Source organism: Eumetopias jubatus, unplaced genomic scaffold (assembly GCF_037043125.1).
Source record: "Eumetopias jubatus isolate StellerSeaLion01/CBP00866 unplaced genomic scaffold, mEumJub1_p1.0 scaffold_11, whole genome shotgun sequence".
NCBI lineage: Eukaryota > Metazoa > Chordata > Mammalia > Carnivora > Otariidae > Eumetopias > Eumetopias jubatus.
Genome location: NW_028274817.1, coordinates 63359615 through 63503793, shown reverse-complemented (window position 1 = coordinate 63503793; position 144179 = coordinate 63359615). Strand labels below are relative to the sequence as shown.

The window sequence follows — 144179 nt, the reverse complement described above, 5'->3', positions numbered from 1 at the left end:
AGGAAAGTAGAAGAGATATTTGTTGTGGCATCTTTTTTGTGAATCTGGTCACATACCTTGGTGGTTCTAAAAGAGATATACATTAGGAAATTGAAAATCCAAATCCAAAATTTGTGTTTCTAAAAATCAAAGTTTTCCTTTCATGATCCACTGTGAGGATATGTTGAGATCCCAAAATAAACCCTTTGTTGGTACTGATGAATTAGCTGGCTTCTTCAGATGAAAGAAACACTTTCTCCATCATCCTAATTAGTAACAATTTTAGATGGCCAGAGTTATGCTATATACATAGTAGCGGTCAAGAGAATCCCTTTAACATATTTTTATGCAACAATAGCAACAACTTATTTATTTACCATTGAAAACCTTGTTGCAAGCATTTACTATATCTATGGTACAGTACTGAATACTTTTCATTCACATCATTAACTAAGATAAGTACCTACAACTATGGAGTGAGTGAAGCAAGCATTATTATTTTCACTTAACAGATGAGAAAAAAGTCCAGAGAATCTCATATACTTTTTGAATACTAGAAATTAAATAAGTAATGTTTCTGAGACTATTACTCATAGCTCAATAGCTTGGCTTTTCATATGCTATGTTAAGTAAGACTTCTATTAGAAATAACTGATACAAACATAGGGATCTGAAGGGTTATGTGCACCCTGATGTTTATAGCAGCAATGTCCACAATAGCCAAACTATGGAAAGAACCAAGATGTCCATCAACAGATGAATGGATAAAGATGTGGTGTGTATATATACACATACATATATATATATATATATATATATATATATATATATATATATATAATGGAATATTATGCAGCCACTAAAAGGAATGAGATCTTGCCATTTGCAATGACATGGATGGAACTGGAGGGTATTATGTTGAGTGAAATAAGTCAATCAGAGAAAGACATGTATCATATGACTTCACTGATATGAGGAATTCTTAATCTCAGGAAACAAACTAAGGGTTGCTGAAGTGGTGGGGGTGGGAGGGATGGGGTGGCTGGGTGATAGACATTGGGGAGGGTATGTGTTATGGTAAGCACTGTGAATTGTGTGAGATTGTTGAACCGCAGACCTGTACCTCTGAAACAAATAATATGTTATATGTTAAAAAAAAAAAAAAAGGAAGAAGATAGCAGGAAGGGAAAAAAATGAAGGAGGGGAATTGGAGGGGGAGACGAACCATGAGAGAGTATGGACTCTGAGAAACAAACTGAGGGTTCTAGAGGGGAGGGGGGTGAGGGGATGGGTTAGCCTGGTGATGGGTATTAAAGAGGGCACGTACTAAGTGGAGTACTGGGTGTTATACGCAAACAATGGATCATGGAACACTACATCAAAAACTAATGATGTAATGTATCGTGATTAACATAACATAATAAAATACAATAAAAAGAAATAATTGTATATATCCTCTATAGTTGCTGTAGTTGCTCAATTTGCAAGACCTCAAACCACATGTACTTTGCTTTATGGGGATGCTTGCTATACAGTTGAAGGAAGAAAGTGCCGATCTACAGGTATATGTGAGGCTTTCATCTTTCAAAGAGTGTAAATCCTCAAGTGGAAAGGAAGGGCTTATGAGGACTTGCAAGAATGGAGAAAGACAGCAGCTCACAGCTGTGAGAGAAATGCAGTTTTATGCATCAAGCTTGGAATTCACGGCTCTGAGGCCAAATTTGCAGAGATTGTGGCCCAAACTGGGTGATATGAATGGATCATGGGAAATGTATGCTTCGGGCTCTATGTATTGCTGGAAAAATCCACCCTCCCCCCCCCGCAGGAAACTCTTCCAACCCAAAGGACACAACTGGGGAAAAGAAATCAAAGATTTAGTAGATTTCAGAAATTTGTGGGGTTGTAAGTGGCCTAAGAAATCATCTAACCTAACACCTCCTTTTTATAGAGGAAGAAATAGGCCTGGGTGAATAGAGGTAGGGGTAAGTAGGTTACACACTGAGTTAGTGAGAGGGCTGGGGTGAAAGCCCAGCTTTCCTTGTCTGCAGTTTTTTTTTCCATTTCTTTGTACTTCAGAGACAGTTATAGTCTTGTAACAAGAAAACAGCAGTCTGAACAGAGGCACTTTGTGGTTAAAGGGAGACTCTATTAGAAAAGACTATTAATTTCAGCTTTATAGATTACCTAAAATTATGCATCCTTACTGTCCAGTTACCTGGAGAGCCTGAAAAGTGAATGATATAGGTGTTCTGTGTGCAGAGGGGATTTAGTCATGGACAGAGTACAAATACCTAGGAGGAAAACACGAGAGCTTTTCATAACAAGGGAAACAGCTATGCACAGCTGTGAGATAATAGAAAAGTTACAAATCATGCTTGGAATTTCACAGCTTCAGGGCCAAATTTGGAAAAGCTATATCCCATTTGGGAATAGTGAGTAGAGCATGAGAAACATGTACTTCTGCATGCCTGAAGCTCCAAGGAAAAGAAGGCTAAGAGCTTGGGAGGAGAGTAACTTCCAAAAAGCTAATAAATATCTGCTTCTGCAGTGTTTCATATTTCATAAGTCTGATAATTAAAAATGTGTATTTTTTCTTGTAAAGGCAGGAAGCATAATGTTGAAAATATAGGTCAGCAAGCCAGAGTGATTCAAACTGCATCAAAGGAAACCGGGTGCAGGTAACTCTCAATATTCTTTTAGCACTTCTGTGAATCTTTTCTTCCATCTCTCCACTCACACTCTCTAGCCTCATTTTGTCCTTTTACTAGTCAAAATTCCCTTCCTCAGCCCTCTATCCAGGCCTGCCCTTCTCAAAAATCACCAGAATCTCTAGTTACCTCTCAGATCATAGCCACCAGCTTCCAAATTGGAATTTTCATTCCCTTGGAGCAGCTGATCATACCAGTTTATAACATGCTTTGGATCACTGACCAAGTCAACTATATTCCCACAGTTTTCTAAGATCATTTGCCTCTTAAAAGTGAAGCTTCTAAAAGAATGTCTAAGTAAGAAGTTGGCAAACATTTTCTGTAAAGGGCCAGATAGTGCATACTTTAGGCTTTGCAAGCCGAATGATCTCTGTTGCAACTACTCAACACTGTCTTTGAGTTTAAAAGCAGACATAGACATATATACATTAATGAGTGAGCTCATACTTGAATGACCCTAGCTCTATTACAATAAAACTTCATTTATGAAGACAGGTTGGTAGTGGGAGGAGCTCAGTAGACTCTCTGTAGACCAACAAACACTTAAGTGGTAAAAATTATAAAAAACAATGATTTAAACTCTCTGAAAATTGATCTAAGTAGCACATAGTAAATGGTGAAATACTTATCCAAGAAAATCTGCTAAATATAGTAAATCTCAGCAATAAGAGTCATAGTCTGTGGCATTTGATTTATGAAACTCTCCCATTCTCTGCCATCCCCAGTTCTGTGTTAAGGAAGTTTTACTCTGGGCACTTGTATAGTTGAACTTTATAAGGGTAGGATATATGTGTATCTTATGCCCTCCCCCAGAGCTATGTTGTTCAAGCACTATTCTCAGAAGACATGGATGAGAGGGCTGAAAGTCCATCCTGCCACCCAAATCCTACTCATAGGGCTAAGACTTTGCCCCAACAGTGACAGAGAATACTGCAGCCTGATTGGTCTCACCCCAATTTGCTCACAAGGCAGTGATTCCACTCTGAGAAAAGCAAGCTGAATAACAATCAGGGACTACTATGCTTCTTGCCACAACAGAACCCATTGGTAGAACAACTATAGTTTTCTCTCCACCAGAACCCACTAGTCGAGTAAGGTTGCCACTCCAAGAGAAGCAGTGTGCTGTCTCCACCTTTAGCTCCTGTCCAGTGGCATAGATCCTCCCAAGAAAGGAAACAAACTACAATGACAACTCTGCCTGAGGGGATAGACTTACTTTTTGGCATACAGACTGGAGAACTCCATGTCTAAGGGCCTTATCAAAACAAGGGAGATTTTGGTGGGGAGAGCAACTAATAGGCAGCCTGTAGCTCTGATATAAGCAAAACAGCAGAGTAGCCAGAAGTTTAGTAGAGATAACTAGAGGAAGACAGTTAAGAAAATCTCTCCTGGGATCATACCCAACTGTGGAAGTTGGGAAGCTTGTGTGCACTATTATTCATGAATAGTCATAGCAGGCTATGGGGCAGGCTTAAAAACATTCTCCAAGCCACATACAAATCACTCAGCAAAAAGTAGAAGCCTTATTGGTTTGAGGGGCTTAAGTACAACCTCTGATCAAGCACAGGAAAAACAATAAACTATTCTGACCCCAGGGTGACTCCTAAAAATCTAGGCAGAAAAATAAGATCACATTTAACTCTAGTGGTCTCGAAGACTGTACGCACCCAAGGTTGTGTAACCAAAGAAGGAAATTCTCCCATGGGCAGCCATAGAGGGATCTTCTGAGCCATTTATTCCAGGATGAGACTGAAGCAAAATCCAAATTTGCTGAACTATAGAAACACACACATCCAATGATCTAATTGGTTTAGTGACCTTAAGCACAAGCTTTGACCAATAGGTGCCTTATAATAAACAAGGGGTGAACACGAGAAGCCAAACTAAAAGATTTTTTTTTTAAAAGGGAAAATCTGAGAGTGGACATCAGAGGCTGTACAATGACAAAAGAAATAAACTTCACAGAAGTAGTCCACCCAAGTCATTAGTCAAACAAATGACCAAATAAACATCAAAAACAACAAGTCACATCAAGGGAGGAAACTCAGTATCAAATTACTACAATATATCTCTTGTGCAGTTATCAACAAAACTTTAAGATATGTAGAGAAATAGGAAAATATGACCTATGCACAGGGAAAAGAAATAAGCAATAGAAAAGACCTTTGAGAGGGTCCAGATGTTAGACTTAGCAAAGATTCCAAAGCAGTTATTATAAATATGTACAAAAAGCTGAAGGAAACTATGTTTAATGACTTAAATAAAGGCATGAAAATGGTATATTATCAAGTAAATAGTATCAAAGATATAAAGATGATAAAAAATGGAAATACTGAAAATAAAAATACAATAAGCAAATGAAAAATCCAATGGAAAGGTTCAAGAGTACATGTAGTTTTCAGAATAAAGAATCAGCAAACTTGAAGATGGATCAATATGTATTATGCAATCTGAAAGACATAAATAGGAGTGAAGTTAGATGAACAGTCTTAAAGTGGGACAAGATGAGGCAGACTAATACATGCATAATGGAAATAGCAGAAGAAAAGAAATTGAATAAAATGACAAAAATATTTAAAGAATTTTATCAATGTGGTGAGAAACACTAATATTTACATTCAAGAAATTTTAAAAACTTTCAAAATTGTACTGACACAAAGACGTCTACAAACAGACACATAGTCAAAATGTTAAGAGCCAAAGATAAAGAGAAAATCATGAAAGCAGCCAGGAAAGCTCTTTGTCCCTGAGCTTTTTTTTTTTTTTTTTTTTAAGTTGTTGTTGTCTGCCTTTGCAGATCCTCCAGGGCTTTTTCAAACAATTTTAGAATCTTTGTTGTAGACTGTTTTCTTCCTTTGCTTAAATTTCTTCTGCAACAATTCTGTTTTAGTCTGCTCAGAATGTATGAAACTGCACCCCAGCAGACTCTAAGCAAAGGTGGGTGATGGTTTGGCAAAGCTAAAGAAAAGATCTGGAGACAGTGATTGAGGTGTACGTTTATCAGAGAACTTATGTAAAGGAGTTTAAGAGCAGCCAATGGGACAAAGCATCTGCTGCTGGGATCTACATCCCTACATGCAGCAAGCTTTTATAGAGTAGCCTAGCAACTATGTGCATCCCTTCTCCTCCTTGCACAACCAGCATTCCAAGGAGATCAAGGCTTGCCATCTGGACATTCTTCATTATAAAGGAGATGCTCTGGGTTGGTCACATCTGGAACCCCTGACCTTGAAGATTGAACAACACATTCTTCTACACATTCAGATTGATAGGAATTTAGAACGGGGCGGGATCTCTACATTCTCAAGATTAACAGAGACAGAGTGTGCTTGCACAAACTAGCTATGTGGCTCATACCATACAGGTTGCCATAACAGAATACCATAGACTGAGTAACTTAACAGAAATTGATTTTCTCATAGTTCTGTAAGTTGGAAAGTCCCAGACCCAGGTTCAGTTTCTGGTGAGAGCTTCCTTCCTGGCTTACAGATAGGTCCCTTCTTACATGGGAGAGTAAGTGTGTGTGTGTGTGTGTGTGTGTGTGTGTGTGTGTGTGTGTGTGTGTGTGAGTGGAGAGAGAGAAAGAGAGGAAGTGAGTTCTGGTATCTCTTCCTCTTTTTATAAGGTTACCAGCTTATTGGATTAAGGCCCAATTCTTATAAACTCATTTAACCTATAACTCACTCACAAGCTTCTTCTCTAAATATGGTCATGCTGTAAATTAAGTCTTCGACATATGATTAATTTTGGGGAGGCACAATTCAGTCCATAGCAGTCACCATCATGAATAGTCCAGCTTCTGCTTTCAGACCTCCATGGGGACAAGGAACTCATTTGCTTGACTATGCTGTCTTTTCTATCATTTGACATCAATAATTGCTTTAATGTTTTTTTCTTACATTCAGCAAACATATGTCTCTTGAGATTTTGTATTTATTTCTTCCAATTCTCCTTTTAGTATTGCATTGATTGATCTGCTCACGTAAAGAGCTTGGCTCTGTAGCTGGTGCATAGTAATCATTGAATAAGGTATTATTATATTATGTAACAGCCACTGAGTTATTTAAAGGTAGATATCATGTTCTTCATTCCAAACTCCCACTAAATGTCCTCAGTTATTTCAAATAGTTTATCTTGTAAATATATTTTTATCATCTTAGATATTCTCTTGTCATCATATTCTCTCCTCAAGTGTGACTGCCTGAATTTCATAAACTATCTTAGGAGTGGCCTGACCAGCTTAGAGTAGAATATAACTATCAATACTATCATCCTAGTTAATTTCCATTAATTCACCCTAACATGACATTTATTTTTGTTGTTGCTGGTTATTGTTGCTTATTGTTCACTGAGCATGAGTTAATGGTCAGCTGAAATTCCTCTTTTCTACTTGCATTGCTGCTTAGCTACAATACTACTGTTCTCTGGCTGATGACATTTTTTTGGATAAAAGAGTAAGGTAAGACATTTTTCCTATTCAAAATCCATCTTATTAAAGCCAATCCTAGTTAAGGTCCTATTGGATCTACAATTGTGAACATTTTAAAACCATGGTCACAGTTTCAAGTTTTCCAGTAAGCATGTAATGCAGCACAGAGAAACCTTGAGCCAAAAATGAGACATATATATGGTGTGGTTGAGGCATGATGCTGTCAGGTTATATCTGTCTATAGCTAATTGTTTCAGAAACCACCAGAGTAAAATGTAGGTCTGAAATATTGAGAGGTGTCTGATACAATCATCTACTTACCAAGCTACATAACCTTGAGCTATCCTCTCAAGTATTTAAGTACTTTCTGTTTCATTTTCCTCACATGTAAGAAGAATATAATAATACCTGCTCTACTTATCTTTCAGGACTATTGGAAGTACAGATTATCACCACTTATGGAAAGCCTACCTAAGAATAAAGCCAAACTAGAGGAAATAAGAGACAATATATGATAAGAAGCATGTTTCTCTGCTTTCATTGTCTGTAATCTAGATCCAGAAATGTTTGAAATCCTGGAAATTTCAGGTACATCAGCTAAAACATTTTTTTTTCTAGGTCCAATTTGAATAGGGTTTTAGTCACTTGCATATGACACAGTCCTTACTTAAACATCCAGGGTAGGGCAGAGGGTATCTTGGTTAATATGATGATAATCCCTAAGGATTAAAATGCTTACACTTCTTTCCCTTACCCAGGACATATAGAGAACAGAGTGAAAGGAATAGTAATGAGACATATAGGAAGGCTTCAAAAAGGAACAGATGGCTTAGAACTTACCTATTGGGTATTTGATTAATTACTTGAGATGGAGCATGGCCTTTTGGGATGGGGAATCAGGGACTCAGGTATTCTCTAAATAGTGGCAAAAGGAGCTGTTTGGTGATACTACATCACTTGCATTTTGCTGGGCTAACAGAGAATTGAGTTGATGCTATTCCTGTTAACAGTTCAGTTGATGCTTATGATGAGTTGGAGATGTGACCTTTGTTTAACAAGTGGTGACAAGCAAAACTAAAAAGACAATCGCTCATAAATAAATAGTTTTAAGTACCTTTGGTTTAATATAAGCTAGAAAGTAGGTCAATATTAAACATTTCATTTGTTGCTAAGTATAATTTTCAATGCAAAATGACTGGGAAAATAGGCTTAAAAGAAGTTGGCACATTCTAGATTGGAAATATAGGCAGTGTGGCTCATGAAATTTGCACATCCTAATTAAGAATAAATATAAATATCCTATTTGGGTATGGATATTTTGCTCTGATAGATGATTTCAAATTAACTTACTTCTTCCTCAACCAAAGAAGCTTCAGCAAACCCTTGAAATTAGAAGGGATTGATGGAACCAATTTAGTCCAATTCTTTAGGCCAAGGAAAAATTGCTTTTTACTGATCATTTTTTATTTTCTACTGTATATGAATAATCTATGGAAACTATACCTATAAAAAAGACTTCTCCTCCATATGACCTAGAAAAGAAAAGCATTTTCATAAGTTATTAGTCTCTGCTCCTTTAGTCAGATCTGGGATGCAGGGCAGGAAAATCAACACACTGTGGCCTCCTCCAACTGGCCGCATTTCCTTGGTCCCCCAAGACTACTGTTTCCTTCCAGAGTTCAGCACAGACACAGAGAATGTTTCCTATGAACTTCTCATATTTTATTCTAGCCAAAAATTCTCTTCACCACCTCCACTTTTAAACCATTTTTCTTTCTTCCTTTCCCTTCAACTATCAGGCTGTTTGCATTCTCTCTATACCTAGCACTCAATTATCTATCTCCATTCCATTTACTCTGCTGTTAATTTGTTTTTACCTCATTGTGCTCTTGAACCAGGATCAGGCATTCCTGAGCTGGAAGGGTCCCACCCCTCAGTCCCTTCAAACTCCTGATATAGTCAATTCTCTATGGCAACATGCAAAAACACAGACAATTCCTAAAACAGGCATTTCATTTTAAGAATTGTAGACACGGATTTGGGGTATTTTACCTTTAACTAAAATTCCGAAGAATTTTGTGTCATACCAATGCACCATGAAGTTAACTGGTTTAGTAGTGTCCCAAGGTTTCAGCATGCCAGTTTTGATTTTAAATTATTCTTAGAGTGACCCACTAACCTTAGCCCCCTTTGCATACTGCAATGTAAAATAGTTGACTAATCTTACCTCCCATGGAAGATATTCTATGTTTGTTTATCCAATACCCATTCCAACCTCATTCTAGTTTGGATTCTTGTACAATTAAGTTAGAAAATTAAAATCTACATTTCATGTATGCATACATACACAAACACATATATTTTTAAATTATTTTTTGGCAGCTGATGTACAGGCATGTGACCCAAGTTTGGTTAAGCAGATGAAAATTTATAACACTTGGAAGTGTCTTCTTCTACTTGGAAGTAGAAGAAAGCAATATGAGGTTAGGGTCATATGAGTGGGCTTGCATCTTATGGAAATCATTATGGCAAAAGCATCCAATTCTTTTAGACAATCTGGGCAAAATGTCACATACAGTCTCTAATGTCATAGTACTAAGTGTTGGATAGTGAATATTCTCCTAGAATATTCTCATCATGTGACTTTGCTCCTGGTTGAATTACCCCTAGCTGTGTGGCATCTGAGCCTGTTTTTTTGTCTCTCCTGGAGATCTAGTGATTTATCTAATAATCTTTAACAAATTGCTTCTTATATAAATCAAGTAGATCCAATTTTACAGTGTCAGTAACTAAAAACTTAACCTATATAACTTTAACTTCTTACCCCAATTACAGTGGCTAGATTCATTTGAAAATGTGTTAGTTGAATGAGTTGAGGTTCAGAAGACTTCCTTTCACTCATTTAAAAATACCTTTCTGTATTGAGTCTACAAGTGTCTGTGGTCTTGAGTATATCTCATCAGGTCTTTCCCACAGGTATTAAATAAGGCAAAAAGCATAAATACATCTTATTTAGAAAGACAAGGTGGTAGAGGGAAAGGTTGCTTGGGGCACAGTGTAAAAACCACTGAACCAAAGTTGAGAGACTGGTTCTTGTCTTAGTTTTTACTTCCTAACTATGAAACATGTGAGTCCCTTATCCTCTTTGGGCCTTAGTTTACTTCAATGAATAAATGAGGTCAGTGGTTTTTAACTTTTTTGCATGTCATGGACTCTTAAGACGCTTATAAAATCTATACAGTATTTTCCATAAAATACACACACACACACTCAAAAAATTTCATACAATTTCAGAGATTCTCTAAGCTGAGGTACCTGTGTTTTAAAATTTTATCAAATATCATGCCAGTAACCCTGGAATTCAACATTTTTTCCCTTTATACCACTTCTCTTCTATCATTACTCAGATCCAAAAATACCAGCGTAAGCCTGTAACCAACACAATGAGCACCCTCTCTTCCATTTACAGTGACTCTCAGAAAAGAAACATCAAGGAAAATAGAAAGAGGATAAGAGAGATTATTTCTCATTAGACTCAAAATAATTTACACAGAGCTCATCTATATTTTATTCAAAGAAAAGTAGAAATATTTTAATTTACATATCATATTACAATGAATCAATATAGAGTCAAAGTCCACCATTAAACATTCATAAAGATTCCACACATCATCCTCAGAATAATGAATTTCTATACAAAGATTTATAGATGACCAAGGTATGTAGTTTTTCCTCAGTGTGCTACAAAGTTTAGAAGTCCTTCTGGAATATTCCCCAAATCAAGTGCAGGATCTGTTTCTTCATCAATTTCTCCAATCACTGCGACAATGTGACTTGTTACAATGTATATCCGTAGTATCACTTGTTTTACTCCTGTGAAGAGCTAAACACTAGTTCATGGCTTTCATCCAAACTCAAGTTAATTGGTTAAAAGCTTGCAGTGTTCCCACAATCATTCTCTCCTCAGAAGTTGTAATTGCAACAGTTTGGTTGATGTAGTTATCAAAGACAGATGTCATGATGCTGGGCTCAGTTGTTCTGAGCAACACAGTGACACAAGTGACAAGTGAAGCTAAAAAGGCCTGCTTGAGCTCATCTACATTATACTATACTAGTATACTGTAATTATAATTATGCTATGTTGGACAATTATATAATTGTCTTTGGGCTTCAGTTTCCTCACCTGTAAAATGAGGAAGTTGGACAGACCAGTAGTTTGTAAACATTTGGGGGATTATTATCTGAAAACCCTCATTTTCTGGCCCTTCCTGTCAGGTTGCACTTCTGATAGCACAGTCTATGGTGGCAACCCTCATTAGTCAGTGGTTCTTAAAATTTTTGGTCCCAGCCCCTTCAAAGATCTGATTAAAATACGGACTTTTTCCCCAAAAAAGTGTTCATATGAATGCACACAGAATTTTTTTTTTTATAAATGCTTTCAGAAATTCCGGGACCTTCTGAAGTCCATGCATGGCTCACCAGTAAAAACTCCTGTACAGGAAGATGTTTAAAAATTCCTTTTAAAATTTTTTTGATTGATTGATTTTTATTTTTTTAAAGATTTTATTTATTTATTTGAGAGAGAAAGAATGAGAGATAGAGAGCATGAGAGGGAAGAGGGTCAGAGGGAGAAGCAGACTCCCTGCCGAGCAGGGAGCCCGATGCGGGACTCAATCCCAGGACTCCAGGATCATGACCTGAGCCAAAGGCAGTCGCTTAACCAACTGAGCCACCCAGGGACCCTAAAATTTTTTTTTGATTTAAATTCAATTTAGTTAACATATACTATATTGTTAGTTTCAAGGGTAGAATATAGTGATTCATCAGTTGCATATAACACCCAGTGCTCATTACATCAAGTGCCCTCCTTAAAAATCCTCTTACTTCCAATACCCTGTGAGCCTCTTATGTGGTCAGTATGTTTGGCTGAAGGCAAAAATTGGTGGTGGATATTTCCCCACACCCTTCCAGCATTCCTTTTCTGTTAATTGTCCCCAAATTGCCAGGATCCCCACTGAAAGTGATACCTAATAGATTTACAGTAAATAAGGAATTTGAGGCTATACATGTTACCCTTCTCAATAGTTTGTTTTTGCAAAAAAATGACAATGAAGGGGAAGAACCAAAAAGGACACATCTGGAATACTTACTTTTCAGACCTGGTGGCAGGTATATGAGTGGGCTTTTGGGGATTATAACACTTGAATTGAATACTGTGTCGTGTAGGACAAGTGACCTTCTAGTTTATCCATGGATAAAGGTGTTTCTTTCTATGAAGGATAAATCACGTGTACATCTGAATACAGGCTTTATAAAGTGACAATTATGGGCTCCTGCTAAATCCCCTATCACAAGGGTCTGATACAAAAGATACTCTCACTTATTGTTAATTATAAAGACTTAAAATCAGTAACAATATAACCACTCCTGCCTTGAATTCTGGTCTAAGTATGCAGAACCAAACAGCACCCCTTTGCTTATTTCCCTTAAGTGCTATTTTTGATTGAGATATTCAGTGCTCATTTGCACTTACACTGTGACTTTTAGTAGAATATTCTCTGAACATTTTCAAAATAACAAATTAGGCTCCCTCCAGGCTCCAAACTGGTCGTCTGATTGCTATGGCTAAGACCTCCAATACTATGTTGAATAAAAGTGGAGAGAGTGGACATCCTTCTCTCATTCCTGACCTTAGTACTTCCCCACTGAGTATGATGTTTACTGTAAGTTTTTCATATATGGCCTTAGTTATGTTGAGGTATGTTTCCTCTAAATATATTTTGTTGAGGGCTTTTATCATGAATGGATGTTGTAATTTGCCAAATGCTCTTTCTGTGTCTATCGAAATGATGATATGGATTTTATCCTTTCTCTTATTGATGTGATGAATCACTTTGATTGATTTGCAAATATTGAACCACCTTTGCATAGCAGGAATAAATCCCAAGTAGTAAATGCTTTTTTAATGTATTGTTGAATTTGGTCTACTAGTATTTTGCTGAGAGGATTTTTCGACTCTATTCATTAAAGATATTGGCCTATGGTTCCTTTTTTTTATATTGTCTTTATCTGATTTTGGTATCAGGGTAATGCTTGCCTCATAGAATGAATTTGGATTTTTCCTTCCTTTTCTATTTTTTTTGGAATAGTTTGAGAAGAATAAGTATTAACTCTTCCTTAAATGTGTGGTAGAATTCTCCTGTGAAGCCATATGGTCCTGCCTCCATACATAATAACAAATGAGCATGGTCTTGAGTAAACTGACTCTTTGGCCACTGGGCTATTTGGGATAGAAACAACTTTCCATCAATTCCTCCTCTCTTTCTTCCTGGATTCAGGAAATTTTTGTAAAGTGAATTCTGTTTTCCCACCTCCTTTCATGATCAAGTCAGAGACTGTCCCCCAAGGAAAAACAAAACATACAGGTATAAGATATCACTGAAAACTTTGGCAAAGAAGGAAGGAGTTAAGCAGGTGATCTGCCTGGGACTGCTTGTAATTTTGGTAATGAAAGGTAATTTGCCATCTATTTAGGACTATGTGGGAGTTTCACAAATATGGAATCTACCTTACACCATAATCCCAAAGATGTGAGAATTTTTATCTTGGCCACGTGCATCTCCTGAATCAACATTTATAAGTTATTTGTTTATTGTCCTCATATTTATAATGATTAGTATAATTTGGTTGCAATATTATACTTTACCAAAAAGTACCACTATAGCCTGAAAATCAGCAATGATATTGTGTCTTGAAATCTTTAAACTGTTTTTTTAAAGATTTTATTTATTTATTTGTCAGTGAGTGAGAGAGAGAGAGGCAGGTGGAGGGAGAAGCAGGTTCCCTGCTGAGTAAGGAGCCGGATGTGGGATTCCATCCCAAGACCCTAAAACTATGACCTGAGCCAAAGACAGATACTTAACCAACTGAACCACCCAGGCATCCCTGTGTCTTGAAATCTTGATTTCAAACCTGAAAATCAATTTTTAGCATTTCTTGACAACCAAAGCTGTATAACTCAGAGAAAGTTACTTAACATCTTTTAGCCTGCTTTTTTTAAAAGGATTTTTTATTTATTCATTTGACAGAGAGAGACACAGTGAGAGAGGGAACACAAGCTGGGGGAGTGGAAGAGGGAGAAGCAGCCTTCCCAAGGAGCAGGGAGCCCAATGCGGGGCATGATCCCAGGGTCCTGGGATCATGACCTGAGCTGAAGGCAGATGCTTAATGACTGAGCCACCCAGGCACCCCTTTAGCCTACTTTTTAACTATAAAATGGGGACACAAAATCTCTAAAATATAGGGTTGTTTGAATGAGTAAATATAACAAACGTGGTAGCACAGTGCTGAGTGGATTGCCAACTCTCAGGCTATCAAACACTCTCCAAAAAAAGTATCTTACTTAAAGAAGGAATAAATATGATTAGTATTTTAACTGGTAACTTGACAAAGAAAATAATTTAGGTAACCTATTTTTAAATGTATTTTAATTTGTTAATTACAGCACCTAATGTTTTATTGATGATGACGTGTTAATTTTGTGCAATTACATAACAAAGCATAAAGCACTGTGCAGATATAAAGTGCTGACTGTGCACAATTGGGGGGCGGAAAGCAGGAGAGAGAGAGAGAGCATCTCAAGCAGACTCCGTGCTGAGCATGGAGCCCTATGCATGGCTCTGTCCCATGACCCTGAGATCATGACCCGAGACAAAAGAAATAAAAGGCATTAAAATTGGCAAGGAAGAGGAGCAAGATGGCGGAGGAGTAGGAGACCTGGGTTTCGTCTGGTCTCAGGAATTCAGCTGGATAGGGATCAAATCATTCTGAACACCTACGAACTCAACAGGAGATCGAAGAGAAGAATAGCAACAACTCTCTGAACAGAAAAGCGACCACTTACTGGAAGGTAGGACATGCGGAGAAGTGAATCCGAGGTGGTGATATTCGGGAGGAGAGATGACGGGGGAGGGGACCTCCGTCGGCCACTTCTGGCAAGTACTAGAGCCGCGGAGCACAAAATCAGAACTTTTAGCGGTCAGCTCCACTGAGGGACGTCACTCCAGTGGCTAAGCGGGGGGTGGAACCCTCACGGGACAGTGTGGTCTCAGGACCCTCGGAGTCACAAAAAGACCGGGGGTGCCTGAGTGCAGCACAGTTCCTGGGTATCAGAGCGGGGAAGCTGACTGCAGAGACGGAGCCGAGGCGTGGGCTCTCAGCTCGGGGTTGCCATAGACTGTGATCTGCGGCCCAGTCGGGCCACTGCTCCTCCAGCAGGGACCCAACAAGCAGCAGAGCTAGGGAGATTCCCCTTTCTTCCCCGGGAAGAGCGGCACGGGAGTGCACCGCAGGGATCTGCTGGGTTTGGAGACTCCACACGGGGTCGGGTGCCAGAGATAGAAACACTCAGTCACAGGCCGGGTGAGCACGGAGTGTGGCCAGAGACTGGGAACACGGGAGTGACTGCTTTTCTTTGGGGGCGCACTGAGGAGCGGGGCCCCAAGTTCTCAGCTCCTCCGGGCGGAGATTGGGAGGCCACCATTTTCACTCTGGTCCTCCAAAGCTGTACCGAGAGCTTGGAGGGAACAAAATCACCGGAGAGCAAACCTGAGCAGATTGCTTAGCCCAGACCGACAAGGGTGGGGCAATTCTGCCTCCAGCAAAGACATTTGGGAACCACGGCAACAGGCCCCTCCCCCAGAAGATCATCACGAACAGCCAGCAAGCCAAGACCAAGTTTACCGATCGAGGAGAACGGGAGAACTCCAGCGCTAGGGGAATACTGCACACAGAATTCATGGCTTTTTTACCATGATTCATTAGTTTCTCAAAGTTGATTTTTTTAACTGTTTTTTTCTTTTTTTGAATTTTTCTTTTTCCCTTTTTCAACCAACATCTTATCAATCCCTTTTAAAAAATTATTTTTCATTTTTTAGAGTCATATTTTATCCCTTCATAGTAGTTACCCTTATTTTTGGCATATATATATATAAGTTGTTCTCTCTTTAAAATTTTGAGATACAGTTTCTTCTAACAGATCAAAATATACCCTAAATCACTAGTGTATGGCTTTGTTCTAGTCTCCTGCCTGATCCCATTCTCTCCCTTTTCTTTTTTCGTTTTCTTCGTTTTTTAATTTTCTTCTTTCTTTTTTTAAACAACTTCTTATCAATTCCTTTTATAAAATATTTTATAATTTTCAACTTTACACTCATCTTCCATCCCTTCATTGTATCAACACTTATTATGTACATATATAAGTCTTTCTTCCTTTAAAATATTAGGAGGCACATTCTTCTAACAGACCAAAATACGCCCAAAATCTAGTGTGTGACACTGATCTATACACTAGTCTGATCATATTTGATCATATTCTTTTTTGTTTTGTTTTGTTCTGTTTTTATCTTTATCTTTTTCTTTTTTCTTTTATTTCTCTTTCTTTTTTCTTTCTTTCCTTTTCTTTTCCCCTGGTTTCAGGTCTTTTCTGATTTATATAGAGTATATTTGCTGGAGACGTTGTTAACCTGTTAGCATTTTGTTCTCTCATTCATCTATTCTCCTCTGGATAAAATGACAAGACGAAAAAAATCACCTCAGCAAAAAGAACAAGAAGTAGTACCTTCTGCCAGGGACCTACTCAATACGGACATTAGTACAATGTCAGACCTAGAGTTCAGAATCATGACTTTAAAGATACTAGCTGGGCTTGAAAAAAGCGTGGAAGTTATTAGAGACACCCTTTCTGGAGAAATAAAAGTACTAAAATCTAACCAAGTCGAAATCAAAAAGGCTATTAATGAGGTGCAATCAAAAATGGGGGCACTAACTGCTAGGATAAATAAGGCAGATGAGAGAATCAGTGATATAGAAGACCAAATAATGGAAAATAAAGAGGCTGAGAAGAAGAGAGATAAACAACTACAGGATCACGAGGGCAGAATTCGAGAGGTAAGCGATACGATAAGATGAAACAACATTAGAATAATTGGGATCCCAGAAGAAGAAGAGAGAGAGGGGCAGAAGGTATATTGGAGCAAATTATAGTAGAGAACTTCCCTAATGTGGGGAAGGAAACAGGCATCAAAATCCAGGAGGCACAGAGAACCCCTCTCAAAATGAATAAAAATAGGTCAACACCCCGATATCTAATAGTAAAACTTATGAGTCTCAGAGACAAAGAGAAAATCCTGAAAGCAGCTCGGGAGAAGAGATATGTAACCTATAATGGTAGAAACATTAGATTGGCAACAGACCTATCCACAGAGAACTGGCAGGCCAGAAAAGACTGGCATGATATCTTCAGAGCACTAAATGAGAAAAATATGCAGCCAAGAAGACTATATCCAACTAGGCTGTCATTGAAAATAGGAGAGATAAAAAGCTTCCAGGACAAACAAAAACTAAAGGAATTTGTAAACACGAAACCAGCCCTCCAAGAAATATTGAAAGGGGTCCTCTAAGCAAAGAGAGAGCCTAAAAGCAGCATAGATCAGAAAGGAACACAGACAATATACAGTAACAGTCACCTTACAGGCAATACAATGGCACTAAATTCATATCTTTCAATAGTTACCCTGATTGTAAATGGGCTAAATGCCCCAATCAAAAGACACAGGCTATCAGATTGGATTAAAAAACAAGACCCATCAATATGCTGTCTGCAAGAGACTCATTTTAGACCCAAAGACACCCCCAGATTGAAAGTGAGAGGGTGGAAAACCATTTACCATGCTAATGGACACCAAAAGAAAGCTGGGGTGGCAATCCTTATACCAGACAAATTAGATTTTTTTATTAATTTTTTTATTGTTATGTTAATCACCATATATTACATCATTAGTTTTTGGTGCAGTGTTCCATGATTCATTGTTTGTTCATAACACCCAGTGCTCCATGCAGAACGTGCCCTCCTCAATACCCATCACCAGACTAACCCATCCCCCTACCCCCTCCCCTCTAGAACCCTCAGTTTGTTTTTCAGAGGCCATCATCTCTCATGGTTCGTCTCCCCCTCTGACATACTCCCCTTTTCTTCCTCTCCTGTTATCTTCTTCTTTTTCTTTTTTCTTAAAATATGTTGCGTTATTTGTTTCAGAAGTACAGATCTGTGATTCAACAAATTAGATTTTAAAACAAAGACTGTAATAAGAGATGAAGAAGGACACTATATCCTACTTAAAGGGTCTATCCAACAAGAAGATCTAACAATTGTAAATATCTATGCCCCTAACATGGGAGCAGCCAATTATATAAGGCAATTAATAACAAAAGCAAAGAAACACATTGACAACAATACAATCATAGTGGGGACTTTAACACCCCCCCTGACTGAAATGGACAGATCATCTAAGCAAAAAATCAACAAGGAAATAAAGACTTTAAGTGAAACACTGGACCAAATGGACTTCAGAGATATATTCAGAACATTCCATCCCAAAGCAACAGAATACACATTCTTCTCTAGTGCCCATGGAACATTCTCCAGAATAGATCACATCCTAGGTCACAAATCAGGTCTCAACTGGTATGAAAAGATTGGGATCATTCCCTGCATATTTTCAGACCACAATGCTTTGAAACTAGAACTCAATCACAAGAGGAAAGTCAGAAAGAACTCAAATACATGGAGGCTAAAGAGCATCCTACTAAAGAATGAATGGGTGAACCAGGAAATTAAAGAAGAATTAAAAAAATTCATGGAAACCAATGAAAATGAAAACACAACTGTTCAAAACCTTTGGGATACAGCAAAGGCGTCCTAAGAGGAAAGTATATAGCAATACAAGCCTTTCTCAAGAAACAAGAAAGGTCTCAAATACACAACCTAACCCTACACCTATAGGAGCTGGAGAAAAAACAGCAAAGAAAGCCTAAACCCAGCAGGAGAAGAGAAATAATAAAGCTCAGAGCAGAAATCAATGAAATAGAAACCAAAAGAACAGTAGAACAGATCAACGAAACCAGGAGCTGCTTCTTTCAAAGAATTAACAAGATTGATAAACCCCTGGGCAGACTTATCAAAAAGAAAAGAGAAATGACCCAAATCAACAAAATCATGAATGAAAGAGGAGAGATCACAACCAACACCAAAGAAATACAAACAATTATAAGAACATATTATGAGCAACTCTATGCCAGCAAATTAGTTAACCTGGAAGAAATGGGTGCATTCCTAGAGATGTATCAACTACCAAAATTGAACCAGGAAGAAATAGAAAACCTGAACAGACCTATAATCACTAAGGAAATTGAAGCAGTCATCAAAAATCTCCCAAAAAACAAAAGCCCAGGGTCAGATGGCTTCCCAGGGGAATTCTATCAGACATTTCAAGAAGAATTAATACCTATTCTCCTGAAACTTTTCCAAAAAATAGAAATGGAAGGAAAACTTCCACACTCATTTTATGAGGCCACCATTACCTTGATCCCAAAACCAGACAAAGACCCCATCAAAAAGGAGAATTACAGACCAATATCCTTGATGAACATGGATGCAAAAATTCTCACCAAAATACTAGCCAATAGGATCCAACAGTACATTAAAAGGATTATTCACCATGATCAAATGGGATTTATCCCTGGGCTGCAAGGCTGGTTCAACATCCGCAAATCAATCAACGTGATACAACACATTAACAAAAGAAAGAACAAGAATCATATGGTCCTCTCAATAGACGCAGAAAAAACATTTGACAAAGTACAGCATCCTTTCTTGATCAAAACTCTTCAGAGTATAGGGATAGAAGGTACATACCTCAATATCATAAAAGCCATCTATGAAAAACCTACAGCAAATATCATTCTCAATGGAGAAAAGCTGAGAGCTTTTCCCCTAAGGTCAGGAACGTGGCAGGGATGTCCACTATCACCACTGCTAGTCAACATAGTATTAGAAGTCCTAGCCACAGCAATCAGACAACAAAAAGAAATGAAAGGCATCCAAATTGGCAAAGAGGAAGTCAAACTCTCACTCTTTGCAGATGATATGATACTGTATGTGGAAAACCCAAAAGACTCCACCCCAAAACTGCTAGAACTTATACAGTAATTCAGCAAAGTAGCAGGATATAAAATCAATGCACAGAAATCAGTGGCATTCCTATACACCAACAGCAAGACAGAAGAGAGACAAATCAAGGAGTCGATCCCATTTACAATTGCACCCAAAACCATAAGATACCTAGGAATAAATTTAACCAAAGAGCTAAAGGATCTGTACTCAGAAAACTATAAAATACTCTTGAAAGAAATTGAAGAAGACACAAAGAAATGGAAAAACGTTCCATGCTCATGGATTGGAAGAACAAACATTGTGAAGATGTCAATGCTACCTAGAGCAATCTACACATTCAAGGCAATCCCCATCAAAATACCATCCACTTTTTTTCAAAGAAATGGAACAAATAATCTTAAAATTTGTATGGAACCAGAAGAGACCCCGAATAGCCAGAGGAATCTTGAAAAAGAAAAGCAAAGCTGGCGGCATCACAATTCCGGACTTCCAGCTCTATTACAAAGCTGTCATCATCAAGACAGTATGGTACTGGCACAAAAACAGACACATAGGTCAATGGAACAGAATAGAGAGCCCAGAAATAGACCCTCAACTCTATGGTCAACTCATCTTTGACAAAGCAGGAAAGAATGTCCAATGGAATAAAGACAGTCTCTTCAACAAATGGTGTTGGGAAAATTGGACAGCCACATGCAGAAGAATGAAACTGGACCATTTCCTTATACCACACACAAAAATAGACTCCAAATGGTTGAAAGACCTAAACGTGAGACAGGAGTCCATCAAAATCCTAAAGGAGAACACAGGTAGCAACCTCTTCGACCTCAGCCGCAGCAACTTCTTCCTAGAAACATCGCCAAAGGCAAGGGAAGCAAGGGCAAAAATGAACTATTGGGATGTCATCAAGATAGAAAGCTTTTGCACGGCAAAAGAAACAGTCCACAAAACCAAAAGACAACCGACAGAATGGGAGAAAATATTTGCAAATGACATATCAGATAAAGGGCTAGTATCTAAAATCTATAAAGAACTTATCAAACTCAACACCCAAAGAGCAAATAATCCAATCAAGAAATGGGCAGAAGACATGAACAGACATTTTTCCAAAGAAGACATCCAAATGGCCAACAGACACATGAAAAAGTGTTCAACATCGCTCGGCATCAGGGAAATCCAAATCAAAACCTCAATGAGATACCACCTCACACCCGTCAGAATGGCTAAAATTAACAAGTCAGGAAACGACAGATGTTGGCGGGGATGCGGAGAAAGGGGAACCCTCCTACACTGTTGGTGGGAATGCAAGCTGGTGCAACCACTCTGGAAAACAGTATGGAGGTTCCTCAAACAGTTGAAAATAGAGCTACCATACAATCCAAAAATTGCACTACTGGGTATTTACTCCAAAGATACAAATGTAGCGATCCGAAGGGGTATGTGCACCCCAATGTTTATAGCAGCGATGTCCACAATAGCCAAACTGTGGAAAGAGCCAAGATGTCCATTGACAGATGAATGGATAAAGAAGATGTGGTGTATATATACACAATGGTATATTATGCAGCCATCAAAAGGAATGTGATCTTGCCATTTGCCACAACGTGAATGGAAATGGAGGGTGTTATGCTGAGTGAAATAAGTCAATCAGAGAAAGACATGTATCATATGACCTCACTGATATGAGGAATTCTTAATCTCAGGAAACAAACTGAGGGTGCTCCATGGTGGGGGTTGGGATGGATGGGGTGGCTGGGTGATAGACATTGGGTAGGGTATGTGCTATGGTGCGCGCTGTGAATTGTGCAAGACTGTTGAATCACAGATCTGTACTTCTGAAACAAATAATGCAATATATGTTAAAAATGAAAGAAGAAGAAGATAGCAGGAGGGAAGAATGGAGAAGAGTAAGTTGGAGGGGGAGATGAACCATGAGAGACGATGGACTCTGAAACACAAACTGAGGGTTCTAGAGGGGAGGGGTTGGGGGGATGGGTTAGCCTCGTGATGGGTATTAAAGAGGGCAGATTCTGCATGGAGCGCTGGGTGTTATGCACAAACAATGAATCATGGAACACTACATCAAAAACTAATGATGTAATGTATGGTGATTAACATAATAATAAAAAAATGAAAAAAAATTGGCAAGGAAGAAGTAAAACTTATACTGTTTGCATATGACGTACTATACTATCTCGTATATATAGCAAACCTGAAAGACTCCACCAAAAACATACTAGAACTGATAAATGAATTCTGTAATGTTGCAGGAAAGAAAAGCAACGTGCAAAAATCAACCAACTGAGCCACCCAGGTGCCCTACAATTTTATTATTAATTATTATTATTGCTATTATTATTTTGTCTCACAAGATCATCATTATTTGTATAAGTAGGAGATTATGGAGAATAATTTACAAAGCCATGACTCCCTGAAAAAGGGGAAACAGACTCATTTTCATTAATCTTTTAAAAAAATTCCAGTAGACTTAATATACAGTGTTATTTTACTTTCAGGTGTACAATAGAGTAATTCAACACTTCCATGTATTGGCCTGTGCTCATCACAAGTGCACTCCTTAATCCTCATCACTTATTTAACCTATTTCCTCACCAAGCTACCCTCTGATAACCATCAGTTTGTTCTTAAAGGTTAAGAGTCTGTGTCTTGGTTTGTTCCCTTTCTTTTTGTTCTTTGTTTTATTTCTTAAATTCCACATATGAGTGAAATCATATGGTATTTGTCTTTCTCTGACTGACTTATTTCATTTAGCATTATACCTTCTAGCTCAATCCATGTTCTTGCAAATGGCAAGATTTAATTATTTTTATGACTGAATAATGTTCTATTGTATATATATATATATATATATATATATATCACATCCTCTCTATCCACTCAACTACTGATGGACATTTGGGCTGTTTTCATAATTTGGCTATAGTAAATAATGCTGCAATAAACATAGTGGTCCATGTATCCCTTTGAATTAGTATTTTTGTATTTTGGGGGGTAAATATTCTGTAGCACCATCATTTGATCGTAAGGTAGTTCTATTTTAACTTTTTGCGGAACTGATACTCTTTTCCACAGTGGGAACACCAGTTTGTGTTCCCACCAAGAGGGCAAGAGGGTTTTTTTCTTCACATCCTCACCAACACAGGTCATTTCTTGTGTTTTTGATTTTAACCACTCTGGTGTGAGGTGATATCTCATTGCGATTTTGATTTTCATTTCCCTGATGATGAGCGATGTTGAGCATCTTTTCATGTGTCTGTTGGCCATTTGTAGGTCTTCTTTGAAGAAATATATATTCATTTCTTCTGTCCATTTTTAATTAGATTACTTGGCTTTTGGGTGTTAATTTGTATAAGTCCCTTATTTATTTGCATACTTTTTATACCTTTATTGAATATGTCTCTTGCAAATATCTTCTCCCATTTAGTAGGTTGCCTTTTGTTTTATTGATGATTTATTTTGCTGTACAAAAGCTTTTTATTTTAATATAGTACTGATAGTTTTGCTTCTACTTACTTTGCCTCAGGAGACATATCTAGAAAAAATGTTCCTTCACTGATACCAGAGAGATTACTGCCAGGGCTAACTTCTAGGATTTTTATGGTGTTATGTCTCACATTAAGTTTTTATTTTTGTGTATGATGTAAGAAGGTGGTCCAGTTTCATTCTTTTTCATGCAGGTTAACAGTTTTCCCAACACCATTTACTGAAGGGACTCTCATTTTCCAATTGGATATTTTTTACTGCTTTGTTTGAGATTAACTGACCATATAGTTGTGAGTTTCTGTCTGAGTATTCTATTCTGTTCCATTGATCTATGTGTCTATGTTTTGTGCCAGTATGATACTGTTTTCATTACTACAGCTGTGTAATGTAACTTGAAGTCTGAAATTGTGATACCTCCAGCTTTGCTTTTCTTTCTCAGAATTGTTCTGTCAATTCACGGCCTTTTGTGGTTCCATATAAATTGTAGGATTTTTGTTCTACTTCTGTGAAAAATGCCATTGGCATTTGATAGGGATTGAATTAGATTTGTAGATTGCTTTGGGTAGTAAAGACATTTTATTTTATTTTTTAAAAGATTTTATTTATTTATTTGACAGAGAGAGACACAGCAAGAGAGGGAACATAAGCAGGGGGAGTGGGAGAGGGGGAAGCAGGCTCCCTGCTCGGCAGGGAGCCCAATGCAGGGCTCCATCCGAGGACTCTGGGATCATGACCTGAGCTGAAGGCAGATGCTTAATGACTGAGCCACCCAGGCGTCCCAAGTAAAGACATTTTAACAATATTTGTTCTTCCAATCCATGTTCATGGAATATATTTCCATTTCTTTGTGTCATCCTGAATTTCTTTCATCAGTGTTTTATACTGTTCAGAGTGCAGACCTTTCAATTCTTTGGTTAGGTTTATTCCTAGGTTAGGTTGTTTATTTGAGATTTTTCTTGCTCTTTGAGGTAGGCCTCTATTGCTCTAAATTTCCCTCTTAGATCTCTTTCACAGTATACCAAAGGTTTTGGACCATTGTGTTTTCATTTTCATTTGTTTCCATGTAATTTTTGATTTTTTCTTTGATTTCTTGGTTAACACATTCATTGTTTAATGGCATGTTATTTATTTAACCTCATTTTTTTTTTTTTTTTGGTCTTCCCAGATTTTTTTCTTGTATTTGAATTCCAGTTTCATAGTGCTGTGGTCAGAAAAGATGCATGGTATGAATACAATCATTTTGAATTTGTTGAGACCTATTTTGTGACCTAATATGTGATCTATTCTGGTGAATCCTCTGTGTGCACCTGAAAAGAATGTGTATTCTATTTTAGGAAGACATATTCTAAATATGCCTGTTAAATCCACCTGGTCCTATATGTCATTCAAAGCCATTGTTTCCTTGTTGATTTCTGATTGGATAATCTGTCCATTGATATAAGTGTGGCATTAAAGTCCCCTATTATTGACACTTGGAACATTCTCCAGAATAGTTTTTCTCCATCTCATCAGTTTCAATCTGTAGGTTTCTTTAGGTCTAAAATGAGTCTCCTGGGCAGCATTTAGGTTGATTGTTTTCTTTATCCATTCTGTCACCTTATGTCTTTTGATTGAAGCATTTAGTCCATTTAAATTCAAAGTAGTTATTGATAGATATGCATTAATTGCCATTTTATTATTTGCTTTGTGGTTGTTTCCAAAGATTTTTTTCTCATCCTTTCTTGTCTTTCATGTGTTTTTTTTTGGGGGGGGGTTCTTTAGTGATATATTTGGATTTCTTTCTGTATTTTTCTTTGCATATGTATTACTGGCTTTTGATATATGATTACCATTAGGCTTTTATATAACCTCTTCTGTATATAGCATTTTTTATTAAGTTAATGGTCATTTAAGTTTGAATCCATTCTTTTCTCCTTTCCTCCTCAAGTGTTAGGTATACAGTATCATATTTTACATCTTTTATTTTGTGACTTATTGAGTTATTTTTTTTTACAGAATATTTATTTCACTGCTTTTGTATTTCCTACCTTCTTACTATCACTTTTGGTCTCTCCTTTCCACTCAGTCTCCTTTAATATTTCTTGCAGGGCTGATTTAGTGGTCACAAACTCCTTTAGTTTTTGTTTGTCTGGGCAACTTTTAATTTCTCCTTCTATTCCAAATGATAGCCTTTATGGATAGAATATTCTTGGCTGCAGATTTTTCCCATCCAGCACTTTGAATATATCATGCCACTTTTTTCTTGCTTGCAAAGTTTCTGCTGAAAAATCTGCTGATGGCCTTATGGGTTCTCCTTTGTATGTAACTGTCTTTTTTGTTTTTTTTTTTTTTGGTCTTGCTTCTTTTAAAATATTTTCTTTATCACTACATTTTCCCTATTTAGTTACAATATGTCTCGGTGTGGATTTGCTTTTGTTGACTTTGTTGGGGGTTCTCTTTGCCTCATGGGTCTGGATATCTGTTTTGTCCCCAGTTTAGGAGTGTTTTCAGCTATTATTTCTTCAAATATATTTTCTGCCCCCTTTTCTCTATCTTCTTCTTGGATTCCTATAATATGAATGTTATTATGTTTGATATCATTTTGCATAATTCTTTTTTCTCTCTTTTGTTTGGCTTGATTACTTTCCATTACTGTCTTCTTTTTTTTTCAATATTTTATTTATTTATTTATTTGATGGTGAGAGAGATAGTGAGAGCAGGAACACAAGCAGTGGGAGTGGGAGAAGGGGAAGCAAGCTTCCCACGGAGCAGGGAGCCCGATGTGGGGCTTGATCCCAGGACCCTAGGATCATGACCTGAGCTGAAGGCAGATACTTAATGGCTGAACCACCCAGGTGCCCCCCATTACTGTCTTCTTGGTCCTTAATTCATTCCTCTTTTTCTTTCAGCCTGCTGTCCATACTATCTAGTGTGTTTCTCATTTTGTTTATTGAACACTTTATCTCTGCTATATTATTCTTTATCGTTGTGGTAAGGATTTCACTGAGGCCTTCCACTCTTTTCTGTAGTCCAGTGAGTACCTTTACAATCATTGCTTTCAATTCTCTATCAGGCATGTACTTATATCTGTTTTGGTAGATCTCTGACTGTGGCCTTGTCCTTTTATTTCACTTGGGATAAATTCCTCTGTTTTCTCATTTTGCCTAAGTCTCAGTGCCTGTTTCTCTGTGCTAGGAAAATCAGCTACATCTGTTCTTGAGGCAATGAATTTATATAGAAGAGGTCCTGAATTGCCCTTCAGTGTAGTGTCCTTCATTCTCTAGGGCCTGGTGTTTCGGAGTGTGAACTCTGCTGGTTTATCCTGGTTGCTTTATCTTTTAGGCCAGTAGTCTGCAGAAGCTTTCTTTGCCTGTTGTGTACACTGTTTGGTCCCTGACCTGAATGTGGCAAGTTTTAAGAAGTTGTGCTCTAGTCTGCTTGTAAAACTGTACCTGTTGCCACCACCTCCAGAATCATGTCCCTGCAAAATTCCCAAGACTTCTGAAGGAGGGTTTCCACCGCCCTCTACTGACATAAGCATGACAGGGAAGGGAAGTGTTGTTCCACTGGAGTGAAGGGGTTCAGGTCTTGGTGTAAGCAAGTTAAATAGTGAGCTTATGCTGAAGGGATGGGAGAGGAATGATGCCTCCCAGTCTCTTTGCTACTGGAGGGGTCTCTCTGTGAATACTGCCTCTTAGGTACATGCACTGAAATGAGCAAATAACCTCCCCACTCTGTGCCCCAGGTGCTCTCCAGATTGCTGTTTTCATGCTGTATGTTCACAGCCTCTTTGCCCTGCTTTTTCTCCAAGAGCAGCCCCAGTGTTCTCTATGTTGTCTTGGAGCCAAGCCCACTGACCTTTAAAACTCCAGGCTTTAAGCCCAGGTGGTTGTCAGAAGTCACAAAATTCATCCCCTCTTCCTTTCCAAGCCAATTACTATGGGGATTCCTTTTCCCCATGCACTCCCCCTTGGGTTAGTCTGTCTCTCATCCTTCTCCACCACCATGGCTCCATCCCCACTGCAGGGACTACAATCCATTTCTCTACCAAACCACATCTCTGCACTTCCTACCTTCTTCGATGTGGCCTCTTTTCTACCTTTAGTTGTGGAATTTGTTCTGGCAATTTTCAGGTCAATTTCTGAGGCATTTAGGATGATTTGATCCTTATCTTGTTGTACTTGTGGGAGGAGGTGAGCCTAGGGTCCTCCTACTCTGCCACCATCTTCCCTTTTTTTTTACTTTAATATATTTTATATTTCAAAATTACACTATAGGGAAAAGATATATAAATTGTCTTGACTTGTATCTCTAATTTGAGGGGGCTTAAACTTTTTTCTTTTTAAAGTAGATCTAAGTGATTCAAAATATCCACCCCTTTTATGTATAAAGGCAGAGGCATAGAATTCAGCTTTTGCGTTTATTTGATATTTGACCTTTCCTATGTAACTAAGACAAAACCTTGCCACAGGTGATATAATTGTGAACAAATTATCCATATCATTAATGCCATGAGACACTAGCAAGATGGAAATGACTTTGGTGAGGACATTGTCTTAAAAATTTCTTGAATCCTTGGTTTAAGTCCAGGCTTAATTCACCATGAGACATGAATAGCTCCTTCTCTCTTACCTTCTTCACCTTTAAAATTAGAGTTTAGACTAAACCATCACTTATATTCCATTCAGCTTTGATGTAGTATTCTTATTTGATCCATTTGGAGTGGAATTTAACAATGTTCCTATAGGGGAATTACTTTAATTCTGATTGGGCTAAAGTTTCTTGATCTAAATAAAAAAGATGAATACAGACTAGGTCAGGAAATTTTACTACCAGGTATTTTATGTCAAAATACATGAAGATTGGCTCCTACGAGTTCTATTTTGGACAGCCAGTTGAAACCTCAAGACTGATATGTCCATGCCCAAATCTTACTTGGTGGAAGCAGGTAGGAAGAACATGAGGGTAATAGAAGGTGAGCCTATACAAAGCAGTACAATTGATGGGTTTTTAGAAATCTGAAAAATATCTTTCTGTTCTGTATTTATTGAAGTCCTGCCATTCTTAATAGGCTCAGCCCAAACTCTCATTCTCCTGGAAGACTTTCCTGACTCACATCCTGAAATTCCATTCCTTATCCCAGGCCCCTGGGATCCCTGACTTCTGTAAAATCTTACAGCAGCAGATATGGCATTTTTAGGCCCTTATGACATGTATGTTGCCTTATATTTGAGGCAACAACACAATGTCTTATCTGCTTAACTATGTTCTAAAAAGTTTCTGGGAGGTGGTATCCTTTGGTTTACCACCATCTCTCTCTTACTCTTTTTCCTTCATTCTCTCTATATTTGACCTACTGGTCTGCATTTGGCAGTTATTCAGTTGGTGTTTGATGAATGGAGCTAAGTCTGAGTGAAGAGAGAGAGCAGCACAATAAACTCTAAACACAGCAAAAAGCAAGTAGGAAAATTTTCTTTAAATAAACAAAACATTAATGCCATATTCTGCCAGATTGTGAAGTACAGAATAAAAAGATACACCAGGGAAATGAATTGTGATCTGTTGTCAATATATCTGACCTAATACAAACTTAGATTAATTTACCCCTTTCCCTTATATTTTCTACACTTGCTCAGAACTTCTCTCACCATAGCTAGCTTAGTGCAAAATCATTAATGATTGCTTTTGTAATTCAGTTTTTGTGTCCTGGAATCTTTTCATTTTTCTTTTATATCCTGCTGCTATCATCTACTCTCATCTTTCCAATTCTAATAAATTCATTCACAACAAAGTTTTCAACTAAGTATATTTCTAAGAGTGTCAGGATTTGAAAATCAAGACTCAGGAAGAAGGGAATGCTTGCCTCCAAAGGACTTGTGTTTCAGGCATTAGTGAAGAAAGTATTTGAGGTAAAGAGTCCTACAGATGCTTCCTATAATATACTGTGAAGGTATGTCCTGGCATGAGGCTGGATCTACACTAATATACTCCTTTCTCACACGGTCTATGTGAAAAGTTCCCTTGCTCTGATCTAAAATACTGCTTATATCTTGGAGATTGCTTTCAGTCACCCGTTGTTCACCTCTCAGGGGTGCTGCTGCCGTTGGTGGTATATTAGGTGTCCCATACAGTGTGGTGCTGGGGTCTGGAGCTCTTAGGCTCCTTGGAACACCATCTTCAACAGGCTGTGGCTAAGGATCTGGGCTACAGGAAATCAGGCTCTTTTCACCCAATTATCCCTAACCACTGAGAGGAAATGGGGGTTTACTTGCACTTCCTGGCTGAGGACTCTGGGGGGAATGGGGAGTGGGTGAACAGGAAGTGGGAGGTGAGTTAGATATCTTAAAGTTTTTCTTAAAGAGTAGAATATTTATTTTAATCTCAGGGGTTTAAAGGTTTGCACATCTAAGAATACCTTAGGCAGAGGTCATTCCCACTTTGAACTCTCCTGTTGGGAGCTACCTAAGGGCAACTCTAGGTAAGGAGTGTCTACTTTTATACCTGAACGCTACAACTGAGGGCCTGAGGGAAAGGATCACAGTGAATATTGAAGTGGTCCACTATCTATGAAAGGGGCCAGAGGGCACATAACTTCTGCAGAAGGCTCCATAAACAAATAGGCCATGTATTGTCACAAACTCAAAGCTTAGTGCAACCACAAGATTGGAAGACAAAGCACAGTGGCCCTATAAATAGAAACAAGAGGGTTTTTTTTTTTTGCTAAGTGTGAAGCTTAGCAGGCTTTATGTATAGCCCATAGCATAGTTCTGCATCATTAATCAGAGAGAAAGAGAGAGAGAGAGAGAGAGAGAGAGAGAGAGAGAGATTGAGCACCAGTAAGCTTGTTAGCTCAAGCTACCAGCTGGAAAACGGAAATGTTCAGTGTGCACAGAGGCTTGCATATTTAACTCTGACATCTCACTACCATGTTTTCCAATTTGGTAGTGGTTAGGTAATGCTGAGAATTTTCTTTTTTTTTTTCCTTTTGCTATCTTCATTTTTCCTTTGGCTTTTTTAAAAATTTGGTTTCTTATTATTCTTCCCCCCCTCCCTCTGTACCTCCCTCCCCTCTTCCTTTCTTTTCTTTTCTTTCTTCTCTTTCTCTTTCTTTCTTTCTCTTCTTTCTTTTTTTCTTTATTTCCTTTTATCTTTTGATAGTGAGAAAGGATTGGATTGGTTTTTCTCAGAACAGGGAGCTGGAATTGATGCATATATCAGTAGTATCCTTGTTGGAGTGGCTATCGCTTGAATTCTTTGGAGATCTCTGGAGAAGACAGAAAGAAACTGAAATGGTAGGCTCCTTTTTTAAATGAATTATTAGATTTTATCTGGGCCTTTTACTATTAATATCTAGAATTTGTGTCTTCACATCAGGTTCTGGGTAACCTGTTAGATCTAAGGGTGGTATGGGTATCATGAACCTGGACCATCCTTGTATGTCATTTCCTTAGTATTTGCACAAATAAAAATAATTATACAGTTGGCTGCTTGATGTGGGAGGAGCAGGTAAGTTAGAGAGGGAGAAATGTACGTTTGACATGGAGAGATTTTTCCTAATGTTTCACTCAGTTGTTACTGAATAAAATAGCCCCATGAACATTTGTAATTTAACCAACTCTGTATTAAGTATAGTTACTCGCAAAGTGCGCAGGATGTTGTTTATCTACTCTTTGTTGTAATTCTTTGGAGGTGATATTTTTATCTGTTAAATGATTCAAATGGTTAGATTTTTGTTATTTTCAAAATGAGCTATGATTAAAAAATAAGAACCATAATGTCTCAGGACCTTTACTAATATGAATGCATGTTCTTATCAGCTTGTATAAGTTACATACTTTTACTGCAAATGTGAACTGTAATTAATGTTAGGTGTAGAGATTCTGTTTTCAAAGAGAGCACTCCAGAACAACAATGACAACAAAACACATTTATAATGAGAGAAAAGAGATAAGAAGACAAGATATATAGTTGCTCTCTTTTTCACAGATAGGCTGTATCTATCAGAATAATCAGTACATTAAAAAAACAATGGGCTGATTGATTTTAGATTAATTTTACATTTTTATATACTCATAATCAACTTATTTTGACAAAATGCAAGTAAAATTGTTTCCTGGTTTGTGTGTTGTTTCTCTTTCGTGCTCAAGTAAAAATATTTAGGAAGGTGCCTCCTAACTTTAAACCAAATGATGGGTTATCAGTAGCATGTAACTGTTAAGAACTGCATTCAGAGATTATAAAAAAGGAAGGATGGATTTCCAACATGACCCAGGATGAAATCTCAAATGACTTTCCTGCTCCTTTCTCTGCTGTCAACTATAGTGTGCATGGACTTCATTTTATTTTTTTTATTAATTTTTTTCATGGACTTCATTTTATACTGCTCTAATCTTTTCAGGGAAGAAAAGAGGTATAATTTTATTCAGCTAGATCTACATTTGTTAGAGAGTTTTGAATCATTCAGCAAGGACTATTACTTTCCTTCAGTTGCTGTAAATATCAGGTATTGTGGCAAATGCATTAATCTTATAGATGGAATTCAAGCTTTTCAGCTGGAGGAAAGATTCCACCAGCCACACTAGCAAATATCTGGATCATGTAAAAACCATCCTTCAAGAAGTTTGTGTCTGAGGAGGGTATTTTTTTATTATAGAAAATATTATTTGCATTTCTAAACACATGTACTTCTCTACCTTGCTATGTTTTCAGCAATATTTCTGTGAGACAGGAATCATCTAATGTATCTATTCTGTTTGGGCTGGTACAATATAGTACTGAATATTGTAAAAGTGAATAAATACAAAGTGGGACATTGACTCCTCCAAAAAATTCAGTGAATTTTCACCTAGAGACCCTTAGGAATGAATGAACTCAATTTTCCACCTTTGCACTGGGTAACTGAAAGGAATAGGAGAAAGAAGCATGCTTTCTGAATTCTTCTCATAGACACTTTTGGCATTAATCAGATACTCAGAGTCAGGGAATTTAACTCTTTCTTCTGAACCCTACCTAATCCTGAAAGAAGGGACCACAGATAGTGCTGTTTCCCTTGCCCATTAAAGTAACCTCCCAAAAGCCATTTTCTTGTGCCATAGGTCTAGAGAATCCGTCTGTAGACCCTGAGTCAAAGAAAATTGTCAGAAACAGATTCAAATCCTGTCACTGATGGGAACGATGGAAAACATCTAAGACTCTTTTATGCTTTGAAAAAATGGCATACATTGACAGTTTTGCATTTTACAATTGGAAAAACAGGCTCAGAGAATTGAAATGACTGTACCAAGTACCTCTATGAGTCTATGACAGAGAAAAGCTACAACCTACATCTCTGACACCTCATCCAGTGCCATTTCACTTTTTCTTACTGTTTAACAAGGCTCGAGGATTAAGAGATGCATGTATTATTCATTGGGAAATGTTAAAAGATGTCATTTTGAAATCACTCAAGAATGAAGGGGTACCCTTCAGGCTTTCCCAAGGACCCTATAATGTAGCAAAATTTGCTTTTCTGGGCTTTACCACTGCTTCCTTGCAATAGTAGGAGATAATTATTCTACTATGCCCACAGAAATAAAATGAAAATGAATAGGCACAATGTGCTATAATACAACATTAACACAGACCTGGCCATGTACTGGATGCTTATGTGTTATATCATGTGCCAGGGCAATATTTTGGCCAAGCTATAAGACAAGAGAAAGTACTCAGGAAGTTCTGAGGTCTAGGAGATACCACGTTTGAGTAGAGTCAAGATTACAGGGTAAGCATAAAGGCAAAACAGACTTAGAATAAAGTGTGAAGAAGTTAATATAATAATTTGTGGTATGTGAATCCAGAAGAGGATGCAGTCATCAGTGGCTCGACTATTACTGCTTATCATACAACAACATGATATATGGGTTTTGGAAAATTAAAGTGGGTATAGTCATTGAAAGATAATCCAGAGAGGAGAGTGTGCTTCAGAGGGATAACTTTTACTTGCAGCAATGACTACATTAGCATAAGCTATGAATCAAGATACAAAGTTCCTGAGAAATACTCAGAAGTACAGGTTTTTAACCAAAACCAAGTCTGTATAGGTTCTGGGATGGATATGGGCCAAGAAATTCACTAAATCTAATTAGCTAGTGAGGAAACAAAGGTTTAAACCGTTGGCCATGATCATTTGGTAAATCACGAAAAGAATGGCTCCACTCAGAGCATGAGACTAGCCTGCCCATTCAGGCTCAACTGTATCTTGGACAGCATGATTACTATCTCATTAGGCCCCTAAAATATATGCAAATGTTAGCCATTAACTCAAAAAGCCCTTCAATTTCTTTCTTACTTCTTGACAATACATTTGTTTCTTCCAACAACTTTTGCTCAATGTCACAGTATTTATGGAAGGGAAAGGCAAGGTTTCCTCCACATTCTCAACAACAGAAGAAAGCATTTAATTTTGTTATAATTATAAATACTTCGCTAAAATTATGTTCAGCTTTACTTGGCAGGTCACATTCAGGTATTTCTATAAAGCTAACAACATATTACCAGATATATTTTTTAAGTTTTTTATTTAAATTCCAGTTAGTTAACATATAGTATATTAGTTTCAGGTGTACAATTTAGTGATTCAACACTTCTGTACAACACCTCATGCTCATCACAAGTGCACTCCTTAATCCCCATGTCCTATTTCATATATATATATACACACACACACACATCTTTATCAATTCATCAGTAGACAGACACTTGGGCTGTTTCCATAATTTTGCTATTGTAGATAATGCTACTATAAACATTGGGGTGCATGTATCCTTCAAATCAGTATCCTTTTGTATCCTTTGGGTAAATACCTAGCAGTGCAATTCCTGGATTGTAGGGCAGTTCTATTTTTACCTTTTTGAGGAACCTCCATACTGTTTTCCACAGTGGCGGCCTCACATTGCATTCCTACCAAGAGGGTTCCGCTTTATCCACATCCTCCCCAAAACCTGTTGTTTCTTGTGTTGTTTTTACCATTCTGAATCGTGTGAGGTGATATCTCATTGTAGTTTTGATTTTCATTTCCCTGATAATCAGTGATCTGTTTTCATGTGACTGTTGGCCATCTGTATGTCTTCTTTGGAAAAATGTCTATTCATGTTTTCTGCCCATTTTTAATTGGATTATTCAATTTTGGGGTGTTTAGTTTTATAAATTCTTTATAGATTTTGGATATTAACCCTTTATCAGATATGCTATTTAAAACATCTTCTTTCATTCTATAGGTTGTCTTTTAGTTTTGACAATTGTATCCTTCTCTGTGCAGAAGCTTTTTATTTTGATGGAGTCCCAATAGTTTATTCTTTGCTTTTGTTTCCCTTGCCTCAGGAGACATGTCTAGGAAAAACATGCTATGACTAATATCAAAGAGGTTACTGCCTGTGTCCTTCTTTAGGATTTCTGTGATTTCATGACTCATATTCAGGTTTTTAATCCTTTCTGAATTTATTTTGATTTTTTAAAGATTTTGTTTATTTATTTGACAGAGAGAGTGAGAGAGCACAAGCAGGGAAAACAGTAGAGGGAGAGGGAGAAACAGGCTCCCTGCTGAGCCAGGAGCCCAACATGGGGCTCAATCCCAGGACTCTGGGATCATGACCTGAGCCAAAGGCAGACGCTTAACCATCTGAGCCACCGAGGTGCCCCTGAATTTATTTTTGTGTACAGTGTAAGAAAATGGTCCAGTTTCATTCCTTTTTGTGTTGCTGTCCAGGTTTCCAACACCATTTGTTGAAAGGACGTTTTCCCATTGGGTATTCTTTCCTGCCTTCTTGAAGATTAATTAATTGACCATATAGTTGTGGGTTCATTTCTGGGTTTTCTACTCTGTTCTTTTGATCTATGTATCTATTTTTGTGCTGGTACCATACTCTTTTGATCACTACAGCTTTGTAATATAACTTGAAGTCTAGAATTGTGAAGCTTAATTTAAAACAGAAAATGTTTCTGTAGTTTGTAGTCATTGTCTTACTTTATTCACCTTCATAATCAGGATGCTTATATTTATACATATTGATGTGACATCAATCAGAAATGTCAAGAAAACACTTCCTTCTGCAGTTTTAGAATTAAATGGGTGTTTAAAAAACACATCTGATGAATAATAAATCAGTTTGTTTTTTACATATCATTTGTTTTCTGGCACACCATTTGGTCTGACATATTCAAAATAGAGGAGCTGCTCAAAATATTTAGTTTTAAAGAACCAACTCACAGGTCACCTTATGTCACCTAAAAATGATTAGGTACTCTAAGCAGTAAATCATTATCATTAATGTTATCCAAAAATAAAGTGTAATAATTATTTTATCATATAAAAATATGTCATTAACTTATAAGAAATCTTTGGTAAAAGAGGTGAAAAACCTGTACTTTTAAAACTATAAAACACTGATGAAAGAAATTGAAGATGACACAAAGAAATGGAAAGATATTCCATGCCTATGGATTGGAAGAACAAATGTTAAAATGTCTATATTACTCAAAGCAATCTATATATTTAATGCAGTCCTTATCAAAATACCAAGAGCAATTTTCACAGAGCTAGAACAAACAATCCTAAAGTTTGTATGGAACACAAAAGACCTTGAATAGCCAAGACTATTACTGTTGTTGTTTAATCTTTTTTTCCCACTGTATTCTAAGGTATTAGCAAATTTCTCTCTCTTTTTTAAGAATGTTGGGGTTAAATTTATGTGTTACTGATTTTTAATATTTCATAAAACTCAATATGATAAAGGAAAGTTTGGTCACTTGACCTAGCATTAGTCCCTGTGGAAGAACTACTGAAAATAGAAATATCTGTTTTTGTTTTCAAAAGCAGGCACATCCACATCAAGCCATCTGGTACAGTAATGCCTTTTCCTCTGAAAGTCTATCACCTCCAAAAGCTTATCAGGACTAAAAAGAAAAATTATTTTTGATTAATTTCACACCAAAGGATATAATAGAACTAATCCAATGATGATTTACCTTGCTGAGGCAGAGTATGAATATGAGAGAGAGTGAAGTGGCAAGTCTAGATAACTGATCCAGATGAATTAGAGAAAGTTGATTTGGGGCCTGAGTTACCCAGAGTGGGTGATCATCCATTGGATTTTGGGCTACCCATCTTTGTTCTGGCCATTTGCTGAAAAGTCCTTTCAGTCATGGAGGATAGAGTAAGATTCCCTCAATTTTGGACCATGAAATTTGATTAAGCAAAGCACTATGAAGATATTTTGCATTCTGCAGGGAGAACATTGATGTTTTTCTGAATTCTCAGAGTGTGACCTGGGTTATATTTGACATAGAATTACTTATTAATAACCATCTTGGTTCTAAGTTAAAATTGTAAGAATTGCACATCTATAAATGCCATCTGTGACTGAGACTTTCCTAGGGGAAAAAAAGATCACTCAGGCAATTTAAAACTGTGTAACCTCTGGAAATCAATAAATTTGAAAATGTCTGTGACATGGTTCAGTAGGGTAGAGATACTAAGGTTTATTACCCTGGATTATAAGCTACTCTCTAACTGGGACTTGGGCCAAGCATAGCTGTAGTGAAAATCCAGGCTAAACCAATATCTGGAGAATAGGGGCATTCTATGCTATGGAATCTTCAATATGTGGGATGCTTTAATACACTAAGTAGATATACAGTTTTTTTCTCCAGACTTTTCATTTAGCAACACATTTGCAAACTTGTTGGAAATATTTTGGATACATATACAATTAAAATTGCTGGTGAACCACCATAATATACTGCCCTTCAAAGACTGTATCATGTTGTGTAGGAAATTTAAGTCTAAAATTAATGTTTTCATGCATTAACCCTTTGTCATATTGGGCCAAGAAATATTAAGTACTTCTAAGAAGTGGTTATCAGTTCATTATCTTTTTTTTGTAAATTTTCAGCACATTTATTAAAAAGACAGAATTGATTTTTTTATATCTAAAATTTGTTTTCAAAAGAAAGTCTTAATTTTACATAACCCTTTTGTGGTATGAAGTTATTTTTAGGTTTCAAAAATTCACTTCGGAATGTAAATTGGTTTTGATTTCCTCGGTTTTGTTCCTAAGCAGGCTGACTTCATTTTCTTCATGGGGAATTCTGAGTGTTTGGCCTTGGTCTATTTTCACAGCTCTGGGAAGCCAATATGGTTTTTACAGCAAAGGGAAAATAATCAGAGTTCTCCAATGTGATTTGGGGATTTAAAAGTATATTTAGTGCTTCCCCCCATGGAGTAAGGGTCAACATGAAATCCACGCTATTTCCAAGGTTTGATTTTCTCCCAAAAGAACTTATACCCCATTCTAAAATGATTATCTTCCTAGTAATGATTTCAGAAAAAGCTAATAAGCATCTGAGCAGCTACCTAGAGTCTGCCATACAGAATAAGCTTTTGGTGCCTATCTACCACTGGCTCTAACTTTGAGTTTAGGTGCTCTATCATCAAAAAAATAATGGTTCTTATTTATTGTGCACTTAGGATGTACTGAGCACTGGGCAAGATATCTTACATTTTTACAGTAACTCTATTTTTGCCCCCATTTTATAGATGAAGAAACCAAAAACTGAACAACTTGCCCAAAGTTGTATAACTGTCTTTGTTGCATTTCAAACACAGTTCTATTTGTTGCCAAAGCTCTTTTCATTAAGCTATACTGTGTGTATATGATACAGCTATATTTCACTATTTTGAGAATCAAGAGAATTAATAATAGAGATAATATGTACCAATTTTGTAATAGGTTGTTCTTTTATTAGATTTAGTTTAGGTGAACTAAGAAATGCGGGGGAGTAAAACACATAAAATAAGGAATAAAATAGATTTAAAAATGTGAATCATAGAAAACATAGATGAAATACTTTCTCTTCAACCAATGTTTATGATGTTTACTATTTTTCAAGTGTAATATGAGTAATAATAGGAGCCATATAAGATATAGCCCATACCTTTATGGAGCTTATTTACCTGGGGAGGATAAAGCAGCACATATTAAATCTGATCATATAAAAGGAATTTCGAAAAAGGTGTATGACATCATAACATAGTTTGCAGTAAACAGAAAGTCACCATCCCCATTCACATTTAAGCTGCTGTGATATAAAAAGGAAATCATATTAGAGCTTTCACAAAATATTTGTTTTATTATATTATGCTAATCTATATTATGCTAAATTTAGAGGAAAGGTTCTAAATTCCAGATATAAGGTTATATCAGACAGTAGGACAAAATGTGTGGTTTTAGATGCAAGTTAAAATCTGCACAAGGAAAAAGCTCAGAAGAAAATTATACAAAGAGAATCTCTAAAACATGTTCAGAAGAATAGATTTATGTGTATGCTTGTTATCTTCCAGCTTCACTGTATATTAGTTATAGGGTATCTAAACTAGAAGGAAAAACATTTTTGTTTTTCACATACAAAACTGAAGCTACACACCAACCATCAAAAGAGAGGGTAGATTGCTTTGGGTAGTACAGACATATTAACAAAATTTTTCTTTCCAATCCATGAGCATGGAACATTTTTTCCATTTTTTTGGCATCCTTTTTAATTTCTTTCATAAGTGTTCTATAGTTTTCAGAGGGCAGATCTTTTACCTCACTGGTTAAGTTTATTCCTATGTATCTTACGGTTTTTGGTGCAATTGTAAATGGGATCAATTCTTTGATTTCTCTTTCTGCTACTTCATTATTGGTGTGTAAGAAATGCAACAGATTTCTGTATGCTGATTTTATTTTATTTTTTGAAAGATTTTTATTTATTTATTTATTTGAGAAAGAGAGAGAGAGAAAGAGAGAGAGCACAAGTGGGGTGGGGCAGAGGGAAGGGGAGTCAGAGAGTGAGACTCCCACTGAGCAGGGCGCCCTACCTGGGGTTCAGTCCCAACACACTGAGATCATGACCTGAGCCAAAGGCAGACACTTAACCAACTGAGCCACCCAGGTGCCCTTGCATGTTGATTTTATATCCTGTGACTTCACTGAATTCATGTATCCGTTCCAGTAATTTTTTGATGGATCTTTCAGGTTTTCTACAGAGTATCATGCCATGTGAATAGTGAAAGTTTGACTTCTTCCCTGTTAATGTGGATGCCTTTTTTTTTTTTTGTCTGATTGTGGAGGCTAGGACTTACTATTTTAAATAACAATGGTGAGAGTGGACATCCCTGTTTTGTTCCTGACAGTAGAGGAAAAGCTCTCAGTTTTCCCCATTGAGGATGATATTAGCCATGGGTTTTTCATATATGGGCTTTATGATGTTCAGGTGTGTTCCTTTATATCTCTACTTTGTTGAGGGTTTTTATCAAGAATGGATGCTGTATTTTGTCAAATGCTTTTTCTGCATCTATTGAGAGACTCATATGGTTCTTTTTCTTTTATTAATGTGGTATATCACATCATTTGATTTGCAGATATTGAACCACCCTGGACTCCAGGAATAAATTCCACTTGATTGTGGTGAATAATTCTTTTAATGTATTGTTGAATTCAATTTGCTAGTATCGTGTTGAGAATTTTTGCATCCATGTTCATCAGGGATATTGGCCTAGAGTTCTCCTTTTTAGGGGGGTCTTTGTCTGGTTTTAGAAACAAGGTAATGCTGGCCTTGTAGAGGGAGTTTGGAAGTTTTCCTTCCATTTCTATTTTTTGGAACAGTTTGAGAAGAATAGATATTAACTAAGTGTCTGGTAGAATTCCTCTGGGAAACCGTCTGGCCCTGGACTTTGATTTGTTGGGAGATTTTTGATTATTGATTTAATTTCTTTGCTGATCATGGGTCTGTTCAAGTTTTCTATTTCTTCCTGTTTCAGTTTTGGTAGTTTGTATGTTTCTAAGAATTTATTCATTTCTTCCAGATTGTCTAGTTTGTTGGCATATAATTTTTCAGAATATTATATTATGATTGTATCTCTGTGGTGTTAATTGTGATCTCTCCTCTTTCATTTGTGGGTTTATTTACTTGGGTCCTTCATTTTTTTCTTTTTGATAAGTCCAACTAAGGTTTTATCAATTTTATTAATTCTTTCAAAGAATCAGCTTTTAGATTCATTCATCTGTTCTACTCGTTTTTTGTTTCTATATCATTTATTTCTGCACTAATCTTTATTATTTCCCTTATTCTGCTGGCTTTAGGCTTTATTTGCTGTTCCTTTTCTAGCTCCTTTAGGTATAAGTTTAGATTGTGTCTTTGAGATTTTCTTGCTTCTTGAGGTAGGTCTGTATTGCTATAAACTTCCCTCTTATGACCATCTTTGCTGAATTCCAAAAGTTCTGGACTGTCGTGTTTTCATTTTCATTTGCATCCATGTATTTTTTTATTTTTTCTTTAATTTCCTGGTTTACCCTTCATTCTTTAGTAGGATGTTCTTTAACTTCCATGCAATCTACACATTTAATGTAATCCCTATCAAAATACCACCGGCATTTTTCACAGAACTAGAAAAAAACAATCCAAAAATTTCTGTGGAACAACAAAAGACCTCAAATAGCCAAAGCAATCTTGGAAAAGAAAAGCAAGGATGAGGGCATCATGATTCCAGACTTCAAGCTATATTACACATTGTAGTTATCAAGACAGTATGGTACTGGCACAAAAACAAACATATAGATCAATGGAACAGAATGGAAAACCCAGAACTGGACCCACAACTCTATGGTCAACTAATCTTCAACAAAACAAGAATGAATATCCAATGGAAAAAACACAGTCTTTTCAACAAATTGTGTTGGGAAAACTGGGCAGCAACATGCAGAAAGTGGGCCATTTTTTTATACCATACACAAAAATAAATTCAAAATGGACAAAAGACCTAAATGTGAGGCAGGACACCATCGAAATCCTAGAGGAAAACACCGGCAGCAACCTTTTTCATCTCAGCTGTAGAAACCTATTACTAGATACCTCTCCAGAAGCAAGGGAAACAAAAGCAAAAGTGAACTACTGGGACTTTGTCAGGATAAAAAGCTTTTGCACAGGAAAGTAGACCACAAAACTAAAAGGTAACCTACAGAATGCAAGAAGACATTTGCAAATGACATATCTGATAAAGGATTAGTATCCAAAATCCAAAATCTATAAAAAACCTCAACAGCCCAAAATGAATAATCCATTTAAGAAATGGGCAGAAGACATAAACAGACATTTTGCCAAAGACCTCCAGATGGCTAACAGACACATGAAAAGATGCTCAACATCACTCATCAGGGAAATACAAATCAAAACCACAATGAGATACCACCTCACACCTGTCAGAATGGCTAAAATTAACAACACAGGAAAGAACAGATGCTGGTGACAATGTGGAGAAAGGGGAATGTTCTTGCACTGTTGGTGGGAATGCAAATTGGCACAGCCACCCTGGAAAACAGTATGGAAGTTCCTCAAAAAATTAAAAATCAAACTATCTTATGACTAAATTGCACTACTAGATATTTATTCAAAGGAAACAAAGATACAGATTTGAAGGGGCACATGCACCCTGATGTTTATAGCAGCATTATCAACAATACCCAAATTAATGAAAGAGTCCAAATGTTCATTGACTGATGAATGGATAAAGAAGTGGTACACACATACACACAGATACACACAGAATGGAATATTACTTAGCCATCAAAAAGAATGAAATCTTTCCATTTCCAATGACATGGAGCTAGAATGTATTATGCTAAGTGAAATAAGTCAGTCAGAGAAAGACAAATACCATATGATTTCACTCAATGTGAAATTTAAGAAACAAAACAATGAACATAGGGGGAGGAAATAAAAAGAAAGAGGGAAGCAAACCCTAAGAGACTCTTTACTATAGAGAAGAAATTGAGCACTGATGGTTGGAGGTGAGCAGGGGATGGACTAAATGGGTGTTGGGTATTAAGGAGGGTACTTGTTGTGGTGAGCACTGGGTGTTATACATAAGTGATGAATCACTAAATTGTACACTTGAAACTACTTTTGCCATATGTGTTAACTAAAATTTAAATTAAAAATTGAATTAAAAAAAGAAGAGAAAGTAGATCTCTATTTATATTTTGAATCATTTTCTCCCTTTGGAGAAAGGATTTGGAGTTATAAGATTCTTGTCATGGGTTCAGAATACAATATATGGCTATATTACAGAGAAAATTAATGGAATTTAACTCACATACTTAAGTTTAGGACCTCCAGTGTTGTAACCATCTGACCTAATCAGCTACAGAACTCTGGGAAACAAACAAACAAACAAACAGGTACAAGGTTCAGGATAGTCTGTCTCCTGATGTTGGTTATTCCCCATGTCCTCCTGCTCTCTGCACCCTGCCCTCCATTTTTATGCTTTCTTATGCAAGAGAAAGTAGAGGAAGTGTTTTGGGACATGCATCCCTGAACTCTGTTCTAAGTCATATTTTCAGCAGGCAGTAATCAGAAGCTTGAGCTTCAAGTTGTGTTTTTTGAGGACTAGCTAGGGGCATAAACCTGAACAAGGAACTAAGCTTCTTCATTTTTCAGTTTCTCTACTTGTGAGAATAGTGTGATTGAGGGCATCTCTATCTCAGAGGTATTACTCACCATGCAAATACCTAATAGATACTTCACATTATGTTGTTCAGAATTCTTCTGTAAAATTTGCAAAATGCCATGTGCAATTGGATTGACCTGCCTTTTCCCTGTCAGATTTCCTTCAGCACATGGGACCATTATGCTTGGTCAAGCTTTCACCTTAAAATGCTTATAAGGAACAGAATTGTATAAGGCTTAAAGTTGAAAAAATGGGAAAGAGAAGTATGAGTTTTATGAATTAGTGAAATCACTTCTTTTAGAAAGGCCATATGGAATGCCCCAACCACATTAAGAACTGTGGTTGATTTGTACCCTAAATATATGGTAGCTTTCTATAGAGCTAACATTTGACTTGTTCAATTTAGCAGTTGATTTTACTCATTTCTCTCTTGTTTTATGTATTGTGCCACTGCTGCCAGCATATAAGTTTTCAAGAAGAGGCCATGTCTCCTTTTTCTCTCCAGTGGCATCTAGCACAGTAACTTGATTTACAACAAGGTATTGCTCATCTCATCACTTAATTACTTTTTCCTAGACTGATAATTTAACAAACTGTAGGAGCAGGAAAGAGGTTGGCCAAGAAAAAGAACATTTGTCCTATTTTAGTTACTTTCTTCCAGTCTTGCATGCCAGTGAAAATAGATGTCTGTATGTCTGTGTTTCTGTATGTGGGGGTGGGGATAGAGAGAGAGATGGAGAAAAGACAGGAATAAGTGTTAATGTTTTTATGCACATAGCAAGAACACTGGTTACCATGCCATTGCAGAAAGCAAAATGAAGGACATGTGTTTTCAGTGATTTGTACACTGGTGTTGATTTAAAAATTGACAGCTTTTAATAACATAAACAAAGCTTACATCCAAATGATCTGACTATATGGGAAGATAAATATCCACTCACATATTTAGAGAATGTATAGTTGGAAGTGTGGTGTGGATAAAGGAACCCAAACCTTTTGAGTTAAAATTTATGTTCTAGTCCTGGCTCTGCCGTTAAGTTGTTATATAACTAAGAATGAATACCGTGGGCACCTGGGTGGCACAGTCAGTTAAGTTTCTGACTCTTGGTTTTAGTTCAGGTCGTGATCTCAGGGTTGTGAGATTGAGCCCCAAGTCAGACTCTACATTCAGCGCAGAGTCTGTTTGAGTTTCTCCTTCCCTCTCTCTCTTCATGCTCTCTCTCTCAAATAAATAAATAAATAAATAAATATTTGGAAAAAAAGAATGAATACCTTACTTTCTCTAGGCCTCAGTTACCTTGTTTCTTAAGACTAAAGCACTGATAAAGATTAACAGGTTATTAATGAAGATTAATAAAATCTAATATTTATTTAAAGTGTCCAATCAGTTCTACCATCAATTGAAAAAATTTATAAGGCTCATTGATGAAATATAAGAAACAGCATAGAGGATCATAGGGGAAGGGAGGGAAAACTGAATGGGAAGTCATCAGAGAGAGAGAAAAACCATAAGAGACTCTTAACTATAGGAAACAAACTGAAGGTTGCTGGAAGGGAGGTGGGTGGGGGTATGGGGTAATCAGGTGATAGGCATTAAGGAGGGCATGTGATGTGATGAGCACTGGGTGTTATACACAACTGATGAATTATTGAAACCTATAAAAGCTGATTGAATTACTACCTATGTCATCATCGGGCTTATCAATGAAAGGAGCATACTGACAAAAGGAAAAGAAAAAAGAAAAAAGAAACCAGCATACCGCCCCAGGTACTCAATAAGTTTGTGCTGACTGAACTTGTTGGATTATTTACTCCATGTGTAGGCTGATAAGCAAGTTTAGTGTAAGATTTGAAGGGTGGATCTCGTTTAAAATCCCTCCTCTACTCTCCTCCCATGGTACCACCCTCCTTTTAGCTTGGGTCTGTAATGGTTCCTATGAATTATTTAAAAGAAAATACTAGGAAAGTGCCTGCATGGTCTCTGTGAAGGTCTTGGACAATATCTTTTAGTTCTTGGTCATGAATATGTTAACTTAAATCCACGGATCAAATTTCAGTCATTTTGAGCTTAAAAATAGAGACACTGTTTTTCTCTGTCTGACCTACTTCACTTAGTATTATACCTTCTAGGTCCATTAGTGTTGTTGCAAATGGCAAGATCACATTATTATTGTGGATGAGTAATATCCCATTCTATACCAATTCTTTATCATTAATCTAAAGATGGACTCTTAGGTTACTTCCATATCTTGGCTATTGTAAATAATGGTGCAATAAACATAAGGATACATATATCTTTTAGAATTTGTGTTTTCATTTTCTTTGAGCAAATACCCAGTAGTGGAATTATTGGGTCCTATGGTAATTATTTTTTTTTAAATTTTTTGAGGAACTTCCACACTGTTTTCTATAGTGGCTGCACCAATTTGAAGTCCCACCAACAGTGCACAAGTGTTTATTTTTCTCTATAACCTCAGCAACACTTGTTATTTATTGTACTTTTGAGTTGAGCCATTCTGACATGTGTGAGTTGATATCTCATTGTGGTTTTGATTTTATTTCCCTGATGATTAGTGATGTTGAGCAACTTTTCATGTGTCTGTTGGCCATCTGTATGTCCTCTTTGGAAAAATGTTTATTTAGGTCCTCTGCCCATTTTTTAATCAGATCATATTTTTTTGGTGTTGAGTTGTATAAATTCTTTGTATATTTTGGATATAACCCCTTATTGGTTATATAACTTACAAATAACTTTTCTGATTCAGTAGGTTTGCCTTTTTGTTTTGTTGATGGTTTCCATCACTGTGTAAAAGCCTTTTATTTTGGTGTAGTTTTAATTTAATTTTACTTTTATTTCACCTGCCAGATGAAACGTATCTAGAAAAATGTTTCTATGGCCCACGTCAAAAAAATTACTCTTTATATTTTCTTCAAGGAATGTTATAGTTTCAGGCCTGACATTTAGTTCTTTAATCCACTTTGAGTTTATTTTTGTATATAGTGTAAGAAGTGGTCCACATTCATTTTTTTTTTTTTTTGCATATAGCTGTCCAGTTTTCTCAACATCATTTGTTGAAGAGACTTTTTCCCAACGTATATTCTTGCCTCCTTTGTCATAGCTTAATTGACCATAATGTGTGGGTTTATTTCTGGGATGCTTGTTCTGCTCCACTGATCTCTGTATCTATTTTTGTCCCAATACCATATTGTTTTGATTATTATAGCTTTGTGATATATCTTAAAATCTGGGATTGTGATGCCCACAGTTTTGTTCTTCTTTTTCTAGATTGCTTTGGGTATTTAGGGTCTTTTGTTGTTCCATGCCAATTTTAGCATTGTTTGTTCTAGTTCTATGAAAAATACTGTTGCTTTTTTTTTATAGGGATTGCATTAAATGTATAGATTTTTCAGGTAGTATGGGAATTTTAACAATATTTGTTCTCCCAATCCATGAGCATGAAATGTCTTTCCATTTCTTTGTGTCACCTTCAATTTCTTTCATCAATGTTTTGTAGTTTTTAGGGTATAGGTCTTTCACCTTCTTTGTTAAGTTTATTCCTAGGTATTTTATTATTTTTGATGCAATTGTAAATGGAATTGTTTTCTTAATTTCTTTTTCTGCTACTCCATTAATAGTGTATAGAAATGCAACAGATTTCTGTATATTTTCTTTCCTGCAACTTTACTGAATTCATGTATTAGTTCTAGTAGTTTTTTGGTGGTATCTTCAAGGTTTTCTATATAGAGTATCATGTCATCTGCAAGTAGTGGCACTTTCCTTACCAGTTTGGATGACTTTTATTTATTATTTCTTGTCTGATTACCATGGCTAGGGCTTCCAGTACTATGTTGAATAAAAGTGATGAGAATGGATATCTTTGTCTTCTTCCTGATCTCAGAGGAAAAATTCTCAGTTTTTTCCCATTAGGTATGATGTGAGCTGTGGTTTTTCATATATGGCCTTCATTATGTTGAGGTATTTTACCTCTAAGCCTACTTTGTTGAGAGTTTTTATCATGAATGGATATTGTACTTTGCCAAAGGCTTTTTCTGCATGTGTTGAGATGATCATGTGGTTTTATCCTTTTTCTTATTAATGTGGTATATCACATTGACTTGAGAATATTGAAACACCTTTGTATCCCAAAAATAAATCCCATTTGATCACAGTGATTGATTTTTTAAGGTATTATTGGACTTGGTCTGCTAATACTATGTTGGGAATTTTTTCATCTATGTTCATTAGAGGTCTGTAGTTTTCTTTTTTCTTTTTCTTTCCTTTTCTTTTTTTTTTTTGCAATGTCTTTATCTGTTTTTGGTATTAGGGTAATGCTGGTGTTATAGAATGCATTTTGAAGCCTTCCTTACTCTTCTATTTTTTGGAATAGTTTGAGAAGGATAAGTATTAACAATTTAAGTGTTTAGTAGAATTCATCTGTGAAGACATCTGTTTCTGGACTTTTGTTTGTTGTGAGTTTATGATAACTGACTCAATTCATTGCTAGTAATCTCTTCAATTTTTTTTATTGCTTCCTGGTTCTGTTTTGGAAGGTTACATATTTCTAGGAATTTATTCATTTCTTCTAGGTTGTACAATTTATTGGCATATAATGTTTTGTGATTTTCTTATAATTATTTTTATTTCTGTTTTGTCAGTTGTTATTTCTCCTTCTTCATTTCTGATTTTATTTATTCGAGTCCTCTCTGGCCTTTAATGTGTCTGTCTAAAGGTTTATCAATTTTTTAAATCTTTTCAAAGAAACAACTCCTGGTTTTATTGATCTGTTCTACTGTTATTTTAGTTTCTATTTCATTTATTTCTACTCTAAGTATTATTATCCCCTTCCTCTACTGGCTTTGGGCTTTATTTCATCATTTATCTAACACATTTAGGTATAAGGTTAGGGTTTTTTTGAGATTTTTTTTTTGATTCTTGCAGTAGGCTTGTATTGTTATAATCTTTCTTACAACAGCTTTTGTTGCTACATCCCAAAGATTTTGGACCATTGTGTTTTTTTTTTTTTTTCATTTCTCTCCACATGTTTTTTATTTCCTCCTTAATTTCTTCATTGACCCATTGTTTACTAACATGTTATTTAGCTTCCATGTATTTGTTATTTCCAGACTTTTTTCTTGTCATTGATTTCTAGTTTCATACCATTGTGGTTGAAAAAGAAGCATGATATGATTTCAACATTTTAAAAATTCATTGAGACTTGTTTTGTGGCCTAATGTGATCTATTCTGAAAAATGTTCCATATGCATTTGAAAAGAATGTCCATTCAGCTGTTTTTGAATGAAATGTTCTGAATATATGTTAAGTTCTTCTGTTCCAATGTGTCATTCAAAGCCACTGTTTCCTTGTTGATTTTCTTGTTCTTTCTATCCAGTGATGGAAATGGAGTGTTAAAGTCCCCTACTATTATTGTGCTATTATGGAGTTTTTCCTTCATGTCTGTTAATGCTTGCTTTGTGTCTTTGGGTGCTCCCATGTTGAGTCCATAAATATTTACAATTGATGTATCTTCTTGTTTGATTATTTCCTTTATGGTCATGTAATATCTTTCTTGTCTCTTGCTACAATCTTTGTTTTAAAGTCTATTTTGTTTGGGGAGACTGGATGGCTCAGTTGTTTAAGTTTCTGTCTCTTGATTTTGGCTCAGGTCATGATCTCAGGGCCATGGGATCAAGTCTTACATTATTAAGCTCTGTGCTCAGGGTGGAATCTGCTTGAGACTCTCTTTCTCCCTTTGCCCCTCCCACTGCTCATGTGTGCTCTCTCTCTTTTTCTCTACAATAAATAAATAAATAAATAAATAAATAAACAAATAAATGAAATATTTAAAGTCTATTTTGTTTGATATAAGTACTGCTACCACACTTTCTTTTTGTTTTCATTTGCATGATAAATGTTTTTACATCCTTTCACTTTCAATCTATATATGTCTTTAGGTCTGGCATGAGTCTCTTGTATGCAGTACATAGATGGGTTTTTCTGTATTGTACATTCTTTCTCCCTGTGTCTTTGACTGGACCATTTAGTGCATTTACAATCTAATTATTGACAAGTATGTACTTATTACTATCTTTTACTTGTTTTATAGGGTTTTTTAAAAATTTTTTTCTCTGTTCCATTTTTTTCCCTTGCTCTTTTCCCTTGTGGCTTGATAGCTTTCTTTAATGATGCACTTGGATTCCTTTCTTTTTGTATTTTTTTTTGCAAATCCATTATAGGTTTTTGATTTGTGGTTACCATTAGGTTTACATATAACATCCTGTGCATATAACAGTCTATATTAAGTTGATGATTGCTTAAGTTTGAACTCATTCTAAAAGCACTGAATTTTTACTCCACCCTCCACATTTTATGTATATGATGTCATGCCATATACCCTTTTATTTTGTGAATTCCTCGACTGATTTTTGTAGGTATAATTGATTTTACTGCTTTTAAGCTTTAACCGCCACACTGCCTTTATAAGTGACCAATCTACTACTTTTATTATGTTTTCATGTACTTGTAAATTTTTTTCCTTTTGTAATTTTCTTACTCCTGATTATGGCCTTTCCTTTCCACTCAAAGAATTCCCTTTAATGCTTTTTAGCATTTTTAGTGGTGATGAACTCCTTTAACTTTTGTTTGTCTTGGAAACAACTTCTATTTCTATTCTGAATAAAGCCCTGTTGGATAGAGTATTTTTGGTTGCAGTTTTTTTTTTTTTCCTTTTTAGCACTTTTAATATATCATGCCACTCTCTTCTGTCTTACAAAGTTTCTGCTGAAATATCAGCTGTTAGCCTTATGGAGTTTCCCTTTTATGAAACTGTTTTTTGTTCTTTTTTGTCGACCTCTGGGAATTGGGGACCTGGGGCGGTGAAGGAACTGAGAAAAAGAGACGACAGTATAGCGAGGCACAGGGGACCCCGAGCAAACAGCCCAAGGCCCCGAGGTTTATTTTCCATAGTCTAATATACCTTCTACAATGACATAGGTCTATAATGATTTATAGCAGGGGCTTAGTAAGGCACATTCTTCCACGTACACAGGGTTAGTTAAGTGAAGCAGTGGGAGTGGAGAAGGAGTAAAGAAATTTGTAACTGGCTGTGATCAATTAATTGTAAACACCATTGTACTCAGACCTTAACACAGGATAAGAGAACAAAGAAAGGAATGCACAGTGTGCTGTTTACAGCTGGCTTCCTATCTATAAAACATCTTCTGCTCTGTACTTTAGAACAGACCACACACATCCCAAGGGCATTTCACTCTGATCCTTTAGGGTTATTTTTAACCCTGCAATCTCGAATTTTCTCAGAGATCTCGGAGTCTGAACAAACATTCTTCAGTGGTCATTGTGGCATTCTGTTTCCCACAGCTCCCCCTTTCTTTTTTCAAAACAGCCACTGCCATAGCACTCTGTGATGGAGGTTTTGAGCACTCACTCGTTTTTTGAGAGCACAGTATCCTATGAGAAATATAAGACAACATATTAAAATTGCAAAAAGTGAGCTAGTAAAACTATGGGTGATACTCTGCCACCATCCCCAGGGTTCCAGACCTTCCAGCGCATAAGCGATATCAGAAGCTAGTTGCCCATATTGATTTTTTGGGAAGGCATTTTTTTTAAAGATTTTATTTATTTATTTGAGAGAGAGAGAGAGAAACAGCATGAGAGGGGAGAAGGTCAGAGGGAGAAGCAGGCTCCCCGTTGAGCCGGGAGCCTGATGTGGGACTTGATCCCAGGACTCCGGGATCATGACCTGAGCCGAAGGCAGTTGCTTAAACAACTGAGACACCCAGGCACCCTGGGAAGGCATTTTTAAAGGTCTCAAACATCTCTTGTTGTAGAGTCTGAATGTCTAGGGATAAATTACCACGGATGTCTTTTTTTTAAGATTTTATTTATTTATTTGAGAGAGAGAATGAGATAGAGAGCACGAGAGGGAAGAGGGTCAGAGGGAGAAGCAGACTCCCTGCTGGGCAGGGAGCCCGATGTGGGACTCGATCTCGGGACTCCAGGAAGGACAGTTGTTTAACCAACCGAGCCACCCAGGCGCCCACCACGGATGTCTTGTAAGTGATATTTAATTTGTTCCCAAGTGTGTTTGGAAGCATTAAAGGGATAGGGAGTCATGCAGACTGAACTGGAATTCCAATCACACTTAAGAAAAACTTGCTGTTGTATGTAAATAAGTTGATCCCCCATCCATTTTATGGCTTGTTCCAATTCGCTAACCTTCAATTGTAATTCTTTATACAGTTTGGTTTGCATGAGCCAGAGGTTGTGTGATTTTTCTTGCCAGGCTTTGACAAAGTTGTGAGTCTGCAAGGACGTTTGCAGGGCCACCCCAGCTATTGCTGCTGTTGTGGCAATACCAATCAGCCCCAGAATGACAAGTACTAGTGTAGCTACGAAACGTTGCCTGCGGGAAAGTAACTCACTCAACATTTTTGACAAGAGACCTTCAACAGGGTTTTCTTCCCAACTTATTGTGAGATTTACCGGGATCCAGACCCCCATATGGTCCTGGAGAAGAAGGATGGAATCCATACTGCTGTTGAAAGAGATGGTAATGATTAAAACAAGTATACAACCGGCAGTTGGGACAATCAATGTTCCTCATAATATAGTTAACTTCTATTTCTCCTATTGCGATGAGATAAGGTAAATGAACACAGGCTTGTATGGATATCAAAGAATTGTAAGTAAACCAATAATCACTCGAAGACTGAGATGTCCCTGAGAAATTTCCTGCATAAAAATATAAGGATGCCAGTGCAGCTGGGAGCTTCCAAAGATCCCAGTGTTCTGGCCCCACATGGTCTTTATCAGTTACCAAATGAGGCCAAGGAGGTGCCAGTCCTCCTTCATGCCATGTCATTAACCCTTTAGTATGATGATGGGTATAAGTACCATGGTCAGTGTGATTCCACCTAATATTAGTAATGTAATCACATATGGTGCTATTCACATCCTCAGAACAGTTATTTAAAAACTTCCCATGTGGGCCCCAATCTGCCACCATTCTATTATTTAACATAAGGATTTTTCCATGGGGTCCCCTGCAGTGGGACCAGTATATAGGTTCAAAAACATAATGTTTATAGGAGATTGTAGTACAGACAGGATCATCAAATTTTCCCAGTGTGCTAGTTGTGTTGACCTCACTAAAATTAAATGATAAAGTGGTCATTATTCCCATCAAGGTTCTGTATGATTTGGTCGGGGGAAGGATATGGGCCCAAGTTTGTCAGTGAAGGGGAAGACATATTTTTTTCTGTCCCAAGCATAAGGGTAATGTTTCAAATCCTAAAGAGATATTCATAAGAGTCCTTTCTTCTTCTGGTTTAGATGGGGGTACAGAGGACCAAGGTGCTGGGAGATAAGTAGAGTCATTTGTAAAAACAGTAGGTCCATATTCTGTCCATTCAACTAGATGCAACAAGGGAGGATGGGGTACATATGCCCAAGTAGGCATGTTTTTCACCTACCGCAGAGGCACATGTCACCACTGCTAACATAGCCAGGAACAAATGTTCAGGAGTTTTGGTAGATCTGGTCATCTCCAGGACTCGCTCCACCCTCTGAGTGAAGGTCTTCAGTTGCCCCCAAGTTGGGGGTGTTGTCGGGGACAATTTTTGTTTTCGAGGTCTCTTCAAGGAGAATGTTGCCATCTCTCAGACAGGGGGTTGGGTAGTCAATCCCTGCAGCAGCTGAGAGACCTCTTCTGTTGTCTCTATTGCCAGTCCTGGGCCGGACTTTCTGAAGAGGTATCCAAATTGCTAGACTGGATCCATCTGGAATAACACAAGCATAACCAGGGCCTCGGGTAATTAATTTCCCAGACAACCAATTATTTTCCTCATTTTTTATCCACATGGGTACATCCTGAGTTGAGATTGAGGCTGGCAAGAAATGTTTGTCAGCTCTAGTATATGGTTCGCTTTGGGGAAAATTTAAAAAATTTAAAATAAATAAGGTTTGTGCCATGACGTCTCGGGGGGAGATTCCCCCTTTCTTTTTAGACGTAGTTTTACAGAGTTGTTTTTTAATGGTGGCATGCACCCTTTCTACTACAGCTTGTCCTTGAGGATTATAGGGAATACCTGTGATATGCTGTATTTACCATTCTGCAAGGAATTCTCATACTTTTTTGCTAGTATATGCTGGGCCATTGTCTGTCTTGATACAAGTAAGTAACCCCATAATAGCAAAACATTCAAGCAAATGAGAAATGACATGCCCAGACTTTTCCCCTGTCAAAGGAGTAGAATGAAGAAATCCTGAAAAAGTGTCTATTGTGACATGAATATATGAGAGGCGTCCAAAAGGGGGAAAATGAGTAACATCCATTTGCCAAATACAGTCAGGAGCTGTGCCTCTGGGATTGATGCCCGCTGGATGCTCAGTTAAATGTAGAGGTCAACAAATAGGACAGGAAGAGACTATTTGCCTGGCAGAGCGCAAGGGTATTTTATAGTGTGAATGAAGGCAGTTGGCATTGGTATGAAGATGGGCATGTTCTGCTTGTGGAGTTTCAAAAATAGGAGTAGCCAATAAATCAGCAGACTGATTTCCCTGTGTAAGAGGTCCAGGGAGGTTAGAATGAGAGCGGATATGAGTAATGAACAAAAGGTGAGTTCGAGATTGAATTTCTAACTGTAATTCCTGAAGCAAAGTGTTAATGATAGAGTGAGTTGTGAAAATAAGAGCTGTTTCTAAAGGCACAACAATGCCAACTATGTAAGCAGAATCAGATACGATATTTATAGGATAATGAACGTTCTGCAAGAAGAACAATAAAGCTGGAAGTTCAACCTGTTGAGCAGAAAGGGTTTTTATGGGGCGCTGAATAGCAGGACCCCAGATTCTGGCGTGCCTGGAGGAAGAGCCATCAATAAAGTATGTAGGAGCTGAGGGTACTGGGGAGTTACAAACTACGTGATTTATAATGCAGGCAGTGCACTTTAGGAAGTCCCATAGTTTACCTGATGGATAGTGGAAACCTATGTGCCCAGTATAATCAGCAAGAGATATTTGCAGATCAGTAGAGAAGGGAAAAACTTCCTTAAAAGATGTGGAAGAGATAAGTAAAACAATGAGCGCTGGGTCAAAACCAAGAATTTGAATAGAACGCTTTCGTCCTTGGAGAATGAGTGAAGCGACAAGAGATAGATATGGAGTAACAGTTCGAGAAGTTTTTGTATGTAAAGTCACCCATTCGAGAGGTTCATCTTTTTGTGCTATGACACCAGTCGGAGAATGAGGGGTAGGGAAAATAAGAAGCACGGGGAGAGAATCATCATACCTGTAAGCAAAGGCAGTTTTTAATCATTCCTCAACAAACTGCAGTTCAGCCTCTGCTTCTGAGGATAGAGTGCGAGGACTATCTAAAGCAGAATCACCTTGTAAAGTGTTAAATAAATTTTGTAATTTATAAGTTGGGATCCCTAGGAGAGGGTGAATCCAATTAACATCTAGGAGTTTCTGAAAATCATTAAGTGTAAGGAGGGTATCCCTACGAATTTGCATTGTTTGAGGTTTCACTGTGGTTCTATCTACCACAGTGCCTAGATAAGAAGCCAGAGTAGTTGTTTGGATTTTCTCCAGGGCTATTAAGAGACCGGTGGAAGTCAAATGTTGGGAAGTGGCCAGATACACATCTTGTAATTCGGTTTCAGTTTGTGACGCTAGCGAAATATCATCTGTATAATGAATGATAAAGGATCGAGGATAGTCATCTCTTACAGGTCTGAGGACCTGGCCAACATAATACTGACACATGGAAGGAGAATTAGTCATGCCCTGTGACAAAACTGTCCATTGATATCGTCTCATTGGTTCCTTACTGTTAGTGCTGGGAATAAAAAAGGCAAATTTCTCCTTATCCTCAGGGTGAATGGCTATAGTATAGAAACAATCCTTAAGATCTATTATTATCAATGGCCATTGTTTGGGAATGGCTGTAGGAGAGGGTAACCCAGGCTGCAAGGCACCCAAAGGCTCCATGATGGGATTAACATTCTGAAAGTCTTTTAAGAGCCTCCACTTACCTGATTTCTTTCTGATAACAAAAACAGGAGCGTTCCAAGGAAATTGAGAAGGCTCTATATGTCCTGCCTGCAATTGCTCTTGAGCAATTTGCTCTAAGGCCTGCAATTTTTCTATCGGAAGGGGCCATTGAGGAGTCCATGTTATTTTAATAGGGGCAGGCCTCTTTTCCTCAATGGCCTCTGGAAAAAGGGGTAACCGAGTTCAGCCCTATGAGTTTGTCCTTGGGCAATGATAGGCTCCTTTATTCCTTGACGTTGTCTGCCTAAGCCCTGTCCTGGCTTATAGCCCATTTTTGTCATGATTTGATTAGCTGGTTGACTTGGGGGGATGATTAGCTCGGCTCCCCATTGTTGCAAGAGATCCCTTCCCCAAAGATTAATGGGGGTATTTAAGATGAAAGGCTGGATAACTCCTTCTAATCCATCTGGTCCCTCACATTTAAGTGGCACACCACTTTGTCAAATTTCTTCTGCCGTCACAAAACCTATTTCTTCTATGGAATTAGAGGTTGCTTGTGTGGGCCAGGTATTAGGCCAATGCTGGGGGGCTATTACTGAAATATCAGCTCCAGAGTCTACTAGACCTGAGAAAGTCTTTCCTCTAATTTTAAGAGTCATAGAGGGACGATCAGGCTGAGTCAATAATGAAGCCCATTTAACCATGAGAGGATCAGTACTACCAAATCCTCCTCCTCTGATCTGTTGGGACTGACCAATTTGTACATAGGGCAATAATAATAACTGAACAATTCTATCTCCTCCCTTAAAGGTCCAAGGAACCCGAGTCTGTGCAACCACCATTATTTCTCCCTCATAGTCAGAATCTATTACTCTAGTCATCACCTGGATTCCTTTAAGATTTAGGCTAGATCTTCCTAGCACAAGACCCATGGTTCCTCTTGGTAAAGGTCCGTAATAACCCATGGGTATTTTTTGAGACCTGAGACCAGCGTGAAGACTTACTGTAAAAGGAGTGGTTAAATCTACTGCAGCACTTCCCTGGGTGGTGGGACCAAGTGATAACACAGAGGGTTTATGTGCACAGCAGGAAGTTCCTCCTGGAGAGGTGATATATTGAATCCCCCGTTGTTTTTCGGGGCCCGGAGGTGGCCATGCATCCCGTTTCCCGACCTTAAAGGGAGTGGGTTACCTTGCCTGTCAAAATTGGATTTGCATTCCTTGGCCCAATGTTTGCCTTTGCCACAACAAAGGCAGAGGCTAGGGGCGGTATTAAAGGGAGAATTGGCTCTAGGTTTTGGGGCTTTATGGCATTCCTTCTTGACATGTCCTATTTTTCCACAATTATAACATTTTATATCCTGTTGTTTTTGTAGGGCCATGAGCTGAAGGGAGACTATCTGAGCTTGATGTGTAAGAGTGCCAATATTTCTACATAGATGAAGATAATCGAGAATGTTTGCTGTTTCTCTATGTGGCCAGATGGCCGCTTGGCAGTCCTCATTAGCATTTTCAAAAGCAAGCTGTCTTAGCAAGTGCTCTTTAGCAGGTTTATTATCGACTTGGCGGTCAATAGCCATTTCGAGCTGAGAAATAAAATCAGTATATGCTTCTGTAGGGCCTTGCACAATTTTTATATAACTTTGCCCCACTTCCCCTGAAGGGGTTAGCTTTCCCCAACCTGCGAGGGTGATTTCAGATACTTGCACTGTGGCTACAGGCGAAGTGTTAACCAACTGCTCTCGAACATCTGAAAAGGGGCCAGAGCCAGTGAGCATTTCAAAAGAAATATGATGCATGGCTGGGTTAGCCCAATTCACCCGGGCTTTCATATAGGCGGCATTGGATAACCACATTTTCTGTTGTAATAAATCCTGTGGCTTAAGGCAAGCCCATGCAACCATATGCCAATCATGAGGGATCCATTCCCCAGAATTTGCCCAAGCTTTCAAAATCTCTATAGTGTAAGGGGCTGTGGGTCCATACGAGTGGCAAGCCTTCTTTAGTTCCCTTAAAGCATTTAAATCTAATCCCTCATAGACGGACGAGCAGCTTGTGTTCTGTCTATGGGAAAAGCCATAAATAGATCATTAGCCCCTTGCTGTCACAGTTCCTTTTTGAGAGGTGAGAGAGCTAGGGAGGATCTTTTAAGAAGAAATAAATCTACTGTGGAAGGAGGTTGATCATCTTTGGTGGGGTCCTCCGTTAAAAGTGGAGGGGCTGTGGGTGACAGCCGGGACTGTGAAGCCGTGAAAATTTTTTTACTTTCAGTCTTAGCCTTTTCTAAAGTCTCATTGTCTAATTCATGTGTATGTAAAGAGTTGGTAGTTTCTTTAACAACCTTGGCCGGGGATAACTTATCCCCAGTTTCCATAGTATTGATCACCACTCCTACTAAAGCCCAAATGGGCCAGAAATCAAGGGGAATCGTTTCACCCTGTCTCATGGCCTTCAAGACATTATTTTTCACTTGGACCCAGGTCTCCTCATATAAGGAGCCTTTTTCTGGAAACCAAGGATTATATTCAACTACTGTTTCCAAACATTTTTCTATGTGCTGCTTAGTAACTTTAGCTCCATATTCTTTAAGAAAATGATTAATGCAGCAAAACCTGATGCTTTTGAATTTGATTGCCCCATAACCCTGTAATAAACTTTCCTACTTACCACCTTCTGTAAGGTTCCTATCGCTGGCCGATCACTCCTTGACGGGGGCTTCAGGTCCCTGTTTGGGCACCACTTGTCGACCTCTGAGAGTCCGGGACCTGGGGTGGCGAAGGAACTGAGAAAAAGAGATGACAGTATAGCGACACAGAGGGGACCCCGAGCAAAGAGCCCAAGGCCCCGAGGTTTATTTTCCATAATCTAATATACCTTCTACAATGACATAGGTCTATGATTTACAGCAGGGGCTTAGTAAGGCACATTCTTCCACGTACACAGGGTTAGTTAAGTGAAGCAGTGGGAGTGGAGAAGGAGTAAAGAAATCTGTAACTGGCTGTGATCAATTAATTGTAAACACCATTGTACTGGGACCTTAACACAGGATAAGAGAACAAAGAAAGGAATGCACAGTGTGCTATTTACAGCTGACTTCTTATCTACAAAACATCTTCTGCTGTGTACTTTAGAAGAGACCACACACATCCCAAGGGCATTTCACTCTGATCCTTTAGGGTTATTTTTAACCCTGCAATCTCGAGTTTTCTCAGAGATCTTGGAGTCTGATCAAACATGCACCAGTGGTCGTTGTGGCGTTCTGTTTCCCACACTTTTTTTTTTCTCTTGCTCCCTTTAAAACTCTCTATCAATTTTGCCATTTTAATTATTATGTGCCTTGGTGCAAACCTCCTTGGCTTCCTTTTGTTGGTAGATTTCTGTGATTTCTGAATCTGGATGTCTGTTTCCTTCCCCAGATTAGGGTTTATTTCAGCTATTATTTCTTCAAGTAAATTTTCTGCCCCCTTTCTCTTTCTTTTCCTTCTGAAATCCCTATAATGCCAATGTCATTACAATTGATGATGTTGCTGAGTTCCCTTAACTTATTCTCATTTTTCACTATTCTTTTTCTTTTTCTTCTTTTTGCCTTTTGGCTTGGTTGGCTTCTATTATCTTGTTTTCTAACTCACTGATCTGTTTTTCTGTTTCCTCTAATCTACTATATATTCTTTCTAGTGTATTTTTAATTTCTGTTATTGAGTGAGTTTTTCATCTCTGGCTCCTTTTTTTTAATATTTTCTCTTTGTTGAAGAGATCTTCTATTCTTTTCTCAAGTCCAGTAAGTATCTTTATGGCCATTACCTTGAATTCTTTATCAGGAATGTTGCTTATCCCCATTCCATTTAGCTCTTTTGCTGTGATTTTTTTCCTGTTTTTCCATTTGGGACATATTCCTCTGCCTCATCATTTTGTCTAACTTCCTATATCTGTTTCTACGTATTAGGAAGATCATTTATAGTCCTTATCCTGAAAATAGTGGTGTTATGAAGAAGAGATCCTGCAATGCCCTGTAGAGCAATGTCTCCTGGTTACCCAGACCAGGCACTTCAGGGGTGTTTTCCATGTGTGTTGCATGCACCCTACTGTTGTGGCTGAGCCATGTTTGCCTTCAGTCTAGTCAGCTGCATTGGCCCACTTGGCCTGTTGTGGGCAGATTTTGGTCCCTGTACCATTAAGGGGCCAGTCTAGGACTACCTTGGTCTTATAGTTGGGTCAGACTTGATGCCTATCCTCAGCCCTTTCATTGTGGCTGCTGTTGCACTGAATTGTGGGGTGCTCTCCCTACATTGTCCCCTGAAAGGATTTTCTTGGTGAGTGGGACCTGTAGTCAGAACGAGATGTCTGCCTTCACTGTCTCTTGGGGTTGCAGTGACCCCAAACTACAAGACTTTCTCTTTGTGCTGCCACCAGTGAGGTTTTTATTGACAGGAGAGGCTGGCAGTCAGACCAGATATCTACCCTCAGCCCACTGCTGGGGTTGCAGTTGAGCTGGTATGTGTGATTATCTTTTCTTCTCCCCAGAGCACGGGTCACTTTGGAGGGACTACTGCTGAGTGGATTGGATTGGATGGGCAACTATGCAGAAAAACAACGAATGGGGCCTTCAGTGTTACCAAGCTAGGTGAAGATTGTTCAAACTGGTTTCGGGATGGGGGGGAGGGCTGGTTATTTAGGTTGGGGTTGGGAAGATAAATGGTACCCACCAGCTCTTTTGTTCTTGAAGTATTTTAAAGAACCCTGTTCTTCCAGCACAAGTTCTGAGATTAGTAAATAGATCTCTTTCCCTTATACCCTAGGCACTTTTGAAACTGCTGCTTCTATGCTGTGTCTTGCAGGGATTGTTATTCTGTCTCTTTAATGGCTGGGACATCTCATTGTACCAATATATGTTGGAGGTCAGAAAAAAAAGACAAATGACATGTACTGAGTACCTATTATGTGCTAAGCACTGTATTACTGACTTTTACTTAGGATATCTTATGTAATCTTAACAACACACTCCAGGAGTATACATTATTGCGCTCATTGTACAAGAGGAAGAAACTGAGGCAGGGCAGGAAAGAGAGCAGAAAGCAAGTGGTTCAAGATCTCCCAACCGAAGCTGGTAGTCAAACTCTAGTCTCTTTGAAAGGAGCCCCCTCCCCAAGGAGCTTACTGTCTAGATGAAGAAAGATTCCTGAAAGGTCTAGTTTAACACAAATTTATTTAGGTGGAAGCTATTATGTTGGTTGCCTGCCTTCTATCTTTCCTGCCCACTCCTCCCTTTTGTGGAATTCTTTACCAATACTTAAGATATAATTTGGCTTCTCTGGTAATTCTAATATGTTACACCACTTAGACTGTCCCAATCTATGTTCCTTTACTTCCCTTCTTCTACAAAGTAAAATGAATCTCTATTTGTATATTTCATCCTGTCCACTCTCTAAAGTGAAAAATAGTGTATTTGATTGACTACACTTAATGGGTTAATGTGAAAATCCTCCTTGTGGTATTTTCATTTATTAAGAAATTCTTGGATGGGCTCCTGGGTGGCTTCGTTAGTTAAGCATCTGACTCTTGATTTCAGGTCAAGTCATGATCTCAGGTTTGTGAGACTGAGCGCCACATCGGTCTCCATGCTGGGTGTGGAACCTGTTTAAGATTCTCTCTCTCCCTCTGCTCCTCCCTCCTCCAATCACGCATGCTTTTTCTCTCTCTCTCCCTCTCTCCCTCTATCCCTTTCTTCCTCTCTCTGTCTCAAAAAAAAATTACAAGTCATTTAAAAAAAATTCTTGGAGACAAAATACTTTAAAGGACTGAATCTATAATGGGATATTTGAGGCAAAGTGGCAAGCCCAGGCAAGAGATCATTGTGCAACATGGAGCAGAAAGGAGTGAAGTATGTTTTTTGGTGCACCTAAATTACCCCACATAAGAAGACATCTACAAGCATTGCAAGGTTACCTACAAGGTAGTTTTTTGTGGAAGTTAATCTATCTCAGCATTAGCTGTACTGACATCCAGTGACTATTTGGATCTCCCTCCATGTGTATTCATTAATCAATGAAGCAGTTGTGGTTATGAGAACTCAGAAAAAAATCCCCACCTGAGAACAAGTCAGTTTCTATCCTCGAACTGTGCTGTGTTTGACTAGAAGCTGTGGGATTTTTCTAGCTAGTTAATCACAGTTAAGAGCTCCTTGCGATCAAGGAGTGACACGTGAATCCTGCAACTGACATTCCTATCATTTATCACCCTTTCCAAAGGCTGTCAAGTCAAAAAAAGATGTCAGATGGTAAAGGGATTCCCACTTGACTTTGCTACCACCACCAGCTAAGTATAACTCTCTCCATACTATTTTTGCCCATGGTAATCCATTTTTGGGGTCTCATTATCCATCTACTGAAATATCCCAGCGCTCTCTCAGAATCTTCTTCATGCTGCACTTGACCACTGCTCTTCTCTGTTTCTTCAGGCATAAATGAATAAAACCTACCAGACTCTCCATGGCTTCTTCAGAAGACCCTATTGGTCTGATTAAGGAATTCCACCACTGTTGGAGAAAACAGTAGGTACTCAAATAGTCTTGATTCCATTTTGGCATCATCCCTAAAAGAGTGCTTTTTAATTCTGTGAAGAGTAGACTGAGAGCCCTCACCAGTCACCTGTCCTACATTTGCTGGCCCATTGATAGATTGCCAGATAATGACCAGGTTCTTGCAGTCAATGAATGTAATCTTATAGAACATGAAAGACTACTGTTTCTGAATTATTTGGTAAAATGTGATATTTTTCTAAATATTGTCTTGTTGAGTCATATTGGAAACTGAGGCAAAAGGAAAAATGAGTCATACTGACCCTGACTTTGTTTATTAAGCAAACACAAATACAGAAATAAATATCACTTAGCACATATTCTCCACTCTAGTCATATAGTAGAGAGTAATATGTGTGCATTGAGGAAGGGGATGCCACTTACCGAGAAGGAATAATAGCGTAGTTGTAAGTGAAGCACATGAATAATAGGCAAGTGTCTATTTGTAGACTGGTAAGCTTAAAAGTCATTGAATCTTAGGTTAAGAGCAGATTTGGAAGATGCAGATTTTGGAGAGAGGGGAGTGCTTTTTTATGTTTCTTTTGGCTTCTTTTTCTAGATGTCTATTCTTAGAAGAAAAGCATTATTGAAGCACCAGCCTAGATATCTAACTATTGTAAGAGGACATGTCTAATACTTAAGCTCATTTAAAAAAGTATCAGCAGTAATATCTCATTGTAGTTTTGATTTGCATTTCCCTGATGATTAGTGATGTTGAGCATATTTTCATTTGTCTGTTGGTCACTTATATATCTTCTTTGGAAAAAATATCTATGCAGGTCCTCTGTCCATTTTTTAATAAGATTATTTGTGAGTTTTTGCTGTTGAGTTGTATGCATTTTTTATATATTTCGGATATCAATGGAATATTGGATACTTCATTTTCATATATCTTCTTCCATTCAGTAGGTGTCCTTTTATATTTTATTTGATGGTTTCCTTCGCTGTGCAAAAGCTGTTTATTTTGGTGTAATCTAAATAGTTTAATTAATAATAGGTAAATTATGGAAGCAACCCAGTGTCAATTGATAGATGAATGGATAAAGATGTGGTATATATATACAATGGAATATTACTCAGCCATAAAAAATAATGAGATCTTGCCATTTGCAACAACATGGGTGGACCTAGAAAGTATTACACCAAGCAAAATCAGTCAGTCAGAGAAAGACAAATACCATGTGATTTCACTCACATGTGGAATTTAAGAAACAAAAGAAACAGGGGCACCTAGGTGGTTCAGTCAGCTAAGCATCTGACTCTTGATTTCAGGTCAGGTCATGATCTCAGGGTCTTGAGATTGAGCCCTGCATCAGGTTCCATGCTGGGTGTGGAGCCTGCTTAAGATTCTCTTTCCCTCTCCTTCTGACCACCCCCCTCACTCACACACACACTCTCTACTTCTATAAAAGTTAAAAAAGAAACAAAACAAACAAACAAATAAAAAGACAAACAAAAAACAGATTCTTAAATACAGAGAACAAACTGGTGGTTGCAAGAGGGGAGGTGGATGGGGATGGGTGAAATAGATAAAGTGGACTAAGAGAACATTTATCATGATAAGCACTAAGTAATGTGTAGAGTTATTGAATCATTATATTGCACACCTGAAACTAATATAACACTGCATGCTAATTATACTTCAAAAAAATCAGGAGCAAAATGACTGCACAGATCACTTAAACATGGAGAGAAAAAGACCCTAAACATGGTCACATTCACTTATATCCCTACCTAAGTGGTCAGGGTTCTAATAACTAACACAACTCCTTAGAGTGCTCATTTTCCCTGTATGTAAATATGTACATGTTTAATTTAAGTATTTAGTGTGTAGACTTTTGGATATCTGGAAGCAAAATTGAAATAATTCTGTTTTCTTTCTAGTTGCACTTTCTCAAAAAAAGGGAAAGAATCTCTTTTCAAGACCACTTGACACTTTTTCTTTCATGTAATCAGGATGAGAGCTCAGTGAGACAAGAAGAAAAAAAATAGTTGCCTGTCTGAAGCACATTATATTTGCAACACTCATAAATTAGTGATTAATAATAAGTGGGGTAGCCTACATGGCATCCTTCCTTTGTCAAAAATAATTATCTCTTGCCTCAAGTAAAGTATTATACCTCCATTGGCAGTATTAACAAATGAAAGTGCTGGTTGAACCTGAGTTCCTGTTGTGATATAAAGTCAAGTTAACTGGGGAAATTCAAGTGCATTTTTATTTATTAATAGCCATAAAAGTCCCTAATCATGATACAACCTCAGGCTTGAAAGAGAAAGAGAAATACTTAGCTATTACTACTAGTCAAAAAACAAAAAGCAAAACAAAACAAACAACAACAATAGAAATTTTTACTAATACAAAAAGATATGCATGAAAAAGTATGTAATTTCTTTTAATTATGTAATTTTCTTTTAATGATTTCCTCCTGGAGACATTAGTCTGCATTCAGTCTTTGGCTACAACAGTTAGATATGCATATAGTAATTTTACACTGTAAAATGCTAAGAATTTGTTCATTTTTAACGGTTTATTTATTTGAGAGAGAAATAAAAAAATGAGTAGGGGGAGGGACAGACAGAGGGAGAGGGAGAGAATCTCAAGCAGACTCCCCACTGAGTGTGGAGCTTGACATAGGGCTCAATCCCAGGACCCTGAGATCATGACCTGAGCTGAAATCAAGAGTTGGACACTTAACCAACTGAGCCACCTAGGTGCCCCAGAATTTGTTCATTTTTAAGAACATATTTATGTAGCACTTACTATAGAAACTTAGAAATATTAACTCATTAAATACTCAGAGGTAGGCACTATTCTTTTCACAGATGAGACAACTGAGACATGGAAATGTTTAAGTAACTTGCCTAAAGTCACACAGCTAGTCAGAGGCAGAGTCTGAATTTTTTTTTTATTGAAGTGTAATGAACATACAATGCTATGTTAGTTTCAGATGTATAACATATTGATTCAGCAATTCTATGCATTACTCAATGCTCACCATGATAACTGTATTCACTATTTGTCATCATACAATATTAGTTATGACAATATTACTGACTATATTACTTATGTTGTCTTTTATATTTCCATGACTTATTTATTTTATAACTGGAATTTTGTACCTCTTAATCCCCTTTATCTATTTTAACCATCTTCCCAGACACCTTCCCTCTGGCAAACTGGTTCCAGATTCCCATGCTCTTGTCAAATATAAGCAATGCCTCATTATTTATAAAATATCTGTATATTATGCAATAATTATATATGCATCCATACATAAATATGGCATGGAATATCAGGGCTATTTAAAACCCAGAAGTAAAATGATATAATATTAGAGCTAAAGTTGCCTATAAAAGTTATTTGGTTTAATATACCCATTTCAAAGAAGAAATGAGGGAGGAAGAGAGGAAGATGCCAGCAGAATAAGAGGACCCTAGGCTGGCCTCATTCTAGGAACATAATTAGATAACTATCAAATCATATTAGTACCCCAGAAATAGATCTGAAGACTGACAGAGCAAACTCCACAACTAAAAGGACAGAAGAGACCACATTGAAGAAGTTAGGAAGCATGGAGATATGGTTTAGAGGAGAAATTGATTGCAAGTGCTACAGAAGGGAGGGAGCCATGGTCACAGAGAATGGTGAGAGAGAGAGAGAAGTACACAGGGGAATGTAGAATGTTTGCCCAAAGACATTGGCTTGGAAAATGAGAGAGGCTGACTTCCATGAGTTCTTGCAACCAGCCCAGATTAAAGCCTGGAGTATTAAAGTTCAGCAGGCTTGGTAGATGCCAGTCAGGCCAGAGACTGGAGGGCACTGCACTACTCCTGGAGAGAAGGCAAGCAAACAACCTAGAGGTGGACAGCGTGGAAACAGCCATCTGAAGAGTGCCTGGGGCACGAAGTGGGAAGAGTATTCACTCTTCCCAGAGCATGTCCCTGAGAGGCTGCGTTCATAGAGACACCTCGGTGGGAACAAAGGAGCTGGCTGGCACGATTTTCTTCCCTTGGCCCTCAGCATAAACACAGAGCCACCTGCAGGAAACACCACAGCACCCATGCTGGCTACCTAACTTATGTACAACAAACCCCAAACCCTGTGATCTGGTGAGAGTACTTTTCTCAATAACTCTTGACTTATTCCCACCATGATAGGCCCCTCACCCAGAAGACCAGCACAACCCCTGCACACACTTGTCTCCAGACCAGACAGTTCTACAGGGCCTGAGTTCTGGAGGAAGTGTTGACAGGTCTCATTTCACAAGTAGACCAAAGCACACCTAGTTAAAACTCACCACATTCAAGTCAAGTATGAAACACTGCCCACAGCAAGCAAGGAGGGCTTCTGCAGATGAGTGGCCTGAAGGATAGAGCAGACAAAAAATAAAAATAAATAAATAAAAAATAGCAGAGTGTACATAACACACACTGGTGGCACACCCTGAAGCACTAGGACATGGACATTACATGACTTCGTCTTCATAAGGTCATTGCTTTCAGGAGCAGGAGACATAACTGGCCTTTCTTTCTTTTTTTAAAGATTTTATTTATTTATTTGAGAGAGAGAAAGACAGTGAGAGAAGCACAAGCAGGGAGGAAAGGGAGAAGCAGTTTCCCTGCAACCAGGGAGCCCGATGTGGGGCTCGATCCCAGGACCCTGGAATCATGACCTGAGCTAAAGACAGACACTTAACCAACTGAGCCACCCAGGCATCCCATAACTGGCCTTTCTAACACAGAGAGGAAGGCAGAGACTCAGACAAAATGTGAAGATGGAGGAATTTATCCCAAATGAAAGTGCAAGACAAGGCCATTGCCAGAGATCTAAGCAAGAGAGATATATGTAAGATGCTTGATGGAGAATTTAAAGCAACAATCATGAGGATACTCAATGGGCTTGAGAAGAGAACAGAAGACATCAGTGAGACCCTTACCACAGAGATAAAATAATTGAAAAGGTTTCAGAGATGAAGAGTGAAATAAATGAGATTAGAAACAGGCTTCATGTAATGAATAGCAGGTTGGGAAAAGGAGAAGAATGAATAAATAACCTAGAAGACAAAGTAATGGAAAGTAATCAAGCTGAACAAAGAGAGAAAGAAGAATTATGCAACACAAGAGTAGATTTAGGGAACTCAGTGACTCCATCAAACATAGTAATGTTCATTTTATAGGAATATCAAAAGAAGAAGAGAGAAAAAGGGACAGAAAATTCATTTGAAGAAATAATAGCTGAAAACTTCCTTAATCTGTGGAAGGAAACACACATTGAGATCTGGGAGGCACTGAGAACTCCCATCAAAACTGACAAAAGCAGGCCAACACCAAGATATATTGTGATTAAATTTCTGAAATATAATGATAAAGAAAAAAATTTTAAAAGTAGAAAAACAAAAGAAGTCCCTAACTTACAGAGGAAAACCATTAAGTCTAGCTGAAGATTTCCCAACACAAACTAGGCAGAAGGGAGTGGCATTATATGAAAAATGGCTGAATGGGAAACATTTGCAGCAAGAATACTCTATCCAGCAAAGTTATCATTTAGAATAGAAAGAGAATTGAAGAGTTTCCCAGAAAAACAAAAACTAAAGGAATTCATGACCAGTAGACCAACCTTCAAGAAATATTAGTGGCAATATTTTAAGTGCAAAGAAGAGACCAAAAGTGACAAAGATGAGGAAGGATCAGAAAAAAATCTCCAGAAACAATGATAAAGCAAGTAAGAAAGTGACAATAAATGCATATCTTTCAACAATTTTTTGAATATCAATGGACTAAATCCTCCAATAAAAAGACATGAGGTGTCATAATGGATTTAAAAAATTATATGTTGTCTAAAAGAGACTCATTTTAGACCTAAAGACACCTACATCTATTATGCAAATGGATGTCAAAAGAAAGCCTGAGCAGTAATACCTATTTTGGACAAACTAGACTTTAAAACAAAGACTATAACAAGAGACAAAGAAGGGCACTATATAATAACATAGGGTAAAGTCCAATAAGAGGATCTAACAATTATAAATATTTATGCACCTAACATGAGAGCACCCACATATATAAAACAATTAATAACAAACAGGGGTGCCTGGGTGGCTCAGTTAGTTAAGTGTCTGACACTTGATTTCAGCTCAGGTCATGATCTCAGGGTTGTGAGATCAAGCCCCACATCAGGCTCCACACTGAGTGTTGAGCTTGCATAGGATTCTCTCTCTCCCTTTCCTTCTGCCCCTCCCTACCATTTTGCGTTCTCTCTCTCTCAAAAAAATCTCAATTAATAACAAACATATAGGAACTAATTGATTATGAAATAATGACAAGAGGGTACTTTAAAACCCCACTGACATCAATGGACAGATATACTAAACAGAAAATCAATAAGGAAACAATAGCTTTGAATGACAAACTGGAACAGATGTACTTAACAAATATATTCAGAACATTCCATCCTAAAACAGCAGAATACACATTCTTTGCAAGTCCACATGGAACATTCTCCAGAATAGATCACACATGAGGCCACAAAACTGGACTCAACAAAGCAAGCAGATTGAAATCACACCACTCACCTTTTCTGACCACAATGCTGTGAAACTAGAAGTCAACCACAAAAACAAAAACAAAAAATCTGGAAAGACCACAAATACGTGGAGTTTAAATAACATGCTACTAAACATGAATGGGTCAACTAGGAAGTAAAAGAAGAAATAAAAAATACATGGAAATAAATGAAAAGGAATACAGAATGGCTCAAAGCCACTGGGATGCAGCAAAAGTGATCCTAAAAGGGAAGTGTATAGAAAGACAGGTCTATCTCAAGAAGCAAGAAAATTCTCAAATAAAAAACCTAACCGTACACCTTAAGGAACTAGAAAAAGAACAACAAATGAAGCCTAAAGCCAGCAGAAGGAGGGAAATAATAAAGATTAGAGCAGAAATAAATGATAGAGAAACAAACAACAAAAAACACCCAATAGAACAGATAAATGAAAACAGGAGATGTTTCTTTGAAAAAAATAATACAATTGATGAACCTTTAGCCAGATTTATCAAAAAGAAAAGAGAAAGGATCCAAATAAAAATAATTACAAATGAGAGAGGAGCAATAACCAACATCAGTGAAACACACTTACAAGAGAATATTATGAAAAACTATATGCCAACAATTGGACAACCTGGAAGAAATGATAAATTCCTAAAAAAGATATAAATTACCAAAGATGGAACAGGAAGAAATAGGAAACTTCAACAGACCAATAACCAGCAAAGAAATTAAATCACTAATAAAAAAAATCCCAACAAGCAAAAGTCCATGAGCAAATGGGTTCACAGGAGAATTCTACCAAACATTTAAAGAAGAGTCAATACTTACTCTTCTCAAACTATTCCAAAAAATAGAAATGGGACACTTTCTAATTCATTCTAAGACTTCAGCATTACCCTGATACCAAAACTAGATAAAGACCACTAAAAAAAGGTCCAATATCCCTGATGAATATGGATGCGAAAATCCTCAATAAAATACTAGCAAACCAAATCCAGCAATACATTAAAAAGACCATTCATCATGATCAAGTGGGATTTATTCCTGGATCACAAGTGTGTTCAATATTCACAAATAAATCAACGTGATGCATCACATTAATAAAGGAAAGGATAAGAACCATATAATTTCAATAGATGGAAAAAAAGCATTTGAGAAAGTACAGCATCCATTCATGATAAAAACCCTCAACAAAGTAGGTTTATTTTTTTATTTTTTAAAGATTTTTTAAAATTTATTTATTTGACAGAGAGAGACACAGTGAGAGTGAACACAAGTAGGGGGAGTGGGAGAGGGAGAAGCAGGCTTCCCACGGAACAGGGAGCCTGATGCGGGCCTCAATCCCAGGACCCCAGGATCATGACCTGAGCTGAAGGCAGACGCTTAATGACTGAGCCACCTAGGCACCAGAAAAAGTAGGTTTATATGGAGCAAAATAATAAAGGCTTTATATGAAAAACCTACAGCTAATGTCAAGCTAAATGGGGAAGAACTGAGAGCATTTCCTCTATGGTCAGGAACAAGACAAGGATGGACACTCACATCATTTTACTCAACATAGACTGGAAGTCCTAGCCACAGGAATAAGACAACAAAAAGAAAGAAAAGGCATCCAAATCAGAGAGGAAGAATAAAACTTTAACTTTTTTGCAGGTGCCATGATGCTTTATATGGAAACCTGAAAGACTCCACTAAAAACTACTGGAAATGATAAACAAATTCAGTAAAGTCACAGGATACAAAATCAATGTACATAAACCTTGCATTTCTATACACCAATAAAAAAGAAAAACAGAAATTCCGGAATTAATTCCATTTACAATTGCAACAAAACCAATGAGATATCTAGGAATAAACTTAAACAAAGAGGTGTAACACAATGAAATAGAAAGACATTCTATGTTTATGGATAGGAAAACAAGTATTATTAAAATATCTATACTATCCAAGGAAATGTACACATTTAAAGCAAACCCTATCAATATACCGCCAGCATTTTTCACAGACCTAGAACAAACAATACTAAAGTTTGTATGGAACCACAAAAGACCCTGAATAGCCGAATAGCCAAAGCAATCTTGAAACAGAAAAGAAAAGCTGGAGGCATCACAATTCCAGACTTCAAATTATATTACAAAGCTGTATCAATCAAGACAATATGGTACTGGCACAAAAACAGACACATAGATCAATGGAACAAAATAGAAAACCCAGAAATAAATCCAAAACTATATGGTCAATTCATCTCTGAGAATGGGTAAAGACAGTCTCTTCAGCAAATGGTGTTGGGAAAACTGGACAGCAGCATGCAAAAGAATGAAAATGGACCACATTCTTACAGCATACACAAAAATAAATTCAAAATGGATGAAAGACCTAAATGTGAGAGAGGATACCATCAAAATCCTGGAGGAGAACACAAGCAGCAACCTCTGATACTGGCCGTAGCACCCTGTTACTAAATAGGTCTCCTGAGGCAAGGGAAACAAAAGCAAAAATGAACTACAGGGACTTCATCAAGATGAAAAGTTTCTGCACAGCAAAGTAAACAATCAACAAATCTAAAAGGCAACCTTTGGAATGGGAAAATATATTTGCAAAGGACATAACTTTTTTTTAAGATTTCATTTATTTGAGAGAGGGATAGAGAGAGAGAGAAAAAGAGAAAAGAAGGAGAGTAAGTGGGAGAAGCAGACTACCTGCTGAGCAGAAAGCCAGATGCAGGGCTCAATCCCAGGACTCTGAGATCATGACCTGAGCCAAAGGCAGACACTTAACTGACTGAGCCACCCAGGGACACCACAAAGGACATATCTGAAAAAGGTTTACTATTCAAAATCAATAAAGAACTTATCAAACAATACACCCCCCCAAAAAACAAATGACCTAGTTAAAAATAGGCAGAAGACACATGAAAACATGCTCAACATCACTGATCATCAGGGAAGTATAAATCTAAATTACAATGAGATATCGCCTTACATCTGTCAGAATGGCTAATATCAACAACACAAGAAACAACAGGTGTTGGTGAGGATGTGGAGAAAGGGGAAAACTCTTACACTGTTCCTGGGAATGCAAAGTGGTGCAGCCACTCTGGAAAATAATTTGGAGGTTCTTCAAAAACTGAAAAACAGAACTACTCTTCGATCCAGCAATTGCACTACTAGGTATTTACCCGCCCCCCCAAATACCAAGATACTAATTCAAAGGGAGACATGCACCTGGATTTTTTTTAAAGATTTTATTTATCCATTTATTTGAGAGGGAGAGGGAGAGAGAGTGGGGGGAGGAGCAGAGGGAGAGGGATAAGCAGACTCTGTGCTGAGTGCAGAGCCTGACACAGGGCTCAATCTCATGACCTGAGTGGAAACCAAGAGTCAGAGGCTTAACTTACTGAGCCACCCAGGCACCCCCACCCAGATGTTTATAGCAGCATTATCTACAATAGTCAAATTATGGAAATGGCCCAAGTATCCATAGACTGATTAATGGATAAAGAAGAGGTCACACACACACACACACATACACACACACACACACACACACACACACGGATATTACTGAGCCATAACAAAGAATGAAATCTTGCCATTTGCAATGACATGGATGGAGTTAGAGAGTGTTAATGCTAAGTGGAATAAGTCAGTCAGAGAAAGACAAATACCATGTGGTTTTACTCATATATGGAGTTAGAAAACAAAACAAAGGAGCAAAGGGGGAAGAGAGAGAGAGAGAGAGAGAGAGAGAGAGAGGAAAATCAAGAAACAGAACTCTTAACTATAGAAAACAAACTAATGGTTACTGGAGGAGAGTGGGGTGGGGGGTTGGTTCAATAGATGATGGGATTATGGAGTGCACTTGTGATGAGCATTGGGTGCTATATGGAAGTGCTGAATCACTATATATTGTACACTTGAAACTAGCATTGCACTGTATGTTAACTATCTGGACTTTAAATAAAAACTTTTTAAAAATAAAGAGTATTTAGAGTGCCCCCCAATAAAGAAATGAGGACCCAGATAAATTGACTTTCCCGCGGTCACACAGACATCCAATGGCAGAGATGGAAGAAGAACTCCAGACTTCTCACTCTTAATCTAATATGATTTTCATTACACTAAAGTTGCCTTTGCTATGACTAATTTAAAAAAAAATCATCACCATTTATATTTGCAAATCAATGTTACCTTCCAATGGTCACTTTGCAAAGCTATATGCTTAGCCTAGTGATGCTGTGTTTTGAGAAATAGTCTCTTAACTTATTCTTTGGAATTATCTTTGAGACTGGTTTGAGCTAATCAAGAAAGAGAGAGAGAGAGGCAAACCATAAAGTGGACTTTTAACTATAGAGAACAAACCAACAGTTGCCAGAAGGGAGGTGGGCTGGGGGGGATATCTGAAATATGTGATGGGAATTAAGGAGGGCACTTGTTGTGATGAGCACTGGGTGTTGTATGTAAGTGATGAATCATTGAATTCTACACCTGCCACTAATATTACACTGTATGTTAACTAACTGATATTTAAATAAAAACTTGGAAGAAAAAAAAGAAAAAAATTAATCTTCCCACAATATGGTCATATCTTCTCATACTTTGCTTTTGACCAAAAATGGCATTTTTTGAAAGATTTTATTTATTTATTTGACAGAAAGAGTGAGAACAAGTAGGCAGAGCGGCAGGCAGAGGGAGAGGGAGAAGCAGGCTTCCCACCGAGCAGAAAGCCTGACATGGGGCTTGATCCCAGGACCCTGAGATCATGACTTGAGCCGAAGGTAGACGCTTAACTGATGAGCCACCCAGGTGCCCCCCAAAATGGCATTTTTAACATGATCCTTAACTTCATTGTTCAGGTTTTGTTCTGAATGAATTTTGACTATTTCCCCAATTCAACTATCCTTGAAAGACAAGGATTTGTTACCACAGTGATTATTCTAAAATATGTGATGTTGGTTCTGAGTGCAATTCTAAAGGAAAATTACAAAATTTTCCTAAACAGTAGGAGTATAATTGTAATAAGCATGTATCCTTTCAAAATGGCATCTTAGGAAAAACTCACTTGGATGCTTGCTTTCTGATAAGTTTATTTAAAAAAATTATTAGCCCTGTGGGGAGTCCCATTTCTAAAACTTTCAATGCATTGATGGGATCCAGAATGGTAATGTGTGTGTGTGTGTGTGTGTGTGTGTATGTATGTTGTGTTTGTGTTTCTTGGGTGATTTTTCACAGATGTAGAGGTTCTGTATAGTACTATTCATCCTCCCAGGCAAAGGAGATTCTCTAGAGATGAATACCTTGGTGTGATATGTAGAATACGTTGATGGCATAGTTGGAAAGGTTATGAAAGTAATAAGGAAGTCAGATAGAGGAAGGGCTAAGGCGAAAATAAGGCAGATCAAAACGATGTTGTGAAGATCAGATGAACCCATTAACAGTCTATATAGGAGGCTGATAAGAGAAGTGGTGGGGAAAAGGGGGATTAAAGAAGACTCTAAAGTTGAAACTTTGAGTTATTAATGATATCAGTGATGTTTCCAATATTGGTAAGGACAGGGAAAGAGAAGCGTCTTGGTTTTAGATAAATTTGTAATTGCTAGAAGTTTGTTTTAATCTTTCTTTTATCTCATGTGTGAAGCCTTATCTAAGTGATCCATGTATGGATTGATAGATGACAGATAGGTAGATGGATAGATGATAGATAGATATATAGATGATAGATAAATAGATAGAGATAGTTAAGAGCCATTAACAGAACAAATGATGAAAGCACATAACCATTTGAAGGTCATCTTAAGATAAAAATAACCAGACTTCACATATTTGCAATTACTCTGTCACTGATGTCAACTGCTGATAAAAAACAATGGACTCTCCAAACTGTTAGAGTTATTACTCCAATCACTTTGCACTTAACATATATTTATGTTGCATGTATGGGGGGGGCATCTGAACTCAAGCCATTTGCAATCTCTTAGACCTAAGTCTTATTTGTTTAACACTTGTAAAAATGTTACAAAGAAAACAGGGTAAATACAATAAACTCAGTCTAAATGCATCTCAAGAAGTGGCTATTCACTTACTTTTCATTCCAGTGAAATATAGTCATTAAAAACCAACCAAATATTGCAAATAATTCTATTCATTGAGAAAAAAAACTTCTTATTTTGTTACCAGTTTTGGTTTAGAAATAGCTTCTCTCTTTAGTCTTTTGAAAGATGTATTTAATGGGAAGGAATTAAAAATAAGAAAATACTGGGGGGGGGCGCCTGGGTGGCTCAGTCATTAAGCATCTGCCTTCGGCTTGGGTCATGATCCCAGGGTCCTGGGATCATGCCCCGCATTGGGCTCCCTGCTCCACGGAGAAGCCTTCTTCTCCCTCTCCTACTCCCCCTGCTTGTGTTCCCTCTCTCGCTGTCTCTGTCAAATAAATAAATAAAATCTTTAAGAAAAAAAGATACTGGGGTGCCTGGGTGGCTCAGTCAGTTAAGCGTCTGCCTTTGGTTTAGGTCATGAGCCCGGGGTCCTGGGATCAAGCCCCATGTTGGACTTTCTGCTCAGCGGGGAGCCTGCTTTTCCCTCTGCCCCCCCCCCCCCGCTTGTGTGTTCTCTCTCTCTCTCCCAAATAAATAAATAAAATCTTTAAAAAAATAAAAATAAGAAAATACCAAGCTCATGACTAAATTACTCCTAAACACACCATAAGCTTACAGGTAAGTCTATCTTTATTTTTTGAGTAGTTCATGACATAGAGAGGTAAGCGATTGGCCTATGTCAGAAATAAAAGTGAGCAAATCAACAGGTAAATTTAATAAGAAAAAAAATATGATCTTTTTTCAACTGCAGGTTTTGAGACCAGTGACCGTTCAACATACTTTCAGGTACTTGGTGATTCCCCTTGCTGTGGTGGGGGAGAGACTTATCATTTCCTGCTATAGGAAGGCAGCAGGCTGTGGTAGAGAAAGTAAAAATAGTACCACATTGCCACAAAGTATTCTCTACTCCATTTTGGTGTGTGTGTGAGTGGAAGGGTGATATTTTTTTTAACCTGACTTGATTTTATTTGTACTACCTTTGACAGTACTACAATGTGATTGTTTAAATGTATATTTTGAAGAGTTATGATTTAAAAAAAGCAGTGAAGGGCGCCTGGGTGGCTCAGTTGGTTAAGCGACTGCCTTCAGCTCCGGTCATGATCCTGGAGTCCCGAGATCGAGTCCCACATCGGGCTTCCTGCTCAGCAGGGAGTCTGCTTCTCCCTCTGACCCTCTTCCCTCTCGTGCTCTCTATCTCTCATTCTCTCTCTCTCAAATAAATAAATAAAATCTTTAAAAAAAATAAAAAATAAAAAAATAAAAAAATAAAAAATAAAAAAAAGCAGTGAGTGTATTTTGAGTTGTGTATTCTGCCTTAGTTCACAGCTTGCAAATAAAAGTGGCAAGTTTGTACTTGGATAATTTTTTAAATGCTAAATGGACAAAGAGCTTATGAGGCCACTGTTTCTCTGAAAATGTGTTTTCTATTTTGATTGTTTCCAAAGTTTCTTCAATTTGATTCCTGAATACATAAATGAATACATTGTAATTATTTCAGGGAAAACTGTGAAGGAAATCCTATCAGTTCACTGGGATGGTATTCAGAGCACTTGTTTTATCCATTGGCAAATGATAATAAGTAAGAGTGAATTTTACTGTGGGGGAAAATAGATAATTCTATAAAAATCAGATGTAATTCTTTTTTTATCAATCTATACTTTTAATGCTTTAAAAATATACATTTTTTGATTATAACAAATTAATTTCAAAATGTTTGTAAGGAAGCATTTTGCAACTGAAAAATGTATTCTTAAAGAATGTATTTTTCCCGTTTTTTTTTTATTTTATTATGTTATGTTAATCACCATGCATTACATCATTAGTTTTTGATGTAGTGTTCCATGATTCATTGTTTGCATATAACACCCAGTGCTCCATTCAGTACGTGCCCTCTTTAATACCTATCACCAGGCTAACACATCCCCCAACCTCCCTCCCCTCTAGAACCCTCAGTTTGTTTCTCAGAGTCCATAGTCTCTCATGGTTTGTCTCCCCCTCCGATTTCCCCTCCTTCATTTTTCCCTTCCTACTATCTTCTTTTTTTTAACATATAATATTATTTGTTTCAGAGGTACAGGTCTGTGATTCAACAGTCTTACACAAATCAGATGTTATTCTAATAAAAAGAAATGTTCTTTAAAAAGTGGCTTTGTAATCTCCAAATGCTTTGATGTAGCTCAATTAATGATTAAGACAATAGCTAGAAATCACTAAATGCTTTTAGATTTTATAACTTGAAAAGACTTCAAAACACATACTGCAAAAATTATGCAAAAAATTATGTGAAACTGGATTATTCAAAAAAATGTTTCTACAAACATGTACGGACATTTGTATCATGTATTATTCATTTCCTAAAGGTCTGTTAATAGACATTTAGTACAGGTTTATTCTAAGTGTTGTGAGAGATACACATATAATTAGGACAGAGTCTCTATTCTCAAAGAATTTACAATCTAGTGGGTATATGGACAACTAACTATACCATCAGACAAGATGAAACACATCAGGCCATAACAGAGGTACAAGCAACATGCTTTAGGAAGTCAATGGAAGAAAAGCTAATTATGATTTAAATGACTCAGTGAAGACTTGGAAGATGAAAAAAGATTTTTGAAATTATCCTTCTTATCAAGAATTTGTCAGGGCACCTGGGTGGCTCAGTAGTTAAGCGTCTGCCTTCGGCTCAGGTCATGATCCCAGGGTCCTGGGATCAAGCCCCACATCAGGCTCCTTGCTCCACGGGAAGCCTGCTTCTCCCTTTCCCACTCCCCTTGCATATGTTCCCCCTCTCACTGTGTCTCTCTCTCTGTCAAATAAATAAATAAAAATCTTAAAAAAAAAAAGAATTTGTCTATCAAACTGGGAAAGTGGGGAAATGGAACATAAAGACATGTAGGTTAAATGAAAAGACAGAGACAGCAAGGTACACGATATATTCAAGGACAGCCTGACATAATGGAAGCCTAGAGCATTTAGAGGAGTGTAAGAGATTAGGCTAAAAAGAGAAAAAAAGTTTTTTGAATGTCAGATTTTTAAGCCATCACAGTGTGGATACTTGAAAGATTTTGTACAAGTACATGATATGCTTCAATCTATATCTAATAAAAACACCTGCAGAAATATGTCAATCTAAAATAAGAAAGTTATGCTATTTAACATAATAAAGAGGAAGTAAGGCTATTACTCATGTAAGATATTATAGACGGAGATAAAATAGAAACGTATGTTCCTCCTTCTGAAATATTGTGGAGTATTACTGATACTGTTATGGAAAATTACAAAAAGTTTGCATTTGCTGATAGAAATACCTTTATTGTTGCAAATGGCAAGATTTCGTGTTTTTTATAGCTGAGTAGTATTCCAATGTGTATGTGTGCATGTGTGTCTATACATACACATCTTCTCTATCTGTTCATCAATCAATGAATATGTTGTTTCCATTTATTGGCCAGTGTACATAATGCTGTAATGAACATAGGGGTACGCATATCTTTTTGAATCAGCATTTTACCACTTTCCAAGTTTTTATTTAAATATCAGTTAAGGGGCACCTGGGTGGTGCAGTCGTTAAGCGTCTGCCTTCAGCTCAGGTCATGGTCCCAGGATCCTGGGATTGAGCCCCACGTTGGGCTCCCTGCTCGGCGGGAAGCCTGCTTCTCCCTCCCCCACTCCCACTGCTTGTGTTCCTGCTCTCACTATCTCACTCTGTCAAATAAATAAATAAAATCTTTAAAAAAAAAAAATAAATAAATAAATAAATATCAGTTAACATACAGTGTAATATTAGTGGCAGGTGTAGAATTCAATGATTCATCACTTACATACAACACCCAGTGCTCATCACAACAAGTGCCCTCCTTAATTCCCATCACATATTTCAGATATCCCCCCCAGCCCACCTCCCTTCTGGCAACTGTTGGTTTGTTCTCTATAGTTAAAAGTCCACTTTATGGTTTGCCTCTCTCTCTCTCTTTCTTGATTAGCTCAAACCAGTCTCAAAGATAATTCCAAAGAATAAGTTAAGAGACTATTTCTCAAAACACAGCATCACTAGGCTAAGCATATAGCTTTGCAAAGTGACCATTGGAAGGTAACATTGATTTGCAAATATAAATGGTGATGATTTTTTTTTAAATTAGTCATAGCAAAGGCAACTTTAGTGTAATGAAAATCATATTAGATTAAGAGTGAGAAGTCTGGAGTTCTTCTTCCATCTCTGCCATTGGATGTCTGTGTGACCGCGGGAAAGTCAATTTATCTGGGTCCTCATTTCTTTATTGGGGGGCACTCTAAATACTCTTTATTTTTAAAAAGTTTTTATTTAAAGTCCAGATAGTTAACATACAGTGCAATGCTAGTTTCAAGTGTACAATATATAGTGATTCAGCACTTCCATATAGCACCCAATGCTCATCACAAGTGCACTCCATAATCCCATCATCTATTGAACCAACCCCCCACCCCACTCTCCTCCAGTAACCATTAGTTTGTTTTCTATAGTTAAGAGTTCTGTTTCTTGATTTTCCTCTCTCTCTCTCTCTCTCTCTCTCTCTCTCTTCCCCCTTTGCTCCTTTGTTTTGTTTTCTAACTCCATATATGAGTAAAACCACATGGTATTTGTCTTTCTCTGACTGACTTATTCCACTTAGCATTAACACTCTCTAACTCCATCCATGTCATTGCAAATGGCAAGATTTCATTCTTTGTTATGGCTCAGTAATATCCGTGTGTGTGTGTGTGTGTGTGTGTGTGTATGTGTGTGTGTGTGTGTGACCTCTTCTTTATCCATTAATCAGTCTATGGATACTTGGGCCATTTCCATAATTTGACTATTGTAGATAATGCTGCTATAAACATCTGGGTGGGGGTGCCTGGGTGGCTCAGTAAGTTAAGCCTCTGACTCTTGGTTTCCACTCAGGTCATGAGATTGAGCCCTGTGTCAGGCTCTGCACTCAGCACAGAGTCTGCTTATCCCTCTCCCTCTGCTCCTCCCCCCACTCTCTCTCCCTCTCCCTCTCAAATAAATGGATAAATAAAATCTTTAAAAAAAATCCAGGTGCATGTCTCCCTTTGAATTAGTATCTTGGTATTTGGGGGGGCGGGTAAATACCTAGTAGTGCAATTGCTGGATCGAAGAGTAGTTCTGTTTTTCAGTTTTTGAAGAACCTCCAAATTATTTTCCAGAGTGGCTGCACCACTTTGCATTCCCAGGAACAGTGTAAGAGTTTTCCCCTTTCTCCACATCCTCACCAACACCTGTTGTTTCTTGTGTTGTTGATTTTAGCCATTCTGACATATGGTGAGGTGATATTTCATTGTAGTTTTGATTTGTATTTCCCTGATGATGAGTGATGTTGAATGAGCATTTTTGTTTTCTTTGGTTAAATAACCAGAACTGAAATTGCTGAATTGTTAGGTAGTTCTATTTTTATATTTTGGAGGGATAATGCCTTCTCCAACGTTCTATAGCTACTGCACTAATTTACATTCCCACCAACAGTGCATGAGAGTTCCCTTTGCTCCATATCTTCTCCAACACTTGTTATTTCATTTTTTGATAAGAACCATTCTAACTGGTGTGAAGTGCTATGTCATTGCAAATTTTATTTCCATTTTCCTAATAATTAGTGATGTTGAACATTTTTTCATGTACCTGTTGGTTATATGTATGTATTTTTTGGAGGAATATCTATTCAGATACTCTGCCAGTTTTTAAAATTATTTTCATCTTTGTTGTTGAGTGTATCACTTCTTTATATTTTGTGGATAGTTATCCCTTGTCATATATATAATTTGCAAAAATCTTCTCTCATTCAGTAGGTTGGCTTTTTGTTTTAATTATGGTTTCTTTTACTGTGCAGAAGCTTTTTCGTTTGATGTAGTCCCATTTGTTTATTTTTGCTTTTGTTTCACTTTCCTATGGTGTCCAATCCAAAATAAATAAATAAATAAATAAATAACACTAAGACCAAGGTAAAGGAGCTTACCACCTATGTTTTTCTTTAGGAATTTCATGGTTTCAGGGCTCACATTCAATTATCTAATCCACTTTGAGTAAATTTTTGTGTAAGATAGGGGTTTAATTTCATTCTTTTGCACGTGGCTGTCCAGCTTTCCCTGTGTCATTTATTGAAGAAAAAGTCCTTTCTCCATTGTATGTTCTTGGCTCCTTAGTCACAAATTGATTAGTATGTATATATGGGTTTATTTTTTTTAAGATTTTATTTATTTATTTGAGAGAGAATGAGAGAGAGAGAGAGAGCATGAGAGGGGGGAGGGTCAGAGGGAGAAGCAGACTCCCCGCCGAGTAGGAAGCCCGATGCGGGACTCGATCCCGGGACTCCAGGATCACGACCTGAGCCAAAGGCAGTCGCTTAACCAACTGAGCCACCCAGGCGCCCTGTATATATGGGTTTAATACTGGGCTCTCAATTATGTTCCCTTGATTTGTGTGTCTGTCTTTATGCCAATACCATATATTTTGATTTCTATAGCTTTGTAGTTTGGTTTCAGATTAGGAAGAGTGATACCTCCAGCTTTGTTTATTTTTCTGAAGATTGTTTTGGCTATTGAAGGTTTTTTGTGGGTTCACACAAATTTTAGGATTATTTGTTCTAGTTCTGTGATAAATGACTTTGGAATTTTTATAGGGACTGCATTAAATCTGTAGATTCCTTTGGATATTGTGAACATCTTGACAATATTAATTTTGCCATCCATTAGTCAGATATTTTTCTAATTTTATAAGTTTTTGTTTAATTCCAGTTAGTTAACACACAGTGTTGTATTAGTTACAGTGTACAATATTGTACCACACTTCCATACATCACCCTGTACTCAGCATGAACAATGCACTTTCATCCTCTTCACCTATTTAACCTATTCCCCCCCGCCACCTCTCCTCTGGTAACCTTCAGTTTGTTCTCTATAATTAAAAGTCTATTTCTTGGTTGTCTCCCTTTTTTGCCCTTTGATCATTTGTTGTCTTTCTTAAATTCCACACAAGAGTGAAATCACGGGGTGCCTGGGTAGCTCAGTTGGTTAAGTGATCAACTCCTGATTTCAACTCAGGTCATGATCTCAGGGTTGTGAGATTGAGCCCCAAGTTGGGCTCCATGCTAGGTATGGAACCTGCTTAAGATTCTTTCCATTTCCCTCTGCCCCTCCCCTGCCACTCTCTGTCTCTCTCTCCCTTTCTAAAATAAGAGTGAAATTGTATGATATTATAAAAGCTATGATAACAAAACTCATCTTGTGAGGCCTTTTCCAGGGATCCCCCACCACAGAGGCCAATTTGTTTCCATTTGAGTTTCTGCCCTTGACTCACTGAATCCCTGTATCAACTCTGGATGTAACTCTTATTATATTCATTTTCTAGGTGAAGAAATTGGGATGAGGGGTGCTCAGAAAAGCAAGATAATTTGCTTGATGTCACATGGGAAATTAATGGAAAAACTGGGATTAGATACCTGATATGTTTAATCTAAATTTATTATTGTCTTCCAATGGGAATAAAGTGATCTACTGAAAAAAAAAAAGATAATATTGACAGCAGGGTGGTCACTTTAGGGATGTGTTTGTATGCATCATGGTGAATTAGATTAACCTGAGCTGAATCTGTGTTCCTATTTGTTTTACGGAGGAAGGGGTGGGGATAGGATTATAAATGTAGGTTTCCAAAAAAAAAAAAGAAATTGTATGGTATTTGTCTTTCTCTGAATCTCTTTGCTTACCATTATACTCTCTAGATCTATCCATGTCTTTGCAAATGGTAAGATTTCACCCTTTTTTATGACTGAATAGTATTCCTGTGTGTGTGTGTGTGTGTGTGTGTGTGTGTGCGTGTATGTGTGTGTGTGTGTATCATTTCTTTATCCATTCATTAATCAAAGGATACTTTGGCTACTTCCACAATATGGCTATTGTAGATAATGCTGTTGTAAACACAGGAGGTCATGTATCTTTTTGAATTAGTGTTTTTGTATTCTTTTGACAAATACCCAGTAGTGCAACTGCTGGATCATAGGGTAGTTCTATTTTTATTTTATTTTTTTTTTGAGAGAGAGGGGGGAGGGGCAGAGGGAGAGGGAGAGAGAGACCTAAGCAAGATCCATGCTCAGCATGAAGCTGGACACGGGGCTTGATCTCACAACCCTGAGATCATGACCAGAGCTGAAATCAAGCATTGAATGCTTAACTGACTGAGCCACTCAAGTACCCTGGGTAGTTCTATTTTTAATTTTTTGTGGAAAGTCCATACTGTTTTCCACAGTGGCTGCACCAGTTTGCATTCCTACCAAAAATGCAGGAGTGTTTCTTTTTCTACACAACCTCACCAACACTTCTTTCTTGTGTTGTTGGTTTTAGCTATTCTGAGAGATGTGAGGTGATATCTCATTGTTGTTTTGATTTGCATTTCCCTGATCATAAGTGATGATGGGAATCTTTTTATGAGTCTGTTAGACATTTGTATGTCTTCTTTGGAAAAATGTCTGTTCATGTCTTCTGCCCACTTTTTAATTGGATTGTCTTTGCAATGTTGAGTTTTATCAGTTCTTTATATTTTTTGAATACTAACTATTTATTGCATATGTCATTTGCAAATATCTCACATTCCGTAGGTTGCCTTTTAGTTTTGTTGACTGTTTCCTTTGTTGTGCAGAAGCTTTTTATTTTGATGTAGTCCCAATAGTTTATTTTTGCTTTTATTAACTTTGCCTCAGGGGGCTTATCTAGAAAATAGTTGCTATGGCCAATGTCAAAGAAGATATGAAGTGTGATTTTTTTCTAGGATTTTTATGGTTTCAGGTCTCACATTTAACTCTTCAATACATTTTCAGTTTATTTTTGTGTATGATGTAAGAAAGTGGTCCAGTTTCATTCTTTTTCATGTTACTGTCCAGTTTTTCCAACACTATTTGTTGAAGAGACTGTCTTTTTCCCATTGGATATTATTTCCTCCTTTGTCAAAGACTAACTGACCATATAGTTTTGGATTTATTTCTGCATTTTCTGTTCTGTTCTATTGACCTATGTATCTATTTTTGTGCCAGTTCCATACTATTTGGATTACTACAGCTTTGTAATATATCTTGAAGACCAGAACTGTGATGCCTCCAGCTTTACTGTTCTTTTTGAAGATTGCTTTGGCAATTCTGGGTCTTTTGTGGTTCCCTATAAATTGTAGGATTGTTTTTTTTTCCATTGCTGTGAATAATGCTATTGGTATTTTGATAGACATTGCATTAAATCTCTAGATTGCTTTGCAGAATATAAACATTTTAGCAATATTTGTTAGTCCAATCCATGAGCATGAAATGTCTTTCCATTTCTGTGTCATCTTCAATTTCTTTCATCAGTGTTTTATAGTTTTCAGAGTATAGGTCTTTTCCTCTTTGGTTATGTTTATCGTTGGTATCTTAATATTTTTTGGTGCAATTATAAATGGGATTGTTTTCTTAATTTCTCTTTCTGGTGCTTCATTATTGGTGTATATAAATGAAACAGATTTCTGTACATTGATTTTGTATCCTGTGAGTTTACTGAATTCATTTATTGATTCCAACATTTCTTTGGTGGAGTCTTTTGGGTTTTCTATATATACTATCATGTCATCTCCAAATAATGAAAGTTTTACTACCTCTTACTGATTTGGATGCCTTTTATTTCTTTTTGTTGTCTGTTGCTCTGGCTAGGACTTCCAGTACAATGTTGAATAAAAATGGTGAGAATGGTCATCCTTGTCTCATTCCTGACTTTAGAGGAAAAGCTCTCAGTTTATCTTCTTAATGGAGATAGTTAAATCCATTAGTTGTGGATTTTTCATATGACACCTTTATTATGTTGAGTTATGTTCCCTCTAAATCTAGTTTGTTAGAGTTTTTATTATGAATGGATGTTATACTTTGTCAAATGCTTTTTCTGCCTCTATTGAAATGGTCACATGGTTTTATCCTTTCTGTTATTGATGTGATGTATTATGCTGATTGATTTCTGCACACTTACAATCCCGGAATAAATCCCACTTGCAATCCAGGAATAAATCCCACTTGATTGTGGTGAACGATTTTTTTATGTATCATTGGATTTAGTTTGCTAGTATTTTGTTCAGGATTTTTGCATCTTTTTCATCAAGGATATTGGTCTATAGTTCTCTTTTTTTAGTGATGCCTTTATCTGATTTTGGTATCAGGGTACTACTGGCCTCATAGAATGAGTTTGGAGCTTTTCCTCCCGTTTCTATTTTTTAGACTACTTTGTGAAGTATAAGTGTTAACTCTTCTTTAAATGTTTGGTAGACTTTGCCTGTGAAGACATGTGGTCTGAGACTTTGGTTTGTTGGGAATTTTTTGGTTACTGAATTAGTTTATTTGCCAGTAATTGGTCTGTATGATTTTTTCTGTTTCAGTTTTGGTAGGTTATATATTTTTAGAAATTCATCCTTTTCTTCTAGGTTGTTCAATTTTTTGTTATATATTTTTCATAATATTCTCCTATAATGCTTTATTTCTGTGGTGTTGGTTGTTATTTCTCCTCTCTCATTTATAATTTTCTTTATTTCCATCTCTTTTTTCTTTTGTAAGTCTGGCTAGAGGTTAATCAGTTTTGTTGAGTTTTTCAAAGAACCATCCCCTCATTTCATTGATCTGTTGTATTTTTTTAAATTTATATATCATTTATTTCTGTTCTAATCTTTATTATGTTCTTCCTTCTGCTGATTTTATGTTTTGTTTGCCTATCATTTTCTATCTCCTTTAGATGTAATGTTAGGTTGTTTATTTGAGATATTTTTTACTTCTTGGAGTAAGCCTTTAGTGTTATAAACTTCCCTCTCAGTACCACTTTTGTTACATCCCAAAGGTTTTGAACCATTGTGTTTTCAATTTCATTTGTTTCCATGCACTTTTTAATTTCTTCTTTTATTTCTTGTTGACCCATTCATTGTTTTGTAGCATCTTATTTAACTTCCATATAGTTGTGTTCTTTCCAGATTTTGTTTTTTGTGGTTGACTTCAACTTTCATACTGTTGTGGTCAGAAAAGACGCATGGCATGACTTCGATCTTTTTAATTTGCTGATGCTTGTTTTCTGGCCTAATATGTTATCTATTCTGCAGAAAGCTCCATGTGCACTTGAAAACAATGTGAATTCTGCTGTTTTATGATGGAACGTTCTGAATATATCTGTTAAATCCATCTGTTCCATGTGTTATTCAAAGCCATTGTCTGCTTGTGTATTTTCTTTTAAGATGATCTGTCCATTTATGTGTTAATGTCCTGTACTATTATCGTATTATTAGAAATTACTTCTTTTATGTTTGTTATTTATTGTTTTATATATTTGAGTGCTCCCATGTTGCATGCATAAATATTTACAATTGTTATTTCTTCTTGCTGCATTGTCCCCTCTATTATTATATAGTGTCCTTCCTTGTCTTTTGTTACAATCTTTGTCTTAAAGTTTGTTTTGTCTGATGTAAGTACTCATACTTTGGCTTTATTTTGACATCCATTTTCATGACAAATATTTCTCCATCCCCTCATTTTCTCTCTTTAGATGTCTTTAGGTCTAACGTAGGTCTTGTAAGCAGCATATACTTGGGTCTTTTTTTTTTTTATCTTTTCTGTCAGCATATGCCTTTTCATTGGAGCATTTGATAAATTTGCATTTAGTGTAGTTATTGATAATATGTATTTATTGTCATTTTAGTACTTGTTTTGCAGTTGTTTTTGACTATTTTCTCTGATCCTTTCTTGTTTTTCCCTTTCATGTTTTGTTGACTTTCTTTAGTGATATATTTGGATTTCATTTCTCTTTATTATTTGCATATTTATTAGTGGTTTTTGATATATGATTACCATTAGGTATTTATATAATCTCTTCTGCATATAGTAGTCTATATTAAGTTGATGTGTTTAAGTTTGAGCCCATTATTTTCTCCTCTGTTACCCATGCTTTAGAATTGTGTGTCATATTTTGCATCCTTGTATGTTTGAGATTTTTCACTTATTATTTTATAGAAATATTAATTTTCACTGCTTTTATGTTTCCTATTTTTATACTGTCACTTTTGGTCTCCCCTTTCCTCTCAAAGAGTCCCCTTTAATATTTCTTGCAGGGTTGGTTCAGTGGTTATGAAATCCTTTTCCTTTTGTTTGTCTCAGAATCTCTTTATTTCTCCTTCTATGCTGAATGATAGCCTTGCTGGATAGAGTATTCTTGGCTACAGATTATATATATATATATATATATATATATATATATATATATATATATATAGTGTCACTCTCTTTTTGCTTGCAAAGTTTCTGGTGAAATATCTGATGATATTCTTATGTGGTTTAGCATGTATGTAACTGTCTTCTTTCGTAAGACTGCTTTTAACTTTTTTCTTATATCTCTGTATTTTGCATTACATTATTACATTATTAATTATACTATATCTTGGTGTGAATCTGCTTTTGTTATTTTTTGGCCAGGCTTCTCTGTGTCTCATGGATCTGGACATCTGTTTCCTTCCCAGGATTAAGAATATTTTCATCTATTATATCTTCAAATAAATTTTCTGCCCCTTTTTCTCTCTCTTCTGCTGGGACTACTATAATATGAATGTTATTATGTTTGATGGAGTTGCTGAGTTCCCTAAGTCTATTCTCCTGTTGCATAATCCTTTTTTCTTTTTCTTTTGGTCTGCTTGATTAATTTCCACTGGTCTGTCTTGTAGGTCACTACTTCCTTTCTCTGCTTCTTCCAGCCTGGAGTTTACTGCATTAATCTCATTTATTGCACTGTTCATCTGTGACTGATTCTTTTTAATTTCTGTGTTAAGGGTCTCACTGATGTCTTCTGGTCTTTTCTCATGTCCAGTGAGTACTTTTATGATCAATGCTTTATATTCCATCAGGCTTATTATTTATTTCTGTTTCACTTAAATCTCTGGTCATGATTTTCTCTTCTTCTTTCATTTGGGACAAATCCTCTGTTTTCTCATTTTGTCTAAGTCTCTGTGCCTCTGTGTGTGTGTGTGTGTGTGTTAGGAAAGTCAGCTACATCTCCTGTTCTTGAGGGTTATGGCTTTATGAAGAAGAGGTCCTATAGTTTCCTGCCATGTAGTATCCCCTGTTCTCCAGGGCCTGGAACTTTCAGGAGTGTTTCCAGTGTGTCCTGTATGTTTTCTGCTCTTTTGTCCCAGCTGCTTTATCTTTCAGGCCGGTTGTCTGCAGAAGGTCTCTTTGCCTATTGTGGGCAGTGTTTGGTCCCTGGCCTGAATGTGGCGGGTTTTAACTAGATGTGTTCTGGTTTGCTTGTGAAATGAGACCTGTTGCCACCACCACCAGAACTGAGGCTCTGCAAAACTCCAGAGTGGGGAGATGTGGTGTTGTCAGGGGTATAGGCAGGTCTTCTGGGGAAGGGAGCTCTGCCACACTGGGTCTGAGGCAAGGGTGACTGGGAAGGGTGGTTCTACTAAAGCATGGCAGGGCAGGGCTTCATATAAGTAAGTTAAACAGTGAGGGTTGGTGATGTGTTGGTTTCTGCAGGTGGTTTTGTGCTTATACTGAGATGCAGGGGAGGGAAATGGCACCTGTCATTCTTTTGTTCCAGTTGGGGGGGCTCTCTCTGTGAATGCTGCTTCTCAGGGACATCCTCTGAAATGAGCAAATAACCTCCCCACTGTGTGTCCAGGTGCTCTTCAGGTTGCCGTTTTCATGCTATATATCCACAGGCTCTTTGCCCTTCCTTCTCTTCAGTTGTGGCTCTTATGCCTCTGGGCTCTCCCTGAGTCAAGCCCCCTGACCTTTAGAACTCCAGATTTTAAGCCCCACTCGTTGTTAGATGTCATGAAATCAGGCCTTCTGGCTTTCCAAGCCAATTCCTATGGGGATTCATTTTCTCCATGCACTCCCCTGTGTTTTAGTCTGTCTCTCATCCTTCTCCATGACCCTGGCTCCCTCTGCACTGCAGAGTCCATGATCTCTTTCTCTCTCATACTGTGTCTCTGCACGTCCTACTTTCTTCAATGTGGCCTCTTCTCTCCCTTTAGTTGTGAAGTTTGTTATGTCAATCTTCAGATTGATTTCTGTGGTATTTAGGATGAGTTGGTAGTTATCTAGTTGTATTTGTGGGATGAGGCAAGCCTAGGATCCTCCTACTCTGCTGCCATCTTCTCTTTCTCCAAATATCTTTCCATATATTTGTGTCATCTTCAAATTCTTTCAGCACTGTCTTATAGTTTTCAGTGTACAGGTGTTTTACTTCCTTGATTAAATATATTTCTAAATATTTTATTTTTTGGTGCAATTTTAAAAGGATTATTTTTATTTTTCTCTGATTTTTGATAAACGTGTAGAAACACCACAGATTTCTGCATGTTGATTTTCTATCCTGGGACTTTACTGAATTCATTTATTAGCTTTTTCTTTTTGGATGGGGTATTTTGGGTTTTCTATATAAAGTAGAAAGTATTTGTCATCTGCAAATACCGACAGTTTTACTTCCTTTCCATTTTGGATGCCTTTTTATTTCTTTTTCTTACCTAATTTTTCTGGCTAGGACTTCTAAAACTATGTTGAATAAAAGTAAGAAGTGTGGGCATTCTTGTCTTGTTCCTGATCTTTGAAGAAAATCTTTCATCTTTTCACCATGGAGTATGATGTTAGCTGAGGGTTTATCATATATGGCCGGAATTATATTTAAGTACCTTACCTCCATACTTTCTTTGTTTTATCATAAATGAATATTGAATTCTATCAAATTCTTTTTCTGCACCTGTGATCATATATGATCATTTAATCTTATAATTTTATTCTTCATTTTGTTAATGTAATGTATCACATTGATTTGCAGATGTTGAACCATTCTTGCATCCTTGGAATAAATCCCACTTGATCATGGTGCATCATCCTTTTAAGGTATTGTTGGATTTGATTTACTAATATTTTATTAAGTATTTTTGCAAGTATATTCACCAGGGACATTGACATGTAATTTACTTTTCTTGGGGTGTCTTTGTCCAATTTTGGCTTTAGGGTAAATGCTGGCTTTGTAAAACAACTTTGGAAATGTTTTCTCTGCAATTTTTTGGAAGATTTTGAGGATAGGTGTTAAATATTCTTTCAGTGTTTGTTCGAGTTAACCAGTAAAGCCATCTGGTCCCAGACTTTTATGTGTTGGGAGGTTTTTGATTATTGATTCAATCTCCTAACTAGTAATCTGTCTATTCAGAATTTCTAATTCCTTATGATTCAGTATTGAAAAATTGTATATTTCTAGGAATTTATCTATTTCTTTCAGGTTGTCCAAATTGTTGGTGTGTATTAGTAGAAGTCTCTTATGGTACTTTGTGCTTCTGTGGTATCTGTTGTAACTTCTTTCATTTCTGATTTTATTTATTTGAGCCCTCTATCTTTTTATCTTGGTGAGTGGAGCTAAGGGTTTATTAATTTTGTTTATCTTTGAAAAGAAGCAGGTCTTAATTTCATTAATCTTTTCTGTTTTATTTTTAGTCTCTATTTCATTTATTTCCACTTTGATCTTATTATTTCCTTTCTTCTACTGAATTTGAGTTTTGTTTACTACTTTTCAAGCTTATTTAGGTATAGAGTTAGATTGTTTATTTGAGATATTTCTAGTTTCTTGAGATAGCACTGAATTGCTATGATCTTCCCTCTAGCAACACTTTTACTGCATTTCAGGGATTTTGGTATGTCATATTTCTGTTTTTATTTCTCTCGAGGTATTTTTAAACTTTCTTCATTGATTGTTTCAGTGATCCATTGGTTGTTCAGAAGCATGTTGTTTAATCTCCACATTTTTGTGGTTTTTCCAATTTTTTTCTTGTAATTTATTTCTAGTTTCATACCATTGTGGTCAGAGAATGTGTGTGATACAATTTCAGTCTTCCTGAATTTATTAAGACTTTTTTTACTGGCTTGACATGTTATCTATACTGGAGAATATTCTATGTGCACTTGAAAAGAATGTGTATTTGTTGCTCTTGGATGCAATTTTCTATATATATATATTAAGACGATCTGTTCCAATGTGTAATTTAAGGATGATGTTTCCTTATTAATTCTCTCTTTAGATGATCTGTCCATTAATGTAAGTGGGCAGTTAAAATTTTCTATTATTATTGCATTGCTGTAAATTTTTCCTTTTAGGTCCATTAGTATTTGTTTTATATAGTTTGGTGTTTCTTTTTTTTTTTAGATTTTATTTATTTATTTGAGAGAGCTAGAATGAGAGAGAGAGAGCACATGAGAGGGGGGAGGGTCAGAGGGAGAAGCAGACTCCCTGCTGAGCAGGAAGCCCGATGTGGGACTCGATCCCGGGACTCCAGGATCGTGACCTGAGCCGAAGGCAGTCGCTTAACCAGCTGAGCCACCCAGGCGCCCTATAGTTTGGTGTTTCTATGTTGTGTGCACATATATATGTATATTTATAAATGTTTGGTCCTCTTGTTGAATTGACCCCCTTATTGTTATGTGCCCTTCTTTGTCTATTATTACAGTCTTTGAAGTCTATTTTGTCTGCTGACTATAGCTACACCAGCTCTCTTTTTATTTGACTTACATGGAATATCTTTATCCATTCCTTCACGTTCAATCTGTGTTATCCTTACTTCTGAAGTGTGGGTCTCATGGGCAGCATATGGATGGGTCTTGTTTTTGTTTGTTTGTTTGTTTTTTTAATTCTTTCAACCACTCAGAGTCCTTTTTTTTAAGATTTTATTTATGTATTTGTCAGAGAGAGAGAGAGAGCACAAACAAGGGGAGCAGGAGGCTCCCCGCTGAGCAAGGACTCCAATGTGGGACTCAATCCCAGGACCCTGGGATCATGACCTGAGCCAAAGGCAGATGCTTAACAGACTGAGCCACCCAGGTGCCCCATCAAAGTCTTTTGATTAAAGAGTTTGACCAGTTACATTTAAAGTAATTACTGATAGGTATGTACTTATTGACATTTCATTAATTATTTTCTGGATGTTTCTGTAGTTCCTCTGTATTCCTCTCTTCTTTTTCTCTTCCCTTATGGTTTGATGGCTTTCTTTGGTGTTATATTTAGAATACTTTCTCATTTTATTTTGTATATTTACTACAGACTTTTGCTTTGTGGTTACTGTAGGGTTCACATATAACTTCCTATGTATGTGATAATCTGGTTTGAGGTCATGGCAACTTAAATTTGAGCACATTCCAAAACTAAATTTTTGTATCTTTTCTTCCATGTTTTCTTGTTGTTGTTGTTGTTTGTGATGTCACATTTAACATCTTTTTTTTTTAAAGATTTTATTTATTTATTTTAGAGAGAGAGAGCAAACAGGGGGATGAGCAGAGGAAGAGGGTCAAGCAGACTCTGGGCCGAGGGCAGAGCCCAATGTGGGGCTCAATCCCACAACCCTGAGACCATGCCTTGAGCTGAAATCAAGAGTTGGATGCTCAACCAAATAAGCCACCCAGGTGCCCCTTACATATTTTTATTTTATGCATTCTTTAAATAGTTATTGTACTTTCAGTTAATTTTACTATTTTTTTTTAAATTTTAACTTTCATACTTGTTTTATAAGTGATTGACCTGCTACCTTTATTATATAATTACCTTTTCCAGTGAGATTTTTAGTTTTGTATGTATTCTTATTTGTAATTTAGTACCATTTTCTTTCAGTTTAGAGAAGTACCTTTAACATTGCTTGTAAGGCCAGTTTAGTGGTGATAAACTACTTTAGGTTTTGCTTATCTAGAAAGTTCTTGATCTCTCCTTCAATTTGGAATGTTAACCTTGTCAGGTAGATATTTTTGGTTGGAACTTTTTCCTTTTGGCACTTTGAATATGTTGTGCCATTCTCTTCTGGCTTACAAAGTTTCTGGAGAAAAAAAAATTCTGATATTCTTTCAGATTTCCCTTGTATGTAAGAAGTTGTTTTTCTCTTGTTGCTTTTAAGATTCACTCTGTATTTTAACTTTTACCATTTCAATTATGACATGTCTTGGCGTGGATCTTTTGGGGTTCATTTTTTGGGGACTCTGGGATTTCTAAACCTGCTTGTTTCATTCCCCAGATTAGGGAAGTTTGCAACCATTATTTCTTCAAATACATTTTTTTGCTCTTTCTCTTTCTCTCTCCCTTTCTAGGACTTTTATAAGGCAAATGTTATTCCCTTGACATTGTCACAAATGTCCCTTAAGTTATCTTCTTTTTTCCTGCTCTGAGTTCTGTTGCTTTGCCTTTCAGCTCATGGATTCGATCTTCAGCTTCACCCACTATCCTGCTGAAGCTCTCTAGTGTATTTTTTCAGTTTAGTTAATGTATTCTTTAGCTCTATAGTTTCTGTTTGGAACTTTCTTACATATCCTATTTTTTGATAAGAATTTCACTGTGTTCTTCCATTATTTTCCCATGAATAGTAAGCATCTTTATAGCCATTACTTTGAAAGTCTTTATCAAGTAAATTGCTTATCTCCATTACATTAATATCTTTTTTTCTGATATTTGGTCTTGTTTTTTGCATTTGGAACATATTTCTCTGTCTTCTTATTTTCCCTGTCTGTGTTTGGCTCTACATACTACACAAATCAACTTTTCCCAGTCTTGAAGGAATGGTCTTGTGTAGGACAAGTCACATGGAGCCCAGAAGCACAATCTCCTCTGACCACCAGAGCTAGGTGCTCAAGAGGTGTCCCTTGGGTTGGTTGTGTGTGCCCATCTGTGGTTGGGCTGTATCTGTGGTGCAGACATGGGTGGGGCTGGCACCCAATCCATCTGTAACATGTGCTTGCACTGTAGCACTGGGGTGAGTGGGGCAGGCTAAGACCCAGCCAGGCTGTGACAAGCAGCTGCACTGTGGGGGTGAGCAGTGGAGGCTTATTTTTAAAGGAAGTAACAAAGTAAACTCCTTTAGAGTTTTCCTAATTTATAAGGTCCACTTTCTAAGTATAGAAAAAATTGGTAGAAAATTGAGAAGTATAGAAAAGAATCCTGTTTAGTTGGAGTACCAGAAGAGACTCCCTGAGACTCACTCAGAGCAGGAAAAAAGAAGATAACTTAAGGGACATTTGTGGCAATGTCAAGGGAATAACATTTGCATTATAAAAGTCCTAGAAGGGGAGAGAGAGAGAGAAAGAGCCAAAAAATAAGACAAGTCCAGCAAAGACAAAACTGACACTAGAGGAGTCTTATATTTAATCATCTGGGATAGCAGTGTTCATTGTCTTGTACCCCTCTCCCTTGCCTCCATCCAAGTCTGATCTAAAGAAGTGATTTAGTATCTGTCATTAAAATCCAAAAATGAGATCTCCATATTTTTGATTAATTGCCTTTTTATTGGGATGTCAAATGTTCCATAGGCAGTTTTTTTAGAGTAATTATTAAGAGCTACATGGGTACATTTTAGGGTAATTACTGAGAGCTAAACAATCCCTTTTATTTACCATTTGCATTTTAGTATTTAAAATCTTAAAAATTAAGGGGTGCCTGGGTGGCTCAGATGGTTAAGCATCTGCCTTTGGCTCCAGGTCCTGGGGATTGAGCCCACATCGGGCTCCCTGCTCAGCAGGGAGTTGGCTTCTCCCTCTTCCTCTGCCTCTCCCCACTGCTCCTGCTCTCTCTCTCTCTCTCTCTCTCTGTATCTCTCTGTTTGAAATGAACAAAAAATTCTAAAAAAACATTAAAAAAATAAAATCTTAAAAATTGAATCATTTTTTAATCAATATTTTTTATGCACTTTCTAAAGACCTCAGGCATCTGCTGAGAGGCTTCCATAATATGCTTTTGTTCTTTTTTTTAAAGATTTTATTTATTTATTTGAGATAGAGAGAGAGAGAGAGAGCACAAGCAGTGGGGAAGGGGCAGAGAGATTCCCTGTTGAGCAGGAAGCCCAACATGGGGCTCGATCCCAGGACCCTAAGATCATGACCTGAACCAAAGGCACTCGCTTAACCAACTGAGCCACCCAGGCACCCCCTTTTGTTCTTCAAAAGAAAACAATATGGGGCACCTGGGTGGCTCAGTCAGATAAGCATCTGCCTTCAGCTTGGGTCATGATTCTAGGGTCCTGGGATTGTGCCCCATGTCGGGCTCCTGTGCTTCTGCCTCTCCCTCTGCCCCTCCCACTGCTTGTGTGTGCTCTCTCTCTCTTTCTTTCAAATAAATAAGTAAAATCTTTAAAAAATAAATAAAACAAAATGCTATAGATATTGAATATACTGCAGAGAAAATGGCCTCAACATATACGTAAAACACAACTATGGGGGAAAAATACTAAGCACCAAGAGCAAAAAACTGATACACTAACTGAGCTGAAAAGCATAGAATGCAAAAACTCCAGGATCTATTACACATGATAGAGAAAGTCTGAGTTTGTGTGGGGTACTGATATTCCCCAGGAAAAGATGCCAGTTTTAAGTTCCTGGACTCCATCTTTAAAGGTGGAAGTCTGACATTCCAAACCTAATTTGTCTCTATAAGGAAAAGGTCTTATTCTTAAGGAATTTGGGCCCCAGTCAACAAATTGGAAAGGATTTGTACTTCTTTTTTCTTATAAGAGGGCTTTTTGGCAGCCTTTGAAATCACACCACATTAGGTAGCCACCTACACTCAAAATCAAAGCCAACACTGGAGTGAAGCCCTGGAGACTGGTTTAATTTTCCACTCTACTCTTGCTCTTTTTACCAGACCTCATAAAGTTGCTTTACTCCTTCACTTTTGCAGCCTATTAATCCTATGAAACAGTGGATAGGGCACACTCACAAAGAGAAAATTGCAAGAAAAGGACTGCAAAAAAGTGAAAACAGCCAGAAGGACCTGGTTATATTGGACCTTACTTTATTTTATATAAACTTGGAAGCTTTTAACTTTCCTTTAAAAAATCCCCACTTTGTCCAAATTTTGATGTCTGGTCTGAAACACCAGATGAACATTCAGAAGAGTGGAAGAAAATCCCCACAGCCATGTCAGCACTGAGAACAGGAAATACATACAATTTTCCCACTGCACCATAACTTGTGATTTTCTCATCACATCTACAAAGTAAAAATATTTGATATATAATATTTAAAATAGAACTTTTTAAAATGGTGACTTATATTTTAAACCTAAAGTTAGGATACATACACCCAGAGTTGTAAAAACAGGAGACACTGATAGCTAGTTAACTACATGTAATTCTAAGCTGTTTGCTCATTGTTTTATAGTACCTATGAAAAGTGATTTACTACTTTCTCTTATATTTTAACCACGTATAAATAAAGACTTGAGACCCATTATGAGCCACAAGTTAAATAGTCAACAATATGGAGCTGTATTCAAATTGTTTACAAAATAACATAGCATATATGAGACATAAAGGGTTCCTCCCATTATATTAAGCTCTGGCCTAGATGTTCAATAAACTTAGTTGAATATAATTGAGTTCTTACTACATGCAAAATAGCTGTGTACTTTAGTGGTGGAGGTTCATATACATCAATAAAACATGGTCTTTGCTGGTAATGAGCTCACAATTTTGTGGAATGAATAAGAAAAGAAAGCATATTTATAATGCAAAGTGCTATGGAAGTTCATAAGTGGGTATGATCATAATCAGGCAGAGGATAACAAAAGCTTTCATGAAGAAGGTAGCATTTTTTTAAGAGTGGCCTCAGGAGATGGGCAGGACTTCGATAGGTAAAGAGGGGGATATAGCACTTTAACGAGAGGGAAAATCAAGAACCCAGGGAATGGAGATAGGAAAGCACAAAGAATGCCTGCAAGGACCTAGTTTTGGTATGGAGCTTAAGAAAATGATTAAATTGATATTGATGTTGCCCTTTATAGCTCAAGGAATACTCTCAGATTTGAAGGCTCTCAGATTTAGTTCTCTTTTTCAAGAGATGTTTCAAGACATGTTAAAATGTAGCTACCTTGGCTCTATCCTTTGGAAGTTAAGATTTGTTCCATCTGGAAATACTCATTTTTAATATGCACTCCAGTTAGTACAGAGACCACATTTTGAGAAATACGGCTTAAGAAAAAGTGAAAGAATAAAAATAGACAGCTTTAAATCATGTGTATAAGAATAAGACACTAAGAGATAGGAGCTGTATAAGAACAAACTAACATTTTTTAATGGATGGTAGGAGCAAGGAAGTGGATAGTGGCCAAAGTCTTGCTAATTATCAGTGCAAATTTTAATAGCATCTGAGGTTGCCAATACCAATTGGTGTGCTTTTGTCTCCAGGATATGAAATGATTACAAACAGGATATCTGAGGAAAGGCAATGTGACTGGGCATTACTTACTGGTAATGTGAGATTGAGTAATGTACTCCTTCCTTGCTGTCTCCTGGTAATTAAAAGAGTACTAGTCAGAGTAACAAGGTGCGCTATCTGTTGAAAAGGAAATGGGCTTCAGATCTCAGCAAAGACATTTAGACCCAGCTAAATGAAAGAACTTCCTGGCAAAATGGCAATGTTCACAATAACTGCATTGTCTGTCCACACAGAGTTATTTCCCCCCCTTTATGAAGTTGGCTTATGAGGGAATCATAGGAGGTACCAAATATAAGAAAAGTTGGGAGACTAACTGAATGTGGTATCCAAGCAGAACACCCTTCTTTAAAATAAAAATTCTGATTGAACTTTCAGTAGGGCAGAACTGGTGAATTCCCTAGGAGAATTAGCCAGGCAAAACTTTCTAAAGTATTTTCTTACTGTGCTGTAGTCAGCTCTTTACCTAGTTGCAGTGGCCAGACAGGTTTTCTGGAAAGATTATAAGCTATTTGACTTTGAAGATCTTCAAAAGTGAAAAATAATCCCTGATATTTGCTATGTGTGCTGATGATAATCAAGAAGAAATTTTTGCTCTCTTCAATCCAAAATTTTGATTACTTATGTGTCATAGTAGTAGTATTGCCTCCCACATACATATACACAGCTTATTCAGTTCCACATTATTTGCAGTTACTTGAAGCAGTAGGTCTTGCCTTTTCTTGGCTTACTAAGTATGTACCTAACTAGAACTCTAAAATAAAGTTGGCTTTTGGGTAAGTGGTTGCCTATGACCTATGGTTGCTGGACAGAATTCCACATCCCAAAATAAAGTCTTTACTTGCTACTAATATGTCTTAAAGACCTCCATTAAAAATTAGGTCATTTGATGGTTCAATATTTTTTAATGATTCACTTTCTTTTATTAAAATATAGAAACACATGTTGATGGTTAAAAGTCTAGCATCTTCATAGATAGTAGTAACTTGTTAAGAGGAAGTCTCAGTAAAGTAACACAAAAAGTTATTACTGGTATTCATTTGAATCACATTTTTCCTGGATAAGCAACCAAAGACATAATATTTTTGGAAAATACTCTTGAACCATATCATGAGTGAAATTTAGTAAAGCTTCAGGTTTAGCTAAACATAAATATTCATAAATGAAAATAATAACTTCTCATGAGAACTCCATATAAAATAGTTTCTGACCTGTAGATTGCTGGGAATCAGGCCAGATTTAGGCCATTAGTTTCATTTTTTTCCTCTTTTTTTTCTTCCCAAAAAGAAGTAAGTAAAATTAAGGAAGAATAGTCTCCTGAAAGCAAAAAATACTTTGATCAAGGAGTCTGGCATATTTCTTCAAATATATATCTCATTCAAACTGGAGTCTGTTTCAGTGCCTGTTATAATATGGATTCTTTCCTGAGAAAGGAAAATCTCATAAAATAGTGGCATGCTTTGAAAAAAAAATGCCTCCTTCATTTTTTTGATCTCCATTACTCTTAGATAATGGGAAATTTATATTCATTATAGAACAGCTAAGTAGGGTTTTTTTTCCATGTTGGAAAGCCTTTCAGTCATCCCAAGCAACTTTTCCTACTAGAAAATAATGTTATTTAAACAAAGGGAAAATATGGTCAGCTCTCCCAGAAGAAGCCAGAGGAATTGTAAGGGAGATATTCTATTCAGGAGCATTTCAAGGTCACAGGCTAGGATATACATATGAAAATGAACTTAAATGTGGCCAATGACAGAATAACCAACAGGAAAATTATAGACTTTGGGAGGGTTACTTTGATTTCACTTAACTTAAGCAAATATGTTCTTAATATTTTAGTTGTTTCCTTTTATTTATGTTTATAAAGTACACTGTAGTTCGCCTACAAACACACCTTTTTTTTAACATTGTGTGGCAATTACCATTCTGCCTCACTAGAAAATAAGTTCCAAGAAGACAAAGATCATGTGTCTTTTTCCACCAAGAGTGGTGTATGGCAAATGTTGATGGTAGATGTTGAATAAATATTTGGGTGAACCATCACATTCCAAACATGGCTCTAGGTGCTCCAGGGCATATAAAGGTGTTTAAGCCCAAATCCCTGACTTCAAGGAATTTCTGGGCTTGTTTTGGTAGGGTGGAATAGGCAGGGGAACAGATGCATAAATAAGACACAGATACAAATTACTAACTAAAAAGCAGAGAAAGTTAAATACTTTAAGAGAGATATAAATGAGGATTTGAAAAGGGGGTTAGCATAACAGTGCTGAGTTAATCACAAAAGTTTCCATGAAGACAAGGACATTTGAGAAAAACCTTTACAAATAGGTAGGACTGATATGCAAAAAGACAATATTCCAGGATGAGTAGCATAATATGCAGATGTTTGTGAAAAAAACAAAAATGTCAGTTTGAACAGTAAGGAGCTCAGTTTGGCTGGAGTAGTGATCAAGGCAGGGAAGTAATGGGAGACAAAATTAAAGGTAGAAGGCACTGTATTTAAGGAAGCCATTGATTACAAGACTATGCACTTTGTGATTTGATGGGTAATAGGGAGCCATTAATTCTCTTTAAAAAGTTCATCTCAGAAAAAAAAGAATCTGATGGTATTATACACAATAGAGTAGGACAAGATATGGGATAGGGAGATAAATTCAGTAATAAAGGCCTGAACTAGAGTAAAAACAATGCAAATTTCAAAAATGGGATCGTTGTGAGAAATAATGCCGTTGCAGAAAATAGTATCAGTCATAATAATTCATGTTTATTATGTACCAGACACTATGCTAAATATATTACATATAGTAGCTCAATTAATTCTCACACCGATTCTGTAGGTTAGTTACTATGATTTTTCTCATTTTACCAATGGAAAAATGAGGGCTCAGAGAGGTTTAGTGATATACCCAGGGTCACAGAGTTATTAACTGAAAGAGCAAGAATTTAAACCCAGGTCATTCTAACTTCTAAACATACATTATTTCCCTCATAGTATGCTGTCTCCCTCTCAGAAACTTGTTTGGAAGTGGAGGACAATTGGCAAAGAGTCAGTGTCTCCAATACTTTGAGACAACCTGGGAAAATATTGATGAACTTAATAGCAATAAGGAAGTCTAGAGCAGAATCAGGTTTGAGGTTTTGAGAGATGATAATTTTTGTTTGAGAATGTTATCTTTATAGTCAAATACTTTTTTATTTACTGGAAATATTTAATTCAACAAATACTGAGCACTTTGTGGCTTGCACAGTCTTTGGTTCTAGTATACAGCAAATACATACAAGAATTCCTGTCCTTGGACTTTACAGTCTAGTAGGGAAAATATATAAAAATAAAATAAATAAGTAAACATATAAAACAAAATAAATAAGTAAAAAAACACAAAGTATGTTAATTATGATTGAAAATGGGTAAAATAAAATACTGAAGGAGATGGGGAATGCTGGAGGAGAGGTGCAGTTTTAAATAGAAAGGTCAGGAGAAGCCTCATGAAAGTTAACATTGAGGTAAAGATAGGTAAAGGAGATGAGTGAATGAAACAAGTGAATAACTGGGCTAAAGCATTTCAGGCACAGGGAACTGCCAATTCAAAGGCTTCAAGGCAGGAGTGTACCTGGTCCATTCCCCTAACAGCAAGAATGGCAATGTGGCTGGAGCAGAGTGCAAGAGGGAGAATGTCAGGAGGTGAGCTCAAAGGAGTAATGGGGCCAGATCATGTAAAGAGATTTAAGCCATTGTTTTTTTTTTAAGATTTATTTATTTATTTGAGAGAGAGTAAGAGAGGTAGAGAGAGAGAGAGAGAAAGTGGGGAAGGGCAGAGGCAGTGAGAAACCCAAGCAGATTCCGCACTGAGCATGGAGCTCAACACGGGGCTTGATCTCACAAACTTGAGATCAGACCTGAGCTGAAACCAAGAGTTGGAAGCTTAACTGACTGCACCATTCAGGCACCCCAACGATGTAGGTCATTGTTAAGAACTTTGATCTTCCTCTAAATGAGAGGAAAAGTTATTAGGATGTTTTTATCAAAGACATGACATAATCTAACAAGATAAGACCTTTTAAAAAGATTTTATTTATTTATTTAACAGAGAGAGAGAGAGATGGCTAGAGAGGGAACACAAGCAGGGGGAGTGGGAGAGGGAGAAGCAGACTCCCCGCTAAGCAGAGAGCCCGACATGGGGCTCGGTCCCAGGACCCTGGGATCATGATCTGAGCTGAAGGCAGACACATAACGACTGAGCCACCCAAGATAAGACATATTTTGAATAAATATTAAAGATAGCTTCATGTTCATGTGTTGAATTTAGAGGTGATAATGAAACATTCAAGAGAAGAGTTCTTATATATAGTTGGAAAGAGAGCTACAGCTCAAATGAAATATAGATTTAAGGGTCATTGCCCATGATAGGGAAGATGGATGTACACTAGAGGTTGACTGGATGTATATTTGTATAAACTTCTAATGTCTATTCAGTGACAATAGAAGACAGTGACTTCTGTATAAATAGTTAAAAGGAGATTGAAAACCCAGGGCTTTTGATTGTTTGGTCTGCCACCCGATTTTGCCTGTCATCCAAAACCACTACCTGTGCAAATATTATAAAGATGTATTTCAGTTTGAGAACTAAACAATCTTTAATTTTAATCACTTTCAATATTGATGTTATTCTTTACAGCTGTGCTTCCTTGTATTTTATAATGCCATCTCTCTACTTTGTCCTTACCTAAAAAAATCTCAAGTATTTAACCTCTTCAATCAGTTCATATCATTCATCAGGACTTTTAGTTAAAATGAACACCATATCTTTGAACAAAACATGCTATTTTTCTTACCAAGCAATTGAGGCAAAATGATAACAAAACAATTCCTTCAGGGGCTGAATCAAGCACACTTTAAAGCCCATATATTTGATAATATAAAGCAGAATGTTTAATAATTCCTATTTCATTTTTGTTCTTCCCACATATCTTTAAAGTTGATTAAATCCTCCCAAATTTCAGCAGCCTTAAGGCAACTCTCCAAGTCCCTAAGCTAAAATTTGTTTAGCTCAGAACAAAGGTCATGGATCCAGCTGAGTCAACTATCTTGGAATTTTGATTCTCTCTACTGGTACTATGGTCTGTTATCTTGGATAATTGAAAGGTGACTAAATGACCCATGTAAATGAAGTATTTAAAGAGAGGTTTGTTACCCATTTATTTTCAGACATCTGAGAAGGATTTTGACCAAGTCAGTGGCCCCTATAATGATGGTTCAAGGAAAAATGCTCAGTCAACTATATCTGAATCATGTGGGAAATTTTTAAAAATATGAATTTGAAGCCTTATATACTGAATCAGAATCTCTGGAGGAGACACCAGGAAACTTATGGAAAGCTGAATTTTTTTTAATTCCATCAAATGAGTCTGAAATGTGGTTTGTGAATCAGTGGTCTAAATCAGAACCTTTCAAATATTAATAATCATAAAAATCACCTGTGGCTCTTGTTAAACTACAGAGTGATTCAGCAGGTCCTAAGTGGGGCCTGAGTGTCTTGACATTTCTAACAAGCTGTCAAATAAAGTTGGTTCATAGTCACAGACTATATTACCTTTCAGGTTACTTCTAGCTATACTTTCCTGTGATTCTAAAGTAACTTATAGAAATTGACTTGTCCCCTTTACTTACATCAGAATTTTCCTTCAAATGAACAGATTTTTGTACACATGGACTTTTTGTTTTCTTGCAAGAAGTGTGAGACAATAATTCAATTATTTGTTTTTTCACTTGCAGCTCTGCCTTTGTTTCCCACTTTTTAGCTTTCAACACATAAATGAAAAAGTCTCAGAAAGCTGATCTATCCAAGTTAAGCACCTCTGAAGAACTGTGGACTCACTGAGTACTAAAGCAAACCTTTCTTCTATGTGAGGCAATCATAAGAAAAAACAGCCTGTCAAACACCTGTAAAGAGATGGCTATCATCATATGGAAATTTGAAGAGCTGCTATGTGGCACATTCATGATTCAAATGGGAGAGAATCAACTGTCATGATGTCCCAGAAGGCCTTATAACAGTAACAAAAGGGAAAAATTATAACAGCTTGTTATCTGTGCTTGTACACTAGAGTTCAGTGTAATTACTGTAAAAAAAATCCAAGGTGAATATGCAAATAGTTCTTTGAAAAGCCCCAAAATTATGTGTAGAGGCTCAGACCAATGCAGTAAAAAGGAGTTTATTTTATACTCACTCTCTCCAATCCACTGATATTAGGTCTTTTAGAAAGAGTGGCAGTTAATTGTGAATTTATGTTTTGAACCACCATTTGGCGAAGACAGTTGCTCTGGAAGGAAATATGCCTGCTAATGATACATGTGCTGGGCCAGATGGATATAAGACAGATTTTCGATATTTTATCTATGCAGTGACATATACTGTAATTCTTGTACCAGGTCTCATAGGAAACATATTAGCTTTATGGGTATTTTATGGCTATATGAAAGAAACCAAACGGGCTGTGATATTCATGATAAACTTAGCCATTGCTGACTTACTACAAGTTCTCTCCCTGCCACTGAGGATCTTTTACTACTTGAATTATGACTGGCCATTTGGGCCTGGCCTCTGCATGTTCTGTTTCTACCTGAAGTATGTCAACATGTACGCAAGCATCTACTTCTTGGTCTGCATAAGTGTGCGACGATTTTGGTTTCTCATGTACCCCTTTCGCTTCCATGACTGCAAACAGAAATATGACCTATACATCAGCATTGCTGGCTGGTTGATCATCTGCCTTGCCTGTCTGCTCTTTCCTCTCCTCAGAACCAGTGACGACACTTCAGGCAACAGAACCAAATGCTTTGTGGATCTTCCTACCAGGAATGTCAATCTGGCCCACTCTGTTGCAATGATGACCATTGGCGAGTTGATTGGGTTTGTCACTCCTCTTCTGATTGTCCTGTATTGTACCTGGAAGACAGTTTTATCACTGCATGATAAATATCCTGTGGCCCAGGATCTTGGGGAGAAAAAAAAAGCCTTGAAGATGATTCTAACCTGTGCAGGCGTATTCCTAATTTGCTTTGCACCTTATCACTTCAGTTTTCCTTTAGATTTCCTGGTCAAGTCCAACAAAATTCAAAGCTGCTTAGCCAGAAGGGTGATTCTAATATTTCATTCTGTTGCCCTCTGTCTTGCTAGTCTGAATTCCTGTCTTGACCCAGTCATATACTACTTCACCACTAATGAGTTCAGAAGACGACTTTCAAGACAAGATAGCATCCAACTCCATGCAAAATCCTTTGTAAGCAACCATACCACTTCTACTCTGAAAACTGAATTATGCTAAATTAAAACAAAACCTGAATGTGGTCTGAAAATGCAAGCCACTGGAAAGTAATTACAGGAAGCACTCACAGCTTTTCATTTAACTCTATCTTACCTACATGAGGAATTTGCATCTTTATAACAGAACCTGTTTAAAGCATTGTATTCCACCATCACTGTTGTTGACATGTCCATGTAATAATTTGTTATTAAGTCAGGATTTAAACTGTAAAACTTCAGTGACATTCTATATATATGTACTCAATTAGAGTCATCAGTTTTATGTGAACCTAAGACACAGAGACTATTAGCTTGGGCTCATCATAAGCACTTAGTTTTGCTGCAATGGACACTGAGACTCTGTATTTAGAGGCAATGTAGTTGTCTATCCATACTAGTAATCACAGTTTATATTCAAATACCATATTTTGAGTGTATTTTAACTAAGATGGACAATATATTATTCTGTGAAAACAAAGTGGGATAAACATGGGACCATTTTCATCTCACACGTGTGATTATACTTTAGGGTTTGAAGACTCAAATAACTGTTTTCTTCATTTAAATGTCAATATGAAACATCATCTGTCACACTTATTCATAAAATGAAAATCTGAACTCAGGCCTCTGGTATGTTTAAAGTAAGAACAAGAAACAAATTCACATACAGTAACCTCTATGATTATATAAGATGTCATATTGAATCCACCCAGGTCAGATAGCTCTCCAAAGTACATACAATGTGACCTAAATTGCCTCTATAGGTCCAGAAGACAGCAGATAAGTGACAATCACAGTTCCGGTTCTCTTAAACTATTTCTAAAGAATTCCTATTGAAATGTATGGACTTACCTAATAGAGGAAGTTTCCACCATGTTTCTAAAGTAACACTGAATATCTCTGACAGGTTACTGCACTTTTTGAGCCTATGAAAGATGTAGTGCACTAAATAATTACTAAGCTGAGGCCAGAACAAAAAAAATAAATGGATAGGTACACCTCTTAAAAGCTTCACCACGTTGTATTTCTTAATTTAAGAGGCGACTGTCAAGCCGCCTTCATGAACTAAAGGCAGCCAGGCATGTGGACCGTAGAGTCTTCAGAAATTTTTCTGGTCCAGCTTCGCCTCAGTCATATCATTGTGAATCCTGCACAGCCTACCTCCCAGCAGCTAAGGAAGGAGATTCTTTCACCTTTTTGGGGAAAAAAAACTGCAAAAGATTAATTTTGGTAGCATTGGACTCCCCTTACAGTTATTTGCCTGTTACCTGTTTGGTACTAGTATTCAGGTAGCAGACCCAAGATATGAGTCATAATTAAATCAGAGATCTAAAATATTATGGTACTTTGAAACATGTTTTAGCAAAAAGCTCTAATTTAAAACGATGGTCTACTAAAAAAATCTGTGTGCTATATAATAAAGACACATGCTACTTCTCATCTGGAAGGAATGTAGAAATCAACCAAGGGCTCCATCATATTTTTATAGGAAAGGAATTGTTTTAGGCACACAGTTATGATACTAAATGATTGGGGGGAACTGGTAAATCAAAATTAATTCTAATATCTAAGAGGAATGGAAAATTTTCTAATGTTTTCTCTAGACAAGTATTGATTTTGCTTGTACTTTGTTATTAAAATAACACCTTATTAGAAAACGGACTTTGTGCTGCTAGCAATAGTGTTTATCTCATTATTCATTGTAAGTTATGTATTTTGATGTGTTATATGATTTCTAAATGAGTGTTAAATTGTGTTTTAAAAAGAATAACTGTAACTATGTCTGGTCTGTTTGCTTTAAAGTGATTTGTGTTTGAATATAATTTAGCATTGTAATGGGATCACAAGTAATAATTTTGTGGGTACTTATATTTGTCTATACTATAATTGTTTACTATTTTTTAGATTAGCATGGATTACACATTTTAGGGTCATTTTGGGATACCAGAGATTTAATTTTATTAGCATATTAATGTTACTTTAAACATATCTATTTTTTTCTAAAAAGGAGAGGAAATATTTCTAGGACATTAATGACTTTCCTAGAGGAATGTTTGAGGGGGTTAGAGCCCATTTATTATGTGGTCCAGAAGGCCTTGCAGATCATTTACATCACTGGGGGAAGGACAAGTGTCCTGTATTGTTATGCTGTGTAGCTAAGACCATCACTTCTCCCCAGGTCTGCCCATAGGTTTGTATTAAGTGTTGTAATTTACTTCATTTACCCCTCTTCCCCATCAATATGTTTTTCCTTCTGTCCTATTCGCTTGTTCTTCTAGTCAGTAATCTGATCAATTTATTCATACTAAGGTGCTAGTGACTTGCCCAGGGTTATCTGAATTCAAGTTTTAGGGATAAACCATAATTCAAAATGTTAATACCTTACCTTTAATGGAAGGATGAAAGACACTGAAGAAAACTGGAGGGGAAGATTTTTTTAAGAAAGTGGATTTTACAGCAGTGTCTTTCAAATTATATATAGTAAGTGATCGCCTACTTTGCTTACCATAATTCTAAGAAATATATCCACTATCTATATATTGATCATCTATCTATCTAATCACAATATTTCAGTTTCTCACATCTCTGCTTGTTTCCTTTTTCTTTTTGATTTTTCCCCTTCCAACTCTGGACTTTATTTCCAGAAGAAAAGCATTGCTTTTAGGAGTAGGAGGGATGTGCTACTGTAGCTGCCTTCTGGACAGCAGTCTCCTCTCTTGAGTTTCTCTTTTCCTTGGAAAATCTTCTTTTTGAATCTCCCATTTATCACTGTCCGAGTTCAATGAAATCAAGGTGCAAAAAATAAGCACCCTCAACTATAGTAATATACAATTCAAGATAAATAAACTCACATTTCCTATATAAAGTTTTTTTGAGTTCTGATTCCAAAACATACACATAATTTTCCAAAAACAGAGATTATGAATATGGGGTGATTTCCATGTTATTATTATTGTCATTATTGTTATTGTTATTATTATTATTATATTCAAATGGTTTTCATGTTTTCAGTGTCATTCAGGTAAGCAGCTAATTCTATTAACCCTTAATTCTATACAAAAGGAACCATCTGCCCTAGAAACAACAGATCAAGCTACCTTGATCTGAAAGAGTACATAAGTGGAACTTTTGCGTAACTTCATTTTTATATCATCTTTCTGTTTTTACTTCCAAGACACTGTGAAAATGTTACACTTGGAATTTATTTACATCTGTAACTTATAATTTGTATTTTAATAATAAAGATGGTCTCTGTAATTACATATTTTCTGTTTCCTGAAATCAAGGTATAATTAGTGACTTTTTCAGAAAATGATACACTTGAGTATTTTTTTCAGTATTCTCACACACATAGATAAGTCCCATGAGGCTTCACTCTCCCTTTCTCTCCCTGGAGAGGTGCATTCTATTCTCAAATAGAAAGATGAAGAACTTCCCCCCTCTTACTCCACCCTCTGCCATCCACTTCTCCCACAGATAAACTCTTTACTATCCACACCCTACTAAGATTATTACTCACACTCACTTGTTGACCAAGTTTATTTGAATGACAATATCCTATATTTTCTAGAATATAGTTTATGGGCAGAAAAGAAGATGAAATGACAGAGGGAATGTTTTCTCTTTAGTCTTAAGGGTTGTTAAGACCTGATAGTCTGATTTGTTTTGTAGTTTGCCAGGAAAAAAACCCCATAATTTTCCATTGTCCCCATCTACTCTTCCAAAAACAGATCTAAAAACAAACAAACAAAAAAAATGCAGAAACAGTACAATTGTCTCTGGCCCTCTTCTCATCTCAGTTCTCTTTCTTCCACTTTAGCAACTCCCTCTTTATCTTGCCTATATCCTTAGTGCTTTGGTGAGGCCCGGATATCTTCTGTAATAACCAAGTTGTTAAGAATTACACATTTTGAACAAACTGAGGGTTTCTGGAGGGGAGATGGGCAGGGGACGGGCTAAATGAGTGATGGGTACTAAAGAAGGAACTTGTGATGAACATGGGGTGTTATATATGTGATGAATCACTAAGTTCCACTCTTGAAACCAATATTACACTAACTAGAATTAAAAAAAAATAAACCTTAAAAATAAAAAAATAAAATAAAGGAAAAAGGAAAAGAAAAAAAAGAATTACACATTTTGGCTACTGCAGAAATAATTTCCTAGGAAGTAGTAAAAGTGGGGCACCTGGGTGGCTCAGTGATTAAGCATTTGCCTTCAGCTCACGTCATGATCCCAGGGTCCTGGGATCCAGCCCTGCGTCGGGCTCCCTGTTCAGTGGGAAGCCTTCTTCTCCCTCTCCCACTTCCCTTGCTTGTGTTCCCTCTCTCGCTGTCTCTCTCTCTCTCTGTCAAATAAATAAATAAAATCTTTTTTTTAAAAAAAGGAAGTGGTAAAAGCTTTTCTAAAGAGAAATCTCCAATTTTTTGGTAAACATGAAGAAAATAATGGAATATAAATATGAGATCTGACCTATGCTTCCAATGCCCTCAAATCACATATACACATTTTTCTGTGCCTTCCTAGAGTCAGACCAGAAGTAACTTTACTGCCTTCACTACATAGTTGGGGGGAAGGAGTGAGAGATAAACTCTCAAGTAAATGTGGCTCTTTTTACTTACTTATTCCTCAATTATAGAGGATGTGATGTGTGGGAAACAAGGTAGTGTACTGTAACTTTCTTAAATTTCATTAACCATTTCCTCATTCGAACTTCCTCACTTACTTGATTTTGTCAAGACCACATTTCTTCTTCTATTTTTTCTTGACTAAGTTTTATTTACCTAACTCCTTACTACACATCTGCTAATTCCTCTATAAGCATAACTCTTATTTGATGCCTTACCTTTGCCTTCTTGAATCTCTTCAAAGAATAATAGAGCAACTGTTCTTTGGAAAGGGGGAACTGTCATTAGACTTATCACCTTGACCCCAGTGTTTTCTTTTTGTAAGGGCTTCAGAAGCAAAGTTCAGAGGCAAACCTAAGAGTTTTTGCTCTTCAAAGTTTGATTCTGGGCATAACAAGAAGATTTTTTTCAGCCTTTTCTATGCAATATTGAATATCCATAACTTGTACAATGACAAGCATCATTCATACTTTTAAAAATGCTAATCTAATAATGAGAAAAAATACATAAACAAAAACAGCTTAAAACACTAATGGTCCAAGTATTGGGCTCAAGTAATGAAAGCATGAAAGAAGTAGCCTTACCATAAGACACCCACCATGCTTGCATAAAGTTCAGGTCATGATCCCAGAGTCCTGGGATCAAGCCCCACATCAGGCTCTTGCTCAGTGGGGAGCCTGCTTCTCCCTCTCCCTCTGCCATTCCCTCTACTTGTGCTCTCTCATGCTCTCTCTGTCAACTAAGTAAAAATAAAATCTTTGAAAAAATTTAAAAAAAGTAAAATATGTAATACTGGGTTAAAAATGGTGTGAAATCACAATACTGCTCTATGTCACTACATGAGCTTAACGTTTTTACTTAGATGCATATAAGTCTGTGTGTAACTGTGGAAAAGTTCAAATATATTCAGAAGAGGAGCAATTAGTATAATGAACCCCCATGTACTCATTATTCAGCTTCCATCAACATCAACACATAACTAATCTTTTCTTATACCTGTACCTATTCTCCTTACTCCATATTATATTAAAGTACACTTTGTACATTATATAATTCCATCTTTAAATATTTTAATAAACTATAGTACTATTTAAATGAACTATTCAGTATATGATCAAAAGTGGTTAAAGATAAATGATTTTAGATGCTTTCAGTAATAACATCAAACACTAAATTTAAACAAATATAAGAATTTCCTTTTGATCAATATGAATAAGTCCCAACTAAGATAAAAATTTCTATTAACTTGACTCTGTTTTCCTTAGATGAGCCTTCAACTGCAGAAGTATGGTAGAGACTTTATCCTGCAAAGGTATCCTTCTTATATGAAGGAGAAATAAAAGTTTTCTCAGACAAACAAATGATGAAGGAGTTCACCACAACTGGACTTGCCTTGAAAAAAATGTTAAAAGTTCTTCAAGCTGAAATGAAGACACTAATTGGTGACAAGAAAACATACAAAATTACATGACACACTGGTAAAGGTGAAAAATAGTCAGACTTAGAAAACTGTAACTATATTAGGATGGTGTGTTAACACCACAACTACAGTATAAAAGTTAAAGAAAAAATAATTAATGTAACTATAACTACAATAAATTGTTAACAAATACATAACATAAAAGAAGTAAGTTGTAATATCAATAATATAAAAGAAAAGAATAAAAGAGTGGAGACCTTATAGACATTCAAAGATAAGTTTCTATCAGCTAAAATGGACTGTTTTATCTATTGGACATTTTATTTTTATTTTTTTTAAAGATTTCTATTTATTTATTTATTCATGAGAGAGAAGAGGAGAGAGAGAAGCAGAGGGAGAAGCAGGCTCCCAAGGAGCAGGGAGCCTGATGCGGGACTCGATCCCAGGACCCTGGGATCATGACCTGAGCCAAAGGCAGACGCTTAACCATCTGAGCCAGCCAGGCACCCTCTATTGGACATTTTAAATAATGTAATAAGCAACCACAAAGCAGAAACCTAGAGTAGATCCACAAAGACAAAGAAAGGGGAAACAGCACTATGGAAATTAACCAATTTACAAAAATACTCAGAGATAAAAGGAAAAAGAAACAATGGAAATACAAAACAACCAAAAGTAAGATGGCACTAGTAAGTTCTATATATCAAAAATTATCCTAAATATAAAGGCATTGAACTTACCAATCAAAAGGTACACAATGGTTGGGTAGATTTAAAAAAGTCAACTGTATGCTGCCTAAAAAGGGCCAGTTTCAGATTTAAGGGCTCATATAAACTCAAAGTGAAGGGATGGAAATAGATATGCTATAAAAGTGGAAACCAAAAGAAAGTAACGGTAGCTATATCAGACAAAATAGACTTTAAGCCAAAGAAGTAACAAGAGATAAGGAAAATCATTGTATAATGATAAAAAGATCAATGCATCAGAAAAATATGGCCATCGTATATACACACCCAACATTGACGTACCTAAATATATTAAGCAAATGCTAGCAGATCTAAAATAAGAAATAAACAATAATACAATAACAGTAGGGTAATTCAACATTTCACTTTCAATAATGGATAAAATAATATAGACAGAAAATCAACAAGGAAATAATGGACTTGAAACATACATTATACCAAATTGACCTAACAGACATGTATAGAATATTCCACCTAAAAAAAGCAGAATACACATTTTCAAGTGCACAAAGAGCACTGTCAGGGATAGATCATATGATAAGACAGAACAAATCTTAGCAAATGTATAAAAGATTGAAATCATACCTTTTTTTTTACCATAACGGTTCAAAACTAGAAATCAAAATGAGGAATGCTGGAAAATCTGCAAATATGTGGACACTAAACAACACACTCCTCAACAACCAACAGATTAAAAAAGAAATCAAAATGAAAATCAAGAAATACTTAGAAACAAATGAAAACAGAAACATAACTTACCAAAACCTATAGGATGGCACAAAAGCAGTTCTGAAAGGGAAGTTAATAGTGGTAAGTATATATATTAGGAATAAGCAAGATGACAAATAATCTAACTTTATGTTTAAAGGAGTTAGGGGGAAAAAAGCAAATTAAACCCAAATTTAAGGGAAAGAGAAAATAAAGATTAGAGCAGAAATAAATGAAATAAAGATGAGAAAAAAAAGATCAATGAAAATAAAAGCGAGATTTTCAAAAAGATAAACAAAATTGACAATATTTTAGCAATACTGAGAAAAAAGAGAGATGACTCAAACAAATAAAATTAGAGATGAAAAAGGAGAAATAAGTGACACTACAGAAATACATAGGATTATAAGAAACTACTATGAACAATTATACCCAACAGATTACATAACCTAGAAGAAATGGATAATTTCCTAGAATCATTCAACCTACCAAGACTGAACCAGGACAAAATAGCAAGTATGAACAAACCAATAATGAGTAAAGAATTGAATCAGTATTCCGTGCATTGCTGGTGGGAATGTAAAATGGTGTAAACACTATGGAAAACTATACAGATGTTCCTCAGAAAGTTAAAAATAGAAATACCAAATGACCTAGTAATTCCACTGCTGGGTATTTACCCAGTAAATTTACCCAAAGAAAACAAAAAGACTAATTTGAAAAAAAAATATAGGCACCTTGGTATTTACTGCAACATTACTTTCAATAAACAAGATATGGACACAACCTAAGTGTCCACTGAAGATGAATGGATGTTAGAAGGTGGAGGAGAGACAGTAAAATGTCCTCCAGACTGAGAAGCCATTTTGAGACCAAAAAAAAAAAAAAACAAAAACAATGCAAGTCACTCTATACTGTTTATAGAATTTTGTTCAGGATAATTTACTGATGGGTGAATGGAGCAGACAGATAATTCAGACACTAAAGCAACTACTTTCTGCCCAAGTCCAGACCTTAATCCACAGCTTTTATACAGCAAGAGATATTCTGGTGAGATCAAAGGATAATCTAAAATGGCACCTTCTGCACCAGTCATGTCTACTAGTTATCTGAAGTGTTGCTTTCTGTGCATCACTATAGGGAAGATCAGAACAAGCCTTCTCACATTCCAGTCACAGTGTACGTTAACTTCCAAGGTGCCTCAAACACACAGCCCTGAGGGAGGTTATCACATGGGCATAAACAAGGTGAAGGGCCAAACATGGAGTCAGTGTTGTCAGCAATCTTACAATGGATAAAGAAGATGTGGTACACACACACACACACACACACACACACACACACACACACAGTAGAACACTACTCAGCCATAAAAAAATGAGATCTTGCCATTTTGCAACAATCCAGAGAATATTACACTAAGCAAAATTAGGTAAAGAAAGACAGATATCATTATTTCATTTATATGTGGAATCTTAAAAACAAAACAAATGAAGAAACAAACAAAATAGAAACAGACTCATAAATACAGAGAACAAACTGGTGGTTGCCAGAGGGGAGGGAGGTGGGGGATAGGTGAAGTAGGTGAAGGGGATTAAGAGGTACAAATTTCCCATTATAAAATAAATAAGCTATCAGGATCAGAAGTATAGCATAGGGAGTATAATCAGTAATATTGTAATAACATTGTATGGTGACAGATGGTAACTACACTTAATCATGGTAAACATTGTGTAATTTATAGAATTGTCAGATCAGTATGTTGAACACCTAAAACTAATATTACATACATTGTATGTCAACTATACTTCAATCATAAAAAAAGTTCCAAACACAGACACCCCCAGGACCAGATGGCTTACAGATGAATTTTACCAATAACTTAGGGAAGAATTAATGCTAGTGCTTCTCAAACTCTTCCAAAAATTTAAGAGGGGAATGCGAAACTCATTCTATGGAGCCAGCATTCCCCTGATATGAAAGTCTGATAAGGACAGTACAAGAAGGAAAAAAAAAAACTACATCAAAATAAAAAGCTCTGCACAGCAAAGGAAACAACCAACAAAACAAAAGACAACCTATGTATGGGAGAAGATATTTACAAATGATATATCCAATAAGGCGTTAGTATCCAAAATATATAAAGAACAGATAAAACTTAACACCCAAGAAACAATCCAGTTAAAAAATGGGCAGAAGACACAAACAGACATTTCCCCAAAGACAAATGGATGACCAATAGTCACCTATAAAGATGTCCAACAACACTAATTATCAAGGAAACACAAATTAAAACCACAATGAGATATCATCTTACACCTGTCAGAATGGCTAAAATCAAAAACAATAAACAAGTGTTAACAAGGATGTGGAGAAAAAGGAATCCTCATGCACTGTTATGGGAATGCAAACTGGTGCAGTCATTATGAAAAACAGTATGGAGGTTCCTCAAAAATTAAAAATAGAATTACCATATGAAAGAACCTATAGACTAATATCCTTGATAAACAAAGATGCAAAAAATCTCAACATATTAGGAAATTCAATTTAAGAACTAATCAAAAGGATTATATACCATGACAAAATGAGATTTATCCCTGGGATGCAAGGATGATTTAAAATACTCAAATATCAAATATGAATCCATCTGGGGCAATTGAACTGAGTGGTTCTGTAGTCACTTCTCAGAGACCAGTAGCACTTGCAGCATGGCTGACCAACTGACTGAAGAACAGACTGCAGAATTCAAAGAAGCTTTTTCACTACTTGACAAAGATTGTGATGGAACTATAACAACAAAGGAACTGGGAACTGTAATGAAATCTCTTAGGCAGAATTCCACAGAAGCAGAGTTATAGGAAATGGTTAATGAAGTAGGTTCTGATGGTAATGGCACAATTGACTCCCTGGAATTTCTGACAATGATGGCAAGAAAATGAAAGGCACAGTAAAGAAGAAATTAGAGAAACATTCAGTGTGTTTGATAAGGATAACAATGGCTATATTAGTACAACTGAGCTTTGCCATATGATGACAAACCTGGGAGAGAAGTTAACAGATGAAGTTGATGAAATGATCAGGGAAGTATATATTGATGGTGATGGTCAAGTAAAATATGAAGTTTGTACAAATAATGACAGCAAAGTGTGAAGACAATGTACAGAATGTGTTAAATTTCTTGTACAAAATTATTTATTTGTCTTTTTTTTGTAACTTATCTATAAAAGGTTTCCCCCTAGTGTCAAAAAATATGCATGTATAATAATTAGGAATTCATTCCTTCATGTTTTCTTCCCTAATCTACTGTCATTGTCCTGAAACCTTATTTTAGAAAACTCTGGATATATCTAAACTCTTCTACACATCTAAACTTAGATGGAGTTGGTGAAATGAGGGAACATCTGGATTATGCCTTTTTAAAAATAATTTCCTTTAGGAACTGTCAATCATGTTGTTGAAATGTGGAGTTGTGGGGGCAAAGATGGCAGAGGAGTAGGAGACCCTATTTCAACCAGTCTCCTGAATTGAACTGGATATCTACAAGACCACTCTGAACATCCACAAAATCAGCCTGCAATGTAAGAAGATATATCTGGAGCTCTACAAACAGTGTCTCCAGTGGCTGGTCTTGAGGTATGAAGCAGGGAGCCATGATTCCACGGGCAAATATCAGAAGATAAATGGAAGGGAGAGGGAGCTGCCATAGCACTTGAGCCAGGAAGGTGAAATAACACAGGAGCAGTGCAAAAGCATCCCATGCTGGGGACCAGGAACAGACTCGCAGACTGGTAGTGGTGGAGAAAGGACTTTAGGGCAGCCCCCTGGACTGAAACCTGGAGCTGCGGGGGCACCATGTGAACTGGGGGTGGCTGACGGTTTTAGAAAGACAAAAGGGAGAGACGTGTCTGGACCCGGAGGCGAGGGCTGGGAGTGCTGCTGTGGGGCGCACAACCCAGGATGCTGCGGTTTTAGCAGCACAGACAGAAACGGAGACAGTGTGGCCTGGAGAGCTCAATGAAGAACAGACTGCAGTCTCTCTGTTCTGAGGCAGAGGTTTGGAAAGAGTCACTTCTGCTCTGACTCTCAGAAGAGATGCAGAAAGCCACCAAGGAAAGCCACCAGAGAACAAAAGCCCCCAAAACCAGTTTTCACTGAGCCCATTGTCCCCCGACAGGGGGCAGGGCAACTCTGCCCAAACAGGGTTGCCTGAGTAATACTGTGGCAGGCCCCTACCCCAGAAGACAGGCAGGAAGAACAAGAGGCCAACAACCCTAAGGTCCCTATAAAACAGTGCATCTTGCTTGGGTTGTGGTCAATAATTTGGACTCTGTACATTGCTTCAACCACCCCTCAACAGAAGACTAAGAGGAGGAACCCCCAAAATAGGAAAGACTCGGAGACTGTGACTTCAGTCACAGAACAAATGGATATAGGTATAAGCAAGATGTCAGAAATAGACTTCATGGTAACAGTTATGAAGACAATAGCTAGAATGGAGAAAATGATTAAAGGCAACATAGAGCCTCTAAGGGCAGAAATGAGAGCTGATCTGGCAGAACTTAAAAATGTGATCAATGAGATACAATCTAATCTAGATACTCTAACAGTTAGGGTAAATGAGGCAGAAGAATGAATTAGTGATCTAGAAGACAAACTGATAGAAAAGAAGGGACAGGAGGAAGCCTGGAACAAACAGTTTAAAATCCATGAAAACAGAATTAGAGAAATAAGTGATGCCATGAAATATTTCAATGTCAGAATTATTGGGATCCCTAAGGGGGTGGAGAGAGAGAGAGGACTAGAAAATATATTTGAGTAAATCATAGATGAGAACTTCCCTGATCTGGGGAATGAAGCAAGCATTCATGTCCTAGAGGCAGAGAGGACGCCTCCCAAGATTAAGGACAACAGACCAACGGCCCAGCATGTAATAATAAAACTTGCAAATCTCAGAACCAAGGAAACCATCTTAAGGGCAGTTACGGGGGAGAGATTCCTTATGTACAGACAGAGGAACATCAGAATAATGTCAGTCCTCTCCAGAGAGACCTGGCAAGCCAGAAAGGGCTGGCAAGACATATTTAGGGTACTAAATAAGAAGAAAATGCAGCCAAGAACACTTTATGCAGCAAGGCTGTCATTTAGAATGGATGGAGAGATACAGAGCTTCCAGGACTGGCAGAAACTGAAGGAATATGTGACTACTAAGCCGGTCCTACAAGAAATATTAAGAGGGGTTCCATAAAAGGAGAAAGACTCCAAGAGTGATATAGAACAGAAATTTACAGAGACAATCGATAGAAACCAGGACTTCATAGACAACATGATGACAAAAAAAAATCATATCTTTCAATAATCACTCTCAACATGAACAGCCTAAATGGTCTCATAAAATAGCACAGGGTTGCAGACTGGATAAAAAGACAGGACCCATCCATATGCTGTCTACAAGAGATTCATTTTGAACATAAAGATATATCCAGACTTAATGTGAAGGGATGGAGGACAATCTTTCATGCCAGTGGACCTCAAAAGAAAGGTGGGGTAGCAATTCTCATATCAGACAAATTAGATTTTAAGCTAAAGGCTGTAATTAGAGACACAGAAGGACACTATATCATACTTAAAGCGTCTATACAACAAGAAGATCTAACAACTGTAAATATCTATGGCCCCAACATGGAAGCAGCCAACTACATAAGCCAAATGTTAACTAAAATAAAGAGACATATTGATAATAATGTGTTAATTGTAGGAGACCTCAACACTCCACTCTAAGCAACAGACAGATCACCTAAGAGGAAATCAACAAAGAAACAAGAATTTTGAGTGACAAACTGGACCAGATGGACCTCATAGATAAATACAGAACATTCCACCCTAAAACAACAGAATACTCATTCTTCTTGTACCCACATGGAACTTTCTCCAGAACAGACCACATACTGGGTCACAAATCAGGTCTCAAACAATACCAAAAGATTGAGATTATTCCCTGCATATTCTCACACCATAATGCTTTAACACTGGAACTCATTCACAAGAAAAATCTTGGAAGAAATTCAAACACTTGGAAGCTAAAGACCACTCTGCTTAAGAACGTTTGGGTCACTGATATGAGGAATTCTTAAGCTCGGGAAACAGACTGAGGTTTACTGGAGTGCTGGGGGGTGGGAGGGATGGGGTGACTAGGTGATAGACATTGGGGAGGGTATGTGCTATGTTGAGCACCGTGAATTGTGTAAGACTGTTGAATCACAGACCTGTACCTATTAAACAAATAATACATTATATGTTAAAAAGAAGAAAAGAAGAAGAAGAAGAAGAAGAAGAAGAAGAAGAAGAAGAAGAAGAAGGTAGCAGGAAGAGAAAAATGAAGGATGGAGATCGAAGGGGGAGATGAACCATGAGACACTATGGAATCTGAGAAACAAACTGAAGGTTCTGGGGGGGGTGGGAGGATGGGTTAGCATGGTGATGGGTATTAAAGAGGGCATGTACTGAATGGAGCACTGGGTGTTATACACAAACAATGAATCATGGAACACTACATCAAAAACTAATGATGTAATGTATGGTGATTAACATAATATAATAAAATAAAAAAAGAAGGTTTGGGTCAACGAGGAAATCAAAGAAGAACTTAAACATTCATGGAAACCAATGAGAATGAAAACACATTGGTCCAAAACCTACGGGACACTGCAAAGGAGGTCCTAAGGGGAAATACATAGTCATCCAAGCCTCACTCAAAAAAATAGAAAAATTCCGAATTCACCAACTAACTTTACACCTTAAATAACTGGAGAAAAACAACAAATGATGCCTAGGCCACACATTAGAAGAGAAATCATTAAGATTCGAGCAGAGATCAATGAATTAGAAACCAAAAATACAGTAGAGCAGATCAACAAAACTAGAAACTGGTTCTTTGAAAGAATTAATACCACTGGCCAAACTTACCTCCCCCCAAAAAAGAGAAAGGACTCAAATTAATAAAATTATGAATGAAAGGGGAGAGATCACGACTAACACCAAGGAAATAGAAACAATTATTAGAAATTATTATCAACGACTCTATTCCAATAAATTAAGCAACCTGGAAGTAATGGATGCCTTCCTGGAAACCTATAAACTACCAAGACTGAAACAGGAAGAAATTGACAACCAATAACCAGTAACAAGATTGAGGCAGTGATCAAAAATGTCCCAAAGGGCGCCTGGGTGGCTCAGTTGGTTAAGCGAATGCCTTTGACTCAGGTCATGATTCTGGAGTCCCGGGTTCAAGTCCCGCATCAGGCTCCCTGCTCGGCGAGGAGCCTGCTTCTCCCTCTGACCCTCCCCCTTCTCGTGTACTCTCTCTCTCTCATTCTTGCTCTCTCAAATAAATAAATCTTTAAAAAAAAAAAAACCTCCCCAAAAACAAGAGTCTAGGGCCTGATGGATTCCCTGGGGAATTCTACCAAACATTCAAAGAAGAAATAATACCTATTCTCCTGAAGCTGTTTCAAAAAATAGAAACAGAAGGAAAGCTTCCAGACTCATTCTATGAAGCCAGCATTACCTTGATCCCCAAACCAGGCAAAGACACCATCAAAAAAGAGAACTTCAAACTAATATCCCTGATGAATATGGATTCCAAAATGCTCAACAAAATCCTAGCTAATAGGATCAAACAGTATATTAAAAGGAACATCCACCACGACCAAGTGGGATTTATCCCTGGGAGGCAAGGGTGGTTCAACATTCGCAAATCAATCAATGTGATAAAACACATGAATAAGAGGAGAGAGAAGAACTATATGGTCCTCTCAATTGTTGCAGAAAAAGCACTTGACAAAATACAGCATCCTTTCCTGATTAAAACTCTTCAGAGTATAGGGATAGAGGGAACATTCCTCAAGTTCAGAAAATCCATCTATGAAAAACCCACAGCGAATATCATCCTCAAAGGAGAAAAGCTGAGAGCCTTTCCCTTCAGATCAGGAACAGGACAAAGATGTCCACTCTTGCCACTGTTGTTCAACATAGAACTGGAAGTCCTATCAACAGCAATAAGACAGCAAAAAGAAATAAAAGGTATTCAAATTGGCAAAAAAAGTCAAATTCTCTCTCTTCACAGATGACATGATACTTTATGTGAACAACCCAAAAGACTCCACCCCCAAATTACTAGAACTCATACAGCAATTCAGTAATGTGGCAGGATACAAAATCAATGTACAGAAATCAGTTGTTTTCTTATACACTAACAATGCAACTGTAGAACGAGAAATTAGAGAATTGTTTTCATTTACAATAGCACCAAAACCCATAAAATACCTTGGAATAAACCTAACCAAACAGGTAAATGATCTATACTCTAGGAACTACAGAACACTCATGAAAGAAATCGAAGACACAAAAAAGATGGAAAAACATTCCATGTTCATGGATCAGAAGAATAAACATTGTTAAAATGTCTATGCTACCCAGAGCAATCTTTACCTTCAACACCATCCTGATCAAAATACCAAAGGCATTTTTCAAGGGGCTAGAACAAACAATCCTAAAATTTGTATGGAATCAGAAAAGATCCTGAATCGCCAAGGAAATGTTGAAAAAGAAAAACAAAGCTGGGGGCATCACATTGCCTGATGGACCATCAATGCTATGGTCAAATAATCTTTGACAAAGCAGGAAAAAAAAATATGCAATGGAAAAAAAGACAGTCTCTTCAATAAATGGTCCTGGGAAAATTGGACAGTTATATACAGAAGAATGAAACTCGACCATTCTCTTATACCATACATAAAGATAAACTCAAATCAAAACCACATTGAGATACTACCTTACACCAGTTAGGATGGCAAAAATTGACAAGGCAAGAAACAGCAAATTTTGGAGAGGTTGTGGAGAAAGGGGAACCCTCTTACACTGTTGGTGGGAATTCAACTTGGTACAGCCACTTTGGAAAACAGTGTGGAGGTTCCTCAAAATACTAAAAGTAGAGCTACCCTATGACCCAGCAATTGTACTATTGGGTATTTACCCCAAAGACACAGATGTAGTGAAAAGAAGGACGATACGCACCCCAGTGTTCACAGCAGCAGTGTCCGCAATAGCCAAAACTTTGGAAAGAGCTGAGATGCCCTTCAACAGATGAATGGATAAAGAAGATGTGGTCCATATATACAATGGAATATTACTCAGCCATCAGAAAGGATGAATACCCAACTTTTATATCAACATGGATGGGACTGGAGGAGATTATACTAAGTGAAATATGTCAAGCAGAGAAAGTCAATTATGGCATGGTTTCACTTATTTGTGGAACATAGGGAATAGCATGGAGGACATCAGGAGAAGGAAGGGAAAAATGGAGGGTAGGAAATCAGTGGAGGAGATGAACCATTTGAGACTATGGACTCTCAGAAACAAACTGAGGGTTTTAGAGGGGAGGGGGGTGGGGGGGATGGGTTAGGCTGATGATGGGTATTAAGGAGGGCATTTATTGCATGGAGCACTGGGTGTTATAAGCAAACAATGAATCATGGAACACTACATCAAAAACTAATGATGTATTGTATGGTGACTAACATAACATAATAATAATTAAAAAAATAGAAATGTGGAGTTGTAACTCTGCATGGACTATGGATAGTCCACAATATGTACTTAGAAGTTGCACTACTGTAAAATGGGTGTATTATCCAGGTACTTGTATGCTATTTTTTTGTACTGCTGGTCTTATGCCAGAAACATTTTCTTTTATTATTACTTGCTTTTTAAACTTTGTTTAGCTACTTAAAGAAAATCCACTTATGACACAATTTGCCTCAAATCCATTCCGAGTTGTAAATTTGTTTTCCAATAAAATATTACAACTTACCTCCCCAAATAAAATACTCAAATAAATAAATGTGATACTTCTCATTAATAGAATGAAAGGTATAATTCATATGACCATCTCAAGAAATGCAGAAAAAGCATTTCACAAAATACATTTTAATGATAAAAACTCTCAACAGTTACGTATAGAAAGAACATATCTTAACATAATAAAGGTCATATATGACAAACCCACAGTTGATATTATATTAATGGAAAGGGTTAATCTTTTAATTTTTAAATTAAAAAATCTTAGAAGACTAAGAACAAGACAATGGTGCCTAGTCTCTCCATTCTTACTCAACATAGTACTGGAAATACTAGCTAGAGTGGTAGGCAAGGCAAAGAAATAAAGGCATTCAATTCTGAAAGGAAGAAGTAAAATTATCACTATTTGCTGATGATATGATCTTATATATTGAAAACACTCAACTAAAACACATTTGGATCTAAACAATGGATTCCATAAAGTTACAAGATATAAAATCAATACACAAAAATCAGGTGTTTTTCTATACACTAACAATGAGACATCTGAAAAAGAAATAAAGAAAAATATCCCATTCACAATGGCATCAAAAACAATAAAATACCTAGGAATAAAATATTCAAGGAAATAATGGATTTGTATCATGAAAAGTAGAAGAGTTTGCTGAATGAAATCAAAGACACAAATGGAAGGACATTCTGTTTCCATGGATTAGAAGAGTAAATATTGTCAAAATGTTCATACTACCCAAAGCCATCTATAGATTCAATGCAATCCCTATCAAAGTCCAATGGCATTTTTCACAGAACCAGAAAAAAATAATCTTAAAATGTGTATGGAACCATAAAAGACCTTAAATATCTAAAGCAACCATGAGAAAAAAGACAAAGCTGGAGTTATCACACTTCCAGATTTCAAACTGTATTAAAAAGCTGTAGGAATTAAAATCATATGGTAATGCAAAAAAAAAAATAGACACATAGACCAATGGAATGGGAAGATTGTAGAATTAAACCTCTGAATATACAGTCAACTAATATTTGATTAGGGGTCAAGAACATCCAGTGGGGAAGTCTTTTCAGAAAAATGGTGTTGGGAAAACTGGACACCTACATGCAGAAAAATGGGCCTGTATCTTAAACCACTCACAAAAACGAACTCTAAAAGGATCAAAGGTCTAAACACAAGACCTTAAATTGTAAAACTCCTAAAATAAAACTTAGGGAAAAAACTCCTTGACATTGGTCTTAACAGTGATTTTTTGGATATGACACCAAAGAACATAAACAAGAAAAGAAAATCTCAACAAGTGGGACAAAATTAAACATAAAACTCTTACAAAACAAAGGAAACAATAAACAAAATGAAAAAAAAACACCCTACAGAATAGGATAAAATTTTGACAAACCATGTCATGTATCAGATAAGGGGCTAATATCCAAAATTATAAAGAACCCATACAACTCAATAACAACAACAACAAAACCCCAAACAATTGGATTAAAATATGGGCAGAGGCACTAAATAGACATTTTTAAAAAGAAGACATCCAAATGGCTAACATGTACATGAAAAGGTGCTCAACACTGGTAATCATCAAGGAAATGCAAATTATAATCAGGATGAGATATCACCTCACACCTGTAAATGGCATTTATCAAGAAGACAAGAAAAAAAAAAAGTTGGTGAGGAAGTAGTGAAAAGGGAATATTTGTGCAAATTTGGTGGGATTGTAAACTGGTTCAGCCACTATAAAGAACAGTATGGAGCTTACTCAAAAAATTAGATACAGAACTATCATATGATCCAGCAATTACACTCCTGGATTTATACCCAAAGAAAATAAAAACAGGTGATTGAAGAGACATATGCACTCCCATGTTTACTGTACCATTATTTACAATAGCTGAGATGTGGAAACCACCTGTTTTCATCAATTGTTGAATGGATAAAGAAGAGGTGGTATGTATACCCAATGTAATACTATTCAACTGTGAAAAAGTAGGAATTCTTCCATTTGCGACAACATGGATGGACCTTGAGGACATAATACTAAGTGAGATAAGTCAGACAGAGAAATACAAATACTGTATAGTGTCTTTTATACGGAACCAGAGACTGGGGTTTGGGGAATGGGAGAGATGATGTTTAAGGGTACATACTTGCAACTAGTAGATAAATTAGTCCTGGAGACCTAATACACAATAGAGGGGTTATAGACAACAAAAATTTTAAACATTGAACTTGCTAAGAGACTAAATCTTAATTGTTCTTAACCACAAGAAGAAATGGTAATTGTACGATGCAACAAAGGTATTACCTAATGCTACAATGATGATCATATTGCAATATAAATGTATCAAATAAATATGTTGTACACCTTAAACTTATATAATGTTGTATGTCAAATATATCTCAATTATATATTGATATATATATTGAATGGATATGCATTCAATATATATTGAATGGATGAATAGAAAATGGAGGTAAATAAGTTTAACTTATTTACCTTCAACTTAACTTTGACGTTATAAGTTAACATTAATTTATAAGTTTAACTCAATTACATAGCATTCTACTATTCTGTATCAACTGAGAACTTTGGTTGTATGCTATAAAGAGGTAGGGGAAAAGATGTGGTTTGGGAAACTAGAGGAGAAGTAAGGATCATTAGAACCACTACAGAAACTTAAATATTTAGAAAAGGTATTTCTAATAATAAAATATATTTAATATAAATCATTTGCAAAGCTGATTTTCTTCTTTATGAAAATGAAACAAAGCAATAGATTTGATGTTTAAGGCGACCTACAATATGCTGTATCTTCAACATTAGCTAGGATAAGAAAGTTGTGGAAATTTACTTGTTTTAATACTTATAGTAATTAAATAGTTAAATATTGTTCGAGTACCATGTAGCATGGTTTGTATTAAGCACTGGGGATATGAAGAAAATAATGACAGAGTTAGCTTAATGATGTCATCTCCACTTTACCTCCCACTTCTCAGTCCATCTTAATCTGGTTTCTTCTGTCATTATTTTATTATTCATCCATTTGTTAACAAATATTTTTTGAGTACCAACTAGTGCCAGATACTAGCTAGATACTGGATTTTGTTATCTAAATAATGTATGTTAAAAATTAACTATCTATAGACATAATTCTATGTTTCATTTTCAAGGTAAAATACATTTTATTCTAAAATCACCATAGCTTTTATTCATGAATTTATTCATAATTTAATCTATTTTTAATCTTTAAGTAACATTAAAGAAAGACAAGAGACTGTTTTGTCTGTTTATTAAAGAAAAGCATGAGTTTAAATGAGGTTAAGAAAGATGTCATTTAAGTAGGTTATTGAGGGATAATCTCATTCTATTTATTCTTCTAGGAGTGTGTCCAAGCAAAAATGGAGATTTGTCCCAGTTATCTAAATTGCTGTAGTAAGAAACAGGCTTATCTGAACAAATTAGGTAAAGGCTTTTGTTTTTAACTGCTCTCCCTTTCACAGTGAAGCAAACTAAAATTTAAAAAACCTTTCAACCGTCAATATACACTCGAATTATCTTTGATAAAATACTTTCGTCCTGGGCAAATACATTAATCTTTTTGAACTGCTATTATAACAACTAAAAGTTTTACTATTTATCCTTAGAAAACCCAACTGTCTATCTTTAGGGCCTCAGTGTCTTCATGTGTAAACTCAGGTTATTGGACTATGATTTCTAAGGACCTTTGAAGTCTTAAATTTTTGTGGTTTTATGAAATTATCTGTATCACCTGTATAATCAGAAATTTTACTGAAGGTCTTCTCTATCCCATGATATATGAGGGTAAAGATATTCCTTTATCTTCTATCTCCTTTATTTGTCTTCTAAGGTCTCACTGGTTAAGAAAAATCACAAGGTTACTCTAAATTGTAAAACAGTGCAAAATTACCCAGTGTGGTGCTCACAAGACAGGCATTTCAGAACTTAGTGTTTTATGTCAAGATTAGTGCCTTATACTGCAATGAGTAAGAACCTTTTAGCAGTTTAGGGAGAAGAAGGGCAAAGTGCTACTTGGTTTGCCTCTGATTTCCTTCTTAATTAAGGGTTCTCAAATCCCTAGAATGTACTAAATAGGTTATCACAACAAGGGTTGTTATCACAACAAGGGTTGTTATCACAATAGACTTGTATTTAACAGTCCAGAAAATATTTCATATAGAAAAAAATAGGAGGGATTGACATAGATTTTTTTTCCAAATAAATCACCAATACATCTACTATTACCTTTATTTTATTTTTAAAAAGGACATTTTATTTTATTTTTTAAAGATTTTATTCATTTTTGAGAGAGAGAGAGAGAGAAGGAGTAGGGGAGAGGGGCAGAGGGAGAGGGAGAAGCAGACTCGCTGCTGAGCAGGGAGCCTGATGTGGGACTCGATCCCAGGACCCTGAGATCTTGACCTGAGCTGAAGACAGATGCTTAACCAGCTGAGCCACCCAGGCACCCCTAAAAAGGACATTTTAATCTCTTACCCTTATTTAAAGAAAGAGCCCAAACTTGGAATAAAAATAATGTTGTTTAAATAGAATACATTTAGCCTTGTGAAAATGTGTTACTTATATTTTTCCCATTTCCGTGAAAATGTTATAATTAATTGATATTTGAGAATCACTCTTCCATAGGTTTAAGTGAAGTAATTTCATTTTCAGGTTTCAAGTAGAGTAGTGATGGGACTCATGGCTGACTATTAGCTCCTGCAAATTATATGAGCCCAAGAGCCTAGGCTCAGCGTCCAGAAGAGATTTCCTAACAAATTTGGAGAACAAATTAAAAAACACATATTGAAAAGACAAAAGACCAGTGACTTCAGAGTAAAACTGAAAAAGATTGAATCTTATCATTGACACCTGTTAACACTGTCTTCAGAACCCTCATTCATCAAATGAAAATAATAACAACCCTTCAGGTTAAGGTTAAACTCACTGCTTCTATTCACAAATATATAGAAATAGTGAGTTTAAGTCTAAATCTGCCCCCTTCACATTACATTTCTGGATACTTTCTAGATCACTTATTTCCACAATTTTCAAATTCAAACTCAACTTGCTCTTCACCCTTCCCCTTCTGGTGCATCACTTTCTCTTAGGGTCATTGTGGAGCAGATGAGGTAATTTCTGTGAGATGCCTGGCATGGAAACGTATGTTCCCTTCCTCTTGAAAAATAGAAAAAAATACATAATAAATAAAACCATCTCACTCAACCCCTTTGCCACTTAAAAATCTTTCTTCCTTCCTTCTTTCCTTCCTTCCTTCCTTCCTTCCTTCCTTCCTTCCTTCCTTCCTTCCTTCCTTCCTTCCTTCCTTCCCTCCTTCCCTCCTTCCCTCTTTCCTCCCTCCCTCCCTCCCTTCTTCCTTCCTTCCTACTCTCCTTTTTTTTTTTTGCTTTCTGTCTCTTGCCCCCACACACCACAACCCAACCAGTGATCTAAGAAAGAACAATTTGCAGTTAGTTGACTTTGCCTGAAGATGAAAAGAAAGGCCCTGCCCATATATTGAGAATAACTTAAGACTTGTCAACTCTATAAAGACTGTTAACTTTGTTTTTAGCTAAATAAGATTAATAATTGTAAATCCAAATAAGAGCTAGTTTTTCTCGGCCTACCTAGCTCATCAAAGGCAATTTCCCTCTCTGAAAATTTCACAGAAACCTTTCAGTGGATCTCATTGTTCTGAGAAGTAGACTGGAAGCATTGTCTTCAAGATAGTCCAACTTCCAGATCCCTAAAAACTCAGCTCTGTCCTTAACGCATATTCTGTCTTTAGTTGTTATGTCATAGTTTTTCAGTTATTTTGGTGGAAAACATCAAATGTGTTGGGTTTTCAATAACTTTTTATAGCTAACTCACCCAGACCAGATGGAGGGGGAAAAGACCTAATAAATCATTTTTTTCGTATAACCTAGGCCTTCCCATCTTTCCTGTTGTTTTCTGTTTTCCCAGATATGCATTGCCTTTTTTACAGCACTTGTCATATGCCCCCTGAGCTGCCTCATTATCTCAGTGCCAAATCTTGAAAGCTAATTTAATCAGATCGAGTAATCCATGCTAATGAATATGAATGTTAATGGTAGCAACAGGATACAAACTAGAGATAACACTCTAAAGAATAGAAATGGTTGATTGGAAAATTTCAAGAACTGTGAACAGTGGATTAAATTGATTCATATGATTTTAGAGCTAAAAGAACTCTGAAGTATTCTGGTAGAGTATTTCTCAAAGTGTGGCCTACAGCCTACCTGTACTATAATTGGGTAGTACTTGTTTAAAATTCAATTTAAATATCTCTTTTCTCAAATCAATGAACATAATCTCTCGAGTTAGGCCAAGTAATGAGCATTTTAACAAGTATCCTAAATGATTCTAATGTAAATTAAGATTTTACTTAATTAAACTCCTTTATTTTACAGATAAAAACCTAAAGCCCATGGGGAATTATTTATACAAGTTCAGAGTTGATTAGTTATAGAATATTTTTTGGAACCCTAGTTTTATACTCATATACTTATCATCCATGATCAATGACCTATCTAGTGTAGTGTCTGGAATAATATAAGTTATTTGTAAATATCTGTCAAAGAGATGTTTGAAAATATTTATACTTATTTTTATTGTGATAAAATAACACATAACATGAAATTTATCATTTTAAAGTATACAGTTCAGTAGCATTAAGTACATTCATATTGTTGTATAACCATTACCACTATCTATCTATCTCATCTCATAAATAATAATTCCCTATTCCTCTCTCTACCAGCCCTTGGGCAACAATATTATAGTTTATGTGTCCATAAATTTGCTTATTTTAGGTTTTCATATAAGTGGAATCATACAATATTTGTCCTTTAATATATGCTTAATTTTTCCATATGCATATTAGTATAATATTTCCTTATGCATAATATTTCAAAAAGGTTGTTTTTACCTTTTGGCTGTTGTGAATAATTCTGCTGTGAACATTGTATAAATATCTGTTCAAACTCCTGATTTAAATTCTTTTAAAGAATTACAAGATACATACCCAGAAGAGGAATTGCTGGATCATATGGTAACTCAATTTTTAACTTTTTGAAGAACGACACAGTGGCTACACCATTTTACATTCCCATCAGCAATTCACAATGGTTCCAGTTTTTCCACATCCTTGCCAACACCCATTATTTTCTATTTTTTTTTTGATAGAAGTAATTTTAATGTATGTAATGTGGTATCTCATTGTGGTCTGGATTTCCATTTCCCTACTGACTAGTGATGGTGACCATCTTTTATATGCTTACAGGATATTTGTATATCTTCTTTGGAGATGTGTTTATTTGCCCATTTTTAATTGGGTTGTTTTGTTGTTGAGTTGTAGGAGTTCTTTATATATTCTGGATATTAATGACATATCAGATACATGATACACAAATATTTTCTCGCCCTCACATTTCATGTTTTTTGATGTCAGTTTTTATATTGTGCATTCCTTAGCAAATTATTGTACCTAAGGCTATTTTTAATGCTTTTGTTCTTTGACTTTTATACTAGAGTTACATGGATGACACACCACTGGATTGCAGTACTAGAATATTCTGAATCTGACTATATACTTACTTCTAACAATGTTTTGCATGTTTTCACATGATTTCATATTACTAATTAGTGTCATTTTATTTCAATTTGAAAAACTCCTTTCATCACTTTTTGTGAGGCAGACCTAGTGGTGAAGAACTCCTTTAGCTTTTGTTTGTTTGGGGAAGTCTTTATTTTGTCTTCCTTTTTGAAGGACAACTTTTCTTAGTAAAGTTGGTATGTTATTCGACCTCCATGTATTTGTTATATTTCTAGATTTTTTCATGTGGTTAACTTCTAGTTTCATAGCATTGTGGTCAGAGGCTGTTTTTGTGGATAATATGTGATCTACTCCGGAGAATGTTCTGTCTGCACTTGCAAAGACTGTGTAGTCTGCTCTTTTAGGATGTAATGTTCTGAATATATCTGTTAAATTCATCTGGCCCAGTATGTCATTCAAAGCCATTGTTTCCTTATTGATTTTCTGTTTGGATGATCTGTCCATTGATGTAAGTGAGGTGTTCAAGTCCCCTAATATTATTGTATTATTTTCAATTAGTTCCTTTATGTTTGTTATTAACTGTTTTATGTATTTGGGTACTTCTATGTTGGGTGCATAAATATTTACAATTGTTAGAGCTTCTTGTTTGATTTTCCCTTTTATTTCTTGTTATAGTCTTCGTTTTAAAGTCTGTTTTGTCTGATATAAGTATTGCTACTCTGGCTTTCTTTTGACATTTATTTTGCATGATAGATGTTTCTCTATCCTCTCACTGTCAATCTGAGGTGCCTTTATGCCTAAAATGAGTCTCTTTTAAGCAGCACAGAGATGAGTTTTGCCTTTTTTTAAAATTCACTCTGTCTCTTTATGTCTTTTGATTGGAGCATTTGGTCTATGTACATTCAAAGTAATTATTGATATGTATTTAGTGTCATTCTTAAAATTTGTTTTGTGGTTGTTTCTGAATATCTTCTCTGATCCTTTCTTGTCTTTCTCTCTTTCATGGTTTGCTGATTTTCTTTAGTGATATATTTGGAATTTTTCTCTTTATTATTTGCATATTTATTAGTGTTTTTATGTATGTATTTAATTTTTTAATTTAAATTTACTTAATATAATGTGTAATATTAGTTTCAGGTCTACAATTTAGTGATCCAACACTTAAATACAACATCTGGTGCTCATCACAAGTGCCCTCCTTAATCCCTATCATCTATTTAAACCATCCCCCCACCCACCTCCCCTCTGGTAACAATCAGTTTGCTCTCTATAGTTAAGAGTCTGTTTCTTGGTTTTCCTGTCTCATTTTTTCCCCATGATCATTTGTTTTGTTAATGGTATTTGATATATGGTTACCCATTAGGTTTGTATATAACCTCCTCTGCATATAGCAGTCCATATTAAGTTGATGATCCTTTAAGTTTGAACCCATTTTTTGCTCCTCTACCTCACATGTTTTAGGTATATGTTGTCATGTTTTACATCTTTGTATTTTGTGAATTTTTGGCTGATTATGTTACAGAAATATTCATTTTTCCTGATGTTTTGTTTCCTATCTTTATACTGTCCCTTTTGGTCTCTCCATTCCACTACAAGAGTCCCCTTTAATATTTTTTGCAAGGTTTGTTTTGTAGTCATGAACTCCTTTTCTTTTTGTTTCGGAAAACTCTTTATGTCTCTCCTGACTGATAGCCTTGCTGAATAGAGTATTCTTGGCTGAAGATTTTTCACATTCAGCATTTTGAATATATTATGCCACTCTCTTCTGGCTTGCAAAGTTTTTGTTGAAAAATTTCCTGCTAACCTTATGGGCTTTCCCTTATAAGTTACTGTCTTCTTTTGCTGCTTAAATTTTTTTTGTTTATATTTTTGCTAATTTAGTTATCACTATATTTTTGCTAATTTAGTTACAATATGTTTTGGTGTTGGTCTGTTTTGTTGATTTTGTTGGGAGTTCTCTGTGCCTCCTGGATTTGCATATCTGTTTCCTTCCCCAGATTATGAAAATTTTCAGCTATTGTTTCTTCAAATAAATTTTCTTTCCCCTTTTCCATCTCTTCTTCTTCTGGGACTCCTATAATACAAATTCTATTATGTTTGATGGAGTCACTGAGTTCCCTAAGTCTATTTCTTATGTTGCATAATTCTTCTTTCTCTCTTTTGTTCAGCTTGATTACTTTCCATTACTCTGTCTTCTAGGACACTAATTCATTCCTCTGCTTCTTCCATCCTGCTGTTCATTTCATCAAGCATATTTATCATTTGGTTTATTGAGCCCTAATTTATCTCTGTGATATTATTTCTTATGTCTGTGTTAAAGGTCTCACTAATCTCTTCCACTCTTTTTTCAAGTCCAGTGACTATCTTTATGATCACGGCTTTAAATTTTCTATCAAGCATGTTAATTATATCTGTTTCACCTAGACCTCTGGACATGGCCTTGTACTGTTCTTTCCTTTGGGATAAAATTCTCTGTCACATCATTTTGTCTATCTCTGTCTGTTTCTCTGTGTTAAGAAAGTCAGCTATGTCTTCTGTTCTTGAAAGTAGTGACTTTATGAAAAGAAAGTTCTAGAGTGTCCTGCAGTGCAGTGGCTCCTGTTCACCAGAACCTGGCACTACATGAGAGTATCCTATATGTGTTGCTTACATTGTACTGTTGTGTTTGAGCCACTATTCCTTTTAAAGCAGTCATTTGCTCTGACTCTTTGCTTATTGTAGGCTCTGTTTCCTTTCTGTAGTTTTAGTGGGATCCAGACAGGCCAACTCTGAGGGGACATGCCTGCCAGGAACTTGAGAGTGGGGTGATGGTGTTACCAAAATTTACACTAGGCCACTAGTCTTATACCAGATCCCCTGAAGCAGTGGAATGGCTTGGGGCTGCATGCCAGGTCAGCCAGGGGTGCAAAGTTGGGCACAGAATGTGATGGTGGCTGGGGGCACATGGCTGTCTGCATGCATGGTTGCTGTGCACTGTGCAGCAGCTGTGCACTGCATGGCTGCATGGGGTGCGCCTGTGGGGCTTTAACAAAATTTGCCTTGAGCCCAGGCTGGAGGTTAGCATGCTTGGAGTGGGCAAGTCCTCAAGAGAACTCATAGATATGGTGTAATGCTAGGAGTTTAAGTAGAAATTATCTGTGCAACCCCACCTCCCACAGATGGCCCTGTGTTTATTCTAGGGTTGGGGGAGAAAAAATGGCACATGCCAGCTCTCTTGTTCAGAAAACTCCCCCAACACAATCTGAAGTCAGTATGAACAGATCTGTCTCCTCTTTGCCCCCTGCATTGTGTAAACTGCCATTTTTATATTGTCTTTCCATGCAGGCTGCTATCTCCCTAAGGAGGGCAACCCAGCCATCATTTGCTCTTCTGGCTTGCCCACTTCTGAGTCAACTAACTTTCAAAATTCCAGGCTCTAAGTCCCATTAATTATACAAACTCATGGAATTCAGCCCTTCTGGTTTTCAAAGCAAAACATTATGAGGATTAGTCTTCCCTGTGTGAGCTCCCTAGTGAGGAGGCTCATTTCTCACTTTCTCCATGTGTGCTGCTCCCTCCCTCTTGTGGGCAGCCTCCCTCCACCTTTTTGACCTTCCTAACCTTTCAGATGCATTTTCTTTATATTTAGTTGTGGAGTTTATTCTTCCAATCTTCAGATCCCTTTCCAGTTTATTGACATGGATGTTGATGATATCTAGTTGTAAACATGATGTGGGCTGAGCTCAGGGTCCTCATACTCTGCCAGCTTCCCAAGCTTCCCAACATTGAGTTGTTTTCCATACCTTGGCTGTTGTGATAATGCTACTATAATATGAATGTACAGAATTTTCTTCAAGGTGATTATTTTGATTCTTTTGGTTATATACCCAGAAGTGTGAATATTATGGTACTTCTATTTCTAAGTTTTGAAGAACTTCATACTGTTTTCCACAGAGGTGTACTAATTTATATTCCCACTAACAGTGTATGTGTTTTCCCCACATCCTCACCAACACTTACCTTTTTGTTCTTTTGATAATAGCTATTTTAGCAGGTTTAAGGTGATATTTTCTTGTGGTTTTGATTTGCATTTGTATTTCCCATCTCTATGTCTTCTTTGGAGAAATGACTATTTAGGTCCTATGTCCATTTTTAAATTAGACTCTTATTTTGTATTGTATTATAGGATTTGTTATATATTTTGGATATTAACCCTTTACCAGATATATGGTTTGTAAATATTTTATTCCATTGCATAGATCACCTTTACATTTTTTTATTGTTTCTTTTGCTGTGCAGAAGCTATTCAGTTTGAATTAGTCCCACTTGCTGATTTTTCTTTTATTTCCAGTGCTTTTGGTGTCATATCTAAGAAATTTTGGCCAAGTCCAATGTCTAGAAGCTGATTTTCTATGTTTTCTTTTATGTATTTTATTGTTTTAGGTCTTATGATTAATATTTATCTTATTTTGAGTTGATTTTCTATACTGTATAAGGTCCCAATTTCATTATTTTGAATGTTGATATCCAGTTTTCCCTACACTATTTAATCAAACTATATTTTCCCCATTGTGCATTTTTTACTTTTTGGATTAGTTAACTGTATATTCATGGCTTTATTTCTGGCCTTTATTCTGTTCCATTGGTCTATATGTCTGTTTTTAAGTTAGTATCATACTGTTTTGAATACTGTGCCTTTCTACTATATTTTGAAATCAGGGAATTGATACCTCTAGCTTTTATTTTAAGATTGTTTTGGTTATTTGGGTTCCTTTAGGATTACAAATAAATTTTAGGATTTACATTTTTTTCAAATATTGTTAAAATTTTTAAAAGTCTTGCTTTGAATTTGTAGATTACTTTGAGTAAAACAGACATTTTAACAATATTAACTTTTCTAATCTATAAACAAGAGATGTCTTTCCATTTATTTGTGCTTTCTTTTTAATTTAGTTTATTAATGTTTTCAATGTATAAGTATTTCACCTGCTAGATTGTTTGTCCCTAAGTGTTTTATTATTTTTGATGCTATTGTAAATGAAATTTTTTTTAATATTTTATTTATTTGAGAGTGAGAGAGAGCACGAGCAGGGGGAGGAGCAGAGAGAGAGAGAGAGAGAGAGAAGCAGACTCCCCACTGAGCCCAGAGTCTAATGTGGGGCTGGCTCCCAGGACCCCGAGATCATGACCTGAACTGAAGTCAGATGCTTAACCATCTTAGCCACCCAGGCACCCCTCCCTGTTTTTTACATTTTGTGATAAGTCATTGTTAGTGTATTAAAATGCAACTGAGTTTTGTATGTGAATTTTGTATCCTGCAACTGTACTGAATTTGTTGTTCTAACTATTTTTGGTGGAGTTTTTAGGATTTTCTTCTATAGGATCATGTGATCGGCAAACCCAGATAATTTTACTTCTTTCTTTCCAGTTTGGATGACTTTAATTAATTTTCTTACCTAATTTATCTTAATAGAACTTCCAAAGCTATGCTGAATAGAAATGGGAGGAATAGGCATCTTTGCTTTATTACAGATGTTAGAGGGAAAGCTTTCAGCTTACAGCATTAAATATGATATTAGCCTTGGATTTTTCATAAATGCTCTTTGTTGCATTGAGATAGGTTGCTTTTACACCCAATTTGCTCAGTTTTTATACTGAATTTTGTTGAATTTAATCAAAGGCTTTTTATACATCTATTGAGATGATTATGGGAATTTTATCTTTCATTCTGTTAATTTGGTGTATCACACTGATTGATTTTCATATGTTGAAACATTCTTACATCCTGGTGGTAAATCCTACTTGATCATGGTGTTTGGTCCTTTTAATGTCCATTGAATTTGATCTGCTGGTATTTTGTTGGTGTCTTTGCAACTATGCTCCTTGCGAAAATTCGGCTGTATTTCACTTTTCATGTGTGTTGTCTTTGTCTGCCTTTGGTGTCAGGGTGATCCTGGCCTTACAGAATTAATTTTGATCTTCTTCAATTCTTTGGAAGTGTTTGAAAAAGATTGGCATTATTTTTTATCTTTATATGTTTGGTAAAATTTACCAGTGAAGCCATCTTAATCCTATGCTTTTCTTTGTAGGAGGGTTTTGATTACTGCTTCAATATCTTTTTTTAAAATTTTTTATTGTTATGTTAGTCACCATACATTACATCATTAGTTCTTGATGTAGTGTTCCATGATTCATTGTTTGTGCATAACATGCAGTGCTCCACGCAGACTGTGCCCTCTTTAATACCCATCACCAGGCTAACCCATCCCCCCACCCTCCTCCTCTCTAGAACCCCCAGTTTGTTTTTCAGAGTGCACCGTCTCTCATGGTTCGTCTCCACTTCCAACTTACTCCCCTTCATTCTTCCCCTCCTATCTTCTTTTTCTTTTTTCTTAACATATGTTGCATTATTTGTTTCAGAAGTAGAGATCTGTGATTAAACAGTCTTGCACAATTCACAGCACTCACCATAGCACATACCCTACCCAATGTCTATCACCCAGCCACCCCATCCCTCCCACCCCCCCACCACTCCAGCAACTCTCAGTTTCTTTCCTGAGATTAAGAATTCCTCATATCAGTGAGGTCATATGATACATGTCTTTCTCTGATTGACTTATTTCACTCAGCATAACACCCTCCAGTTCCATCCATGTCATTGCAAATGGCAAGATTGCATTCCTTTTGATGGCTGCATATTATTCCATTGTGTATATATACCACTTCTGCTTTATCCATTCATCTGTCGATGGACATCTTGGCTCTTTCCACAGTTTGGCTATTGTGGACATTGCTGCTATAAACATTGGGGTGCACGTACCCCTTTGGATCCCTACATTTGTATCTTTGAGGTAAATACCCAGTAGTGCAATTGCTGGATCATATGATAGCTCTATTTTCAACTGTTTGAGGAACCTCCATACTGTTTTCCAGAGTGGTTGCATCAGCTTGCATCCCCACCAACAGTGTAGGAAGGTTCCCCTTTCTCTGCATCCCCGCCAACACCTGTCGTTTCCTGACTTGTTAATTTTAGCCATTCTGACTGGTGTGAGGTGGTATCTCAGTGAGGTATTGATTTGGATTTCCCCGATGCCAAGCAATTTTGAGCACTTTTTCATCTGTCTGTTGGCCATTTGAATGTCTTCTTTGGAAAAATGTTTGTTCATGTCTTCTGCCCATTTCTTGATTGGATTATTTGTTCTTTGGGTGTTGAGTTTGCTAAGTTCTTTATATAGATTTTGGATACTAGCCCTTTATCTGATATGTCATTTGCAAATATCTTCTCCCATTCTGTCGGTTGTCTTTTGGTTTTGTGGACTGTTTCCTTTGCTGTGCAAAAGCTTTCTATCTTGATGACATCCCAATAGTTCATTTTTGCCCTTGCTTCCCTTGCCTTTGGCGATGTTTCTAGGAAGAAGTTGCTGTGGCTGAGGTCGAAGAGGTTGCTACCTGTGTTCTCCTTTAGGATTTTGATGGACTCCTGTTTGACATTTAGGTCTTTCAACCATTTGGAGTCTATGTTTGTGTGTGCTGTAAGGAAATGGTCCAGTTTCATTCTTCTGCATGTGGCTGTCCAATTTTCCCAACACCATTTGTTGAAGAGACTGTCTTTTTTCCATTGGACATTCTTTCCTGCTTTGTCAAAGATTAGATGACCATAGAGTTGAGAGTCCATTTTTGGGCTCTCGATTCTGTTCCATTGATCTATGGGTCTGTTTTTGTGCCAGTACCATACTGTCTTGATGATGACAGCTTTGTAATAGAGCTGGAAGTCCAGAATTGTGATGCTGCCAGCTTTGCTTTTCTTTTTCAAGATTCCTCTGGTTATTCGGGGTCTCTTCTGGTTCCATATAAAATTTTAGGATTCTTTGTTCCATTTCTTTGAAAAAAGTGGATGGTATTTTGATGGGGATTGCATTGAATGTGTAGATTGCTCTAGGTAGCATTGACATCTTCACAATGTTTGTTCTTCCAATCCATGAGCATGGAACGTTTTTCCATTTCTTTGTGTCTTCTTCAATTTCTTTCATGAGTATTTTATAGTTTTCTGAGTACAGATCCTTTGCCTCTTTGGTTAGATTTATTCCTAGGTATCTAATGGTTTTGGGTGCAATTGTAAATGGGATCGACTCCTTGATTTGTCTCTCTTCTGTCTTGTTGTTGGTGTATAGGAATGCCACTGATTTCTGTGCATTGATTTTACATCCTGCTTCTTTACTGAATTCCTGTATGAGTTCTAGCAGTTTTGGGGTGGAGTCTTTTGGGTTTTCCACATACAGTATCATATCATCTGCAAAGAGTGAGAGTTTGACTTCCTCCTTGCCGATTTGGATGCCTTTGATTTCTTTTTGTTGTCTGATTGCTGTGGCTAGGACTTCTAATACTATGTTGACTACCGGTGGTGATAGTGGACATCCCTGCCGCGTTCCTGACCTTAGGGGAAAAGCTGAGAGCTTTTCCCCATTGAGAATGATATTCGCTGTAGGTTTTTCATAGATGGCTTTTATGATATTGAGGTATGTACCTTCTATTCCTATACTCTGAAGAGTTTTGATCAAGAAAGGATGCTGTACTTTGTCAAATGCTTTTTCTGCATCTATTGAGAGGATCATATGATTCTTGTTCTTTCTTTTGTTAATGTATTGTGTCACGTTGATTGATTTGCGGATGTTGAACCAGCCTTGCAGCCCAGGGATAAATCCCACTTGGTCATGGTGAATAATCTTTTTAATGTACTGTTGGATCCTATTGGCTAGTATTTTGGTGAGAATTTTTGCATCCATGTTCATCAAGGATATTGGTCTGTAATTCTCCTTTTTGATGGGGTCTTTGTCTGGTTTTGGGATCAAGGTAATGCTGGCCTCATAAAATGAGTGTGGAAGTTTTCCTTCCATTTCTATTTTTTGGAAGAGTTTCAGGAGAAGAAGTATTAATTCTTCTTTAAATGTGTGATAGAATTCCCCTGGGAAGCCATCTGACCCTGGGCTTTTGTTTGTTGGGAGATTTTTGATGACTGCTTCAATTTCCTTAGTGATTATAGGTCTGTTCAGGTTTTCTATTTCTTCCTGGTTCAATGTTGGTAGTTGATACATCTCTAGGAATGCACCCATTTCTTCCAGGTTATCTAATTTTCTGGCATAGAACTGCTCATAATATGTTCTTATAATTGTTTGTATTTCTTTGGTGATGGTTGTGATCTCTCCTCTTTAATTCATGATTTTGTTGATTTGGGTCATTTCTCCTTTCTTTTTGATGAGTCTGGCCAGGGGTTTATCAATCTTGTGAACTCTTTCAAAGAACCAGCTCCTAGTTTCGTTGATCTCTTCCACTGTTCTTTTGGTTTCTATTTCATTGATTTCTGCTCTGATCTTTATTATTTATCTTCTCCTGCTGGGTTTAGGCTTTCTTTGCTGTTTTTTCTCCAGCTCCTTTAGGTGTAGGGTTAGGTTGTGTATTTGAGACCTTTCTTGTTTCTTGAGAAAGGCTTGTATTGCTATATACTTTCCTCTCAGGACTGCCTTTGCTGTATCCCAAAGATTTTGAACAGTTGTGTTTTCATTTTCATTGGTTTCCATGAATTTTTTTAATTCTTCTTTAATTTCCTGGTTGACCCATTCATTCTTTAGTAGGATGCTCTTTAGCCTCCATGTATTGGAGTTCTTTCCAACTTTCCTCTTGTGATTGAGTTCTAGTTTCAAAGCATTGTGGTCTGAAAATATGCAGGGAATAATGCCAATCTTTTGGTACCGGTTGAGACCTGATTTGTGACCTAGGGTGCGATCAGTTCTGGAGAATGTTCCATGGGCACTAGAGAAGAATGTGTATTCTGTTGCTTTGGGATGGAATGTTCTGAATATGTCTGTGAAGTCCATTTGGTCCAGTGTGTCATTTAAAGTCTTTATTTCCTTGTTGATCTTTTGCTTAGATGATCTGTCCATTTCAGTCAGGGGGGTGTTAAAGTCCCCACTATGATTGTCTTGTTGTCAATGTGTTTCTTCGCTTTTGTTATTAATTGCCTTATATAATTGGCTGCTCCTATGTTAGGGGCATAGATATTTACAATTTTTAGATCTTCTTGTTGGATAGACCCTTTAAGTAGGATATAGTGTCCTTCCTCATCTCTTATTACAGTCTTTGTTTTAAAATCTAATTTGATATAAGGATTGCCACCCCAGCTTTCTTTTGGTGTCCATTAGCATGGTAAATGGTTTTCCACCCCCTCACTTTCAATCTGGGGGTGTCTTTGGGTCTAAAATGAGTCTCTTGCAGACAGCATATTGATGGGTCTTGTTTTTTAATCCAATCTGATAGCTTGTGTGTTTTGATTGGGGCATTTAGTCCATTTACATTTAGGGTAACTATTGAAAGGTATGAATTTAGTGCCATTGTATTGCCTTTAAGGTAACTGTTACTGTATATTCTCTCTGTTCCTTTCTGATCTATGCTGCTTTTAGGCTCTCTCTTTGCTTAGAGGACCCCTTTCAATTTTCTTGGAGGGCTGGTTTCGTGTTTGCAAATTCCTTTAGTTTTTGTTTGTCCTGGAAGCTTTTTATCTCTCCTTCAATTTTCAATGAGAGCCTAGCTGGATATAGTATTCTTGGTGCATATTTTTCTCGTTTAGTGCTCTGAAGATATCATGCCAGTGCTTTCTGGCCTGCCAGGTCTCTGTGGACAGCTGTGTTGCCAATCTAATATTTCTACCATTGTAGGTTACGTATCTCTTCTCCCGAGGTGCTTTCAGAATTTTCTATTTGTCTCTGAGACTTGTAAGTTTTACTATTAGATGCCGGGGTGTTGACCTATTTTTATTGATTTTGAGAGGGTTTCTGTGTGCCTCCTGGATTTTGATGCCTGTTTCCTTCCTCACATTAGGGAAGTTCTCTGCTATTATTTGCTCCAATATACCTTCTGCCCCCTCTCTCTTTCTTCTTCTTCTGGGATCCCAATTATTGTAATGTTGTTTCGTCTTATCATGTTGCTTATCTCTCGAATTCTGCCCTCGTGATCCTGTAGTTCTTTCTCTCTCTTTTTCTCAGCCTCTTTATTTTCCATCATTTGGTCTTCTATAGCTCTGATTCTCTCTTCTGCCTCATTTATCCTAACAATTAGTGCCCCCATTTTTGATTGCACCTTATTAATAGCCTTTTTGATTTTGACTTGGTTAGATTTTAGTTCTTTTATTTCTCCAGAAAGGGTTTCTCTAATAACTTCCACGCTTTTTTCAAGCTCAGCTAGTATCTTTAAAGTCATGATTCTGAACTCTAGGTCCAACATCGTACTAATGTCCATATTGAGTAGGTCCCTGGCTGATGGTACTATCTCTTGTTCTTTTTGCTGAGGTGGTTTTTTTCGTCTTGTCATTTTGTCCAGAGGAGAATAGATGAATGAGAGAACAAAATGCTAACAGGTTTACAATGTCCCCAGCAAATATACTCTATACAAATCAGAAAAACCTAAAACCAGGGGAAAAGAAAGGGAAAGGAATAAAAAAGGAAGAGAAAAGAAAGGAAGAAAGAAAAAAACAGAAAGAAAAAGATAAAAACAAAAACAGAACAATACAAAAAAAACAAATATGATCAGGCTACTGTATAGATTAGTGCCACACACTAGATTTTGGGCATATTTTGGTTAGAAAAAAGTGCCTCCTAAAATTTTAAAGGAAGAAAGACCTATATATGTACAAAATGAAGGAATGGAAGATGACTGTAAAGATGAAAATTATAAAAGATTTTATAAAAGGAATTGATATGATAAGAAGTTGTTTGAAAAAAGAAAGAAGAAGATTTAAAAAAAAAGAGAGAATGTGATCAGGCAGGAGACTAGAACAAAACCATACACTAGTGATTTAGGGTATATTTTGATCTGTTAGAAGAAACTGTATCTCAAATTTTAAAGAGAGAACAACTTATATATATATGCCAAAAATAAGGGTAACTACTATGAAGGGATAAAATATGACTCTAAAAATGAAAAATAAAAAATGTTTTTTTAAAAAAGGGATTGATAAGATGTTGGTTGAAAAAGGGAAAAAGAAAAATTAAAAAAAAAACAGTTAAAAAATTAACTTTGAAAAACTAATGAATCATGGTAAAAAAAGCCATGAATTCTATGTGCGGTATTCCCCTAGTGCTGGAGTTCTCCCGTTCTTCTTGATCGGTAAACTTGGTCTTGGCTTGCTGGTTGTTCATGTTGATCTTCTGGGGGAGGGCCCTGTTGCCATGGTTCCCAAATGTCTTTGCTGGAGGCGGAATTGCCCCACCCTTGTCTGTCCGGGCTAAGCAAGCTGCTTGGGTTTGCTCTCAGGAGCTTTTGTTCCCTGCAAGATTGGTACAGCTTTGGAGGACCAGGGTGAAAATGGTGGCCTCCTAATCTCCACTCCGAGGAGCTGAGAACTCGGGGCCCCACTCCTCAGTGTGCCCCCAGAGAAAAGCAGTCACTCCTGTCTCCCTGGTCTCCGGCTGCACTGCGTGCTCACCCGGCCTGTGACTGAGCGTTTCTATCTCTGGCACTCGACCCCGTGTGGAGTCTCCAAACCCAGCAGATCCCTGCAGTGCACTCCCACGCTACTCCTCCCAGGGGAGGGAGGGGAGTCTCCGTGGCTCTGCCGCTTGTTGGGTCCCTGCTAGAGGAGCAGTGGCCCGACTGGGCCGCAGATCACAGTTTATGGCAACCCCGAGCTGAGAGCCCGCGCCTCGGCTCCGTCTCTGCAGCCGGCTTCCCTGCTCCAATACCTGGGAGCTCTGCTGCACTCAGGCACCCCCTGTCTTTCTGTGACCCCGAGGGTCCTGAGACCACACTGTCCTGTGAGGGTTCCCCCCCCCCCGCCACTTAGCCACTGGAGCGACGTCCCTCAGTGGAGCCGCCTTCTAAAAATTCTGATTTTCTGCTCCACGGCTCTATCACTTGCCAGAAGTGGCCGATGGAGGCCCCCTCCCCTGCCGTCTATCCTCCTGAATATCGCCTCAGATTCACTTCTCCACACGTCCTACCTTCCAGTAAGTTGTCGCTTCTCTGTTCAGAGAGTTGTTGCTACTCTCTTCTTAGGTCTCCTGTTGAGTTCATAGGTGTTCAGAATGGTTTGATCCCTATTCAGCTGAATTCCTGAGACCAGACGAAATCCAGGTCTCCTACTCCTCCGCCATCTTGCTCTGCCCTCACTGCTTCAATATCTTTATTCATTATATTTCTGTTCAGGTTTTCTACTTCTTGATTCAGTCTTACTAAGTTATATGTTACCAGGTATTTATCAATTTCTTGTAGATTGCTCAATTTGTTGATATATAATTATTCATAACAGTCTTTTATGTTCTTTTTTATTTCTGTGGTATCAGATGCAATGTCTCCTATTTCATTTCTGCATTTATTTACTTGAAACTTTTTTTTTCTTGGTCTAGCTAAGACATTCTTAAAATTTTATCTTTAAAAAACGAAGCCTTCGTTTTGTCAAATTTTCAATTTTTTATATTTTCCATTTCACTTATTTCTGCTCATATTTATTATCTTCTTCCTTTAATTTTGGTCTAATTTATTCTTTTTATAATTTCTTGCAATATAAGTTAGATTGCTTACTGGAAATGTCTTTTTTAATGTAGGAATTTAACACTATAAACATTCCTCTTAGTGCAGTTTTTCCTTCATCCCATGAATTTTAGTATGTTATGTTTTCATTTTCACATCCTTTGAGATATTATCTAATTTCCCTTTTTTATTTGAGTATAGACACACAATATTACATTAGTTTTAGGTGTATGGCATAGTAATTTGACAAGTTTATACATTATGCTATGCTCACCATGAGGGTAGCTAATATCTGTCACCATAAAATGCTATTACAATATCAATATATGCTGTGCCTTTTGTTTCCATGACTTATTCATTCTATAACTGGAAGCCTGTATCTCTCACTCCCTTTCACCCATTTTACCCATTCCCCACCCACCTTCCCTGTGGCAACCATCAGTTTGTTCTCTGTATTCATAGGTCTGATTCTGTTTTATGTTTGTTTGCTTATTCATTTTTTTAAAGATTTCACTCATATGTGGAATTTAAGAAACAAAACAAATAAACATAGTGGGAGGGAAGAGAGTCAAGGAAGGAAACAGATTCTTAACTATAGAGAACAAACTGACAGGTATCAAGGAGGGCACTTGTAGTGATGAGCACTGGGTGTTTTATATAAGTGATGAATCACTAAATTCTACACCAGAAATTAATAGTACACTGTATGTTAACTAACTGGAATTTAAATAAAAATTTGGAGAAAAAAATATTTCACATATGAGTGAAATCATATGGCATTTATCTTTTTCAGTCTGACTCATTTCACTTAACATTATACCCTCTAGGTCTATCCACATTGTTGCAAATGGCATATCTCATCCTTTTTTATGGCTGCATAATATTCCATTATATACATAGATAGATAGATAGATACACACACTCATAATTATATGTATAATCTCATTATATATATGCTCATAATTATATATATATAATCTCATGATATTCTAATTCTGTCTTCCTTATCCATTTGTCTATCAGTGGTCACTTAGGTTACATCCATATCTTAGCTATTGTAAATAATGCTGCAAGAAACATACAAGTACATATATATTTTCGAATTAGTATTTTCATTTTCTTTGGGTAAATACCTAGTAGTGAAATTATTAGATCATATTGTATTTCTATTTTTAATTTTTTGAGGAATCCCCATACTGTTTTCCACAGTGGCTATACCAATTACATTCACATCAACAGTGTATAAGTGTTCCTTTTTCTCAACATCATTGTCAACACTTGTTATGTCTTGTATTGTTGATTTTAGCCATCTAATTTCCTTTTACCAAATTGTGGTATAAGTTTGTTGTTTAATTTTCACTTGAGAACTTCACCATTTTATTTTATTTTTTTGATTTCTACTTGCATTTTATTGTGATTGCAAAAGAGACCTAGAATAATTTCAAACTTCTTAAATTTTTAAGACTTGTTTGGTGTCCTACCATGTGATCTATCCTAGAAAATATTCCATCTCCAGTTTGGAAGAATAAGTATTCCATGGCTGTTGGCTAAGTTATTCTTTATATATATGTTAGGTCCATTTAGTCTATACTATTGTTGAGTTCTACTCTTTCCTTATTTTATCTCTATGTATCCATTATTGGTAGTGGGGTTTTGAAATATCCTAATTTTTATTGTATTAATATCTATTTCTCTTAAGATCTGCCAGTCTTTGCTTCGTATATTTAGGTGTTTTGATATTAAATGCATATATATTTATAATTTTATACTTTTATAACAATTTAATTGATAGTATTTAATTGTGCCTAT

The 144179-nt window shown here is 36.8% G+C and overlaps 1 protein-coding gene and 2 pseudogenes across 12 annotated transcripts; 2 read left to right on the top strand and 1 right to left on the bottom strand.

Moving 5' to 3' along the window:
- Window positions 1-10849: 10849 nt before the first annotated feature.
- Window positions 10850-11135, bottom strand: LOC114207421 (U6 snRNA-associated Sm-like protein LSm8 pseudogene; annotated as a pseudogene).
- Window positions 11136-30403: 19268 nt separating this feature from the next.
- On the top strand, window positions 30404-107166 carry GPR174 (G protein-coupled receptor 174). 12 transcript variants are annotated; one of them, XM_088028714.1, is made up of 6 exons: window positions 30669-30903; window positions 61597-61689; window positions 89205-89269; window positions 91107-91305; window positions 91666-91819; window positions 102375-107166. In XM_088028714.1, exon 6 carries the CDS (start codon window positions 102935-102937, stop codon window positions 103925-103927), a length of 993 nt encoding a protein of 330 aa, XP_087884840.1. In that variant the 5' UTR covers window positions 30669-30903; window positions 61597-61689; window positions 89205-89269; window positions 91107-91305; window positions 91666-91819; window positions 102375-102934; the 3' UTR covers window positions 103928-107166. The 12 variants fall into 12 exon arrangements, with proteins under 12 accessions (XP_087884837.1, XP_087884838.1, XP_087884840.1 ...); XM_088028711.1 differs by lacking the exons at window positions 91107-91305; window positions 91666-91819 and adding an exon at window positions 30404-30563 and having other exon boundaries at window positions 30799-30903; XM_088028712.1 differs by lacking the exons at window positions 91107-91305; window positions 91666-91819 and adding an exon at window positions 30404-30563 and having other exon boundaries at window positions 30770-30903.
- Window positions 107167-114044: 6878 nt separating this feature from the next.
- Window positions 114045-114903, top strand: LOC114207442 (calmodulin pseudogene; annotated as a pseudogene).
- The last annotated feature ends 29276 nt before the right edge of the window (window positions 114904-144179 follow it).

Excerpts from the sequence above, each read along its gene's own strand:
- GPR174 (XM_088028711.1), top strand. The coding sequence starts at position 102,935 with ATGCCTGCTAATGATACATGTGCTGGGCCAGATGGATATAAGACAGAT.